The sequence below is a fragment of the Maylandia zebra genome, linkage group LG3 (genome assembly GCF_041146795.1).
Source record: "Maylandia zebra isolate NMK-2024a linkage group LG3, Mzebra_GT3a, whole genome shotgun sequence".
NCBI classification, from domain to species: domain Eukaryota; kingdom Metazoa; phylum Chordata; class Actinopteri; order Cichliformes; family Cichlidae; genus Maylandia; species Maylandia zebra.
The window spans coordinates 50947806-51091984 of NC_135169.1; the positions used below are offsets into that span (position 1 = coordinate 50947806).

General features: G+C 40.8%; 2 protein-coding genes across 6 annotated transcripts; one reads left to right on the forward strand and one right to left on the reverse strand.

Moving 5' to 3' along the window:
* The first annotated feature begins 6653 nt into the window (after positions 1–6653).
* Positions 6654–20148, forward strand: arsj (arylsulfatase family, member J). The gene is made up of 2 exons (XM_004575833.3): positions 6654–7493; positions 18158–20148. The coding sequence occupies exons 1-2, from the start codon at positions 7183–7185 to the stop codon at positions 19545–19547; spliced, it is 1701 nt and encodes a 566-aa protein (XP_004575890.3). The 5' UTR covers positions 6654–7182; the 3' UTR covers positions 19548–20148.
* A 4841-nt stretch (positions 20149–24989) lies between these two features.
* On the reverse strand, positions 24990–111561 carry adam19a (ADAM metallopeptidase domain 19a). 5 transcript variants are annotated; one of them, XM_014414477.3, is made up of 23 exons: positions 111371–111561; positions 100624–100703; positions 91815–91891; positions 78472–78553; positions 67164–67240; positions 62643–62826; positions 60996–61061; positions 60271–60342; positions 59804–59970; positions 57156–57240; positions 55645–55787; positions 51986–52163; positions 50206–50295; positions 48853–49048; positions 48305–48413; positions 43993–44197; positions 42600–42677; positions 40824–40932; positions 36854–36995; positions 35433–35532; positions 29568–29792; positions 28193–28398; positions 24990–27071 (listed from the first exon to the last, which is right to left on the reverse strand). In XM_014414477.3, exons 1-23 carry the CDS (start codon positions 111495–111497, stop codon positions 27026–27028), a joined length of 2844 nt encoding a protein of 947 aa, XP_014269963.2. In that variant the 5' UTR covers positions 111498–111561; the 3' UTR covers positions 24990–27025. The 5 variants fall into 5 exon arrangements, with proteins under 5 accessions (XP_014269963.2, XP_076738098.1, XP_076738100.1 ...); XM_076881983.1 differs by lacking the exons at positions 91815–91891; positions 100624–100703; positions 111371–111561 and adding exons at positions 76792–76932; positions 77079–77181; XM_076881985.1 differs by lacking the exons at positions 78472–78553; positions 100624–100703; positions 111371–111561.
* Between the last annotated feature and the right edge of the window lie 32618 nt (positions 111562–144179).

Consider the following 144179-nt stretch of genomic DNA (forward strand, 5'->3'; position numbering starts at 1 on the left):
CAACTCGTCGTGTTTGGAGGAAGAAGAATACTGAGTTGCATCCCAAGAACACCATACCTACTGTGAAGCATGGGGGTGGAAACATCATGCTATGGGGCTGTTTTTCTGCCAACGGGACAGGACGACTGATCCGTGTTAAGGACAGAATGAATGGGGCCATGTATCGTGAGCCAAAACCTCCTTCCATCAGTGAGAACTTTGAAGATGAAACGAGGCTGGGTCTTCCAACATGACAATGATCCAAAACACACCGCCCGGGCAACAAAGGAGTGGCTCCGTAAGAAGCATTTGAAAGTCCTGGAGTGGCCTAGCCAGTCTCCAGACCTCAACCCCATAGAAAATCTGTGGCGGGAGTTGAAAGTCCGTGTTGCTCGGCGACAGCTCCAAAACATCACTGCTCTCAAGAAGATCTGCATGGAGGAATGGGCCAAAATACCAGCTACTGTGTGTGCAAACCTGGTAAAGACCTATAGTAAACGTTTGACCTCTGTTATTGCCAACAAAGGTTATGTTACAAAGTATTGAGTTGTATTTTTGTTATTGACCAAATACTTATTTTCCACCCTGATTTATGAATAAATTCTTTACAAATCCTACCATGTGGATTCATGGATTTTTTTTTTCACATTCTGTCTCTCACAGTTGAAGTGTACCTCTGGTGCAAATTACTGACCTCTGTCATCATTTTAAGTGGGGGAACTTGCACAATCGGTGGCTGACTAAATACTTTTTTGCCCCACTGTATCTCTTTTTGCAATACACTATCTGCCTCACAATCTGTTTTGTCTGCCTTTGCCCTTGGCCCCAGTGGCCTGTGTGTGTAGCGTCTTCCCTCTAGCTGTGTTATGTACCTGAAAGTCAAGAACGAAATAAGGGTTTCCACTTACCATGCATACCTTTGCATCAACACTTGCCCACATTTCAAAAGGCAACAGGTCTGTGTGGAGGATTTTCTCAACAGCTCGTCCTTATCTGTTCTTCATCTGAACAGGGTGTCAAGGCCACCATTACAACTATCATCGTGTTCATCTCTCCAGCCTCTTTTGTGGCTTGGAATGTCCCCTTAATTTTAGTGGTTTTCACAAGTGAGGAGACAATGGCACAGATCTTTCTTCTTGCTTCTTGCTCTTAGGGACTGTGTAAACATTCCTGGCATTGACCATGAAACTTGAATTTCAAAAATTAAATTAAGGACAAAAACTTCCTGTCACTTTTATTTTGTTTGGATTCATACATTACGTTTCACCTGTAAATTTAAGGCACACATCCTGGTATAAAACTAAACATAGTGGTATTTACTGACTGTTTTGGTCTGTGTGATGAAACAAGCTTCGATCATGACTCCCCCAAATGATCTGAATAGAAAGCATTGAAACTGCTAAGCCATCTAAGCAATCTCCAAAAATTAAAATAAATTAAATATCGGGGGAAAAGTCACTTTACAATTATATGGTAATTGTATATGCTAAATGGTGACAGTCTTTCTATGCTCTTTGACTGCTCTTGTGCTTTAAGAATTTTCACTCTGTCTTTTGTTCTCTGAATTTGCTTCACTGCAATCTATCATCCATCTGCATCCGCACAGACTAAAGCTGTTCAAACATCTGCAACTGTGGGTGACAGGTGAGAATTCTGATTCTTGTTCACCTGAGCAACATCATGGAAACCAAGCAGATAGCGATTGTATCTGAACAGAAGAGTATGTCTGAAGTCAGCCAAGCAGAAACAAACAGGGCCCCTTCTGTTAACCCAGTAAGGTTTCTTTGCTGTGGCTTGTCTGACGTGCAGACAATGCAGGCAACAGCAGGTTAGGACTGTGGCTTTGATGGAGCAATACACTGAATATCATTTTAAGATTGTGTTACAGCCATCATCATTTTACTGAATCTGGTTAATAAACACAACAGAACCTACACAACACAAGCTGGAAAAAGTGATCTTTTAAACAACATTGTCCTTTGTGTAAAATGGTACAGCTTATTATTAAACTAAAATGGCTGGTAGACACGAAATGTTAGCAAGAAACAGCTTGTTTCTGCCCAGTCAGTCCCGTAAAACCCAGGAGCCTAGAGCTGAATACTAATTTATTGTGGAGGCGTCTGCTGTGTTGTTTTTCCTAATCACTCTTTATTGGGATCGCCTGCTGTTCATTATAACTTTTAACTCACCCCAGATTTGGAGTGGATCTGCTGAAAGGTCAAAGCATTGCCTTTAGCCTTTTAAGATAAGCTGACTCGCTAGATTGTTGTAGGGGAGAGAAAAAGTTTCCAGATGGTGATAGATGGTGTTATACACAGAAGAAAATGCATCAAAGGTTGTACTAAAATATTGCAGAATCTCTCTTTCTTGACCATATATAGATGATCTCATTAAAACCCATCACTCAGCGCCACTAGTGTCTCTGAGAAACACACAAAAGGTCCTCTGACATAGTTCCCTTGATGCCATACTTGTGACAAATTTGAGCACTGAAAGCAAACTCTGGTTTTAAAGAGAGACAAAGTTCAAATAAGGAGATAAACGGGTGAGGATTAGTGCAAATCACAAGGCTTCTAATGGTGTTTCCCATCCTTGAAGCTTAGTTGACTTGGTTTGTTTGTTTCTTGCTGCTTACTTTTGTTTAGATTGTTAACCCAGTACATTTAACATCGAAAATAACATTAAAGCGTGCATAACAGGTTCATATGTAATGCCAAGGTATCCTGACAAAAACAATCCTTATCCACAGATTTCATTTTATGATCAGCAGTTTCACTGTTTTGACGTAACCTAATTTACACTGCTGTACAAAGTTAAAACTCAGCAACTAGCCAGTGGATTATACTGTATAGTTTTAAAAAGTTAGCTGAAAACACAGTGTGTACTTCTAAACATCGTGTTTAGAAGTAGTGAAGACCAAACAGAATTAAAAGCAAAGAGTATATTAAAGCCATTCTCAACTTTCTAGAAAGGTCACTCAAAAAAGACTGACAACATTATTTATACATTTTTGGTTGGAAAGCCAGTCCAACCAGTGTCCACAGTTGTAGTGTGAACACAGCGTACCTGTTTGGATTATCCCCAGTGGCCCAAAATTGCTAATTCAGATTCTCCAAAAAGAGCTGAAAGTCTCTGAACAATGTTTTGCTTTTCAAACAGTTAATAAAGTTTAACATAACTTAAATGGGCCAAAAGCTGAACTAAGGCAGCTCTCAGCATTGCTGACATTTCTCTTCTATCAGCTAATCATGGGTTCTCTCCACTGAGACACAGTTGCTTTGTAGACTCCATCTGGTTCACCATCAACTCACTCTGGAATGTGTGAGACAATAACAGAGCTGGGGTGGGAGCTCATATGGGTAATCCACTTCAGATCTCATTCTGCTCACACAATGAAATCATCCACTACATTGCTGTTGTATACAGGCAAAAGCACTCTAAAAGGTTACAGTTTTTACATGTGTTGGAAGTGTTTATTTAGTATTAAAATGTGGTTGTAGTTCGCACTTGGCACAAAAAGTTGCAGCTCCCTGACAGAATTTAGCCTGCCACTCTTGATGAAACACAGAATACATTTTACAAGATCTGACATTTGCCCTGATTTTCCTTGCTTTTTGTTCATGGAAAAAATAAGAATAATGTTTTTCAGGAGAAAATGAAATAGCTTGGCGGCCTATATGGCACATGACCTCTAGGTAGGCATTTCCATTTGTAGGGTATGAGTACATTATGCCATGTTAATCCTTCCAAAGCATTATTTCCCATCAAACGATTGAAAAGTCACCTAATTTATAAGACTGAACACCTGTGCTATTGAGGTTTTGGTTAGACAAACTTAAAGTCAGCAAACTGCCTAACAAACTTCCACTTGGAAAACATAAGCTATGACTTGGTTGGACTGGGACGCCAGTATCTTCATTTTCATTTTCAGTGCCTGCAGCGCTCCAGGCTACTGCACTAGTGTTTATCGAATGGTAGTTATTTTAACTTAGTCATCTATATTTTCTTGGTCAGACTCCTGAACTATGTTCAAAGATAAAAACAACTTTCTAAACTGAACATTAAAGTATTTAATATCTGACTTCTCAGTGCCTTGTTGCAGTATAGATTATAAAGCCTGGTTAGATTTTAGGGGAAGAAGCACTAAGTAAAAAAAAAAAAAATACTGCATCTCAAATGCATTTATCATCATAATTAATAGCTGTGTCTGATAGCTCCTAAGCATAATGCAGTTGCAGAGACTCATGAAAACTTAGCAATTGCACATAATGTCCATTTAATGTGGCGAGACTGTTCTTTTTTGTAACCATTTATTATTTGTTTCAGACTATCAAATGAGGTGTTGCTTGAAAACTATCCCACCACATAGTAAAAGTGACTTTTGATGAGCTCAGTTCCTAAAACATTCTAAGAACTTGAGGTCACATCCTGTTTCTGAACCTTATATTCATCTCTTTGTAATAGCACGACTAAGTAATTGTACCTCTTTCAATGCTGAACATTAAGTTTGTGAATTGTGTTATTTAGGAAACTGAATACATTTGATTTTTATCATGGACTGATGATTCATAAATCATTTCTATTCTAGTAACACGTGCAGACATGCTAAATGAACTCTCCTGCACAATCTTTGCTCTGGATGCTTAAATCTATCAGCTTTTTTTCTAACAAGAAAAATAATTTGTCTACACACTACTCTGTTGACTGGTGTGTATGTGCATGCGAATACAATAATAATAATAATAATAATAATAATAATAATAATAATAATAATAATAATAATGGATTGCATTTATGTAGCGCTTTTCAAGACACTTAAAACACTTTACAATACCACTATTCATTCACTCTCACATTCACACACTGGTGGAGGCAAGCTGCACTTGTAGCCACAGCTGCCCTGGGGCAGACTGACAGAAGCGAGGCTGCCATATCGCGCCATCAGCCCCTCTGGCCAACACCAGTAGGCGGTAGGTGAAGTATACTTTGTATACTTAAAGTTACAGAATGTGAGGGCCTTTCACAGCACCTCCAGTCTTTCCTAACATCTCTGGCCCAGGTCATTGACTTACAGCAGGTTTCTTTACATAGCACAATTGGATCATATGGAGAGATTTAGGTCAGCACCAGATAGAGACTGCTGTATCACCTGGGAGCAAACAAACACCTTAAATGAGTCTCATATTTAGAAAAACGGTTTTTAAAAAACCCACTCCTATTTCTGTCAAGGTTACAGTGAGGCTAAATTTATTCTTTTAAGATTTTTCAGCTTAGATACCTAAACATTTCTTTCTGGGATTTATGAGGGAACTATTAGCTTGCAAAGCTGCAACCTCTATTCAATTCGAATGCCTTCTACCAACTTGTATGACATTTCTGCTTTTAATTCAGGTCCTGGTGACAGTGAAAGCAGGAAAAATCTTCATCCCCAACCTAACTTAACTGAGAGTAAGTGAATAATGTTTGAAGAACGCTACATCACAAAAAATTTGATTGCACAAGCACATTACATGACAGTGCATCACCATGTGTCATGGATAATGGATTTATGGATAAGTTTAATGGCTTTTATATTTGGCAAATGAACAATTGCATGGTACAGTTAAGACCTTCTGCCTGCATCAGCACAGTCCTCACTTTTCTGTCAAACTCACAGCAACAATTTTACAAATAAACATATCAACTATTAGCCAGGTGCTTGGGTTTTTTTTCTTGCCTTTCTATAAGAGTGTTTTCAAGGTTCAGCCTCTTTTGGTTAGTCTAAGGTTACCCTACAAAAATAACTTTATAACATTAGAATGTTTTATTTTCTAATTAACCAGGCTGCCAAGTCCCACCTCATTTAGATGTCACAACACTAGTGCACATTTTTCATAGAACTTTGAGCGCCTGCTAAAATGCAACGCTATTTCAATACCCTACTAGCTTGTTTTCTGAAAAAGGACACAGCCCTTTTCTATAATGGTCTTAATACAGAGATAAGAAATGTAAATGTAAAAATCATGTATTAATTTCAGAAACCTATCAGCAATTTGATGAAGCCAGATGTAGCTGTCAGTGTAACACACTCACCATCTAAAATGTTTTTTGCAAGAATGCTGGCAACTTCAATACTTCAGAGTTTGAATGTGAGAATGTTAGACTGGAAGCATTTAAATAGAAAACCATCAAAAAGTGCTTGTATGAATAGGTGTGAATGAGACGAGTTGTATCAAGCACTTTGAGTGCTCAAGAAGAGTAAGTAGAAATGGGTTGTATAAGAACCAGTCCTTTTATGTTTATCCCAGAATCCCAACAGTAGATGTTGCATGTGCATAAACATATTGCAACCAGACAGTCTCAGAACATTTTGATCGTATATTGTTGTTTCTGTAAGTGAAACACGGCACTTCAAAACCATTACTTACTTTTTTAGTTTACCTACAAAAGTCCTTCAAGTTATCAAATCCTCATTAGCTGTAGTTATACAGCTGAAAATACTGGTATTCATCAGTTTTTCTGTCGTCTTCGTGCCCTCATCTTGCTAGTCTCACTTGCATGTGATTTAACAGGGTTGAGCATTAACTTAAGATATAATTATTAATTATTCTTTGGGAGGGGGGGTAATTTTTTCGAGTTTTAGTTCATCTTTAAAGATGAGTACTACAAACATAATTTTTGTAGTTGTGGCTAACACACACGGGGTTAAGGGCCGCTCCTGGATGTTTCTTGGTAAAACGTTGCTCTGGGAGCTGCAAAGAGAGAAGGACCTGCCTCCTCAGCGTGTGGATTCAGTCCTCAGAGCGCTGACAGCTTGGAAACGCGGCTCAGTCACAGGATGGAGAACATCTGCAGTGGAGCAGCTGTTACACGCTGCGAGTTAGCTCTGGAAGTCCAGCGCGTCTTCTGACAAAAACTACGCAACCGGAAGAATGACTAAAGCTGTGCTGCGACAAACCTCAGCATGGGCTTGTGTGTCTATCACGGTATGAACGTTTTCGCCCGCGGTAAAAGGAAAAAAGCAGCTACGCCAGATGTGTTTGTTTTCTGGGACCTTTCCTCAAATCCTGGAGCTCTCAGAGGATTGTTGGCGTGGAGAGAAAGACTGAACCCGATTTCCAAGTGTTGCCGTTCCCCCTGAACATGTGCAAAACGCCGCCGCCCGCATACACAGCGTTATGGGCCAACAGTTAACGCCGACTTGAATCTAAATCTGCCTGAAACATGTTTATCTTGTGGGTACCGTTAAGTTTATTCTTCGGTTGTATTATTTCGCAGACCTGGAGCGTTCAGATGTCGTGGGAAAACTGGAACGCTGAGCTGCACAACCAAGGGAATGAGTTTGGGAAATCGAGCTCTCAGCCACATATCATTTTTATCCTGGTGGATGATCAAGGCTTCCGGGATGTCGGGTACCACGGCTCGGAGATCAAAACCCCGACCTTGGACCGGTTGGCAGCAGAGGGAGTCAAACTGGAGAATTACTACGTCCAACCTCTCTGCAGCCCGTCCAGGAGCCAGCTCATGACGGGAAGGTAGAGTGCATTATAGAGACTGTTCTCTGCTCTGTCCCGGTTGTAGTAACCATGCGTCGTGGAGTTTAGAGGAGAAACTATTGGCGTCTGGGAAGATCAAGGACGTGTTTGGTCAGAAATAAATACACTAGAGGAAACGATCTCCAGGCTCATGTGCTGTCCGTGCCCTCATACAGATCTGTCACGCGAAAAGTGCACTGAAAAAGTCCTTTGTTTTGAGTGAGCGGTGATAAATACATATACACATTATACTATATTTATTGTTATAATCTTTATTGTTTTTATTACATTCTTGCTGCAGCTGGGGATCAATATAACTACTTATCTGCAGTGTAGCTTTATTTTATAATATTACAGTGTCATATTCGTATCTTAAAATCTGAAAAATAATAACTAACTAAAGCTTAAACATTGTGTGGGGTACAAAGTCCATTATTATAGTGCATTAGAAGCATATATCAGCATAAGAGAAACACCTAGAGTACATTATATAAAAAAATTAAAGTACCTTAAAGTACCTTAAAGTACATTAAAGTTGTACCCCAAAACAATTACTGAAGTTACATTCATGCACTGGTCATATACATGCTCTTATCCAATCTATGCCTATGGCAAGATTACTCAAGTACTGTAGTCTAGAGACAAATCATCTTTCAGGAGGAATTAGGCCACCTGACCACCCCTTTCTGGGAACAGCATTTTCCCATTCTACATTTTTCTTAACTTTAAAGTGAAGTAAGTCGCTTCCAAGTACAAGATTACAGTAAGAGTAAAAAAAAATTATGCCATAAATCTTTTATTTCCAAACATTTTTAAATTTACAAAGAAGACACAAGGCAGGAAATTAAGCATCAGGAAATTAATCAAACTTTGAAGAGCTTTGAAGATTAAAAGGATATGGCAAACAATTACATAGTTTGATGCTTTCTTTGAATTGTAACAATTTCATTACTACTCAACTATAACACTTTTTCAGACTTTCCACCTAAACATTGATTTGCAGATCTAACTATTGCTGTCTTTGAAGGCCCTGTTGGGCCCAAACCAAAAGAGCTAACAAAAGAGTTTATACAATGTTTTGCATCACATTGATGGGTGTCCAAGACAATAATGAGAAAACTGTAGCACCCCTGGCTGCTGCCCACTGCTCTGATCACCAAGTGGAGCCGCGACCTTAGGATCCATCTAGGTGTAGATTCAGTTATGGTTCCATGCTTCTGATAATGAGCAGGTGGTCACAGAGAGATTAGATTAGATTAGATTAAACTTTATTAATCCCTCGGGTGGATTCCTCCGGGAAATTCAGTTTCCAGTAGCAAAGCACCGAAAGAAGTTGCATGTTACAGATACATTAAGGGGAATGAGAGTAAGGATATAAGCATAAATACACCATATATACACATATATAGATACAGAATATACAATATGGATAAATAGGATTGCTCATTTGAGTGAGTATATTGCACAGCGATTATTGCACAGTCAAATATAAGAAAAAAGACAAAACAAAAAACAAAAGTCAAATATTGCAAATATTGCACAGTGTAGAAAAGTACCTACAACTCAGTTGTTCCCGCCCTCCCTTGTCCCCCTGTTTCTCCTCCCTCTCCCCTCCAGTGAGGAGTTAAACAGTTTGATGGCGAGATAAGCATGATGAGGTTGAATATGGGTGAAAGAAAAGCATCTCTTCCTGTGTTGAGAAACATTACATGTCTGTGTAAACTGGATATTCACAAAAGCTCAGAAAACAAAATTGTCTCAAGTCTCACTGGCATACTTGGAGAGACTTGTCATGACAAATTTAAGTCACTAAAGGACTGAATCCAAAACATAAGACCTTCTTAAGCTCCTGACTGAGTTTTTACAGGTTGTTTAGACTGGTTACCTTGGCTACCAGCTGCATCTGAACCATCTTCTTGTTCACCATACTCACATTATACACTATCAGTCAAAAGTTTGGGCAACCATTTAATGGTTTTTCCTTATTTTTATGACTATTTACATTGTAGATTCTCACTGAAGGCATCAAAACTATGAATGAACACATATAGAATTATAAAGTAAACAGAAAAGTTAAAAATTACTCAAAACATTTTTTAGATTTTAGATTGTTCAAGAGAGCCACCCCTTTGATTACTGCTTTGCTCACTCTTGGCATTCTCTCAATGAGCTTCATGAGGTCGTCACCTGAAATGGTTTTCCAGCAGTCTTGAAGGAGTTCTTAAATATGCTGAGCACTTGTTGGCCCTTTTGCCTTCACTTTGCGGTCCATCTCATCCAAAACCATCTCAATTGGGTTTAGGTCAGGTGACTGTGGAGGCCAGGCCATCTGGCGCAGCTCTCCATCACTCTCCTTCTCGGTCAAATAGGCCTTATACAGCCTGGAGGTGTGTTTGGGGTCATTGTCCTGCTGAAAAATGAATGATGGTCCAGCAAAGAACCGCCACACCACCACACCTCCTGCTCCATGCTTCACAGTGGAAACCATGAATGCAGTGACCATTCGTTCACCTTTTCTGCACCACACAAAGATATGGCAGGTGGAACCAAACTCATTAGACCAAAGCACAGATTTCCATTGGTCTAATGTCCATTGTGTTTTTTGGCTCAAACAAATCTCTTCTGCTTGATGCTTTTCCTTAGTTGTGGTTTCTTAGCAGCTGTTTGACCATAAAGGTCTGATTCACACAGTCTCCTCTGAACATGTAGAGATGTGTTTGCTACTGGAACTCTGTGTGGCATTTATCTTGGCTCTAACCTGCGGTGCAGTTAACTTGCGATTTCTGAGGCTGGTGACTCAGATGAATTTATCTTCAGCAGAAGAGGTGACTCTTGGTTTTCCTTTCCCTTTCCCTTTTTGATGGTTTTTGTGACTGCACTTGGGGACACATTCAAAGTTTTAGCAATTTTCCTCACTGACTGACCTTCAGTTCTTAAAGTAATGATGGACAGCTGTTTCTCTTTACTTAGCTGATTGCTTCTTGCCTTTTGAATTCTAACAGTTGTCGAGAGCTGTTTAGAAACCTGACTTCTGCATGACACAAGAAGCTAACACTAGCTTACACTAGCTGCAGAGGTGGCCGAGTACATTGAATAGATTCGAAGAAAGCAGGGAACAATCCACATCACTGTAAAATGCTGTCCGTCTTGTCAGCCAAGGAGGAAAGTTTAATGGATCATGGCACTGATGTTATAATGCCAATGGATGATCTGTAGGTAGAGATTGCAAGTATTCAGGGATACCACGACCATAGTCTTGCATGGCAAGCTTGCACCAGTAGATTAATTCAGAAGGCGTGCAAATCTACGAGTGTACAGGGTAGTGATGCAAGTTCAAGTTCACTCAGGTCATCAGACAAACAATCAGTTATGTTGCTGATAGAAAAACAAGTTAGCGGCATGAATTCTGGTCTCAGTATAAAACAGTTATTCATAACAGTGATGTACTGTGTAAATGGGAGAAGCTATCTGACTGGAACATTAACAAGAGCGCCAACAGAACCTCTTCAGAACCAATAAACAAAATTCAGTACCCCAGTGAAAAAGTCGCCCTAAGGGCATACATAGAGCTACACACAGCAAATGGAGTTTATCACACTGGATATATTGTGCAAGTACAAACATGAAAGAGAATATTATCCAGAACATTCTGTGACTGCTCACAAAGAGGAAGCAAGAAAACTGGCATAGTGTTATGTCTGCCTTAACACATAGTGAAATTCTGCAGAGTTGAGTGTTTCACCTCCTGACATCATCAATTAGTTTGCGATCAAAAAGAAGTACATTTGAGTACTGATAGTAGCAGAACAAATGCTTTGGTGTCATTGCTTGCCAGATGGAGGCAGCCAAAAACGCATAGTTCATGAGAGCATAGTGAAAGAGCTAATGCTATCATTGCTGAGGCACAACTTCGGATCATCCGCTCATGTGGGAGTGTCACTGGAAAATGTGGTGAATACACAGCAAAGAGTTGAAAAGGACAGAGCAGCTTGTTGGTTTCACAATAAAAGGCACTGAACTCTTATTATCAATAGGAGTGAATTATTAATGGCATGTAGTGTGTTGCAAGGTTGAGAAAATAACAAAATCACTAATAGCTGTTGAAAGCAGTTTAGGATGTACATTGCTTGGACCACTTTCAGCATCAAGTGTCACTGAGACAACTGGCAAACAGCCTGACTGTGAAATACTACATGCCACATTATGAGATAAATTAAGAGTGGTGTTTGATGCATCATTCTGATGTTTTAGGAGCATTACAATACAATATAAAGTATTCTGATTACCGCCCATTTAAACGGTAACTGTAACAGAATACAGTTACTCATATTTTGTATTTTAAATCCATAATGCCGGTACATATATTCCGCTACTCCCCAACACTGGATTCCAGTGACAGTGCTGCTGCCTCAACATTGTGACTCAATTACAAAGTTTCACAAATCCAGAGCTGTGGTCACACTGTGCTAGCAAAAGCAATCCTGCTGAGCTAAACACCACATGACAGTGTTCAGAACCTTATTCAAAGTAAGCTGTGGTGGAATACATGTTTCACTGATGAAGTTAAAAAGGATTGATGTGTTCAAGATGAGGTGAACTCTGAGCTAAGATCTACCTTGTAGGCTACAGTATAGCTTACCAGCACTGAATGAGCTGAACCACAGCTAGACCTAGAGAAGTACAGAAGGTTAAAAACAGTACTGAGAATAACTATGGGTTAAAAGGCTCATGGTCAATTCCCACTGTAGTCAAACAATAAAGGGAGCACTAATTCCAGAGTAGCTCACCATGGCAGATGTTTTTTAGAGGAAAGTTACCCAAGAACATAATTTCAGCAAAGGAAATCTTAAACCTGAAATACGAGCAAGATGTCAAGAGAGACTCAACAATCAAAGATTTGAAGCCATTATTAGATAAACACAGATAGTGGGAGACAGGCTGCAGTATCCTGATTTTAGTTTGAGCTAGTGGTACTGCCTACCAGTAATAGATACTCTCAGCTTCTTATTCAGTAGTGTATTGTGTGATGGGGTCAGAGATACTCTTTTGCAAGTGAGGGAGATGTACTGGTTGTTAAGGGGCAGATGGTTAGTGTCATGTTGTTAGAGTTGCAGGTGAATGAAGGTGAAACTAGCATAGCAAGTCACATCTCCATTACCGAGCGACAATGCCAAAACGTTTGCTTGAGCAGACCAAGTTTTATGATTTAAGTTTTTGGAAGTCAATTAAAGAATCAGAGATTACAAGATTTTTCAGTGATAACAGGATCACCTAGAAATTTATTGTCATGCATGCTGCTTTGTGGGGCTGCTTGTGGGAAAGACTTTTGGGGTCTATAAAACAAGTCTAAAGAGGGTCCTACGGAGGGCTTCACTAAACTTTGAGGAGTTAAATGGTAAATGGTATTTGTATAGCGCTTTACTAGTCCCTAAGGACCCTAAAGGGTTTTACACATCCAGTCATCCACACACATTCACACACACTGGTGATGGCAAGCCACAGCCACCCTGGGGCGCACTGACAGAGGCGAGGCTGCCGGACACTGGCGCCACCGGGCCTTCTGACCACCACCAGTAGGCAATGGGTGAAGTGTCTTGCCCAAGGAACAAGGCGAACTCCCAACTCTTAAGCCATGATCGCCCCTGATAGGATAGGATCCCCTGAGTTCGCTGATAGGAGGAAAGGCAGTTTTAAATCCCAGACCTCTGTTCTTTGTATACAGTGAAGCGTCAGAGCTCCAGTTACTTATACCCTCTCATTTCCTGGTTGGTGGGAGACTAATTTCTCTTCTGCCATCTCAGGTGACCAGCAAAAGCCAGGAGGACATGGGTCCAAGATGGGGGTGGAACTGCTGGTGGAAAAACTTCTTGATGGATGTAAAATCTAGTCACAAGTATGAAACTCCTACGCCTACTCTGGTGAATATAGGAGATGTTGTCCTAATTGGACAAGATAACCTACCCAGGCAAACTTGTAAAAAGGGCAGGATAATGGAGTTGTTTCTAGGGAAAGATGGGTGCATTTATTGATTTAATGTTCACATTTCTACAGAAAGTGTGCCGTCCCTTGGGCTGTATCGCTGGATTAAAAACATTCTGCCAAGGTTGACAGAATGTTTTTAATCCAACAAAACTGCCCAAGGGACTGCCAGCCATCACAGCTTTGCTCAAGTTAATCAAACAAAGGAAGTTAAATGATAACTGGGGATCGACTGGTCTGGAGCAAATATACAGCGTATGGGCAATATTAAAACATCGTCAGTGCCACAAGTTAACACTTTCAGTATGTGACTGTTATCTATGATAGTGCATGGTACAAGTGCATGGAACGACTCAGCAATGTTAGTTCCAAGAGTAATCTAAGATACACAACATAAAATCCAAGCCAAGGGAGCAATAGAACTGCAGAGATAGCAAGGAAATTAACAAAGAAGCTGCTATAAGGAAGAGCAAAGTAAGATGAACTACTCGAGGCTGACTTTGATTAAATGCAGATCATTAGGCTGAGGCTTCTTATTTGAGCCATGTTTGATGAGAAAGTTGTGCAGAAACACTAGGAAAAGCTCCCAGTTTGGGCAGCTAGTCTGTCCGGGAACCTCCTCAACCTCAGTGGTTGAAGGAGTCACCAATTCACTTGCCATGTGGGACCTTAGCGATTGTCAGGGCTCTGTGATTCAAGTTTAATGACGTGTATGATTTGCTGGCGTTTTGGCTTAGTGGTTGTGTAAATAAACCAGAGAGATAGCATGATTATAGCTGTGTTTGAAAGCAGAACTTGCATTTTCCTGGGCAAATACAACAGCTGTCTGTACATGATAAGAACTGGAAGTGAGCCACTCTTTGCTGGAAATATTTTTCTGGCTATGTGAGGCTTGAGTCCAGGCTAGATAAAAGAGCCAGCCCCCAAAGCTTTAGATCCTCGGCTTATGCCCTGCTGGTCTCAAGAGAGCAGTAGTTACTGCAGTCATTATTTAAGTCCTTATAAACACTAAAGACCTAGAAATGTCCTTCAGGTGCTCCAAAACCTATAAAGTCAAATCATATTCACCCTCGTGTATGTCAAAAAGAAACAACACAGACATACTTTGAAAGTCTTTACCTCTGTAGCATTTTCCATCAAGACCTCAAGCTGGTTTTACTGATTTGTGGAGCGAGCCCAGGCTGCTCTTAGCATGACATGCCAATTACACGGCTGTAACCTTTTGGTATGTGAACACCATCAAACCTGCAGGAGCTGCTTTGGGGCTCTTTAGGGTCAAGTCTTAACGCACATGTATATGTCTAAATACATTTGACATTGTTGTTTTGTAGTTTTCTCTTTTGTTCTATCGGGACTGATTCAAAAGGCAGAAGGAGAAGAGTAATCTTTATTTAAATAGAATTAAAAGAGATTGAAGATAATTTAGAGTATTAGATCCAAGTTCTCAGTTAGTTTTTAACAATATATATATATATATATATATATATATATATATATATATATATATGAAAGAAATACCACTGTACTTTGGGGAAATACCACATATCAATCAATATATTCCTATATTTTCTCAATACAATGGCAGTAGGAAACATGGTTTTAATCAAACTTCAATAGCACTGTCAATATGCTATTTAAGAGCATAATGACAGTGCTATTATTATTGTTATTATTTTTTTTGACCTTCAGATTAATTTGTGACAATATATTTTATTTATTAGGCAGCAAAATGAATTCACATTTTATACCCAAATTTAAACTGGTACACTGGACTTCTCTGAGATGTCAGAAAGTATAACACTCAACCACAAATTTTTCTGTTTATTAATGCAAGTAACTGTATTTTGGCATCTAAGCAGTAAATCTGAAAAGTCACAGATAACAAAAATTACAAGGACTGTTTAAGGCAGTGGTTGCATAAATCATACCTTATGCAGTCAGCTGAACACTGAATGTAGCTGGGTTACAGTTACAGTGCTTCACCTGCCTAGACCACCAATTGACAAGAAAGTCGACCCATTGCCATATTATACAATAAGGTCTGGTATGGTCTCGTTTTAAATCCACCTCAAAGACTTGCAATGCCTAGAAACATCAGATTCAGATATGGGCCTTACTATTATCCTGTAAAGTTTGAAATTTCAAAAGTCATGGGAACCAGCTTTGGATATGAGTCAAAAATATTTTCTATGTTATAAAGATTGCATTTGCAGTCCCCAGTAGTTTTGGAAAAGGGCCAAAAACACATTTTGAATTAGCAAAGCACAGTGTAAGGCCAAAAGCATAATTCTGCCAGCTGCAGCTGGCACTGAAACACTGGTGATGAGGTAGGTTAGGATTTCCCAGGAACAAGTTAGCAGAGATGGTGAGAAATAATCATACAAATATTCTCCACTTAAGCAAAATCCTTAGCATCTGAAGAGTATTTACTTCAGCTGTTGGCTCCATGAAACTGTGTAACAGCTATAATCCCATCAATTCATCACACATGTGCTCAGCCTAGAAAGCTCTGTGCTTATGATCAAATGGCTGAAAGGTTACACCCATATGCAATGCAATATGCACAACTTTTTGTTTAATGATAAAATGAAAAGATCAGACAAATTTGAAAAGCAGTTCTACATAATACACAGAATGCTGTGTCGCAAGTTAAATGGTGTTAGATACAAAGTCAGTTTTTCATTGTACATCTGATTTAACATTTCTCTTTAGAACCACACCAGTTTTGCATGTAGGTCATGTAATAGTTTGTGTTCCAGTTGTGCTATAGCCAGCCAGAAGTACATTTTTATACGAAAAGGTCTGGTATTTTATGCTTGCAGGGAAGTACCATTTTTTCGTCCAACCATATCCCAGAAATCCCTTCATCCCAATCAATTTGCTACAAATATTCACTTGGACTGGTAGAGTAGTGCAGTGGTTTGTACTGTCACCTCTTCAAATCCACTTCCAGTTCCGTCACAATTAATATGATTGTGAGTTCCGTCACAATCATATTAAAGACATGTTATGGTTAGTTGCATGTTGCTTGTTAAGGTTAATTGTGACGCTACGGCCAAATGAACAGAATCGCTTTTGGAGATTTACTTACCTGGATGATTGAGCATGCATCAAGACATCTACAGTAGTGAAAGCCTAGCGATCTGAACAGACTATAATAGTGAACAGTGTACGCACTATGACAGAGACTATGCTATGCCAGTGTCCTAAAACTATAGCAGTAACCAGTGTGAGCATACGGTGAATGATTAGAATAAATGACAGTCATGATTGTGGTCATTGGGAGGGATAGGGGGGAGGAGCAGTGTAGACGGGTTAAGTTGAGTGTGAATGGAAAGGTTCAGTGGGGACTGAGTTCAGTAGGGTGACAGCAGTTGGGAAGAAGCTGTTCCTAATCCTGCTGGTTTTAGTCTGTGAGGTCCTGTAGCGCCTTCTAGAGGGGAGGAGCTGGAAGACTTCATTGGCAGGATGAGAGGAATCCCTGAGAATGATGCGTGCTCGGCATAGACATCTCTTCTTGTAGACATCCTCAATGGCAGGAAAGTGGAGTCACTGTGATGTGTTAGGCAGTTTTCACCACCTGCCGGAGTGCTTTGTGGTCAGCGACAGAGCAATTACCATACCAGACTGTGACATGCTCTCAATGCTCTCTATCGCACAGCGGTAGACATTACCCAGTATGTCAGTTGTTCTTCTTCAATGTCCTCAAGAAGAAGAGGCACCGATGGGTCTTCTTGACCAGGCTGGAGGTGTTAGTTGACCAGGACAGATTCTTAGAGATCTGGGGGTTCTGAAGAACTTGAAGCTGGGAACCTATTCAACAGCTCTGCTATTTATGTACCTGAGAAGAGAAGTACAAACTTACTGAAACTACATAGCAATAATAAGTGATTACTATTTAAGCCATTGTCTGCTGAGTGTACATTATTGAAGTATACTGGAATGAAGCAATTATGAAGCAAACTGCTTTCATTTAAGGTGGAGTGTAGCATACTAAGGGAATTCAGATATAATAATTTATAGGACATATTACAATAACACTTTGTGTTTTCACTTATTTTTTAAGTGTATAAAGAAAGTGTTTATGTCACTTTGGAAACTTATGTCAAGCCTCCTCTGTTGTGATGTTTTCAATTGTTGAGTAACTGATTGTGTGGAGGCATATGACTGGGACATTCTTGGAAGTTCTGCACGTGGAAAATCTGTGTTTTGAGTTAGAACTCATAAACGATTCTATAAAACTCCTGCAGGTCCAAGTTTTTGCAAAGTAGCATTAAAAGTCAAATAAATCACCCATCTAAAAAAAATGAATTCCCTTGCACACCAAAATTAGGAGTTTATATTTGCATTTAGTATAGTATCTGTTCTTCATTTATCAGATGAAGTACAGGGTGACCTGCTGCCAAGTTGGCTGCAGGTCACCCTTTGCTACAAATCATAGTTTACTGTCTGGTCTTTGGTCTGTTATTTTTGCCTCCCATTACCCATCAACTTCTTTTCACTGGACTTCTCAACATTACCCTGCCCTTGCAGGCCTATAAGCCCTCTTCTGCTTTGGATAATAACATATTGGTGTAAAATTTTCAGTACAGAGATCCTCTCTGTGAAAAGTCACCCTATTGGGGTGTGTAGGGCTACTGTGGTTAATATATGACAATTTATCTCTTTTTTCTTTTTTCCTTTAGATATCAGATCCACACAGGCCTTCAGCATTCTGTCATCCGAGCTGCTCAGCCCAACTGCCTACCCCTGGAAAATATCACTCTGCCCCAGAAGCTAAAGAACGCAGGCTACTCCACCCACATGGTAGGGAAGTGGCACCTGGGCTTCTACAAACGTGGATGCCTTCCTACCCAGCGTGGCTTTGACACGTTCTTTGGCTCCCTGCTAGGAAGTGGGGACTACTACAGTCATTACAAATGCCAAGGCCCTAGCATGTGTGGCTATGATCTGTATGAAGGGGAAGAAGCAGCTTGGGAACAGGACCGCGGCTTGTACTCTACTGTGATGTTTACACAAAAGGCTGTCAGTATTTTAGCAAATCACAACCCTCGTAAGCAACCTTTGTTTCTGTACTTGGCTTACCAGGCGGTTCATTCCCCACTGCAAGTTCCTGCTCGCTACCTCGAGCGATACAAGGGCATCCCAAACCCGTACCGTCGTAAATATGCTGCCATGGTTTCCTGCCTGGATGAAGCCATTCATAACCTGACATTAGCACTAAAACACTATGGTTATTATGACAACACAGTTATAGTGTACTCTTCTGACAATGGGGGCCAGCCTTTAGCAGGAGGAAGTAACTGGCCCTTGAGGGGTAGTAAGGCCACATACTGGGAAGGGGGGATCAAGGCAGTGGGCTTTGTTCACAGTCCCTTGTTAATGAACAAAGGAACAAAATGTCGATCTTTGATCCATATTACTGACTGGTTCCCTACACTGGTAACCCTAGGTGAGGGAACTTTAGATGAAGATCTGAATCTGGATGGGTATGACGTCTGGGAAACTATTAGTGAAGGCCGCCCATCACCTCGTCATGACATTCTCCATAATATTGACCCAATTTACATCAAAGCCAAAAATGGATCGTGGAAGGCTGGGTACGGCCTATGGAACACAGCTATTCAGGCTGCACTCCGAGTTGGCCACTGGAAGCTACTAACAGGTGTGCCTGGTTACAGTGACTGGGTGCCCCCACAAACTTTTTTGAATCAGCGGCTAACCACTCGCTTGCATAATGAACGTGTCCGCTGGGACCGAGGTAAGTCCATCTGGCTGTTCAACATTACAGCGGACCCCTATGAGAGAGTGGACTTGTCTCAGCGCTACCCGCATATAGTAAAGAAGATGCTAATGCGGCTAGCTCAGTACAACAAGACTGCTGTGCCGGTGTGCTACCCAACTAAAGACCTGCGTTCTAATCCTCAGTACAACGGTGGGGTGTGGGGACCCTGGCACAAAGACATGAGGGAGCAGCAGGAAGAGGATGAGATGTATAATAACTTGTTCACCAACCATCTCGGTAAAAAAAGATGGGAAAAAAAATCAAAGAACACAAAGTTGAGAAGAGAGTAGAAGAGTAGCACATTACATACCACGTTTGTGAATGCCTTAAGTTATATTTACTCAGGGATTAATGCTTACTCTTACAGGATTGTGCTGTCAGACATTCTAATTCCAGGTAGTTTTAACTTGACTCCAGAAAATACTGTATGAACAAAATGCAGATGGACATTTTCAGAGTTCCTCGAGAGAACAATTAAAAGATCAGTTGTTCAAACACTACTGCTATGCCCAGACAAAACTAAGACCTCATGTAAGTGACAAGGGCATTTAAAGAATGTTTATTTTTCTAGATTCTGTTGCATGCTTGACCTGTTGTCAGATTTTTCTTATAGATTGACGTTTCACTTAGAGTAGAAAACAAATTTCACTAGACAGTTGCCATATATGTTTGGTGACAGACAAATAAAATAAAACATAGTTCTATTGTGTTGTTGATTGTAGCACTAAGGTACTGTGGAAACAGATGTGCAAGTAGATGTGTGTTGTTTTTTATAAGCATAGCCAGTGTGAACTTTAAGATAATAGCATTTGTTCCCTTATTCTTAGATGATATCTGGTTGAGCACAAACCAAACTGAATGTGAGACAAATAAACAAAATAAAAGCCCTAGACACAACATTTCAAGTTCTGTTTTACTTGCATTTTACTATATCCTGATTTTGTTTATTCTGCTAACAACTACGTTTGTAATTTGAAAACCTTGTGTATGTTTTTCATGTTTAGAAACTGAAAGGCAGCTTCTGGGTATAGTTATTTATAGAAAATACAGTAATTTTGGCTTTTACAGGTGAGTAAAAAGTGAATTGCTTTTGTGGAGTCCTTAAAAAATCTCTCCCTCATCACTTAGAGTGTACTGTACAAGAAGTTGGGATCGAAGAAAAACGAAGAATGCAGCTATTTATATGAAGTGAACACACATACATACAACCTTTACAGCAATATTTTCTTATACATCTGTTGCTTGGCACCCATGGAAACAGTTGGAAGTCTTACGACTGACTTGAGCTGATTGCAAGCTTTGCCAGTATATGATTGATCAAACTTTTATGAGCCACTTAACTATTTTAATAACAAAAAATGGCCTCGAAGTACACCACTTCCTAGAAGATCCTCTGTTAACCAGATGCATGGATCTGGTACAATCTGAGGGATCAAAATAGGGCTTCCCCCAAGAAAGGCTGCCAGGTTGCTTTGCACATCCCCCTCTCTCTGCAAGCGCCAACTTGTGACCTCAGACTAACTCAATTTTTACAGCAGCATTTGTGTACACAGCTTATGCTGATATGAGCATGGTTCTTTTGATTCTTAATCCCCATAAATGTGAAGAAGGTGAGGTCAGTTTCAGTTTATGATACTGGCTCATTCACAGTCATTTATGTCTACAGGCAGATTGTACCCATGGGAACAGAATTTACCTGGCTAAGCTCAAATTTATTTCTCACCATAAAACGCAGGTGATGGCATCTCGAGTATCTCGAGCTACAGCTGAGAGTATAGAAAATCAGATTCTTATTTTCTCTGCAAAATTTCCCCTCCTGTGGGCCATGGGAACACTTAAACCCTGGATTCTCTTGGAATTCACATTTGCTTTCACTTATGGGCATTAGCATCCCGCTTATGGGAAAAAGAGCTGTAACTAAGCTATAAGGCAACACATCAAGCTGCTATCTCACTTTAAAAATGCCCATCAGTGCTCATTGGGAATGATAGGAGAAAATAAACCTTATGGATGGCAAAACCACAAGGCTTTGATCTGGCTGGAGTGTGGCAGGCAATTTTGCCTTATTGTGATGGTTTCCTTTCAGTCATGGCACTGTGTGAAACACATGGTTTAGGTTCTCGTATGCTTGATTGAGGTTCAAATTAGCTGAATTATGTGTAGCCAACTGGAGCTAGCTGACCACACGGCTGCCAAGAGCTACATGTGAAATACTATGATGCAGCCAGGCTTACATTCCCAAAGACATGAAATGAATGAATGTAATGAAAAAGAAGACAGATATCAAGCAGCTGTTAACCAAAAGAATCAGGATTAACACAAAATTTATGAACAATCTTGTTACCACTGCCCCATGTTTTCACTTAGACACCCAAATAACTCTGGAAAAAAAAGAGTAGCTAAAGAATGTGGTTTTAGAGGTTGCTAAAAATAAAGCAAAGAGTTACTGTGCTTGTCTTACATGAGGATAAACCAGTAATATCATCTGGAGGCTAAATGAAGTAATTTGTGTACACAGGTTTTATTCTAACTGCTTTTTTTGCCAGGTGATCATTTTACAGCTGTTATTTTGTTCAGCCTCCTTGTGGAAGACATTCTTCAGTCCAGCTATTTATTATTTATGATTCATTTATTTTGATAGTCCACCACCAAACTATGCCATATAAAGCTGTTTTATTATTTAGTTGGCTCTGCTTTGTTCATCAGGGCCTTGTTTTCAAACGTTTCAGAAAAAACTATAACATTAAAGGAATCTACATGGAAATGGGTTGCCATCTTTATTTTATTTGGAGTGTGGTCTTATGTTCAGGTTCAAGGTTTCAAGGTTCTTTATTTGTCACATGCATAGTTATACAAGTATAACACACAGTGAAATGTAGCGACACACAGTGAAATGTAGTGAAATGAAATGTAAATTAAATATGAGCCACGCACACCCACACCCATGCAGAATACTTGCCATTAATTACAGCTGAGCTCACCTGTGCATACCTGTTTGAAAATATTCCTGTTCTTGTTGCCACAAAGACTTTCTTTAGAGTTTAAGTCTGAGTTCGCCAGAATTAATCTGAACAAATTTTAGCTATAGGATCACATGAGGTCTGAACATGGTTACTCCAAATAGAAAAGGGATTCTGAAATCAGACTGGATTACATTCTACAGTCTGGGTTTTGCTTCTAATTAAAGCTTCATGATGTGTTGTTCACTGTGAATTGCATTTGGTTTTTATCTCCATTTTACTGTGCCCCAGCTTTTTTGGAAAAGGAGTTGTAATCAGTGCATCTCCAGCTGATTTCAACATTATGACAGACTGATCATAATATTAAATATTATCAGAGATGAATCAGTTTCTTTTTCATGGCAATCCATCTGTAATGAGTTCAGTGCAATGAAAAAATTTTTACAGGGTAATTCACCAACTTTAGGTAAGGATTGTTAACTTTATGTGACCGTGTTAGCGGCCCTACTTCTGTTACTGTTATGTGATGTTAAAGGGTTTTCATTTCATATTTTATGTTATACAAGTTTTGTGGACGAATATAAAAAAAAATCTAAAAAAGACTGTTGCAGAAACCTGAAGAGAGAGGTTTAAGACTGCTGAAGGACCTGCAAATAAGGACACTGAGCAGTTGAGTGAATTGCTGACAGGAATAATAGAGAACCAACAACCTTTGGCGAACATATCCTATAATGGCCATCTAGACAGTTAATAATAATAATAATAATGGATTGGATTTATATAGCGCTTTTCAAGGCACCCAAAGCGCTTTACAATACCACTATTCATTCACTCTCACATTCATACACTGGTGGAGGCAAGCTACAGTTGTAGCCACAGCTGCCCTGGGGCAGACTGACAGAAGCGAGGCTGCCATATCGCGCCATCGGCCCCTCTGGCCAACACCAGTAGGCAAGTAGGGTAAAGTGTCTTGCCCAGGGACACAACGACCAGGACAGAGAGCCAGTTCAGATGAGGGATCAAGCACACCTGATTTGAGTATATTAGTGCATTGATTTAGCTATTCTCTCATTTCAGATTATTGTTTTTCATCAACAGGTGTCTCGTTTAATGTGTTCATTTGATCATATGAACTGTTCTTGTGTGTAGGTGGAAGTGAAATGGACAGAACTGCAGAGTTGCAAGGCATAGCTTCCTCAGAAGCTATGATGTGTGCCAGCACTGCTCGAACAGAAGACTTACGATGAATGAAAAGCTGGCTATTGAATTTCATTAACACAAGTTGAAGTATCTAAAGGAGGAGCATGAAATGAAAAAGAGGATACTCCAAGTAGAATTAGAAATGAAAATGTGAGATGCATCAGTCTCAATATACCAGCAATGAATAAAAAAAATACAGAGTAGAATGCGGTAATTTGACCATGACATGTTCAAGTCCTTGTCTGTGGTTTGTTGGAATTGAAGGCATCTTCTCGGCATGAATCAAAGTATATTCCAAAGGCACTGAAAATGACTCTTTCAAACACCAAACATGCACTCTACTAGACCCCTTGTGCATATATAAGCTTGGATATAGCACCTTTGATTAGGAGTAAGTGGGTACAAGCATTGTGTAAACAAAAATTTCCTTCCTTGTACTAATTTATACCTTGACTGAGGAAGCAGATTTATGTTAGTCTCAATTAACGCTTCTAATTATTCACAAAATGAAGAAGTGTTTTTCTTTAGTCGAGAAAGTTTGCTTATAACCCATTGCAAGTGCATGTATACATGCGTTTCTCACCATTATAATGGCGAGAAACGCATTGACTCGGTGACATCAGTTGTTTTTGTTCAATTTAATAAAGATAAATACTATAGAATTCAGAAAGTTTAAAAAACTATTTTTATTTGAAATTCAAAAACGATTATTTGTTTAAAAAAAAATTAACTTGACACATACAATAGGTGGATGGACCTTGATGCGTCACGGCAGACAACACCGACAACCCAGGTTACAAAATACTTACGGGGATGATCCTCACCACAACATCACCTGGCTGCAATCCACTCTACCAAATTGGCAGACTCACTGCAATAGATACATTCAACTTCAACTGTTTTTTCCTCAAAGCTAATGTCACTGGTACTCTGAACTTGATTTGAAAGAAAGTCTGAAATAATATAAATTACTTTTGATTTAACTTTGAAATTTTTGATTGATTTTAATTTTTATTCATAGTAACCTGAGATTCAAACCCACATCTTTTCTTCATCACTATTCTAACATTCTGTGTTGCTATGCCTATGATGCTCTTCAACTCAAACGCTGACATCTTCATAATCCTGTCCTTGATATTGTCTTATAACTATATTTTTCTATCCATTTTCTTTTTAAGTAGACCCTACTACTAATACTTCTCAAAAGACTGGAGCTCAATGGACTAGCCAAAGACCTTACCCTAAGATATAAAACTCTGTATTCATACACTTTTTCAATGGGATTCTATTAACTTTTCCTGAAATAAAGCTTTGACAGCAGTGGTTATAAATATGTCATCTTGCTATGTCCTCTTCTGCTGCTAAGCCTAAATGACACCTGACTGCCATCAGCAGTTTATAATAATTACCTGATCCAATGGGAAATGTGTAAACATGAGAAACACTACATTGTATTTTCTTTTGTTGAACTTTGGCATGGTTACACATCTCAGGATGTGACAAAAGACCTCAGTGTTAACAGTCTACCACAATAGGAAAACAACCAACTTTCCTGTTTACTAAGCTCTGATCTTTAGGATTAGGATTCAACTTTATTGTCATTACACATGTATAAATACAGGGTAACGAAATACAATTTGCATCTAATCAGAAGTGCAAGAGAAGTAAGTGCAATAGGAGCAGATTATATACAGATAGGGGTAGTATAAAAGCCATCTACACTATATTTGGATTAGGCTGAAACAGAAGTAGATTTTGTCTCTGCATAAGTTTGAGGGCCATGGGAATTCGTGAAACAGATCTTACAAGCAGACAAAAGAGAGAAAAATCCTTTGTAATATTTCCACAAAATCTTTATTTTAGATTCATGAAAGTTAAAAAAAAAATGGAGAAAAATAAACCTTGATAGTTTTGTAAAAAATATTTTATGTAATTTTATGATAGGAAAACAAATTTAAATCAAGAAAAACCACCCATGTGTGTCCTGCAGGCCTCATCTACCCCTCCAGCATGTAAACAGTGTTGATAAAAAGCTGCTGTGTCATTAGCTTTTCTATCAACTCATGTGCCAGTATTTCTGAATTTAGACCTCAAACATTGCTCTTATGATAGAATAAATTAGAAAACCTAGAAGTATAGATGAGGTGACTCATAGTAAACTATTTTTCAACTTATTTTCAAGCTTTCAGGACACCTCAGGAATAGGGATGGGTATCGTTTAGGTTTTATCCAATACCAGTACCAAACTGATAGTTTTGAAACGGTGCCGGTGCTTAAACGTTGCTCAAACCGGTGCTTAAAGAATGAAGAACACAAACTTCTCATGTTCAGCTGTTTTTTTGTAAAAAGATAACAATGTTAGCCTTTTCTGCAGCTATAGGGGATTTATGGTATCACTCTTGGCTGGAAGCAGTGCTTAATCAATGGGGGGAAAAAAACACCAACTTTGTCCAAAAACCTTTCATGTTTAACTGTTTTCCACTTTTTCTTTGGTCATTTTAGCCTTTTTGGCCAGGGTGAAGGGAGTATCTGCCATCAAACAAGAAGACAGCCTCATGTAACTACGACGGTGTTTGCTAGTTCACCTTACATGCATTAATGTAATAACGTGGTTAGCCTACTCAACGTAAATTACACACGAACAACAATAAGCTACTCACGCAGAGAAGAACGGCTGCTGCTGCATCATCATCCTCATCATTTCTGCTACACTGGCAGGGCTAGGGGCCAGGACTCTACTCTTCGGGTTCTTGGGGGATGTTGCTAACTCCGGGACCGATAACAGACACCACACCCGCAGTAGATGTGCACGGTGTGAGGTCTTGCAGCAAGCTATCAAATACGGTGCATTTCTCTGCTTTTAAAAAAACGCTATGCGTTGCCAGGTGTTTCATCAGATTCGAGGTGTTACCTCCTTTGCACAGTATCACCTTAAAGCACTTGTTGCAGGCTGCTGAGTTTGCATCTTTTGCTGTGAAGTACAGCCAGACTTTGACCGCTTCGCCTTGGGCGTTTTTAATCTGTAGCTCTGCTCTAAAAGAACATACGTACCTGGGCTCGCCTACTATCCTCGGAAACGTAAAATCATTGGCTAGAATCTAAAGTGTATGACATCTCAGGAAAAGAAAGCACCGAAATAAAGCACCGAAATGTGCGCTGCTTTTCGGTCTGGTTATTACCGTTTATGTGATACCGGTACCCATCCCTACTCAGGAATGACGAGATCTCTTTGGTGGATATAATAAATCATACCACGTGACACGAAACAAACTGTAAACAAAACATAAGTCAGTACAAAATGCATTTTTATAGACGGACATTAGCAAAAACAAAACAAAACCCTAAAAATTAACTGGGTAAATTTGACCATCCCCCAACAATTACACTTGTGTTAGTCTGCAAGGCCTATTTGCACAACCACTTGACCACTTAATCATTGTGGTTAAGTTAGTTTGCTCCCCTGTCTCTCCATTTTCAGTTTTGTGTTTTGTTCTCCTCTAACTTCTGTGAGATCTCTGTGGTTCAACAGCCAAAGTCTCTTTAGTGCAAATAGGCTGTCAGCTACTGCCACCTCAAAACAGAGAGGAGAGGCCAGAAGAAGATCATTTTCATGCTGGATGTGAAGCTGTGTTTAATTTGGTGCCTGGAACCGGTCTGAAAAGAGCAGAGAAAAACAAAGATTGTGGTATAACTGATGATCTTTAAATTAATTTTTATTAGTATTTAAATAAAAATAAAAACCTTTACTCCGTGCATTACTGTACTAACTGCCACTCTAAAATCGTGTACTGCTCAGTCTGCACTGCTGCTCAATCCTGCCACTTTATCCCATTTGTAATACCACCCCACCCACACCCAAATACATGTCAGCAGTCACATTTCTATTTAAGATTTCTTTATCTTCTACTTGATCCATTCTCAATCATCCAGGAAAGTAAATCTCCAAAAGTTGATTCTGTTCATCTGGACGTAGCGTTTTGTGGGAGAAACGTTTCGTCATCATCCAAGTGACTTCTTCAGTCTCAGCTGACTGCAGGTTTCCCCAAACCTTATAAACAGTACATTTGCATAATGACTGAAACCAGCTCACTGAAGGGACAATGGGCTGGGAGGTCAGTTCCTTAATCTTAATCATGCAGATTCTCATGACCATTGATCAACAACCACTGACCAAAACCCACTGATCAAAGATCAATGGCCATGAGTACCATTTACAGAGAGTTGGGGAATGGCTGCCATCACAGCATGTAAGATGGTGACAGATGTACCCTTAGGCCCCCTCCTGGATTCAGAGATGGTCTTTCCCTTTTCACGTAAATGCCCTCCTTGACTCCGCCCTCAAACCAGCGTTCCTCCCTGTCCAGGATGTTACATACTCATCATTGAAAGAGTGTCCACTGGCCTGTAGGTGTAAATAGACTGCAGAGTCCTGGCCTGACGAGGTGGCTCTTCTGTGTTTTACCCAGAGGTTGTTTGGTTTCCCCGATGTATAAATCCTGGCAATCCTCCTGCACTTAACAAGTGTACGCAAGTGTAAAACTAAGTGTATGCTGTTAAGCGGCCATTTACGTGAAAAGGGAAAGACCATCTCTGAATCGAGAGAGAGACTTTTTTTGACATTCAGTCTTTCCAATAAAATAAAACTGGATACAAATTAGAGACTGAGCCACTGATTGTAAGTTTGCTCACTTATAAGTGGCCTGTATATACAGAAGTGAACAAATAATTATTTTCCCCACTGTACGTGACTCTGCAGAATCATTGTGTTAACCCACCTGATAGCTCTCAAAGGTGGGATGGCAGAGACTTTGCCCACAGGTTTCGGTCCTGCTGCTGAGGGCATCATGACCAGTAGGCCTGGAGGGGCTTTGGAGAGTGAGGTCGGGACTGGACTCACTTGGGGGGAGACTGCTCTGGTAGGGCTCAAGGGGAGAGGCCTCTGAGGAGGGAATTTGGGTGTGGGCTGCAGCTCAGACACCAACTAAAAGAAAGATATTAGCTTTATGTACATTACTGAACAGTGACATGCAAAATGTTTTTGGAGGTTGGTAGCTTATATCCACTTATAAATCAAAAAAATTACTGACTAAAGGTAAACATTATATAAAGTATATTTTTGTTCTTCTAATATGCTTTAATGCAGCACTATTAGCTCTTGCACTTAAAACAGCACTAAGATCTTCTCTCTCTCATATACATACATATGTATGACCATCGAGCTCCCAGGCCTCAGGTAGAGGACCCAAGCTTGAAGGACAGACCGCCCGCAGGAGCGAGAGGGGAATTTTTACTTTATGTGGGTTACAGTTGCTTCAATATAGTAAAACAGTAACAGACTAAACTATTTAACAATATAATACAATATGTTACAGCTTTACAAATTTAAGAAATAGCACAACATATACAAATCACTCAATAATAAGGAATCAAGAATTGACGGAGGTGATTATAAATAAATATTCAAGAATGTTTACAAGAATATTACTGAGCAGAAAAGAGCGTGTGCAATAAAGGGTGTAACGATGTAATGATTTCCTGTTTCGTTCAGTGGTGCTTTTTTGGAATCTCAGTGTCCCACTGAATGTGCTCCTGTGACTAGCCGGCGCGTCGTGGAGTGGGTGGGAGGTATTATCAGATTTCAAACATATTAAAGTCGCAAGCAACAACATGGATGCCCTCTGGGTGCTCTCTCTGCTAAACAATGGTAATTATTGCTACTGTTAGCTTCCGAGGTCGAGAAAAGGGCCTGTACTGAATAGACAAAGCGTTTAAGTCCAGTGAGCAGTAAGGGTCTACAATTTTACTGTTAATACACCAGTCATGAAGCACAGAGCCCACCGCTCCTTCCATTGCCGGAGTTTTTTATTGAGATTGCAGATACATGCGGCAGAAATTAGCTCTCTCCAAAGGTTGATTAGACACTCCCTTAGAGAGAGGGTGAAGAATTCAGTCATTTGAGAAGGTTACAGAAAACAGCTGCTGCTCCTCCATATCAAAGGAGGCAATTGAGGTGATTTGGGCATCTGTCTAGGATACCTTCCCTTGTCTAGGTAATTTTGCATTTTTGCTTGTCTAAAGCTCCTGTCCTCTGTAGACTATTTTGAGTTTATATGCCCTGACTTTTTCCTTACACTCTATAAAGGGCCTTACCAGGGGAGATCGTGCTGGAGTAAGGGGTAGAGGTTTCTGTGGCGGGCTCAGTCTCTGAGGTGTTGATGGGGATTTGGGTGGTGCTACTGGATGCTTGCCAGTTGGAAGAGTCCGTGGACCACCCTTGGCAAATGAGGCAGGTCTCAGAGGTCGCACTATGTTGACTGGGTGGGTGCCATTTGGGCCTGGTCTAAGAGATGGGACCTCTTTGCTGGTGTGAGAAATCTACAATTACAAGAAATTCAGTTAAATCCCATATATATATATATATATATATAGCACCAAATCACAACAACAGTCACTTCAAGGCATTTATGTTAACAAATGTTAACAAACCTAACAGAAAAACAGCTTCAAATCATTTCACAGAGAGAAGAACTCATATGGGCATTCATTTCCTACTTTGGTCATGAAGAGAAAGAATGCATACTTTACCAATAGGAGAATCTTATTCATAAAACAACAGTGAGATAATAGACTTCACATTAATTCATGACATTTTTTGGTTCTTTGCTTTTTCTTTAGACCTACAGTTATAAATAAAACTATTAAGAGATTAACTAGGATCTGTGAAAACACTTTTATGCAAAATAAGTCAACACAGAGACGTTTTTGCTTGTTTGATGATGATAAGTGATCGATGTAAATTCCATTTCAAAGCCAGCAGAGGTTAGAGAATGAGCTTGTATGTGTGTACCAATGGGCCCCTGGACATGTTTCTGTCAGAGGCATTTGCTACATAATGAGATATCATCAAGTAAAGCGTGCAGATTAAATTCATGACTTTCATGATAATGGTAATATTAATTCTTTTTTTCTTTTTTTTTTACAATATTTTTATTGGTTTTGCAACAGCATACAAAGATTTGTTTTCACAGTAATATGCCGCAGTAGTAAGAACACTTTTACCCCCTCACCTCCCATCCCTGCTCTCTCCCAAACCTACATCAAATAAAAACACAGGAAGTATACATACATTAGTACAATATGTGGCATTTATACAATTGAAGGAAACAAAAAGAAGGAAAAAAAACAAAAAACAAAATAGAAATAGCTAGCACAAACAAAACAATTTTCACCTCATCGACACTCCTGCAGGAGTTGTCTGATATTTGCTTCTTTTATAAAGTTTTTAAATGGCTTCCAAATATCATCAAAATATGTTAACTTGTATTTAAGAAAATATGTTATCCTTTCAATTGCCATACATTGTGCCAAAGAATTTATCCAAGCACCAATAGCAGGAGGATCTGATTTTTTCCAGTTTAATGCAATTATACGTTTTGCCTGTAATGTACAATAATCCATAAACTTAATTTGATGGGCTCTTAGTTTAAGATTTTTAGGATACATATGTAGTAGCAACATTTCTGCATCTAAAGCATTCTTTGTAGTTAAAATTTGGTTTATTTTGGTTATCACTTCCTGCCAAAATGCGCGGACAATTCTGCATTCCCATATACAGTGGAAAGCATGTATTTGGAATTTTGTTGTTATATTTATTCAATTTCACCAGTGTTACATATGTCTGCATGATCCAGTTGTTTTGTAATAGCTTTAGGTTACTATTAACCGATTTTGTGATTTTAAGCAAATTGACTTCATGTCTCCTCAGAAATATTAATATTTAGATCATTTCTAACTGAGAAGCTGATGTTTCTGGAGAGGCAGAGACAATCCAGTTATAAAATGTTGAAATTAAGTCTTTGTTACAACATTTTTTCACCATTAACGCCTCTAAATTAGTTAACTGGGGAACATGCATGGAAGAAATGAAGCTTCTAATCTGTAAATACTTAAAGAAATGTTTTGTTGGAATTTGAAATTTTGAGACTAAATCCTCAAATGAAACCATTATTCCATCACAGAAAAGATCATTTTCCTGGTACAAATAAAGCATTTCCCCAAATAGGACTAAACTGAGAGAGATTGTTCTTAATATTCACCATTTCTTTTATTGTAAATCAAACTTCAATCATATTTCAGACTATAGGATTATTTGTTTCTTTCTTTAATTGTTTTGGCTGTGCAGAGTATAAGTACAAGTTTAATGGAATTTTAAGAGAATTTGCTTCCATCCCCACCCAAGAAGGGATATTTTGGGATGAAAAATAACACATTATTGTCCTTAGTTGAATAGCCAGATAGTACCAGTAAAAATTGGGGCATTTCAACCCCCCTGTATCGAAGGGAAGATACAACAAAGACAAGCGAATGCGGGGACGCTTCTTGTTCCAAATAAACTCTCTGATTAATCATGCTACTTTGGTAAACAATTCAGTCTGAAACATATACAAGAGTTTAGGTCAGGGGTCTGCAACCTTTTACACCCAGTTTCCATGCAAAAGAAAACACTGGGAGCCGCAAATACTTTTTAACATCTAAAATGAAGATAACACTTTATATATTGTTTTTTACCTTTATGCTTTGTGTGAACAACTAAGGTGTGCTGCTTATGAAATCCATGAAGTGCTACAGAGAAAATTACATTTTATTTATGTAATTAACACATTTTGAACTCTTAAAGAAATATAACAAAAGAAAAAAGACACCCAGCTGAACTAAAATGATCCGTGTAGCAAACAAAAACTGTTGTGAGCTGCCACCCTTATATCGCCTTTGGGCTGTTGGAGCCTTGAGCTGACTTTTAAAAAATAATTGGAAAAAAAAGACACTATACTGCTAAAAAATGAAAAATAGATATTTGCAAAATTCTGCCTAAATATGTATTTTCCCTGGTTAATGTGTGCGGCGGGGCGTGGTCTGCGGCGCCGCTGCAGGGGAGGCGGACGCACCTGAGCGACACAACGGCAATCACGCCTTGCTGCCTTTACGTCTGCGCTATCTGTGCTGTTGTGTTGTTGGTGGTGTATGTCGGCTGTGAGCTGAAAAGCTACAGCCGGCTGCATGCGTACAGCAACCGTGTGTGAAAAGTGGTCAGTATAGAGATGCTGAAAAGCGTGTTCATGCAAACATCGTCGGGTCTGCTGTGATATGTTTACAATGGGACTTCTGCTCCTGATCCTCTGCAGACAGCGTCTGCAAATGTACGAAGTCAGTTTACGCAGGACTGTAAGCTGTCATCTGTCAGGCGTGAACGGTGTTTGTCTTTAACATAGTTCACGGTGGAGAACAGCTGCTGACATAATGTGGATCCGAAGATCCATAATTGGCCTCTCTGTGGTTGAAAGTCTCGATAAATGCACGGCGTTTCTGCGGGTATACCGGCTTCCGTGAGTGTGACTAATTTTGAGCTATGAAAAAATAATAGAATATAATTTTATGTTTATATTTCAATATCACAATAATCTTCCAATTTAGAACTACAAGTTAAAAAGAACTAACATAAAGAAAATACACTTCAGCTAAATACTTCTAACTTATTTTCCCAAACCACGCGGAGCCGCAGTATAAGGACTAAAGAGCCGCAGGTTGCCGACACCTGGTTTAGGTAATACATTCATTTTAAGAACACTTATCCTTCCAATAATAGATAATGGTAAACTTATACAACGCTCCAGATAGTTGGAAACTTTCTGTAGAATTGTATTATAGTTAAGTAGGGCCACATCTTTTAGTGAAGGAACTATTTTAATGCCTAGATAAGTGAATTCAGAATTAACAGTAAAGCCAGTTATATTCTGACTTACGTTTTGACTATATTCTTGTTTAAATACCATTAATGATGATTTTGTTACATTTATTTTCTACCCTGAGAAGGCCCCAAACCGGTCTATTAAATCCTTTACTGCAGGCACAGACAATTTTAGTTGCTTTAAAAATAATATGACATCATCATCAAATAAAGCGATTCTATGCTCCTTTCTACCAATCGTAACACCTTGTATTTGTCCACTGGTTCTAACACCTATTCCCAAAGGTTCAATAGCTAAAAGGAATAAAAGTGGAGATAATGGTGAACCCTGCAGACACCCTCTTTTAATCTCAAATGGTTCCGAAATTATCTCATTAGTCATAACCTGAGGAACAGAATGACAGTGCAGTAGTTTGATCCAATGCAAAAATGATTTACCAAACCCAAATCTAACAATGACATCAAAGAGATATGGCTGTTCGATTCGATCAAAATCCTTCTCCGCTTTGAGCGAGGGAATGGCTGTATCTTCCTGTTCACTTTGATTATGAAGAATGTTGAGGACTCGTCTTACATTATGAAAACCCTGCTTATATTTAACAAATCCATTTTGATCATCTCCTATAATAACTGGAAAAACATTTTCTAATCTTTTGGAGAGAATTTTACAGAGAATTTTATTATCTGTATTGACTAAGCCTATAGGACGCATATTTTCACATGTCAACATTTTCTCTGCCTTCCACGATCTCTGTAACTTAAGCACTTAATTATGAAAGTTCTCGATCGGTTTGCAATAGAACTTTGACTTGTGGTTATCCTTTGTGCTCTCTCAAGGACGGGGGGGGGGGGGGGGGGGGGGGGGGTTAAAAATGTCCGCTATAAACTTCTCCATGAAAGTACACGCATCTGTACCTTCTTCTTTCTCAGGTAATATTAATTCTATGTATTATTGGGAAAACAAGCCAAAAATAGTTTTATTTGGCGATTTTGATTGTATTAACATTGTCTGTACTTTGATGTGCCCTGAATAGCAAAGCACAGAAAAACCAAAGTTGAACTTTTTTTCTCAAAATCTTAGACTTATATTCTCAATTGATATTTTTATTTCTGTCTACTGCCACTTGTTAATTCGTAGTCCTAGAAACACTCTGGAAACATAAATCCAATAATCTTAAATTAAAATTTGGATCACTAAATGATATCTACCATTCTGCTGCAAAATTTGTCCCATGATTCAGGAGGTTTTTTAATCTTATAATTTACTAGCTGCTTTTTTTTGCATATTATTTTTATTTATATATTGTTTTATGCACTCACTGGTGCCCTATATGTAATTGATATTTGGCTTATGACTCTTTGGTTTAATTTATACACTCCATGCTAATGTTTTTAGCCTTTCAGAGGTAAAAACTCCTTTTGTTTTTAGTCACTACTGGTATTATTGGAAAGAAATTGAAAAGTTTGCAACATTAAAAAAAAATGTAGTCATTTTAGTAACAAACCAAACACACGTTTGAAAAATAATTATTTTCATTTTTATTTTCTTGCTTCTTTTTCATTAAAGCAGTCCTTTTTGAAATGTTCTTTGTAGCTCCATCTCTTTCGGTGATGAATAATGCCACTGTCCTCTTTATCTACTCACCTTTGACGTTCTTCTTCACATCTCTCATGTAATTTTACCATTTCACCATTTTAAAGTATTTTTTTGTATACATTTTTGTGTTAGTATTTCCTAAGAGAAATTAAAGCTAGATAAAAGCAACATAAAACATAAAAAATGAAATCCATGCAGTGGAAGCTTTCATCATCAATCTTCTACTCACTCTGTATCAGTAAGGGAGTCTCCTTCTCCACTTTCCTATTTGAAACTCTTATACCACCTCATTCTCAAGTTACCACATTCACAAACTTGGGTGTTCATGCCGCCTGTTCATCCACCAACCTGACAGGGTGATGCCAAAACTCCATCGGCCATTTATGGCTGAGGGGTAAAAACTCTGAGATACCAATTTGTTATGTGTGCAGTACATGTGTGCATTTTGTATCTTATAAGTCAGATATTAAAATGTTAACTTCAGGCTGATATTAAGACATAGGATGCTTAAACAATAATTTGACAAACTGAATATTTAATTCAATATGAAGGTTAACCTCATGGACACTCAGTTATTCATTCACAGAAAAACAGTCATCACCCTACTCCCATTTCCTCCTTCCCTTTCTTTTGCTTTATTTTGTAACACACTAGAAACACACATATCACTCACCCCCTTGTGGCCATTAACTGTGTTGATTGGTCCTACAACTTTCAGGTGAAAGGCAGGATTAAGATGGCCATTCTTTCGCTTATCTGCTGATCCCTCCATCCTGAGCACAGAAAGACAAAAAAATAAACAAGAGCCTGTTGCATGGAAGATGTACAGCTTCATCACTTCGCTCATTCTGACATTCTGGTTTTATGGCCCAAATTGAGAGATAAGAAAACATGAAGCTTCCTATCCAGCTGATGTTAGTGGAAATGAAATTAAACAAATGCTTCCATCCAGTGATTAGACAAGTCTAACTGAGTGAGATGGTTCTTTGACTAAGCTACCATCTTAGAAATAATTTGTTCTAACCAGTCTATGGAATTTCTGTTTGTGTTTGTGTTTGTGATACCTTTACTGTTTGTACTGAGAAACAAAAAGAGAGAAAAAAAACCTCATTCTTAAAAATGCCCCATGCTGTATCACACTGACAACCTTCAGCTTACAAGTGAGACATTAGCGATTGATAAGTACGCCAATGGAGGGGGCAGCACTATGGTCTGTTACAAAGACAGAGGCGAACCAATCAACAAATCATATTAAAATGGTTTACTGGCACCATTTTGCCTCTCATTCTGTACAAGTCATTGACCCTGGATCAGCAAAACAGCCCAGACCATCACACTTCCTCCTCCATGTTTGACAGTTGATGCCACACACTGTGGAATCACCCTACTCGACGGTGTACAAAGATCCTGTATGATGAATCGAAGACTACAAATTTTGATTCATTAGCCCATTATACTCTGGTCTTCAGTAGTCTAATTGCAGTGTTTCATGGCTGAGGCAAGCCTCTTTGTCTTATTCTGACGCCTTAGCAATGGCTTTCTTGCCGCAACTCGTCCTGTGAAACCTACAGCTTGAAGACCACTGTTAAAGTTTACTTGAAGCTGTTTTCCTGTGAGCAACCTATTACGCAAGCTGTTAACTCTCAGAAACTTGTCCTCTGATTCATTTGTGGTTTTGGGTCTGCAGATCTCTTCCTGTCAGTTTGTTTCTGAGTGCCTTTTGATGGTGAAAGAAACCACAGTGTGTTCCAACACTACTTTTATGCAGACAGAGGGGGTTCGAAGTAATCCAGAAAAGTTGCGAATTAGTAGTACCAGCTTTTAACGCTCAATCAACCTCCACTGCTGCAGAACTGCTTTAAATTGTTAACCCGTTTTGTGTTCCCTGAAAAAAGGCATTTTTCTGTCATTCTAAAATGTACATTATTTTTCAGTTTTGAGCATCATATAATACACCAGTGCATATTATATAGTTTTACTTGCTAGACCCCAAAATGAAAATGCTACTTTTTTAAATTCTAGGCTTTCCTCTTTTTGTTGTATCAAGAAAATGTAGTGTTAAGAAACAGACAAACAGTGAAAGACAGACAGTACTTCTTGCATGTGTTCTTTTTTCTTTGGGAAAGCCACTTATGGTAATAAGACGTCTTGATCCTGTGGCAGTAGAAGACCAGCAGCACTGCAGGTAAAACCACCAAGAAGGCAAACAACAGTCCAGCCACCAGCCCCACCTGACCTGTTGACATACACAAACACATATATACATACACACTAATGTGTTTACTAGTATATTTATATGGCAATTGAAACACTTTAATTTAGATCAGCAAGTATCAAGGAAAAAGGGCCATCCATGTCAAAATTTTCTGTTTACTTCTAGTGATCGAACATTCTGAGCCTGTCAGCGAGTCAGAGGGAAAAACAATGTTAACTATAAAGTTATGTTTTGTTTATTTTCAGAGTGAGTATTAAGCTGTAGCAGGCAGCGGGTAAAGCCCAGGCTTGTGAAAGAGGAGAAAAAGGAGGAGGAATAGAAAAAAGAAATGGACATGACAGAGAAAGAGAAAGGGAGAGAGAGAGACTTTGACTTTTAACACAACTTTATTTACACCACATTAAAAAGAAAAACCACGAAAAAGTCAAACCTAACACAATGTTGCTACTACATCATCAGCAACATCAATATGCACTAACCATTTACTAACCCCAACCAAACTCACACACACATACTTAAAAATTAAGGACAAATGTCCCATCTGCTCCTATCGAACACAAAACCTGTCCAATCCCCCACATAGTTGTAAAGGAGTCCAGATCTTTAGTCAGAGAGTTAAAATCATGCTGTACTGTCAGACGCAATGCCAACAATTTTTATCCCGTTTTCCTTCTCTCACCCCAACCAGTCGCAGCAGATGGCCCTGCCCCTCCCTGAGCCTGGTTCTGCCAGAGGTTTCTTCCTGTTAAAAGCGAGTTTTTCCTTCCCACTGTCGCCAAAGTGCTTGCTCATAGGGGGTCATATGATTGTTGGGTATCTACTTTGCAATATAAAGCGCCTTGAGGCGACTTTTGTTGTGATTTGGTGCTGTATAAATAAAACTGAGTTGAAATTGAACAATCCCTTTAAACTATGCACAGCATCAGTCCAACCCTGACCTAACTTCTGGTTCTTCCTAGTCTTCTATATTGCCAGCTTGGATGTACCAAACAAAAAATTAATCCGAACCAGAGTCCGTCCTTTCTTCACTGAATACTTAGGACCAAAGACAAACAAGGGTACAGAGAATTTCTCCTGCAGAGATTCCACCCACTCCTGCAACAAAGAAAATAAACCCACTAGCCGCAGACAATCAGAATCAGAATCAGAATACTTTATTGATCCCTGGGGGAAATTATTTTTTGTTACAGTGCTCCACTGTATGAACCACTAAGTGCTCCAGCGTCTCCCTTTGTGAACAGAAAGGACATCCCTCCCCAGTGCTTGGATCCAGGTGGGCTCTGTGTCTGTTTGTGGCTATTGCTCAATGTATAATCCTCCACTGGAGGTCAGCCATCCGTTTTTCAACAGGAGGCTTATATGGACCCTCCACCTGCAGGTAACACAGCTGTAATATAGCTGCTTCTTTCCACAAGAGCTGAAACTATCTAGCACTGATGTTCTCAGGGAGAGAAGTAGGCTCCCCTCAGGCTGCTCCTTAAAGACCATCAAGGAGAGAAAAACATATCCGCTGTCATCAGCCCATTGATCAGCTAGGACACAGTTTCCAGTAAACTCTCCCAGTGATGCCGACAGGGATTGCCAAGTTTCCTCCACAATCCTTCCCAGCACTCTGGAGGCCTGTGACACACCCAAGAGTTCCCATTGACATCCTTGTGAGATGGCCCAGTTTGATAATACCAGTCTCCACAAACTTGCTCCTTATAGTGGCAGTAGAAAACACAGTACTTGGAAAAAAGTCATTAAAAAACAGCGGCTCTTCAAAAAGCCACATCCCAGGTCTGGGGTCAGGAGTCTGTGCGAAAGTCATCACTCCCCAAGTAAATCCCAAGAGTTTTAATAGCCCTTTAACCCCATCAAAGATTCCCAGGGAGTCTAGTAATACATGCCAAACTCCACTGCCCCACTAAACACACCTCACTCTTCTCCCAATTAACCCTGGCTGAAGAAGCTTTTTCATATAAAACATTAACATCATCAGCGTATGCTGACACAATAACAGGAGGGCTCTGAGGCAGATCTGGCAAAGAGAAACCCCTCAGCTTGTTCCTCAACCTGCACAGAAAAGGCTAAATAGCAATGCTATAGAGCTGGCTGAGATAGCGCAACCCTGCCTAATCTCTCTCCTAACTGGCACAGGGCAACTCAACCCTCCTCCCACCTTCACAACACAGCAAGTGTCGCTATACCACAGCTTCACCCATGTCTGGAACCCCTGCCCAACAACAAAGGTCTTCTGGGTGGAAAAAAGAAAAGCATGGTCTACACGGTCAAAAGCCAACTCTAGTATAGTGTAGTTTACATATGTCAAATACATCTCTCATTAAAAATAAATTATCTATCATAGACCTATCTGGAATACAATAAGATTGATCCACACCAGTCAACAGTTAAATGACCAGTCTATCTGATAGGACCTTGGAAAGTATCTTATAATCTGTACCAGGGCCACTCGTCTCCAGTTTTTAAGAAGGGTTCAATCTCCCTTTTTTGGTATGAGAGAAATAACTGCATGCCTACAGGAAGCTGGAAGTTTCCCTTCTTTAAAACATTCCTTAAACACTTCTAGAAGGTCCAGACCCAGAAGACTCCAGAAGTGCTTAAAAAAGTCTGACGGGAAACCATCTATTCCTGGAGCTTTGCCTGAAGCCATCTGAGATACAGCAGCAGACGGCTCATTCAAAGTTATATCCATGCTTAAGATGTCCCGATCCTCTGGACCGAGTTGAGGAAGCCCCTGCAGAAGTTCTGAAGCAGAGTCTACATCGCTGCTATCTGCCCTGAACAAGTCTGTGTAAAAGTCCACCGCATGCCTTCTCATCTCAGCTGGATCTGTGATCACATTTTCATTCGAAAGACGAAGACACACCATTTGTTTTCTCTGGGCTACAGACTTCCCCAAATTAAAGAAAAGGTTGAGGCGTCCATGTCCTGGAGTCTGGTGAAGCATGCTCGAACCAAAGCTCCTTTAGCTCTCTCATATTGAAAATGATCAAGCTCTTGTCTTTTAGAATTTAAACAGTCATTACATTACAACAGTCATTATTCTGCTGATCTAACTGTGAACCAGAGACATTCTTTTTATGTTTTATCTCTTCTTTAACTCCTGCAGAGTTCTCTTGATATTGGCTGTCAAATTAAAACCATATTGCTGCTGCAAAACACACAAATCTGGGCCTTTCCTACTTCCCACTATTGAGTAAGGGAATTAAAATCACCAGAATCATCAGAAGACGACTGAAGATGCGGGTCCTCCCCAGTCCCATCCAAAGTAAAATCAAGACAACAATTCCAGTCCCCACCCAATACAACACAGTCCCCTTGATCAGCACCTCTTAATTTCTCTTTTAATGTTTAAAAACAAAACCTTACGCTCAGACCCTAAGTTTGGTGCATAGACATTAATCAAAGTAAAAATAAAAACGTCTATTTCAGCTCTGCGCTTTACTCCATGCTGAAAGTAATATTTGCATTTAGAGAAGGAGAAAATAAAATAGCAACACCTGTGCTAAAATTTGTCCCATGGCTAAAAAACTGCTACCCCACCACAGACCCGTCTACTTCATTTGTACTGTCAGTATGTGTTTCTTGAAGACTATATCTAGTCTCTTCTGCTTGATTACTTCTTATTTGCATCCCTGCACCCATTCACATTCAAGGAGGCTACCCTCAACCCCTGCACATAAGAGGAAGCCATCAAGAAAGGAAACAGCAAACAGAGATGAAACACCCAGTGTTGCAGGATCATGGCGATAATGCTTTTTACCATCCAGCACACCAAAAATGTTCAAATATATTGAAGGTGAAAAAACATTTTCTTTAAGGCATAGGTTTATGTTGTATACTCACTGCCATACTGAACCGGCCCACTGTCCACACTGCCACCAAGTCCTGGCTTCTCACAGAAGGGTGGTGCCCAGCCTTGATTACAGTGGCAGTTCCCATTGCTGTTACACACCTGAATATTATACACACAAAAGAAATGTCTTAAGTTGGTCTCTGACCCCTTTCTCTCCCTTTGTATACATGTCTGTGTGTGTGATTGTGTGCATGCTTGGATATTTGTGACTACCTGGAGGTGTATTAGTCAATGCATTAAGGCATTGTGTGCTTGTATTTATTTATATGCGCATTTATCTCAACACTATGAAATTTTCATACTGGAGAAAAAACTGCATATTGAATATTTTAAATATTCCTGACTTCAGCTAATTTCTAATATTTTCACTGACAGCGGGGAAGAAAGAGATTAAAGGAGACTCTATGCTTGCATTTTCTTGTTACTCATATTGTTTCAAATACTAATTCAATCCTGATATAATAGACTCTGTCAGGTGAGACAGGATCCACTTCGAAAAAGCTGCTGAGCAGTTCAAAACACAAACTAGGCTGTGCCAACTAGGGTTATTCTCATAACATATGTGTAAAACTGGGCATTGGAAAAACTTTGCCCTGGTCAAGACACACCAAGCTACAATCAAGCACGGGTACACAAATACCAGCTCCAGCCTCCATTCTCTGCCAGATTGTCTGCTAATCACTGGCAACTTGGCCTCCAAATGATTTTGTTTTTGACAAGTCTGGACTAAGCTACCTTGCAGTCACCTATTTGCCTGCCCTCTGGACTCAATTCACCTCTAGGCTCGCTAACAAAATCTATCAAACACCTTCATTATGCAACCATAACACACCAGACAGAACCTGTCCACTTGGACCTAGTCTCTGGCAATCACAGGGAATCTGTCACCTTTGTCACCTTTTCTGTTTCCAAGACTCCTTGGTTAGCAAGACATACTGACTGGTCAAAAGGGCGAGTGAAGAGCTGGAGTTTGTTTTGCCTGGCTCACTATTTAAAATCAGCTCTGCCCCCTGCTTTAAATAGTCCCCAGACAGAACCCGAGCCTAAGCCTGATTTATCCTCTGTGCCACTAGCACATCATGACTTACATGAGGTTTTTAATAAAGATAAAACATTATTTCTTCCTCTGCACAGGCCCTATGACTGTGCCATAGACCTCCTCCCTGGTGCTCCGTTGCCTCCGTCCTGTAAAGACTGAAGGTGCTGCCTCCCATTCTATTGTACTTTTAAATATCCTAGGAACAACAAGTAAACAAGTGGTCTCTGAGAGAAGTACTGTATTGGGGTGATATAGTACTTGAGGTCTCAAGGATAAGATGGGGCTTGACAATTCAAGACCTTGTATGTCAGGAGAAGAATTTTTAATCTTACTGAATTTAACAGGGGGCCAGTATGGGTGAAATATAGTCTCTCTCTCTAGACCCTGTCAGTACTCTCGCTGCAGCATTTTTTAATCAAACTGAAGGCTTTTCAGGGAGCTTTTAGGAGTGCATGATAATAATGAATTATTGGAAGTGCAGGAACTAGTTTTTCAGCATCAGGATGTTTTTAGTTTTAAGATGTTCCACACATGGAAGAAGACAGTGTTTCATATGCACACTGAAGGACAATCAAAATTGACTCCAAGACTTCTTACAGTGTTACTGGAGGCCAAGGTAATGCCATCCAGAGTAAGCATCTGTTTTGACACCATGTTTTGTTGTGTGACTCTGTGTGATTATTGTGTATATATACATTTATATTGGTGTGTGTGTCTGTATGCTTACCCCATTGTTGTGACAGCGTGCAAGGCAAGTCTCTAACTCAGTAAAAGAGGCATTTTGGCATCTGCGGTCTCTGCACACCTTTGGCAACAGAAGGACAAAGATTACATAACGATTACAGAGCAGGTACACGCAGAGTTTAAAGGGGCTCCTTGGCCTAACTCTTGTGGGGATACTACAGAGAGAAAGCAATATATACAGAAAGACAATTTGCAGATGGGTACATTTTCATCCATTTGTATCTCACACATAATTCAGCTCTTATTTTGTAGGGTGTATGTGGGGAATTTACTTACAACTTTATATTCCATTCGACAAAGTGCCAAATAAACAAGATACACAAACAGGCCTCCTTAACCCCCAGTAGCCCTTTTTATTAGATCAATAATATGCATTGATCGAATGATCAGTGCATTATATTAGATCAGTAAATTTTGACAAAGGGAACAGGTGACAACTATAAACCATGCTCCTTTACACAGTAAATAAAAACCACAAACAGCTTATACTTAAAGAGTCAGAGATATCAAACTTTCCTTGAAGTTTCAGTTACATTCAGACCACATCTGAATGAGTCTGTTAACTTAGGCCTATAAGGGAGCCAGGAATGACAAAATGATGAATTAAATATGCTACTTACTAATTAATTACAATTTTATTAATTAATAAAAAATGGAATTCATTAATTAAATATTTCAATAATGATTTAAATGCTCGTTAATTTCATTTAAAACATTTAATAAATTATTTATTACCTAATACCGTTATATTATATCTGGGTATAAAGTGTAATCTCGAAATTACAAAATATTTAATTCAGTTCAATTCAGAAGCCAACATCAAAGAGATGTAAGTGACATTAAAGCCATATTAGTCAACGTGTAGACCACTTGGGGCCAGACTAACTGGCTCTAAACATTTAACTTTATATTTGGCAGGAGGTTATATTAAAACTGATAAATATATGGCAATTTACACTTGTTTCCTTGTTCTAACAATGCTTCTTGGCAATGAATCTTCTACCGTTGGAAAGCCTGTTTATTTCTTCTTGAATGTTGCCATATTCTTAAGGAAAATACATCTATGTATTAAGGAATAGAGGTGAGTATGTGGTTTGCCAAATCTTTTGTGGTTATACTAAACAACTTATCCTGCTATTGTTTTGGGCTTCTGGTACTCTAGGTGGTGACAAGTGGGTGCATGCTTGGCACCTCAATAGCAACACCACAGACCATGACCCAGTGATCCGTTGATGTCTGCTCCATGCATGCCACATTTGACTGATCTGGATAGGGCCCCAGCCACAGGGCAACTTCAACATGCAGTAAGTATCAAGTTTTCATGTTTTCAATCAATATTTGCCTGACCACAAAATTCCAGCTTGGTCTGAACCCACCTTGCCCTCTCCGCACTTGGTGCCGGTCATGACAAGACCCGGGTCAGGCAGGTCACCCTGGCCATCCTGGGTGCTGTAGACGTATGTGCCACGACATTTCACCTCTGTTCCTCCAGTCTTGATGGTAGTGTCAATTGACACAGCATTGGTGCCTTTTGGCTTTGTGGCAGCACTGTGGCACTGAATCTTCCCACACTTGGCATCGCTAAACAAAGATACAAGCACATAAGACTTAATTTTTCAATGGCCAGTCATTTAAACTCTGAGAAACCATTTCAAATAACCTCTGAATGTTGATGAACAGCCACAGTAGCGCAGTTGGGTTCAAAAATACATCAATTATCCACTGCTTGAGATATAATGGTAGGGGAGATGCCATATGGTAGGACGAATAGCTCTGTACATGGGATTAAAACTAGCCCTGGATAAAAAAGTAAATATAGTGGAAGTAGTGGTGAGAACTAGTTTCTTTTAGCAACAAATGAGGAAAGGCTCAGAGTCTTTCACCAAAGGACATGGTTATAAACTAAATGTGACAACTTGGAATAAAGATTAAGACACAACCTATGAATAAATGAATGAATATGTCCTCGAGGGATTGAAAAAAAATGATATAGTGGTACTTGTGATTAACTTTACTTGCTCATCACTGTAAATTTATGATGATGTGGATATCTACGTATTGAAAGTGTATAATGTTCATAGACGAGTTAACCCAAAGAATAAGCTCCACCATGTGCAATATTGTTTACTTTCTAATCTAACAAATGGCAGAACATGTTATCCAAGCATGGAAAGGAAACATCATCTATGTAGCTTATTGCTCCTATTGTTAGCACATGGCATTGAATAAGTTATGCATGCTCTCTGATTACACAGAATGACTTTGAACACTTGTGGTAAATAACACACTATTAGCAAAACATAGTGTGAAATAATTACTAGAGATGGCACGATACCATTTTTTTATGTCCGATACCGATATCACAAATTTGGATATCTGCCGATACCGATATGAATCCGATATAGTGTGTTTTAATCAATAAAACAGTTTTTTAATATCTTGCTGCTTTTTGTATAAGTTCATACTCAAGTAAAAACAAACAAACAAAAAAACCCCACTAAAGCTATTCTGTTATACCTGTATGCAAAAAATACACTGCACCCAAAATATTTCATAGTTCAGCAACACTGATCAATCTAATAAACTTAAACCTGCAACATCCTCCCTATTCTGGTATTTTAAAGAGTAAGCAACCTAACGAATAGGGTTGCAAACTCCCAGCAAAAAAACAAAAAACAAAATAGGGAACCACCCCTCACGCTCCACCTCATGATGCTTAATCGACGTAATCAACTTTAATTTGATGCAGTGTGAAAAAATGCACAGAAATCAATTATTTTTCAAGAATAATTAAATAGATTCAACATCTTTCTTCAACAGATTTGCAGACTGCACAGATGGTATCTTCCCAAAGGAAAAAGTACTATAGCTTACTAGGGTATATTAGACTTAATAGTTACTATATACAGTAATAGACTTCTATACATTTTACATCAGATTAAAACTTTGGGTGTAAGATTCAGATAATTATTTATTAAAAGCTAGACATTTTAAATGAGAATAAGAAAGAAAAGTATGTCTTTGTGCCCCCTTTTCCCTGTTCATGCCCTATCGGCCCCCCTGGCTAAACTTTGCTAGATCCGCCCCTGCACAGTTACCAGCTGTCAGCTAGAAAAGGATCCTGGTGTAGAAAGTAATATTAAATAAATTCTAACAACAGCTTATCAAGGTCAAACGTTCTGCTGTTGTTCAGCCGCTGGTTTCCTCTTTCTGGTGCGAAGTGGGCCAAAAACAAACAAGAGAGACGGACTCGCGACAGAAAAGCCGATCAGCTGATCATTGATCAGTTTCATGATTGAAGTAGCAGCAAGAAGAGGCAGTCGCTCCATATATCGTTATTAAGCTTAACGCCGGAATGCTTTACAAACATTCAGAGATGAACTTACACATTTGCTTTACTTCTCTCTGGGATAACTTCCTCGGAGATGAAATGCCGCATTGGTAACGAGGCTACAAAAACACACAGCCGCTCTATCACGTGAGGCACACTGCTGCCACGTGCTACGGTTATGAGCCGAGTTACGCCATGTCGCAAGTTTTGTGAGGTGCTTTTTTGATATTTAATGGATCGGATTACATTTTTTATTTCCCTCCGATATCCGATCCAGTAATTCACGTCAGTATCGGACCGATACCCATACGTAATATCGGATCGGTCCATCTCTAATAATTACAGATCAACATACAAGTGAAGATCTTTAACTACATTTAGTGTTTAAAGCAGATGCTGTGCAGGTTTGAGATCAGCAGCTTTCTTAAAGAGTCCAAGGATCCTGTTGACCTTGTAAAGTTCAATGCAATCTAGTATCCATGTGTGGGGCATTACGTCATAGGCTTTCTTGTAATCAATCCAGGAGGCGCACAGGTTGGTCAATCTGGTCTTAGAGTCTAAAGTAACTGCTCTATCTACTACTATATGCTGAAGGCCTGTGCTAGCCAGCTGTGTGGAATAATTCATCACCTATACAACCTGAGCATGTACCTCCAGAGAGTCCCAGTGCTATGGAAAACATCACGAGTGGTCCCAGTGCCTAAGAAAATCATCCAGGGCAATAAATGACTACAGGCCTGTAACACTAACCTCTCATGTTATGAAAGTTACAGAGAGCTTATCCTGGAACACCTCAGACTCCTTGTGAGCAAGACCCTCTGCACTTTGCATACCAGCCCCACTTAGGGGTGGATGATGCAGTGATACATCTGCTGCAGAGAGGGTATTCCTCCCCCGACAGACCCAACACCACAGTTCGGATAATGTTCTCCGACTTCTCTAGTGCCTTTAATACGATCCAGGCAGGGCTGCTGAGAGAAGTTGGAGAACATGCAGGCGGAGGCTCCACTGGTCCAGTGGATCACCGACTACCTGACAGGCAGACGACAGTTTGTGAGACTGCAGAGCTGTGTGTCAGAGAGTCTTAACAGCAAAATAGGAGCATCCCAATCAACTGTTCTGTCCCCTTTCCTCTTCACCATCTACTCGGCCAACTTCAAGTACATCACAAAAACTTGTCTCCTCCAGAAAGCCTCTGATGACACGGCCATTACTGGATTGGACACGGAGCTGCCTACAAAAAGGGTTTTACGAAGGTTCAATGTATGCAGCAGCCTGCTCTATATGTTTTATCCGTCTGTTGTTGGCATGAGGAGGAGGTGATCAGTGACAGAATGCTGGCAGTCATGGACAATGACTCCCACCCCCTTGATAACACACCTGACAATCTGAAGAGCAGTTTCGGCAACAGGTTCCTTCAACCTCGCAGTCTCGCAGGAACATCACAGGAGTTCGTTCCTTCTGCTGCCATCAGACTCTTTAACTCATCCACAGATCCACACATGTGGAACAGTATTAATGACACTTTGATGCACCCCATCACTTTTGTACACCATGACATATTTGCCCACATGTTTTTACCTATATTGCTATATTCATCTATTTATTTTAATATTTATCTTAATATTCATCATAACTCTGTTTCTACCCTCATATCTGGCTTTGCACCCATTTAAGTTCAAGGTGGTCCACAGGTCGGGAAGGCAGATGGTCGTGGCCGATTTCCTCCCGGTGGGGGAGTAGGTTCGGCAGGATCTAGCCCCAGCCTCAGTCAGGTGGTGGGGGTGGGTGGCAGGGGTGTGGTCCCTGGCTCTGCTGCAGTGGAGGCGTGCTGCAGCAGGGAACAGGGAAGCTGAGGGCCAGGTGGAGGGGATTTCACTAACGAACGCTCTCTCTTTTTGTAGTGATGCTGAGGACCAGAGAGGGTGTGTGTGTGTGTGTGTGTGTGTGTGTGTGTGTGTGTGTGTGTGTGCGTGTGTGTGTGTGTGTGTGTGTGTGTGTGTGTGTGTGTGTGTGTGTGTGCAGGAACAGCTGGAAAGCTGTCCAAAGGCGTCGAGTTGCCGACCAGGAAGCTATGTGGCTGAGCTCCCAGGACGAAAGGCTGTCTGAGGAAACGTTACAGCAGGTTGTTCCTTCTGCTGCCATCAGACTCTTTGACACACTAAAAATAAACTGTTACACTACATTTGAAAGCTGTGTGGCTCCATGATGTGTCAAAGTATAGTACTGTAAAGATATGTTCAACAAAAGCATTTCCAATATTAGTTGTATCTGTTATCAGTGTGGATAACCCTACGGTAAATAGCTGATGCTATTTAACACATGCGGTGATACCTGATATGTGAAGCTTCACTTACCTTTTCTTACACTTCACATAGGTGCCATATTCATCTTTCCCACAATTTCCAAAATCATTTCCTGCTGCATTGACATCTTCAAAGCAGACATCATGGGCCGGTTGAGCTCCTGGAAACATATCATACCCAATTAACTCTATTTTCCCAAAATACCCCAAAGGCAAAAGTCACTACATCAAAAGTTGAGTAACATTAGAAATGTAAGGATATGTGAATGTTTGGTGCTTTGAGTGCTTTGTGAAAGTAAGGATAGACCTTTCCAAGTACCAGGCTATTTACTATGTACTAAACTTCCTGAGAAGAGAACACAGATGTTTGGATGACTAGACGGAAGAGTTACAAGAAATTGAAGACATCACTTTTAGGAAACATAAGTTGGAATACAATGTCAACTAACTAACCTTGGTAAGCTGACAGTATAGACATTTCATTTGTAGTTTTATTAAATACTGACCTTCAACAAAGACTTAGTGGTTTATAGGCATGTGCAGTAAATTAATGTCATATTGAGGGAGGTGATGAAGTGCATGTAAAACCATTTTCATTACCGTAGCCCCAGAGCTGCAAGCACTGCTGTTCATGGGTGAGGCACATGCCATTGTAGCAGTAGGCCATTCCGTATTGACAAGAGGAGCCATCCAGCAGGTAAACGTTGGCAGGGCAGTAAGGAGAAGCCCCAGTGCAGTATTCTGGAAGGTCACATGCTCCTGCTGGGCGCCGGCACATGGTACCCGCCTGCTTCAACTGACATGCGTAGGGAACAGAGGGTGAGGAAGGAGGAAAGGAGCACAAGACATGGAGAAGCATCTTTAGTTTAGTGATACTTAGCAAAATGATGCACACTGAAGCCTTCTACATATAAAGATTAAAGTGTAAATATCTGCCTACAAATACTTCAAATTTGATTTCTGATGCGTTTAACTAGAATTTTCCCAAAGCAAACAGATTTTCCCAAGCAAATGACAGCTCTACCTCCCATCACCATAGGGGTAGGCAATATACACAAGGTTTATGAAAGCTTTTTTCTAGAAAATATCTTTGTGTGTTCATTGTTGATGTAAAAAACAAAATCCTGGAGGTGGTTTAAATCTAAAAGCACACTTACACATTACAAATAGTTATTTGAACCAATGTTTATATGAAATACTCTTTAGTCTAAATGAGAAGAAAAACTAAAAACAGTATTAAAAGAGTTTTTAAGTAAAACCATTAGGTTTAAAATGCAAACGTATAAAGGAGAACAAACAAATTGTTGCCACAATGGATGGACCAGCACATCTGATTTGGACCTGATTTTTAACCCACATCCCCTGACACAGCCCTACCATTTATCCAACCTCGGGACCTGCACTTGGAGTACACGAGATTATCTTGCAACACTAATCCTTCACTTGTAAGGCGAGTGTGTTAACCATTATACTCACAAGACAACAAATACAGGGCTCTAGAGTGCGACCAAATTTTTCAGTGGTGCGACTAAAAAAAAAATATTTGGTTGCACCTGTGCGACCAACTGTTCAGGTAGCAAAAAAAAAAAAAAAAAATCTGCAACCTTCCCTGTGGTCAACAACAGACACACATCATGCCCCTATCGTGGACTAAACCAATCAGAGATAGTCAGGGGCGGGACCTCTCTGATTGGCCGTGGTCCAGTTGAAAGTGCAGGTGGAAGTGGGAGGTGAGTAGCTTGAATAAAGCGATATCAATTCATTAAATCCAGAATCAACTTTTAAATATAACTGTGTTTTGCCATAAGCGCCAGATTCTCAGATTAAAGCTCACAAAACCATTTCAACAACAACCAAACAGCAGATGAGAGCAGGTACACGGATTCCACACAAAGATGTAAACACAGACCCGACGCATCAGAATCAGCTTTGTCTTTCTCGGCTTTCTCTTACTTTGCACCCCTCGCAGCACATTCCATGGGCACACTGGACCGCCTCCTTCAAGGTACAGTTATTGGGATTGCAGCAGTCGTTTTCACATTCCTGTTGACAATCATACAATAACATACAATATCAAGGTTTAAACACTGAAGCGTATATAACGAAAAACAATAATAATAAAATAATAACTTCTGCTTTAACTTTAATGATTCGAATAAAACGGACTTCATAAATGATTTGAAGGTTATGTTTAATCACCTTTTTTACAGAGTAAGCTCAGTTATGTAAAAAGAACTATATTTAACCAATAAGCAAAAGCAACCACAAACGCACACACACACATACTTCTCTGTTCAGAGTATCTGTCTGAGCTGCTGCCTTGTTCTGCCTCGTTCTCTCAGGTCAGCAGACCAAATGCTTTTCCTTGTTCTAAAGACATAATGGATACTCGAGGGGACAGGCCTTCGCAGTTGCGGCTCCAAAATTGTTGAGCAATGTGTGACTGCAATGTGTATGACAAAAGAATTTCCCTCGGGATAAATAAAGTTCTTCTTATCTTATCTTATCTGCACATAAGGAAGGCTTAAAAACGCACTTTTAATCCACTCACCGAAATCAGGACTCGAGTCTTGATTTCCACTTTGACATTCAGATGACGGGATCAATATTTGGTGTAAATAACATGAACTAGCTGCATTAGTACTAGCATAGTGGTGAATAAGTATAGAAGTGTGTGTGAAGTCTCCTTATTTTCTTTCAAGACTGTCAGTGGACCACCGCTTTTGGCACCAGTAGAAAACAACAGTGATCGCAGTACATCCATACTCCCTAACAAAGGCTTGTATGCTGAATCACAATGGGCACAAGCACTATTTCTATGCAGAAGTGCTTTCTATCTAACATTACTCCTTACTCCAATGGATGCATCGGAAACAGACTTGGGGTTAACCTCATGCCTAAGGCATGCCAACTTTAGGGTTAGGGATAACCTAACCCACCAACCTTCTGATTAGTAGATGATCTGCTCTACCTCCTGAGGTACAGCCACCGCAGTGGGCGTCGTATCACAGTCTCAAAAAAGTGCTGTTTAATTTTTTTAAACAATACAGTAAATAAATGCATCTGAAATGCAGTGATGTGAAGTCATTACTTTCATAATAAGAATACTCTGGCTTTTCTCTTCTATTTAAACCTACATTCGACAAAGATGAGAACTCTGCACAGTGGTATGACAATTAAAAATCCGATTATCTATAACAACATAGCATAGCATTTCATCTGTTTTTAAAAGCTGAAAAAACTACAGAATGGACATGATGATGAGATGGTTTTGTCAAAAGTTGGATATTTTCTCTTCAGCTAAGTTTTGTGTGAAAATCAGCTGACAATTGTCTGCAAAATAATTTAATAATAGGACAAGTAAATCATAACCAAGGTTTAAAGCTGTTACAAAAAGTAAATGAGCATCAAAAAAGTTTTTTAACTTACGAGAATTAAACATAATGCATTACTTTATTGCAGGGGTCAGGCCTGTGTCCTGCAGGTTTTAGATGCGTCCTTGGTCCAACACAGCTGATTCAAATGGCTAAATGACCTCCCCACTTGTCATGAAGTTCTCCAGAGGCCTGGTAATGAACAAATCATTCGATGCAGGTGTATTGACCCAGGGTGATATATCTGCAACCTACAGGACACCAGCCCTTGAGGCCTGGAGTTTCCCACCTCTGCTTTATTTATCCTTTTATCTGGTAGGGAAAGTTAATATAAGTTCAAATTGAATACTTGTCCTCACATCTGGTTCTCCACAATCACACTCTTCTCCGTCCTCCACAAAGCCGTTGCCACACTTCTTGCCCCCCACCAGATCGTTCATGTTGGGAATGTTATATAAGCACATGCCCCCTCCCTTCTGGAAATAGCGGTCCAAATCGCGTTTGCTGCAGTAACTGAAGACTCGAGGGAATGGGTGCCTGGACAGGGACATTATCATATTATTAACATTGAACAGAAAGTAAAAAAATATCAATGTTATGCATGCATTTGTACATTTTACAATTATTCAATCTGTAAGTATTTTGACTGATATACTATTTAAGTCATTAGCAATTAGCAGAGGGAGAGAGAGAGCATGTGAGAGACAGAGGTCACAGGTTCTGAATGAGCTGTGTGTTACTGCTTTGTATAACTTGAACTATTTTTTTTTCAAAGATAAAAAAACAAAGGTGAAGCTGTGAATGATGAAGTATTTTAATATATTTTGCAGTTAGGCTTAAACATGGCTCTTTACCATCCCTGCTCCCATCACAGAAACCATTAATATTGAATGTACGACTACCACAGTAATCTTGGACATGGGTGTAAGAAAAAAAGAAGGAAAAAGCGTGCATGGGCAAAACACCTTCCAAGTACTATTCAGCTACCTCCCTCTTCTCAACATAGATGCTCATCTAGAGGCTAAATCCATGGTCATCATAATCATCAAGGTGATATATAAAGAAGATGCACTGACTCTAGAACAGTTCTGCACTTATCTTAATCCCGTGGCCTTCTCAGCTATTGCCTAGACTTTTAAGCCACTTCCTTTGTAAACTAGTCACGTGTATAAGCTGACAGACCAGGGATCTCAAACTCAGAGGAGCTGGGGGCCACTGCTGGCACTGTCATCTCATCAGAGGGAAAGTCCACAAATATTTCCAAAAATTTAGTGTTTTTGTTTATTTTAAATATGACAAAAAAACCTATGACTGAACGTTATTGGAAAACACAAACCGTGTATAGACGAGTCTTAACAGTTTACTTACAACTGGGCTCGTCAGGCACTCTACACTTGCAGTGGTTATTATTATATTTACATGCTTTCATCTTCTGTTTCTCACCAGTAGCAACTTGTACTTTTCAACTCTCCTTTTCCTCCGTGCCTCGCACTCACACACACACACACAAAGGGAGGGGCAGTCCCACACATTCTCCTTGCAGCACGGACTACACTGTCCATACACTGTCACAAAGGGCTATGCCTGTAACACTGCTCATATTGCCTTCATGTTAAATCATTTTTTTTAAATAATATCGTTAGCTTCATAGCATAATTGCCTAAGTCAATGACTTAGGCACTTATGCTATGAAGCTAACGATATATATATATATATATATATATATATATATATATATATATAAAAAAACACCCAGCACGCCCCTGCGGGCGGTTTATCCTTCAAGCTCGGGTCCTCTACCAGAGGCCTGGGAGCTTGAGGGTCCTGCGCAGTATCTTAGCTGTTCCCAGGACTGCGCTCTTCTGGACAGAGATCTCCGATGTTATTCCCGGGATCTGCTGGATATATATATATATATATATATATATACACTCAACAAAAATATAAACGCAACACCTTTGTTACTGCTCCCATTCCCCATGGGATGGACGTAGAGACCTAAAATTCATTCCAGATACACAATATAACCATCCCTCCCAAACAGTGGTCACAAATCAGTCCAAATGTGTGGTAGTGGGCACATCTGCTATATTGAGATAATCCATCCCACCTCACAGGTGTGCCACATCAGGATGCTGATCTGACATCATGAGTAGTGCACAGGTGTACCTCAGACTGCCCACAACAAAAGGCCACCCTGGAATGTGCAGTTTTGTCTCACAGCAAAATGCCACAGATGCCACAAGCAATGAGGGAGCGTGCAATTGGCATGCTGACAGCAGGAATGTCAACCAGATCTGTCGCCCGTGCATTGAATGTTCATTTCTCAACCATAAGCCGTCTCCACAGGCGTTTCAGAGAATATGGCAGCACATCCAACCGGCCTCACAACCGCAGACCTCGTGTAACCACACCAGCCCAGGACCTCCACATCCAGCAGGTTCACCTCCAAGATCGTCTGAGACCAGCCACCCAGACAGCTGCTGGAACAATTGGTTTGCACAACCAAACAATTTCTGCACAAACTGTCAGAAACCGTCTCAGGGACGCTCAACTGCATGCCTGTCGTCCTCATCGGGGTCTTCACCTGACTCCAGCTCGTCGCCGTAACAGACTTGTGTGGGCAAATGCTCACATTCGATGGCGTCTGGCACGTTGGAGAGGTGTGCGCTTCACGGATGAATCATGGTTCACATTGTTCAGGGCAGTTGGCAGCTGAGAATGTCCCAGTTCTTGCATGGCCAGCATACTCACCGGACATGTCACCCATTGAGCATGTTCGGGATGTGCTTGACCGGCGTATACGACAGCATGTACCAGTTCCCACGAATATCCAACAACCTCGCACAGCCATTGAAGTGGAGTGGACCAACATTCCACAGGCCACAATTGACAATCTGATAGACTCCATGCGACGATGTGTTGCACTGCATGAGGCAAATGGTGGTCACACCAGATACTGACCGGTTCTGGGTCCCCAGACCCCCAATAGCGCAAAAAACTGCACATTCCAGGGTGGCCTTTTGTTGTGGGCAGTCTGAGGTACACCTGTGCACTACTCATGATGTCAGATCAGCATCCTGATGTGGCACACCTGTGAGGTGGGATGGATTATCTCAATATAGCAGATGTGCCCACTACCACACATTTGGACTGATTTGTGACCACTGTTTGGGAGGGATGGTTATATTGTGTATCTGGAATGAATTTTAGGTCTCTACGTCCATCCCATGGGGAATGGGAGCAAAAACAAAGGTGTTGCGTTTATATTTTTGTTGAGTGTATATATATATATTTCTTCACCTCAATATGCGGGCTGCAAGTAGGGGTGACGTGGGCTGCAAATGGTCCCCGGGCCGCGGGTTTGAGACCCCTGTCTTAGACAGTGCTGGAGGAAAGCAATCCTTAGGTTTCAGTTTAGCTCCACTATAGCCACTGCTACTTATTGTAAACCGTGAAAAGCTTACATGATATTTTGATTCTACGCTTTCTGTCTGATATTGTATTGTATTATGTCAGTTTGTTATATTGTAATTTTTATTGAACTAAGTTGTTTATCATGTTTATCAAGGAACAAAGTCTTTCACACAAATACTTGTTTTCCTTCATTCAGATTTGTAGTACCTATTTACAGGACAACACAAGAAAAACAAATTCAAAGGCAAAATATAAAAATCTAATAAAAAATTATCAAGGGAATAGTTTGTTAAACAGCCATGCTAGTATTTCAGCAGCTAGAACTGTTTTTCATGTGTCAAGTAATGTAATGTGTCAGTGTGTTATGGCTGCTTCGTTCTATAAAACATTTCTTCCTGTTAAAAGGTTTTTTCCTTTCGTTGTTGCCACGTCCTTGTCATGTTTACTATATTATTGTAGGGTCTTTATAAGGAAGCTTGAGGGAATTGCTGTTGTGGTGCTATATAAATAAAATTGACTTGAGTTGAAATCAAGGTGTTAGTAACAACATCTGAGGGTGACTAGGATGTTTCTTTAGTCCTGTGCAGAGCTCGTGGCTAACCCGGTGGCAGCGGCCATCACACAGCCTCCTTGATCGGCAGTGGCCTCCACACAGCAGCTGTCATGGTCATGGCTCATCCCAAAGTTGTGGCCAATCTCGTGGGCCATGGTGGCTGCAGCACCAATGGACAGCTCTGAGTGGTCCTGTAGAGGAATAACAAAAGGAGCTGTCACTTATGTGATGCAGTCTATCAACAATATGTTCAAACTAATTTAATATGGGTGTGTCAAAGTAAGCTGACTTCATGGTTGGGCCAGGTTATTATGGTTATTGTTAAGTCTATTAAAATGATTTTAGTGCATCTAAGTTAAAAGTTGAACTGTGGATTTGTATGTTGTATCTCAAAACTCCTGGTTATAAATTTGTATTTGTTTGACTGATTGTCTAACTTTGTGTTCCTTTTTCAGTGATATATTATTTTTTTGATTGTTAACTTTTCAAACTGACATGTTTAAAGAATGAATTTGTTACTTTTAACATACATTAAATTATATCTTTATTAAAGTAACAAAATGAGTGAGTGTGTTTCCAGCATGGCCAGAGGGGTGCTAAGCCTAGAAGACTCGCAACACACAGAGCTCTTGATTTTTTTTAAAACTTCTATATTACAGTTCGTTAATACCAAAGAACCATCTCCAGTACTTTCTCCTGTCTCAAAATTTCATGTCAGAAAATAATGTAGACATCAACAGGCATAACACGCACATACGATTTACACACGGTTTACACATGCCTCAATTCGTGGGCATGTCCATGTCCCATTAACAATAGCTTGATAAACAAAATAAAATTATTTTTCTAGTGTCTAAATGGATGCTCAGTCAACCAGGTACGGAAATGGTCATGACAATTTGCATATTAATGAAGAAACTGACCTCATAGCCCATTTTTTGCCAGTTGTACTAGTTTCAGTCAGTATGTATGGTTTAAAAGGTTAGGGAAACCTGCAGTCAGCTGAGACTGAGCGGCTCATTTATCATCACTTCGATGAGTGACAAAATGTTTCTCCCACTTAAAACGCTACGTCCAGGTGAACAGAATAAACTTTTTTGGGATTTTTATTCCATTATTTCAGACTGCAGTGATCCCAATAATATGTGGGGTACATCAACAACATTTATTTTGAGTCAGATACTAAAGGCTTCTCTAGGAGCAGCGGCTGTCTCGCTATCTGAGCAGTACAGCAAGTTTTTCTTTTGAATTCAGCTGTTGCTAGAAAGCAGAATGATGTCAGCTGTGAATTATTATAAGAAAATGAAAAAGCTAAAAATTAGAAAAAAAACCCTCTGGATTTGTAATTTACCTGTTTATATAAGCCTGTTAATTAGTGGGCTTTTAACCTGGATCATTGACCATCTGATAATACAAATAAGATGGTCAGTGATATTTCAGTGGATACTCTCCATGCCCAAAAACAGACAGTGAAGCGAGCAGGAAAAAATTACATGACGTGAAGACAGAGAAAAAGAGGAGGAAGAAGGAAAGAAAAGTAGAAATGTATTTCCACATACCACATTGATGCCTCCAGAGTTTTCCAGGCTGCACATCCCCTCCAGTGGTGCCATGCCGATAGTTGTCCCCTTGAATGTCACACCCCTTTCACACAGAGAAAAAACACGAGAAACAGAGTGAATTATGACAACCTCAACCTTCTTCCTGTTCACTTCGGGGTCCACAGTGGATGCACTGAATGCAGTTGGTCTCTTGGCATGCTAAAACAGAATCAAGCTCTGACTGAATAATGAAAACAAAACAGATCCTAATGTATCAGCACATCTAATCACAGAGTCTACATTTTTCTAATTAACATTTGTGCTGCTCCTGCTACTATTTTGAGTTTTTTGCTCTATTGGAAGCAAAATCTTTTGTTTGTTTTATAAGCATTTATTAGTTTATATATTAACCAACTGCCAGAGGCTCATCATACAATGGTGAGTGCAGAGACACATGGCACTGTGCTAATTATCAGCCCAGGTCTAAACATCACAGAGGTTGAGCGCAACTGATTTAATACAATTCTCCTGAGCTTGATATTCAGTGAAACAATTACAGATCAATCCTGTTACATCGGATGCTTTCACAGTATAATGCATGGATGGGTAATTCATTTTCCCAAGTAACCACATGGGAAAGTGGGAGTGTTACACCAAGGTTACACCAATGTTATGATGCTTAGGCAGCAATTGTCCTTCTCTCCTGGATCACCTGGTGCTTTCTCTGGTGCCAAGCAACGGGGCTGTGACAGCCGGAATAGCTCTTTGGGTCCGGCAGCAGGTACCTACCAGGTGTAGACCGGGAAGGAAAGAGGCGATGAGCCAATCCATAAGCAGACGAAGATGTCCACTTTCCAGCTTACCACTGCGTTTCCCCCGTGAATGGTGAGCCAATATTATTGATTTTACAATTTGAGTAACAAGTGCCAGAAACAGCACAAACACAAACACAAATGGCAGTGACAGACGGCAGGCCACTTTAGAGTCGCTGTGAAAATGCTTAACAACAAAAATGTAATAATTAAATGTATTACATTCAGACATGCTGCTGAACCTGCACCTGCTCAACTTCCCTGATTTATTAGACTGAACATGGTCAGAGATGCCATCACCTCTCCATCATGATTAAAGTTTTGCTTGTGTTTTCTAATCTGGTCTAAAGACCGACCTTTTCGGTTTGGCTTTTAAACCCAGTCTAGAATGTTCATTTTGATATTGATGTTCTATAATTTTACTGGTTTTTTTTACTATGTATTTTATTTATAGTACTTATATTTTATTAATCTTTTGGCTCTCTTCCACAGCATTTCTTTTATCCTGGCTTACTTCTCTTGAACCTTGAGGCTGCTGTTGTTGTGTATAAATAAAATTGAATTGAACTGAATTATGTTCAGCACTTTGGTCAGTACTCCCTGTTTTTAAAGTGCTTTATAAATAAAGTTGGCTTGGCTCAATTGCTCAATACTGGCATGTTGAATATAAATAAAATACATAAACAATAAATATGTTGAATTAAAAATGAAGAATAACAGTGATTTTAATCACAGGCCTCACTGAGAGAGCCTCTACAGAGTCTGAGTCCTGGATGTTGTTTTTCTCCTCTTGTTTTTTTGTTTTGTCGTCTTGTGATAGGAGCAGTAAATTCTAAGAATACTAAAAATATAATTTGTAGGTGGTTGAAATAAGAGATATTACTTCCTGCCATTGCAGTATTGTATCACAACACTGTAAAGGCTTGCTGGAAATACTCCACTTAGTCTGCTGACACTGTGACCCAGTTTCAGATAAACAAAAGATAAACGTTGGAGCCTAATCAGTTTCACAGCCACCCCAATTCTTGACTTATTTGACAAAAGAAAGTCACACATTCTTTCATAGACCTTTAACAAATAATATTTTTTTTAAACTTCTTGTCAATGAAAAAAAGGTCACATTTTCTGTCATGCAAGTCCATGTAAAGTCACTAAGAATATGAAAAAGTGAACAAATGTCTATTATGTAAACCACTTGAATGGATTCATAAAATAAATTTAGCATTTATTCCGCAGACAGCAATGAAGCCATACTGAATTTGTATACTAAAGTCATGAAAATATGTTTTCACAGGACCTTATGCAGAGGCATATATGTGTAAAACTGAGTACACAGGAATTTAAAGGATAAGTCAGCCAGGTGCTGCTAATCATTTCATTAATTATTTTTGAGAAAATGTAGTCACCTCGATAGAAGCTGAATTTTTGGCATTCAGTGGTATGTTAACAAAATGTCACAATCTTCCTGAGTAACTGTAAAACATTTCTTCACAATGATGTGAGAGTCATTCAGAAAGTGATTACTGCAAGTTACTACTTGCTACTGGTTTTACACACTGTTAAATCACTGGGTATACTTGACACATTATTTTTCCCTTGACTGTATAGTATAACTATTTTTTTAATGAAAAACCACAGTCGGCATATCCACTCTGTTTCCAACTGATCACTGAAAAGGTAGCTGTGAACTGACAAGAAAAATATTATTTTGATTCCAACAGGTATGAAAATGATTTAAAGTTCCTGCTTGAAATACAAAAATGCTTCAGACAGAGGTGAAAGACCCGATGTAAACAACATGATTTTGTTTTCTACATGTCTGGTGTTGGCTCAGTGCTGTGGTATGTTTCTTACGTAAGCAACTGGGCATTGTCATGCTTCTTGCGTGATTTTAGCTTCTGTCTCCATTGGAGGAAGGACCAAAGGGTTGCATTTGGCTCCTCGGTGATGATGCACTGATCTCTTTTAGTCCAAACCTCCAGACCAATGAGAGGCACACGGATGTTCAGAGCCCTGTAGAACTGAACATAGACACAACAGATATTATTTTTCTACATTTTTCCAAATGGCAAATAAAAAAAAACAACAACAACTATTACTAGTGACTGTCACAATATTAAAACTACTGACAGGTGAAGTCATATTAAGTACTGTATTTGTGTGTTTTCAATCACTACGGATTTAGAACATAAAAGTTATCTCAAAGTAGATAACTAATACATGACAAGGAAATATATGTGGACCCAGCAACAATAGCTTGTTGAATCAAACTGTCTGTTCTCTGGAGAACAGGAGTGAACAGCAGAAGCCCTCATCCTTACCTTATCCACATAATTAGCAATTTCCATTATCCTCGCCTTAGTCTTTTCATAATCTTGATTCTGCCGTTGAAACTGCACGATTACATAAATGAATGTTAGCCATGAGGGGAAAATGTAAAACATTTTAGAAACAATTAATCCCGACTGATACCAATTAGAGTGGGAGAGGACTTCAGTCTTCTTATTGGTAAATATATTTTATAACACTTTGCCCAACTTAGAATCTCTGAACATTGTATACACTGCTGGATCTTAGTAATGCTGATGGTGGTTTACAACTAAAATGTGTTTTTCCCTTTAATAAACATCAAGAAGAATACTGGCGAGAATACTGTCAGTATTTTTTAATGAATTGTGTTCCAGTCGCCTTAAATGTGGCAGGAGCCCAAAGTGTACTTCAATTGAGACATAGTATTTAATTACTGCAGAACAACCATTTGAAAGTCCGTCCACCTGGCAATTCAACCTAAATCTATCCCCACATTAAGCAGACAAATACTAACTCCACTTACTTTTGCCTCAGTACAACTACTAGATAAGCTTAGAATTGTCCATATAAAAGAGTCATATTATCTTGAATTACATAATTGTTTAGTATGTAACTGAGTGTCCATCCTGCTGTGTGAGTTTGATCTTAGCAGACAAATGTAGTAGTAGATTATTCCTGTAGTTGCACAGGAATAATCGGCTTGGGCATGAATAAGGCAGGTGATGAGTCATCTTACCAATGTATTATCCGCCACAATGTACAGTTCGATGTACTTAGTCGTACCCAAGGTATTCCTTTTAACCTGCCATTAAAGAGAAGAAGGAAGGAGCAACATGTTTATAAATACAGTAACATAAACTGATGGGCTAAAACACTCTCAAACAAAGATAGGAGATAGGGAATACCTAAAATGTTAAGAGACACATACTTGTCAGTCCATTAGAGTGGACGAATGTGCAGAAAAGGTGTAAAAAGGCTGTCACAGACTTGACATGAAATATTATACATATTTAGACAGTGAACTATGGGGAAAAACACTGGATGAAGATATAACTGCTCAGCACTAAAAGAGATCCTTTAAAGCAGTAAACAAAAACAAAATATTGAATCAATCAATTGTATTTATATGATTATATGATTATATTATATTATATGAAATAGCAACAACAGTCAACAGTTAACCCCCTATGATCAAGCAGTTGAAGGCTGCCAACTGCCCTGTTGGGGCTGACAGGAGGACGACAAAGCTAAACATAACATACACTGTGGAAGAGACCCAGAGCCCCGGCCTTATTGGGCAGTGGGGGTGTGAGGCAGGGGTGTGGTCTCTGCATTCCACATTTCTCGTATTAGTGACTCGTCTCCGTGTTCCATTTAAAGTTTTCCACAGCAAATAAAAGCTGCCTCTCTCAGTTGAACCGTTTCATTGGAGTCCTGTATTTAAGTCCTACCTCTGACTGCTACACAGCACCTCCATGGTAGCTTTAGAAATGTACAAAAAGACAACATGGTTTGACAAGAACAAAATATGATTGAATCTAAGCAAAACTAAAATCATGTTATTTGGGAATTTTCAAATTAACTCATAAGCACAGATTCACAAAGATGGTGTGGAAATAGAAAAAGATCATGAGTTTCTTGGTTTCTGGTTCATTTTTACACTGAACAAATTATGTATTAAGCAATATACAACCTTCCTGACAATATTATAAATCTGTTTTCTAAAAGGAATGTGGGATACAATTTGAGGGAAGAATTACATTTAAAATATTCCTGTTTTCCTTATGCTTTGTTTGATTGTGTTTTTTCTTTTCTTTGTTGTTGCATCACAAACAAACAAACAAACTTGACTTGCCTGCAGTGAGTCCTGGCCTTAGTCCAATGAAACATCTTTGAAATAAATTAGGTCTTATTGTCTAACATCAGTGTCACACCCCTAAACCTCGTAAAAAGCTTTCCTAGAAGAACTGAATCTGTTATAGCTGCAAAGGGATGGCCAACGTTTTATTAGACCCTATGGATTAAGAATGAGATGTCACTCAAGTAATTCGTGTGTGAAGGCAGGTAAGTAAATACTTTTAGCAAGAGAACATAGACGCCAGTGGTACCTTTAGAGAAAGTGCTTTGACACAGACATGAAAGCTACAAAATAGACTGAATGGTGGTGGAGTGGTTTAGAAATTCGCTCACAGAAAGAAGGTTTCTGGTTTAAATCCTGTTTGAGGTGGCTACACATATTCTGGTTGTGCTTTCTCCCTTTTGGGGGAGTAATTCATTATTTTTCTCTGTTCCAGATCTGTCTATATAAACCTAATGTAATTTTTGACTTAATCAACCCAATTTGGTTTAGAAAAGGTGTACCACTGATTTCTGGAAGACTCACCCTTGAATGAAATGATGAGAGCAAATTAGAGAAAAGGTTGGGCTGTGTGGTGTGATGCGTGTGGTAGCAGCTTCCACCCTTAATTGGCAGCTTCATGGTACTCAACAGTGAGTGGTAGACTGGATCTACACTGCTGATTGGCTCCAGGTAGTAGGTGTCACCAGAATTCAGTGATATCAGCCCTCTGTGTAAAAGGGGGGAAAAGTGTTGCAGTTTGAATTGAAGCACAAAGATAGACAAAAAATACAGACTTGTTTTGCCTCCCATAGCAGTCTGACTGCTGAAGACCTGTGTGAGTTACAAAATGTGATCCCCAGATAACACAACCGGCAAATGCAAAGCAGGGGCAGGATTCACATTAACATGTACATCCCTGTATTAACCAATGTCATATAGGCCCAGTTTATTTTTTCATGTCACTGTTGTGATGAGACCTTAAATAGCATTTGCATTTTCTGTTGTATGCTTCCTTTGGTGTTCTTGTTATGTATAAAAACGTGTTTTTTGAAAATAGCTGATCTGCACTTTGCCAACATGTGTCAAAAAATATAGTTCAATAAAGTTGCTCTATGTAGTGTTTAACTGTTGATATGCAGCGTTATTAAATTTATTGTTTATGCAACGGTTGACATAGCACATTTGCTTTTGAGAATATTTTAGATGGCACTCATCATCAGAAAGGTTGCCGACCCCTGTTGTAGCCAAAAGGATTTTATTTGCCATATCTTCACAACAGCTGCTCATATAACAGCCACGGGAATAAGGATTAATAAACTAGTACGGCATGAAGCAGAACAAATTAGGATGAAGTATCTGTGGCTCTCTTCAGACCTCCCTCCAATCTTGCCATTTAGGAAAAGAAGGATATCACATCCCAGACTAAAGACTAAAGCATCACCATACTACCAGCAAACAAAAGGAGATGCATCATCGTTCTTAAGGCTAAGCTAATTTGACCTGCTACTAGCCTACTCAGTTAACTTGTGCTTGTAGCCAGGTAATGCATGCAAGAAGTGAAGCAGTTACATGTGAGTGAAACTTCCAGCCAACTCAGACATTAAAATACAGACATTTATCACTATATCCAATCCAAAAGATTGATATACGTTTCAAAATGATTAAACTAAGCTTATTATTAATCTTAGAACTATGGTATCTAACCAGATTCTTACTCTTGATGGCATTACCTTGGCCTCCAGTAACACTGTGAGGAACCTTGGAGTCATTTTTGACCAGGACATGTCCTTCAATGCACATATTAAACAAATATGCAGGACTACTTTCTTTCACTTGTGCAAAATCTCTAAAATTAGAAATATCCTGTCTCAGAGTGACGCTAAAAACTAGTTCATGCATTTATTAAGTCTATGTTGGACTACTGTAATTCATTATTATCAGGATTTCCTAAAAACTCCCTGAAAAGCCTTCAGTTGATGCAAAATGTTGCAGCAGGAGTACTGACAGAGGCTAGAAAAAGCAGATTTTTCCTATATTGGCTTCTCTTCATTGGCTCCCTGTTAAATCCAGAACTGAATTCAAAATCCTGCTCCTCACATACAAGGTCCTGAATAATCAGTCCCCATCTTATCTTAACCCTTTAAACCCTAACCCCTTTTTAGCAAGGGTGTCCAACTCCAGGCCTCGAGGGCCGGTGTCCTGCAGGTTTGGGTTTAAAGGGCTAATGACCTTATAGCAGCAGTCCCCAACCTTTTTTGTGCCACGGACAGATTTAACATCAGACAATATTTTCACGGACCGCCGTTTAAGGTGTCACGGATAATTACAACAAAATAAAATGATACGACCAAGACAAAAACTGTGGTATTTTGTAAATATAATAATAACCGCGAAATCACTGTGTAATTGTGTAACTCCGTTAGCAGCGTCCTCCTGAAATGCGGCAACAACATTGAGAGTAACATCCTCTTCTTGCCCTTTAATGCTCTCTGGTTGCTATGGTAACATGCAAATATTTCTTTCAAAATAAGACACACAATTACAACATGGGAAAGACCCAGGGAAACCAAGTTAACGATAAAAACCCTGAAAACCATATATTTCACACTCGAGCCTCAACTTTTGCGGCCTGGTACCAAACGACTCATGGACCGGTATCGGTCCTTGGCCCGGGGGTTGGGAACAGCTGCCTTATAGTACCAAATCACCCCATTAGGGCACTTTGGTCTCACACTGCAGGGTTACTTGTTGTTTCTAGAGTATTTAAAAGTAGAATGGGAGGGAGAGCCTCCAGTTTTTAGGCCCCTCTTCTGTGGAATCAGCTTCCACATTGGATTCAGGAGACAGACTCTCTCTACTTTTAAGATTAGGCTTCAAACTTTCCTTTTTGCTAAAGCATATAATTAGGGCTGGATCAGGTGACCCTGAATCCTCCCTTAGTTATGCTCTGGCTCTTTTCCACAGCATGTCTTTATCCTGTCTTCCTTCTCTCACCCCAACGGGTCATCGCAGAAGGCAGTTTTTCTCTGTATGAGTTATTGTAGGGTCTACCTTACAATATAAAGTACCTTAAAGCAACTGTTGTTGTGATTTGGTGCTGTATAAATAAAATAATTTGAAAAATTGAAAAATAAAATTATTAGACAATCATTCACTGGACCTAGAAGAAGCATTCTGTGCAAAAGCAAAAATCTGTAATCTGCCTTTCCTCATCTCCAGTATTAAGCAGCATAACTACTTTAAAAGCCTCAACATAAACACTTCTCTGACAGCCTGGTGGGAATTCCTAAAAACAACTAAGTCTTCGCTTATTCCATGTAAACTAACACCCTTTTGGAACAATCCAGTTGTTTATCAGAAAAAGGGTATACTAAGTTTTTTATCATGGTATGAGAAAGGGATTTAAAAAATCTAGAACATGTTATACAAGATGGAAAATTCATTTCATTTGAAGAACTATCAAAACATAGACTGAGCAAATGTGACATTCTTGAATATCATCAACTGAAATCCATCATAGAAGAAACATTCAATCCTGGTCAACTGAATCAAGAAATACCTACTTGGGTAACAAAATGTTTTAAATACCTGCCCAAACAGTGATCAAAAATGCTATAAGCTATTGTTTAAAAATGACTAAATGCCCCAACTTACAACTTACACAATAATCTCTATAGAACACACTACACGGGACAAAGGTTGTTCCCAATGGGTCTTACACAATCGAACATATGCACCTATTGCAAAGACAACTCTGTTGAGAGCTATGTGCATGCTATATGGTTCTGCATGCCTGTCCAACAGTTCTTGCAGAAGATATGTGAAGACCTAACCACGTGGTTTAGTTGCTATATCTCAACCTCACTGTGCAGCATAACATAGTTAACATAAGTGAACTAGATATGGAAGCAAATACATCATGTGTACTCCTTACTTCCTTATGCATCACCAAGAAAAGCCTGATGCTTATGTGTTCAATATAAAGATTTAGTTCTTGACCACATTGGTCTGGAGAAAATGTCTGTCTCCTCAAAACACCAACTGGATGAATTTATCTCTCTCTGGTTCCCACTGATCAATTCCATTACTTAGTGGGGGTGATCTGCTGTAGTCTCGTTTCCCTATTTGAATTGGAGGTGGATGGTGGTGGTCTCCTGGGCTGCAGGTGACTGGCGGTCTTCCTGAGGGCTGGAGAGCTGCGGTTGCTGTTTGGCCTGTGCATCTACCTCAGTTGGTGGTGGTGGAGGACTGGGGTGGGTGCTGCTTGACGGTCTTGAGATGTGGCCCTGGGGTGCTAGTGGTGGCCTTTGGTACTCTTGGAAGCTGCGGATAGCGTGGTTGTACTGGTTTTATCTCTGTCTGCCCCAGGTTTCTGCAGGGCATTGCTGCAGCTTCTCACCCTCATTATCAAGTACATTTGTCACAAAGACACAGGCATTCTCACACTCACTCACTCTCTCCCTCTCACAGACACACACACACACTATAGGAATATTGTAGATTTATGTATCTCTGTATTTTTTTGTGTGCTGTACATTTGTTTTGTTTTGCTTTTTCTGTCTCTTACAGGTGCAGCAATAGGCAATACAATGTGCATTCCTATTTGTGGAATACACGATTGCTTTTGTAATTGTATCATCGGATCTATACCCATAAGTTCTGGACACAGATGAAGAAAAGAGCTGAACTGTCAGCTGATCCCAACCAGGTGGTGAGTTGGATCAGGTGGCGGATAGTATGCCAGCACGCCTAAAGGTGGAGGTTATCCCCGCTGTTATGTTTTCCCCTGTTTGTGTCATTAACTAAGCAGGAGTTATACAGAGCCAGACAGATAAACACGTTAGCTGTTTACATTCAGGCTTCTTCTTTTTATTCATTATACCTCAGGAAGATACACACACATTACATGGTGACCACTACTGGCGATAGCTTGTATAACACATATATAACACCAGTGACGTGGCACCAGATAAATGAAAAAAAGATAGATTAATGTTTGTTTATGTTCACCTAATAACACTTGATACAGTGTAACAACAATTAATCATGAGGTAGGGACAGTACCTGAATCCTGAGCATGTGCGGAGTGCAACCCAGGAATCTGGATGTTTTCTTACATGGCCATGGTAAAAGCAATGATCCTGAAAGAGAAAAGATTTAGAAACATTATCTCCATCTTTCATTAGCAAAAAAGCTCTACAAAAATACAGAATTGTTTCTTCGGTGTGATGGATTGACCTGTTGGAGATTAGATTACTTTTGTTAGAGAGACTTCTGGATGTTATTCAGGATGTCACCATAGACAAAGTTGAACAGCTCCTCCTTTCACTTGGTTGCATCTGGCTGCACAACATCAGAGAAGTCTTTTAAGTCTTCACTGTTTTGAGTTTTGAGAAGTCATTTATGCTTGTAGTTTCTATAAATATAATTTGTTTTCCTTGTGGTTATGATTTTTCCTGATTCCCATATTGTTCTATTTCTGTATTGTTCTGTATGATTGATTTTAGGTTTGTTAGTTTCCTTTAACTCAGAAAATTTGCAACCTCGCCCATTCCATTGCAACCTCGCCCATGTCCTGTATATGGACATATTACCAGTACAGTTAAGGGTACCTTTCACCAGCTTCCATCCTCACCACTGCCAGCCAGCTCCTGTCCGCAACCATCCTTCTTTCTGTCTGTTCAGGAAGGCAGGTCTCACAGCAGTGGATTAAGAGTAGCAATTCCTCACCTGAGCAAGTGTTTGCGCCCATTCTCGTAAAAAAACTGTTCTTGTGACGCCACAGTTTTCCCCAGTGTTTTCCATCAACCGGAACAGTTTTCCCTCTGGTTATGTCTGGTTTATGTTGATTTCCCTTTAATGTGTTCAATACTTTTTCTGTCATTTCCTACTATTACACATTTTTACAGATATCTATGGTTTTTTGGGGGTTTTTTTTGTATGTGTGGATGTATGGGGTTTTTTTACTTACATCTGGTGAGAATTTAATACCAATAGCACATTTGGAAAGATATATACTTAGACAATTGAAATACACACACACACACACACACACTTAAATAAATACATATTGATTTATATATGTCCACAAAAATTACAGGAAGTCCTTGTCTGACTTGGACATAACTGACATTTGGCAAGTTGGGAGGGTGTGTTTTATTAATTTACATTAAACTCGGATCCAGATCATGCGAAACATTTCCTGTATTTCCTGCATCTTTTCAACAATTGAAATCACGTAACAAGGAAGTCACATCAACCAGGGCCTCGTTTGTCTTTACCAATGACTGTAGAAAACATGGACGACGCGACAGCACCTCCTCCCATTGTGCAAAAATGACTGACGACTCGTTCAGTTAAGGAAAATACAACCATGTCACTGTTATGAAAAAGACACACAGTTTAACATCTTATAGACACAGCTTTGACTAAGAACCCTCTTTTTATTCTTACTTTATGGCTTTAAAAAAATATCGAGATATATATCATATGTTGCCATCCAGTTAAAGAATATCAAGATGTGATTTTTGGGTCATATCGCCCAGTCCTAATAGAGACTAGTAGTGGATTTTCAGTGTTTCCCTGTGTTTCAACAGCACAGTTGTATTTCTGACAGCATAAGAATGGCCTGCCTGGTGGAATTACTACAAAGAAGAGCTTTAGGGTGGGCCAAGAAGTGTTAAAAACTAAGCCCTGCTGACACCTCTAATTCTCGGGGACCCTTGGCTTTGTATTCACAATCCTAACCTTGACTAGTTTCACACTGGCATCTCTGGTTTGAGGACATGGCAGTGGTTTTCCATCAGGACAAGTAATCAGAATCAGAATATTTTATTAATCACCAAGGGAATTATGTGGTTACAGTTGCTCCAAGACAATATCAGGAAAAGACTGAACTAAAATAAATGATACCAATATATTACAAAGTTTACAAAATATAACAAATAGCTCAAATATATATAAATAGCTAAATAATTAATATCAAGAATATTACAGAGGTGAATATATGATTGACATTTTACTCTAAACTATAAGCTTGTTATTTTCCCTGTAGAGCATATGCAATAGGGTGTAACTACTGCACTGTGCATTAGGTGGAGGAGTTGTACAGGGTTAGAGTTAGCATTGATATCCACAGGCAGGAATGATTTCATGTGTCATTTAGTGGTGCATTTGGGTGATCTTAGGCTACGTTCACACTGCAGGCGAAAGCGCATCAAATCCGACTTTTTTGACCCTATGTGACCCATGGTATGATAGTGATCATGGTATGACAGTGTGAACAGCACAAATCCGATATTTTCAAATCCGACCTGGGTCACTTTCGTATGTGGTACTGAATCCGATACACATCTGATGTTTTAGAAAGCGACTGCTGTTTGAATGGCCATGTCACAACTGACAGACGGCAATTATCAGCGCCCGAGAAGACATTGTGAATGCTTCCTGGCCATCCCGTGTAGATGTTAGTGAAACTGCTGGGAAGACAGCGCTGGAGAAACGTGAACATTTTATTTGTACTGTATAATCTGCAGATTCTGACAGAAATCTGCAGCTATCCTTTGAAGCACCTGTTAAGTCTAATTGTTGAATGTTGCCATTGTGTTTCTTAAATTTGTATAGTCTTAGTTTAAGCAGTAGGATCAAAGCCATCTCTTTGATTCTGACCACCTCTCCAGCCACTCTGTGCTGGGGGAGGTTTTATTGTAGATACAGTGGGGCAAAAAAGTATTTAGTCAGCCACCGATTGTGCAAGTTCCCCCACTTAAAATGATGACAGAGGTCAGTAATTTGCACCAGAGGTACACTTCAACTGTGAGAGACAGAATGTGAAAAAAAAATCCATGAATCCACATGGTAGGATTTGTAAAGAATTTATTCGTAAATCAGGGTGGAAAATAAGTATTTGGTCAATAACAAAAATACAACTCAATACTTTGTAACATAACCTTTGTTGGCAATAACAGAGGTCAAACGTTTACTATAGGTCTTTACCAGGTTTGCACACACAGTAGCTGGTATTTTGGCCCATTCCTCCATGCAGATCTTCTCGAGAGCAGTGATGTTTTGGGGCTGTCGCCGAGCAACACGGACTCCCGCCACAGATTTTCTATGGGGTTGAGGTCTGGAGACTGGCTAGGCCACTCCAGGACTTTCAAATGCTTCTTACGGAGCCACTCCTTTGTTGCCCGGGCGGTGTGTTTTGGATCATTGTCATGTTGGAAGACCCAGCCTCGTTTCATCTTCAAAGTTCTCACTGATGGAAGGAGGTTTTGGCTCAAAATCTCACGATACATGGCCCCATTCATTCTGTCCTTAACACGGATTAGTCGTCCTGTCCCCTTGGCAGAAAAACAGCCCCATAGCATGATGTTTCCACCCCCATGCTTCACAGTAGGTATGGTGTTCTTGGGATGCAACTCAGTATTCTTCTTCCTCCAAACACGACGAGTTGAGTTTATACCAAAAAGTTCTACTTTGGTTTCATCTGACCACATGACATTCTCCCAATCCTCTGCTGTATCATCCATGTGCTCTCTGGCAAACTTCAGACGGGCCTGGACATGCACTGGCTTCAGCAGCGGAACACGTCTGGCACTGCAGGATTTGATTCCCTGCCGTTGTGGTGTGTTACTGATGGTGACCTTTGTTACTTTGGTCCCAGCTCTCTGCAGGTCATTCACCAGGTCCCCCCGTGTGGTTCTGGGATCTTTGCTCACCGTTCTCATGATCATTTTGACCCCACGGGATGAGATCTTGCGTGGAGCCCCAGGTCGAGGGAGATTATCAGTGGTCTTGTATGTCTTCCATTTTCTGATGATTGCTCCCACAGTTGATTTTTTCACACCAAGCTGCTTGCCTATTGTAGATTCACTCTTCCCAGTCTGGTGCAGGTCTACAATACTTTTCCTGGTGTCCTTCGAAAGCTCTTTGGTCTTGGCCATGGCGGAGTTTGGAGTCTGACTGTTTGAGGCTGTGGACGGGTGTCTTTTATACAGATGATGAGTTCAAACAGGTGCCATTCATACAGGTAACGAGTGGGGGACAGAAAAGCTTCTTACAGAAGACGTTACAGGTCTGTGAGAGCCAGAGATTTTCCTTGTTTGAGGTGACCAAATACTTATTTTCCACCCTGATTTACGAATAAATTCTTTACAAATCCTACCATGTGAATTCATGGATTTTTTTTTCACATTCTGTCTCTCACAGTTGAAGTGTACCTCTGGTGCGAATTACTGACCTCTGTCATCATTTTAAGTGGGGGAACTTGCACAATCGGTGGCTGACTAAATACTTTTTTGCCCCACTGTACATCCTATCTGAAAGATCTGTTTCTTTTGATGTAAGCTTCCTGGGTTTACGACCCTTTGGTCAGCAGGAGGTCTAACACACACACACACACACACACACACACACACACACACACACACACACACACACACAGTGTATACATTTACTAGAGATGGACCGATCCGATATTACGTATCGGTATCGGTCCGATACTGACCTAAATTACTGGATCGGATATCGGAGAAAAATAAAAAATGTAATCCGATCCATTAAATATCACGAAAGCACCTCGCAAAACTTGCAACACGCCGTAACTCACCTCAGAACGTTAGCAGTCGGAGCAGTATGCATCATGTGATAGAGCAGCTGTGGCATGCCGGACCTGTCGGTGGTCTGGATAGCATGTGGAGATTCGCTAGCAACCTGGCATTTCATCTCCGACAAAGTTATCCCCGAGAGAAGTAAAGCAAGTGTGTAAGTCCATCTCTGAATGTTTGTAAAGCATTCCCACGTTAAGCTTAACAAGCGACTGCCTCTCGCTCTCCGGCTGCTACTTCAATCGTGAAACTGCTTAAATGATCAGCTGATCGGCTTTTCTGTCGCGAGTCCGTGTCTCTTGTTTGTTTTTGGCCCACTTTGCACCAGAAAGAGGAAACCAGCGGCTGAACAACAGCAGAACGTTTAAGCTTGATAAGCTGTTGTTAGAATTTATTTAATATTTCTTTCTACACCAGGATCTTTTTCTACGTAGCTGACGCTGGTAACTGTGCAGGGGCGGATCTAGCAAAGTTTAGCCAGGGGGGCCGATAGGGCATGAACAGGGAAAAGGGGGCACAAAGACATACTTTTCTTTCTTATTCTCATTTAAAATGTCGAGCTTTTAATAAATAATTATCTGACACCCAAAGTTTTAATTTGATGTAAAATGAATAGAAGTCAATTACTGTATATAGTGACTATTAAGTCTAATATATACCCTAGTATGCTATAGTACTTTTTACTTTGGGAAGGTACCATCTGTGCAGTCTGCAATTTTGTTGAAGAAAGATGTTGAATCTATTTAATATTTCTTGAAAAATAATTGATTTCTGTGCATTTTTTTTCACACTGCATCAAATTAAGGTTGATTACGTCGATTAAGCATCATGAGGTGGAGCGTGAGGGGTGGTTCCTTATTTTTTATTTATTTCTTTTTGTTGTTGCTGGGAGTTGGAACCCTATTAGTTAGGTTGCTTAATATTTACGCTAAGTACTCTTTAAAATACCAGAATAGGGAGGATGGTGTAGGTCTAAGTTTATTAGATTGATCAGTATTGCTGAACTATGAAATATTTTTTTGTATACAGGTATAACAGAATAGCTTTAGTGTAGTTGTTGTTTTAAACTTGAGTATGAACTTGCAGACTTGCAAAATGCAGCAAGATATTTTAAAAAACAGTTTTGTTGATTAAAAAACACTATATCGGATTCATATCGGTATCGGCAGATATCCAAATTTATGATATCGGTATCGGTATCGGACATAAAAAAGTGGTATCGTGCCATCTCTAACATTTACATACAGTCCTTGTCTATGTAACCAAACGGGGTTGCAGGGGGAGGTGTTTTGTAAACTATTGTTTGAAGTTTGTCAATAAAAGGCAGCGAGAGGAGGGCCACCATTGTGGTCATTTCGACGTGCTGGTCACAGATGGAAGGGCCTCCCTTGCGCAAGAAATCGATCGAACACTGTTGCCTTGTTTTTCTTTCATGGGAATAAGTCCTGGATACAGCGGGGTCTGAGTTTAGACCCAACAGCACCGCTCCTCTAAAACAGCAATAAGGATAGTAGTAGTAGTATAGTAGTAGGCCATATGTAAATAACAAAATAACTTTATAACTTAAAGCAAAATTGGGAAACGTAAAGTCCGCAACAAGTCTTTATATTAAGGGCCATCAGTCAAACAATACTGTTTGGTCTGGGTCTAAACAGAGCGTGTTGTGTGTGATGTCTTCTTTTGGGCATGTGGGCCGCTTTGAGGATTCACACTAGAGCGCGTTTGCGGTCACATTTTATTTGTAGTGTGAACAAGCAGACAAAAAAAGTCAGATTTGATCAAAACAATCTGAATTGAGCATTAAGACCTGCAGTGTGAACGTAGCCTTTGTCTCTCACTGAACGTTCTCCTATGACTGTCCTGCATATCATGAAGTGGGTGGGAGGTTTTGTCCAGCATTGTCCTTGTCTTAGACAACATCCACCTCTCCAACATCACCTTAAGGGAGTCCAGCTCTGTCCCAACAACATTCTTGGCCTTGTGAATTAGTTTACTGAGTCTATTGGCATCTGAGACCGTCAACCTGCCGCCCCAGCATGCAACAGCATAGAGGATGGCACTGGCCACAACAGACTCATAAAGAAATCTCCTGAGCATTGTCTGATAGATATTAATGGACCCCAGCACAGCTGGACTGGCCATCGGGCATTTTCCTGGTGGGCCATTGGTGATTTTTTGTTGTTATGGGCCGATGTTTTTTGTTTTGTTTTTTGTTTTGTTTTGTTTTGTTTTGTTTTTTTTGGGGGGGGGGGGGGGGGGGGGTTGTAACGGTTTAAAAAAATGAAAGGTGGTGGATTGGCTAATTGGTCATGATCGACTCTGGGCTGGCACAATTACAACCCCCCCCCTTGCTCGGGCAACGGCTCTGAAAGCAATCTTATCACAGACAAAGACAAGAAAATGGTGAACAAAAAGTGAAAAGGAGGTGCGGAAAAAATAAGGGCCAATAAGAAACAAGCCCTTCAGGCAGGTGGTGGCTATGGCGGAGCTTCCACAGATTCAGTAACATTAGTAAGTGGTGGAGGCCAAGAGGTAGATGAGGGAAAGGGAAGGCAGGAGGAGGAGAGACCCAAGGTCGCTGGGCAGAGGGGCAGGGGAACTGAACTTCAGGTAAGAAGTTATGAACTGCAGCCAATCTGGGTCAGATATAAACCAAGCTTAGGTGTATTTTATTTTCGCTGTGCTAACGTTACGTTTTACAGTCAGTTACAATGACTCGTACTGTGTAGTAGCTAGCATGACAGATATATATATATATATCTATATATATATATATATATATATATATATATATATATATATATATATATATATATATTAGGGGTGCAACAATACTCGTATCGATATTGAACCGTTCGATACAGTGCTTTTGGTTCGGTACACATATGTATCGAACAATACAAAATTTTTAATTAATTTTATCAACTTTCCTTCTGACGATGCTGTCTGTGTTGAGCGCTCAGTGGATCTGCGCTCGACAGTACAGCCTAGGCGGAGTAGTAGAACGCAGATTCACTGAGCACAGGGCAAGCTAGGAGACCGAAGTTAAGCTCTCCTTGCAACATGGCAAATTGAAACCCCCCCCCCCCCCCCCCCCTCCCCCATTCAGATCTGGCGTTTGGAACTATTTTGGTTTTCATGTGACGTATGACCCTGAAGGTAAGCGCGTCATGGACAAAAGTAAAACACTATGTCGGATGTGCCACGCAATGCTCAATTATATTGGTGGGAACTAGTGCGTTAGCGCATTTTTTTTGTATCGAAAAAATATCGAACTGTGACACCAGAGTCGATATGTTTTCGATACAAAAAATGTTCATGCTTTTTTAATTTGTCATTTATTAAAATAATAAATATATATTTTAACTCAAACGTACAGTTTTTAAATTTAATGTTGCTGAAACAACAAAGGGATAAAATAATAAGTCAATCTAATCGAGACATCACTCATCTTTGGAAAAGAGAGTTTATTACAGAGAAATGTCTCTTTCCAAAATAAAAGCTATACTATACACTTCTTCTGGGCTATATTCTCAGCAGCATATTAAACATATCAGGTCCCCATAAGGAGAATCACATGCTAACGGCTGTCTAAATGACTCGGGTAAAGTTTGTAGCATGCGTGCTTGTTGTTTTTGTCTGCTTCCACCTGTCTTTACACTAGGATGATGTCGGCGTAAATGTGCAGTCATATTCATTTTGTTCCCACCCGTGACGTTAACGCCACAACACGGCAAATCTCTGTTAACGAGCTACGGCGTATCGCCTCGTGCGTGTTAACGAGCAAACTGCGCTAACGCAGTAGTTCCCACCCATGTAATTGAGCATTGCGTGGCACATCCGACATATTGTTTTACTTTTGTCCCTGAGATGCTTACCTTCAGGGTCATGCTTCACATGAAGACCAAAATAGTCCCAAAGGCCAGATCTGAATGAGGGTGGGGGAGGTTCAATTTGCCATGTTGCAACGAGCTTAGCTTCTGTCTTGTTAGCTTGCCCTGCGCTCAATGGATCTGCGCTCGACAGTGCAGCCAAGGCGGAGTAGTCGAACGCAGATCCACCACCCACGCTCAACACAGACAGCATCGTCAGAAGAAAAGTTAATCAATTAAAAATGTTGTATTGTTCGATACATATGCATAGCGAACCGACAGCACTGTATCGAACGGTTCAATATCGATACGAGTATCATTGCACCCCTAATATATATATATATATATATATATGCTTCCCAAACAAATACACATGTGCTGTCACAGTTCTGGGTCCGTTGGACCCAGTATTTTGAGTTCATTATGTTTTGGTGCTTTTGCATCATGGATTTTCCTTTGTTTCTCTGGTTCTTGGTGTTTTTCCATATTATGATTTATGATCTGATACTGTTGTGATTATGATTATCATTTAGTAGCCTTTGGTCAGTGTCAAGTCTGTCTCTGTCTAGTCTGTGTCTTAGTAAAGTGTGTTTTGTTTCCTGTTTTACTTTGAAGGTTCTTGTTCCTGTCTGATGTTAGTGTGTGCAGCTTTGTTCCCCCTGTCTCGTTAGCCCTGATCTCTCCCAGCTGTGTCTCCCTCCTGTTGCCGATTCCCCCGTTACTACCCTGTGTATATAAGCCCTGTGTTTTCCCATGCTCGGTGTCGCGTCGTACCATCAGATTATGCCTGTGTGTCCTTGGTCTCAGTGTTCCATCATCACTTCATGTTTGTTTTCCTGCCAGCAATAAAGCTGAGGTTTTTGAGTTTCAATTCCGTGTTCGAGTCCTGCATTTGGATCCTCATCTCTGCCTGCCCGCACACAGAGCCCTGACATGTGCGGCTTGGCACTTGTGCTGTACGTAACAAGTCACGTGACGTGACGCTGCGGCTGTGATTGGTTCGGCTCTGCGCTACTTAATTTGGATTGGCTGTTCTTTTTTTTTTTTTTTAAGAGGACAAGAGAGATGAGGCCTATCGCAATAGTTTAACTTTTCTATCGAGAAAAAGTTATTTCGCAATACATATCGTTATCGTTCTATCGCCCAGCTCTAACGGAGCAGTACAGTGTTCAAGGAGTCCTATCACAGGGTTAATCTGTAGGAGAAACAAACCCAAGAAGAGACAAGACACAGATGCTTCAATCCAATAGGTGAGACATGGTGGTGCGCCAAGCATGATGCCCTCCAAAAAATCTTTGTGGACATTTTGGAAAACCAGATGATGATGCCCTCTTTGTTGATGCAGTGCTCACGCTGGAAGATTAAAAAGAGGGAAAAAGAAAAGCCAGCTGTTTATGCCAAAGCACAAGGCTTTAAAGAGTGTCTCTTGAAGCATGAAACTGTGTTAACAGCACAGATTTCTTAGAGTGTTTGAGCATACAACTCTTCTGTTGAAGTACCTCCAGTCAAATGGGATAGACATTTTCTCTGCCCATCATATGATGACCGCCACACAAGATAGCCTCAAAAGTATCGCCAGGTACTTCGCAACTGTGAAGGCAGCTGCAGACACATTTGTAAAACAGACAAGTCAGAGGGAGGACAACACAGACATGGAAGCAAAGCACACCATTGTTTTTCTTGTGACATTACCAATAAGTTTGATGTGTCACATGGCCCTCTTCCAATTGAAAAAAACTAAAGTTGTATCCAAGATGGCCAACTTCTAAATGGCCACCATGGTCACCACCCATCTTGAGGGTTTTGCCCCCTCACATATACTAATGTGCCACAAACAGGACTTTGATATCACCAACCATTCCCATTTTATTATGGTGTATCCATATAAATGGCCCACCCTATAGATAGTTCAGGAGCTTAACTTAACAAAGCAGTCTTTTGGTTTCCACTAAGTACGGGTTAGAATACCAGAATAGGGAGGATGGTGTAGGTCTAAGTTTATTAGGCTTCATGGCTTTTCCTATAATACCTGGTGAGCTAATCTCTAGTCAAAATGCCCAGGCCAATTTTTTGTCCAAGTCGAACCCTCTCAGCCACCTCAGAAAATAGAGTTGACTCTGGCCCTTCCTTGAGAATGCAGTGGTATTTTTAACCCACTCCAGTTTATTATCTATGTGTACTCCGAGCTATTTATAGTCCTCCACAATGACCCCCTGGATTGTACCAGAGGTTACAGTCCACAATCATTTTTTTGGTCTTTGTCACGCTGACCTGCAGATGATTCTGCTTGCACCACGTGACAAAGAAGTCAACCACAGCCCGGTACACTGTGTCATCACAGACAATCAACAATCCAGGAAACAAGAAAGGCATCCACCCACATCACTCTCAGCTTATCACCCAGGAGGGTCAGCCTGGTGGTACTGAACGCGCTGGAAAAGTAAAGAACATGACCCTCACAGTGCTCGCCAGCTGGTCCAAGGGAAGCAGTGCGTGCATTGTCAAATCTAAAAATACACAAATTCAAACATACCAAAGTAAAGTGATCTCACCCTCTCGCTCTCCTATAATCTCAGACTGCCCTTCAAATAGAAACAGCTAGCATTAGGAAGTAAACAAGTTTCAGTACTTTAGCACCATTACCAGAGTCTGTTTGTTTATATAGTTTTATCTCAAAAATCTGGGTTAAAAGAATCATTCTATGAAGAGAGGGAACTGATCTGCCTGCTTTTTGGAACAATGAACTTCACAAACAGAGACCCAAGTTTAGAGCACATAAATTGAGTTTATGTTACAATCAGGAAATTCTTTAAGATGAGTTAGCCTGAATAGATTGATAATATAACTGAAATTTTCTTAGGCATCTACCCCTTCTTGTTTCTTTATACTTACAGTGTAATTGTGATTAGTAAGAGTAACAGGTTTCCCATCCTCTGTGTAGTATGTCTCTGTAAAGTCTTGACCCAAAAGCTCACTGAGAGAGAGGGGGGGAGGGGGGGGGGGGAGAGAAAGAGAAACAGAGGAAAGTGTAAGTAATTATAAAATACCTAATTTTTTAAAATCCCTTTTGAATGCAAGTGTCAGCATCAGTGGCAGACAGCAAATCAAACACAACCTGAAGCCAAGATCACACAGAATACTTTCTTGTCATAAACTTTTTTTCACTCTTTATATGTGAAAATTGATAATTGTTTATACCAACAAAACAATGTGTACAAAAAGAATGTGAATGAGACACTGGAATATAGCAGGGGATTTTAGGAGACCAAAGCACATAACTGTGCTACAGAAAATGATAGTGACACACAAAATCTGAGACACATGTAGTTAAATGAACTTGCTAATAATCCTTTGATAAGTCAAGGTTGGTGACAGATTTTTACTGAATTGACCCTATCCACACAGTCTTCCTGCAGGAACCATACTTGGAGGCAGGATTTCAATGTTTTAACTATTAAAACACTGCAAGGATTTTGGTTTGAACTAAAGGTAAGGTTTTACCAAACACACTTGTATCAGCAATCACAAACTTAACATTTGAATAGCAGAAAGAATTTTCATTACAGCTGAACCATGAGAGATTTAAACAGCAAAGAGAGTTGGAGATGATGAAAGAAAAAACTGAAAAGGATCGCTCCTAACTCTTGGTAGCACTGTCACTTGGTGTTCGCTCTCTCTGCGGTAGAGTATCACTTCCTGTTCCTGCTCAAACACAGTGGTGTTTTTGAGTAGCTTATCTGCTTAGCAATTTAATTAAAAACTTTTATATACATTCATTTTTCATAGTATAATTTTCACGTTTCATCCGAAGCACAGTTTCTGTGTAGTCACTACCTAATTTATAGCCAACGTATTCACTCGCTGTGTCTGTACTGTTTCGCTAGCTTAGCTTAGCTCGTAGCCGACTCACTAGCACCATGGCTACTTCACCTGTCCCTCCTGCACTTTCCTGCTCATTGTGTCAGATGTTTAGTTACTCCTCGGCCTCCTTTAGCAGTAATGATATCTGTAACAAATGTAGCATATTTGCAGCTCTGGAGGCCAGGATTACTGAATTAGAGACTCGGCTTCATTCACCTGTAGCTAGTGAAGGATACAAAAAAAACAACAACAGCAATAGAATAATATTAAACACAAAGTGAACCCGTCTTCCTTCATTAAATAGGTTCTTTTAGATGTTAAGGAGGAATTGACTTAACCAGGCTGGCGGAGAATGAAGACAACCGGACACCTGCGGCAGATGGGGAATCAGTGAACTTTTATTGAGACAGAGACAACCTCTCAACACAGCTCACATCAGGAGATTCCGAAGATTTGCTGTGAGGATGGGTATATATTCTCTAAAACTTACAGGAGGGGGTTGTGAGGAAAGTGCTGCATTAGCAGAAAAACAACTCCATAAAAGGAAATCGGCCTTGGGTGTTCTAGTCTCTTCGCTTGCAGATATCTTGCACCTGCAGGATGAGGCGATCGCTTCTTATCGCTCTCAAGGCCAAAGTCGTGAGCACATTTTTATTACACAGTTGCACAGTAACTTTAAAGCTGAACAATATTTAAAGCTGAATAATGTTTGATCAGATTATATTTTCTTCACTAGCCAGGCCCCTGTAGCTGCTGCAGCCGAAGATAGTGTAGGCCCCGCTAGCTGTTCCCCGGCAGACCCCAAGCAGCTGGGGAAAGAGGGTGGCTGGGTGACGGTGAGGAGGAAGCATAGTCTTAAACAGAAGCCCCAGGTACACCACCAACCCGTTCATGTGTCTAACCGTTTTTCCCCACTCGGCGACACACCCGCCGGGGGTCAAACTCTGGTAATTGGTGATTCTGTTCTCAGACATGTGAAGCTAGAGACACCGGCAACCATAGTCAATTGTCTTCCAGGGGCCAGAGCAGGCGACATTGAGGGAAATTTAAAACTGCTGGCTAAGGGTAAACGTAAATTCAGTAAAATCATAATTCACGTCGGCAGTAATGACACCCGGTTACGCCAATCGGAGGTCACTAAAATCAATATTGAATCGTATGTAACTTTGTCAAAACAATGTTGGACTCTGTAGTTTTCTCTGGTGCCCTCCCCAATCAGACCAGGAGTGACATGTTTAGCAGCATGTTCTCCTTAAATTTCTGGCTGTCTGAGTGGTGTCCAGAAAACGATGTGGGCTTCATAGATAATTGGCAAACCTTCTGTAGGCAACAGAGTCTTATTAGGAGAGACGGCATCCATCCCACTTTGGATGGAGCAGCTCTCATTTCTAGAAATATGGACAAATTTATTAAAAACCCCAAAATATGACTATCCAGAGTTGGGACCAGGAAGCAGAGTTGCAGTCTTACACGCCTTTCTGCAGCTTCTCTCCTCCTGCTACTCCCCCAAAAAACCCATCTCCACTGAGACTGTGTCAGCTCCTAAACAGACAAAAAACAAACTAAAAACCAGCAACAAACAACTTAAACATAAAAAAAATCACAAAGAAAGAACAATAAAGTATCCACATCTGAACCAAAGAGTAAAACAGTGAAATGTGTATTATTAAATATTAGGTCTCTCTCCTCCAAGTCTCTGTTAGTACATGACTTAATAATTGATCAGCAAATCGATTTACTCTGCCTTACAGAAACCTGGTTGCAGCAGGATGAGTATGTCAGTTTAAATGAATCAAAAACCCCCTAGTCATTCTAACTACCAGAAATCTCGAAGCACAGGCCGAGAGGGCGGTGTGGCAGCAATTTTTCACACCAGCCTATTAATTAATGAAAGACCAAGACAGACTTTTAATTAATTTGAAAGCCTGATGCTTAACATTGTCCACCCCAGCTGTAAAACTCAGAAACCAGTCTTATTTGTTATCATCCAAGGGCGTAGATTTGGCATGGACGGAAGGGACATGTCCCTACCAATATCCAACGATTATTGAATTGTCCCCACCAATAATTTGATCTCTTTGAGTAAAGAAAAACAAACCCGATAGAAAGAAAAAAAAAGATCTGTCAACATCTCATTCACCTAGCGGTGCAGAAAGAGTTAAATTACGTTCGCTACTGGAGTCCTACCTCATGTGACAAATATGGCCAATGTGATTGGCTGTGCCTCTCAGGGAGCTCTGTTTAGTTTTAGCAGCGGCAAGCCTGCGCTGCAAGGCCCTCCAAGGAGGAGAGGAGGATGCCACAAAAAGGAAGAACTTGGATATAAGAAAGCACTTTTCAAAGAAACCTGTAAGTCATTTAAAGTCAAGTTCACTCATAAAATGTCTCCGTCATAATAACGTTACAGGCTATGCTAGGCTTTGGCCCACAGTCTAAAATTGTAACAATGAATAACGTGTTTTGGAAACTGACTGCACCACAGGCAGCACTATTAGTTATCTCAGTCTCAGAGTAGCATTTCTAATTTTGATTGAAACTGTCAGAGAAAACGGCAGCCTTGAGCAAGCCAGTTTACAGAGGCTGTTAAAATTATATGTCTAATGTTAAAATGTTGGTGACACAATAATTTCATCCTAATGGCACTGACATATTCATAGGGTTAATTTTTGAGACAAAATATCATGAGGTAGGCATGATTTTGCAAATATTCCACCTTGTAGTGCAGTTTGCACAAATTGTTTTAAAAATGCACTCACCCTACAAACATTACAGATGAGGCAAGATCTGCACAAATTGACAGAAACACTGAAGCAGCTACCCATTTTATTCTTATTGTCATGTATGTCCTATTTGTCAGATGACAGAAGAACCAGCACAAAGCTTAGAGAGTAATGATGATACAAGATCACACGTGAAATTGGATGATGACCTATTGGTTCATTACTGTATCTGAAGCACATGTGTGACTGCATGTATGTGGAATGTCTCACTGTTATTTATCAGGTGACAGAGGCAGCTCTGCCATGTTGTAGCTCGGACAGAGGTGAAGAGGCAAGGTAACTGGTACCTGACTGATGTTTTGGTGCTACAGATTAACGAGAGGAGCAGGCATGTGTTTGACTCCTTCACATAGTGGACATTGAGTTGTTGTGTGGGGCACCAGTAGTCCATGTCTGTTGCTGTAACAGTAGTTCATGTTTAGAAGAAAACATCCCAGCTCACTGATTTGATAGGGGCAATAGTGCCTAAAATGTTGCATAATGTTGCTGAGAGATCTTTTACTTTATGGTAATCTTAGATGAGTAGTTTTATGGACAAAAACCACCGGGTCATTCAGTGTTCCCTTAGTGCTAATGTATCAGAGATGTTGGTGTACTATAGCTGAAGTAATGTTGTTAAGTCCTTAAAGTCATATTCTTTTATTGTTATGACTTCATTTGAAGCTATTTTTACTTTTGTATGATATCTGATTTATATGGAATATGGCTGAAGTAAACTAAAGCCTAAAATACTTAGTCAGTCATTTGTTTAATAGTAATTTAACATTATATAATTCACATATACAACTATAAATTACTAATTGTAATTTTTAATGGTTTAAAAGCTTGTAGAATAGCATATGTAGGCAAGTATATTTCTCTTCTTTTTTTTATCAAGAAGAAAACATAAAAAGGGTGGAAAAAAAGAAACAGGGCAGGGTTCGGTGGTTGAATCATCCGTCCCCACCAATGCCATCTATCGTCCACCTGGGCTTTACACAGAGTTTCTGTCTGATTTCTCAGACTTTTTATCTGATTTAGTGCTAAGCTCAGATAAAATAATTATTATGGGTGATTTTAATCCATGTAGATGCTAAAAATGACAGCCTCAACATGGCATTTAATCTGTTATTAGACTCAATTGGCTTCTCTCAAACTGTAATAGAACCCACCCACCACTTTAATCACACTCTAGATCTTGTGTTAACTCTGACCTTCCCAAAGTGTGGAGCCCGCCCCCTAGGGGGGGCACAGAGCCATTGCAGGGGAGGCGCAGTATGAAAAGGGGAAAAAAAATGAAATAACATACAAGTAAATAATAGCATAATTGACAGGTTTTTGACGGGGCTCCCACACAAACACAAAGCAGGAGATGAAGCATCGCTGAGTATATTTCCAAACCAACTTCATTCTAAGCCAAAGACTAGAAAATATGGTGAAGCATATCTTCCCTTTGGTTTCACCTGCACAAGTGCCAAGGTAGGTCTCCCCTGCAGAATTGCTTTTCCCTTCGTCGGGATCACACGCTGGGCTCTTCAAATCACGGACAAACAGGATCCCACATTCTTGATTTTTAGTTCACAAACACTTGTTGTAATGACCAACTACTCCTGACATTTTGGAGACGTTAGCTCTTTATACAGTAAAGTTACAGTGGGATACAAATAATATCAGGCTGATCCTGCCACGATTTGTTCCCTCGATTCAAATCACGGACAAACAGTTTTTTGTGTTTTTAAACCAATTTCCACAGAGAGGCATTTTTCGAAAAATGTATAGATAGCAATGTTGAATATTATTACACAGGAAAAAAAACAACTACACATAAAATAATTACATCATGACGCCTCTGCCTTTCTAAATGGAGGGACAGTAACTGGGTGTGTGTATGTAAGCGTGTAAAACCTGAAGATAGAGACAAAATACTGTTAATCTGACTATCTGCCATTCTGCAATTCATTTACGTGTGGACGAAACAGCTGCGTTTTCAAAAATACCCGTGTAGGTGTGAATGTAGCCTAAACAAGTTAGTAGTTTATTTTCTTACTACCTGTAATTTATTCCTTTTTACTTGTATTTACTTAATTGTCTACTAAATGCTAAATGTTTGAGGTGTGAAATAAACCACAATGGAGAAAAATATGGGTGTGTGTGGTTGGAGGACGTGTTTGTGTGTGCGTGTGTGTGCGGGGGGGACGGACATTTGTCTTGTAAAACAAAAGGGGGGCCTAGAAAAATAGGATCTACAGGTTAACCACTGTGTTAACATATGAAATAGAAACGTAACATTAACAGTGTTTCCTGAAAACCCTCTCCTGTCTGATCATTTCCTGATAACATTTACATTTACAATAACTGAATACACAGCAGTGGAGAGTAGACTTTATCACAGTAGATGTCTTTCTGAAAGCGCTGTAACTAAGTTTAAGAATATAATCCACTCACTGTTATCATCTTCAATGACCTGTACCAACATAGAGCAGAGCAGCTATCTGAACGCTACTCCAACGGAGGTCGATTATCTTGTTAATAATTTTACCTCCTCACTACGTACGACTCTGGATACTGTAGCTCCTGTGAAAACTAAGGCCTCAAAACAGATGTACCTGACTCCGTGGTATAATTCTCAAACGCATAGCCTAAAGCAGATAACCCGTAAGCTGGAGAAGAAATGGTGTGTCACAAATTTAGAGGATCATCATTTAGCCTTTGTTTGCTTTATAAGAAAGCCCTCTGCAAAGCCAGAACATCTTACTATTCTAAAGACCTTCTATGACTCTGTGGTGGCCTCAGCCATCTTTTACGGTGTGGTCTGCTGGGATGGCAGCATCTCTGCCGGGGATAGGAAGAGACTGAACAGGCTGATCAGAAGGGCCAGCTCTGTTCTAGGATGCCCTCTGGACCCAGTGGAGGTGGTGAGTGACAGGAGAATGGTGGCTAAGCTGTCATCCCTGTTGGACAACATCTCCCACCCCATGCAGGAGAATGTGACAGCAATGAGCAGCTCCTTCAGTGGCTGCGGCACCCACGGTGTGGGACAGAGAGATTTTGCAGGTCTTTCCTCCCCACTGCTGTCAGACTCCAACTTCAAGACTTCAACCGATCAAACACACACATCCACACATGTCCAATAACACTAAGTGCAATACTCTTTTCTGGCATCGTATTTTTACTCAGTTGTATACAGCATTTGTATTCTATTTTTATCCTATTGTATATTTTATTCTATTTTATTCTACTGTATATAGTATTTTATTCTATTCTGTACAGTTGTGTACTGTATTTATTCTTATTATATTCTAATTTTTGCTTCATAACTTTTGCACTGTCCACTTCCTGCTGTGACAAAACAAATTTCCCACGTGTGGGACTAATAAAGGTTATCTTATCTTATTCATCACTGATTGAAGAAAATAAGAACAACCCCAGGTTTCTCTTCAGCACTGTAGCCAGGCTGACAAAAAGTCAGAGCTCTGTTGAGCCAACCATCCCTTTAACGTTAACTAGTAATGACTTCATGAACTTCTTCACAAATAAAATTTTTATCATTAGAGAAAAAATTACCAATAATCATCCCACAGATGTAATATTATCTACAGCTACTCTTAGTACCATTGATGTTAAGTTAGACTCTTTTTCTCCAACTGATCTTTCTGAGTTAACTTCTATAATTACTTCCTCCAAACCATCAACGTGTCTTTTAGACCCCATTCCTACAAAACTGCTCAAAGAAGTCCTGCCATTAATTAATTCTTCGATCTTAAATATGATCAACCTATCTCTAATAATCGGCTATGTACCACAGGCCTTCAAGCTGGCTGTAGTTAAACCTTTACTCAAAAAGCATTTCTAGACCCAGCAGTCTTAGCTAATTATAGGCCAATCTCCAACCTTCCTTTCATATCAAAAATCATTGAAAGAGTAGTTTCAAACAGCTAACAGATCATCTGCAGAGGAATGGTTTATTTGAAGAGTTTCAGTCAGGTTTCAGAGCTCATCACAGCACAGAAACAGCTTTAGTGAAGGTTACAAATGATCTTCTTATGACCTCTGACAGTGGACTCTTCTCTGTGCTTGTCCTGCTAGACCTTAGTGCAGCGTTCGATACTGTCGACCATAATATCCTATTAGAGCGATTAGAACATGTTGTAGGTATTACAGGTAGTGCGCTGCAGTGGTTTGTATCATATCTATCTAATAGACTCCAATTTGTACATGTAAATAGAGAGTCCTCTTCACACACTAAGGTCAATTATGGCGTTCCACGGGGTTCAGTGCTAGGACCAATTCTGTTTACATTATACATACTTCCCCTAGGCAGTATCATTAGAAGACATAGTACAGGGTGGGCCATTTATATGGATACACCATAATAAAATGGGAATGGTTGGTGATATTAAAGTCCTGTTTGTGGCACTAGTATATGTGAGGGGACAAACCCCTCAAGATGGGTGGTGAGTTTCTCACCACTTATAAAATGTGTTCAATGTGCTGCCCATTGTGTTGGATTGTCAATGCAACCCTCTTCTCCCACTCTTCACAAACTGATAGCAACACCGCAGGAGAAATGCCAGCACAGGCATCCAGTATCCATAGTTTCAGGTGCTACACATCTCGTATCTTCACACCATAGACAATTGCCTTCAGATTACCCCAAAGATAAAAGTCTAAGGGGGTCAGATCTGGAGACCTTGGGGGCCATTCAACTGGTCCACGACGACCAATCGACTTTCCAGGAAACTGTTCATCTAGGAATGCTCGGACCTGGCACCCATAATGTGGTGGTGCACCATCTTGCTGGAAAAACTCAGGGAACGTGCAAGCTTCAGTGCACAAAGAGGGAAACACATCATCATGTAGCAATTTCAAATATCCAGTGGCCTTGAGGTTTCCATTGATGAAGAATGGGCCCACTATCGTTGTACCCCATATACCACACCAAACCATCACTTTTGTTGTTCCAACAGTCTTGGAGGGATCCATCCAATGTGGGTTAGTGTCAGACCAATAGCGGTGGTTTTGTTTGTTAACTTCACCATTCACATAAAAGTTTGCCTCATCACTGAACACAATCTTCTGCATGAACTGAGGGTCCTGTTCCAATTTTTGTTTTGCCCATTCTGCAAATTCTGTGCACCGATCTGGGTCATCCTCGTTAAGATGCTGCAGTAGCTGGAGTTTGTAAGGGTGCATAAGAATAAAGTTACGTTGAAACCAAGCACACCATTGTTTTTCTTGTGACATTACCAATAAGTTTGATGTGTCACATGGCCCTCTTCCTATTTAAAAAACAAAAGTTGTAACCAAGATGGCCGACTTCTAAATGGCCACCATGGTCACCACCCATCTTGATGAGTTTGCCCCCTCACATATACTAATGTGCCACAAACAGGACTTTAATATCACCAACCATTCCCATGTTATTACGGTGTATTCATATAAATGGCCCACCCTGTAATTCAAACCTCCTTTGTTGCCTGATCTTAGACTTTCTGTGCTGTGCTAGACAAGCATTCTCAGTGAAGTCAAACACCTTTTTTAAGAGTACTCTCATCTAGAATAGACTGTATGGGTCCTCTTCCCCCTTTAAAATCTGGTTCTCTGTATTTATTGATTGTAATGTGTAAAGCAGCCAGATATCCAGCCACTTATCCATTACATTCAATCACTGCTAAGGCAGATCTACAGGTCCTAGCCAATTATTTTCTGTGTTCAGATTTTAGAGTTATCAAGACTTTAATTTTATGTCTAGATCATTGGTTCTCAAACTGTGATACACGTACCACTGGTGGTACTTGGGCTCCCTGTAGTGGTAAGTGGGAAATCTAACAGAATTTTTCAGATTAAATAATAATCCATTCTGAAGGTATCCAAAGATCACACGAGAGTTCCCGAGGCTCTTCTGGGAGCTGGCGTCAACCAGAAGACATCTCCCCAAGCGAGTCCTCTATGAAAAGCAGCCTTTCCTTATCGCCAGTGGTCGCAGCCGCTAGAGAGTGCTGGCGGGCTCGTTTCCCTGAGCCTTAAAACTGCAAGTCGGCAGACAGTGCCGCAGTGTTGACAACTTAGCGACTTTGTCGCTATATTTAGCGAGTTTTCAAACCCCCTTAGTAACTTTTTTCTAAAAAGCGACTAGCGACAAATCTGGCGACTTTTTCTGGTCTTATCGGGAGACTTATGACGACTTTTTGACGTGGAAGCAAGTATCGCTCTTACTGTCAGTTGGGCTCACAGGTGGCAGATAGTCCTCACGCAGAAGTCCACCCGAGCTGCTGTCAGAGCAGGAGATGCTCACACCTATAGGTCCAAACTGCAAATAAATCGTGCATGAGCGAAGCTCCTGCTCCTGCCCTGACTGCAATGCAGTCAGTTCTTGTTTTACTCTTACTTTTTGTTGATCACAAGGTTTAAAACGACTTAAAAATACACAAACAAACAGTAACTACACCTAGAGTGCCCATTTTGGGTCACTTTTGCCGGTCACAAGACTGGATAAAGGAAGTGGGTTGGAAATGTGACAAAAAACTAGAGAGCGAAAATTTCAGAAGAAATTTTAAGTGTGCCTATGCCGCTGCCAATGAGTGCAGTTTGCCATTCATACGGCTACAGGGAGCAAAACGCAGCAGAGCAGCTATTCTCCACCATGAACTACGGTAAAAACAAACACCGCTCGCTCCTCACAGATGACAGCTTACAGTCTTGCGTAAAGATGAAGTGACTTCGTACAGCCCCGATTTGCAGATGCTGTGCGCACAGGTTCAGGAGCAGAAGTCCCATTGTACCACGGCAGACATGGCGATGTTTGCATGAACACGCTTTGTAGCATTTCTTTATTGACCCACACAGCCCGACACACCAACACAACAGCTGAGAGTCTCTAAGCCGGAGAGGCGTGATTGCAGATGCCACTCAGGTGGGTCCGCCTCCCCTGCAGCAGCACTGCAGACCACGCCCCGCCACACACATCAAACACGTAAAATAAATATTTATCCAGATATTTTGCAAATATTTATTTTTCCTTTTTTAGCAGCATAGTGCTTTTTGCCAAATATTTTTAAAATTCAGGTCAAGGCGCTAATCATAGTAAACTGTATTTTGATCTCTCCTATATGCAGCGCAGCATACAGAGAGACGAGAGGACGAGGCTGCAGGTACATCACAGCCAAAAAACTAATAAATAGAAATAAAAGAAGTAAGAAAATAAATATATGCTTAAGTCTCAGGGGATAAAGACAAGGCACAATTTAGAATTTACCATTTAAATTTGGAGTGGTTTAAAGTAAACAGTGTAGCAGATTGATTTTCTTGGGAGTAAAGAAATGTTTTGCATGCACCTTTTTGTTTTTTGTTATTTTTACACAGCGTTCTGATTGACTGACAATGATCTACAGTCAATTTTGTACATTATTATAAAAACTTTGGTTGAAAGATCCGATCCACATAATCATTTAATAAAAGCTAGATATTTTAAATGAGAATAAGAAAGAAAATTATTTCTTTGCGCCCCCCTTGTCCTGTAAATGCTCTACCTGGCCCCTGGCAAAGATTTTGCTAGACCCGCCCCTGCACAGTTACCAGCTGTCAGCTACCTAAAAAAGGATCCTGGTGTTATTTGTCTCTCAGAAACAGTTCATAACTTCCCTTCAACTCATTTATGTCACCTAAAAGGTAAACCTGTTTCTCCATCACCTGTTCAGCTCTGATTATTCAGTAAGGACATCTCCTGGTTTCATCTTCACGTTTCCCTCTCACTAGGATATCCAAACTGACATAATGTTCAACAGCTTTTACAGCTGTGGCTCCAGCAAACATCAGCTGATACTAGAAATGAATATCAAATAAATTCTAACAACAGCTGATCAAGCTTAAACGTGCTGCTGTTGTTTAGCGCGACATCCGCTGGTTTCCTCTTTCTGGCGCAAAGTGGGCGATAAACAAACAAGAGAGAAAAGCCGATCAGCTGATCACTGATTAGTTTCATGATTTTAGTAGCAACAGGCGAGAGAGAGGGAGAGAATGAGAGAAGAGGCAGCTGTGCAGCAAAGACAGAGTAGACAGACAGAACCTGAAAATTGTGCTGAAAAGAGCAGAAGAGGCTGAAAATTGTGCTAAAAAGAGGTGAAGCGTGCTGTATCTTTTGGTGCACATAACTTTTATACTTTTTCAGATATTAAGCTTTTTATGTCATTTTTGGCCCATTTTACTGAATGGGACAACATTATCAGTGTGATCACCAGCTTTGCTTGCTGGGCTGAGCCATGTTTTTTTTCTGTACCCTCACCAATTTTACATCAAAACATAGGTATTTTCTATGGCTTTCAGAAAATGTCACTATCATTGTTGTGGGAGTTAGAGATTTTTGGAAAATCTCCTCAGAGCAGCACAAAGTCTGAAAACTCTCCATAGAAACTCAATGGACACTTTGTTCAAAATCAGCGCTGGAATTCTCCAATGAGACACATTTTCTAATTGTCATGTCTCCTTAACGAAACGAAGTTAAGACATGAGGCTTGTGTCAATATATCTTCAGACACTCCTGACGCTCATGAGTCAACAATTTTTTTCTTACCTATTACCGTTTGGCCATGACTTACATTTGTTTGAGGGTAGGAAATTTCTGCCCGTGGTATGGCAAAATGTCCACGTTACGAAATAGATAAAATAGAAAACTGCCACTCCTCCTCCACCAAGAACCTCATCTTCAGCCAGCATCATCTCACTCAAAAGGCGATGGAAAAAGGTGCTTCGACTTACGAAAATTTTGACTTACAAAAGACCCTCTGGAACAAATTAATTTTTTAAGTCGGGGTTCCACTGTATTTGTTTTAAATTATAGTATTTGTGCTAAATGGTAGTATTTGTGACAAATCATAGTACTTCTGCTATGTTATAGTATTTCTGCTAAATAATAGTATTTCTGCTATTTTGTAGTACTTTTGATAAATAAAAATATTTATACACAGCATTCACACTGCATTTTCACAGGAAATGCAACCTTTTCTAGTTATTATTTGGTATTAAGACTACTTTTAATTAGATTTGTGCTGTGTGTTTTATTATTAATGTATTTTATGTATTTCTGTTTTATATTACTGTGAAGCACTTTGTGGTTTTTATCCTGTGAAAAGTGCTATATAAATAAATTGATTTGATTTGATTTTAGTGTGCATCAGCACCAGACTGACAGAGGGTGTGATGGAGTGACGGCAAGTCACAAGGAAAAATGAGTGCTGGTGAGGCAGTGTGTGTTGAGCACAGAAAAGGTAACCCTAGCTGGCTCCAGGTTGACTTCTTTCTGGCTAAGTCAAAGACACCTGAGCAACCAGAAGTAAAGGTAACTAGAGGCACTGGTGACAGCTGATATTGCTGGACCTCTGGAGTAGAATTCATTTGTGTTTACCAAGATCTAGAGTCATCAGAGCAAAAGACCACTAACAGGCCCATTAAATCTTAGCCGTCTAATTATTCAGATAATAAACCAAAGGCAAGCAAAAAAATAAATAAATAAAACAGCTAGACAACAAATGGACAGCAGTCAACCAGATAGCACTGTGTACCAATAACATCAGAGGCACAGAAGGATATATGAGAGATTAGGCTGACATGAGAACTTACTGATTATGTTCCACTTGTAGCACCAGCTGGAGGTCACTGGACGAGAGCAAGATCTTTCCTCTGACTGGATATTCCTCCTGTAAGGTCATGATGAAAACTGGGTTAGCTCCAGGTGCTTTGGCTTCTTTTCACTATTCAAAGCCATGCCTATTGGGTTAACTTGTGATTTTAAATCTACTATGAATTAGAGGTAGATAAAGTGCCTGAAGTTTATAGTGGTCAGTATGATTACAATAGTGCTATATGAATGAAAAAACATCTCTGATTGCTAGAACATGTTAGTAGCCTTGCCTCCAAGCATTTTGTATGGCTTGGAGGCGAGAGAGATGATTTGTCCAAGCTGGTAAACAGGGCATTACAATAATCTAAACGCGATGACACAAATGCATGAACATTTTTTCCAGTTCAGCTGAGGAGACCATATATCTCCTCAGCTGACCTGGCATTTTCTCCATCTTCTTGGAACTATAGGCCTTTGGAGTTGACACCGCAATGCATTGTGGGAGCGCGGCGCCATTTTCCGGGTCCACAATCAAAACAAACACACTGTGTTGGAACGACGAATACAAGAAAGATACTTAAAAGCAGCTCAAAAGAGAATCAACTATATAGAGACCAATTGCGTCCAGAGGTGAAGCGGCAGTACTTGCAGAAAATGTGGACCAGTATGAAATACGGCCATGGAGTAGAAACCCTGAAGACCAACCGCTATTGGCATAGCCTGACATATTTCGTACCTTGTCTGTGGAGTCAGCGTGTACAAGTCGTCATTCAAACAAAGGTAAGTCAGCTTGAGTACTGCGAGTGAAATGCATTTGATTTTCCCCCGAACATTCAAATTAGTGCAGCATAAATTCACTCATGAGGGGGAAATTACAGTGAGAACATGTGGAGGCTCTGTTAGATGGAAAACATAGTGAGTTCTGTGCATTGATGTAACATTGTCCTGGAGGATTTAATTTTTCTTTATGGTTAAAGAAATGGCAATGATTTATTCATATTTATTATAAATAATTCTAATTATACATCTTGCTTCCATGTTTGTATCCTGTGTCACAAAAATACATTTTATTTTAGTTTTATACATTGATTAATGACCTGCAGAATCTCCTTATCATATTAAGTGATTCATAATTGTCACTTTATGCTTTCGCCATCTTGAAAGTGATTACATCCTTGCATTACATACTTTAGGTTCATTTTCTGCAGGCAGGTTTCTGAGAGATAACAGGCATATTTACACTATAACATGCAGCGTTCTATAGATGGACACATAAAGAAATGAAAAATTACATGTATGTGCTAACTTTCTAAACACTTTGTTACAGTTATGATAAAGTAGATAAAACACATTTGTGTCGGCCTTGGCTCATAGTTCTTGTCTTTAAATGAACTTTGCGTGTGTTTCAGGTCCTGCACTCCCACTTTTGGCGGCGAAGAAAAACTCATGGCTCAAAGTGGTCTAACTCAAAAAATGATCTTTATTTTACATTTCCGGAAAAGGAGACTGAGCACACAGAGACACCAGCTCAAGTCTAAAGCAGCAGCAGACAGCTTGATTGTTATATACTTTCTCTAGACGTCACGCACACTTTAAGTTTCAATCAAACACTCTGCTTAGTTTCACTTTCTGTCTGCACCTCATATGCTCTGCAAAAGCATGCAGTTTCCTGTCAGCCTGCGACCTAGTTCTTTGTCACCTCTGGGCCTGGTTTATAAAGGCCTATACATAAAACAATATAACCAGCAAATAAGCATTAAGAATATATATTAAATACATGACAACTTTCAAAGACTGAATGAACCAGCATTGCAGTCATGGGTCACTGTGAGCACCACAGGGAAGGTTGAAGCCGCCCACTGCAGCTGTATGGCCGGAGTCGCGGAGACCTGCACCCACGTCACTGTTCTTCTGTTTAATGTAGAAGCAACAGTGCGGATCCGTGGCACAAGGACTGTTACAGATGAACATGCATACTGGGTTTTGCTGGGTAATATGACCAGAGGTTGGCCATAATACTTCTCCTCTTCAGCTGCCCAAAAAAGGCTCTTGATCAAAACATAAACAGACCATCCATATTGAAAGGTAAAAGGAGCCGTCCTCAAAACAGAAAAATCCCACCTGCTACTGTGGAGGAGTTGTCACTGCTACTGGATACTTTGCTGGAACACGGTAAAGCTGTGGGTCGTGGGAATGACCAATAATGTTTTATCTAGGGGTCTAGATTTATGCCTGAAGTGCACTGCCGTGTAAATAATTTGCATTTACCAAATATGTCCCGACTGAGTACCACTGTTCAAAAGTGGAATAAAGAAACAAACTAATTTTTGCCTCTTTTTTAAAAAAAATTAAAACCACTTTATAGAACATCACATCAGTAACAGTGTAGAATCCATGTCATTTATAGTTTACAAATGACAAAATGTTTACACAAAATCATGACAGTGTTTACATGATGTCACCCACTACCAGCACTTTATTTACTGTATCTTTTGAAAAAATACCACCATTTATACAGCAAAAGACTTAAGAATATTTAACAGGAGCAAGTTTCATTTTCCCCTGGTTTTACTACCACACTGTTCACCAAACGCAGCAAACCTTCACCATCTTATCCAGGAGGGTCACCTCTTCACCCTCACATGAAGAAGTAATCTGATTGGCATGGTGGTATGTTTGAAGCAGGTCCCTTGTGTAGCGCTGGAACCCAGTCACAATGTCATCCTTGTCATAGGCTGGTTTGCTGCAATAATGCCAAATAATTAGCAACTCTATAAATAGAGGGTAGTTCTGCAAAATCACTCATTAGGATGTTTGTTCTAATTTGCTGTGACCTCAGAGTGCATTGAAAATAAAACTAATAGGCTATAAAGAGTGATATGAACATAGTTAGAACTTACCGGAATGAAAATGTCTGGAGCACACCACCAGATATTTGGAGATAGAAGAGAACTGGATATCAACTCGTCTCACAGCTGCTATCCAGACTAGACGCCTTCGTTTGGTAACATCGATACACGAGCTGCCTCATGTTGCTTCCAGGTTGGGAAAGAGTGAAAAGATAAACCATTTTCAAGCTTATTCTCTTGCCGGTCGTGCGATCGAACTGTGCAGCCAATACAGCAAATACGAACCATGGCTGTTGTGTGTGCCTTCGCTCTTTTTTCGCTTGCACTTTGGACCCGGAAAATGGCACATCAGGCCAAAATCCTTTCCACGCCCACCCCCGTGACATCACGCTCCAAAGCCCTAAATATACTTAGATAAGTTAATTGATTAATCCAAATTGCCCACAGGTGTGAATGTGGGAGTAAATGCGAGCACAAATGGTTGTCAGCCTCTGTGTGTTGGCCCCACGACAGGCTGGCGACCTGTCCAGGATGGTACCCCGCCTCTCACTCTATGACAGCTGGGATAGGCTCCAGCGCCCCCTCTGACCCTGAAAAGGATAAGCGGAAGCGAATGGATGGATGGATAAAATTCCAACTATAGTCGGGGAGGGGAATCTGAACACCTCACTCAGGAGTAAACTAGACCCTGTGTCACTATATTCTCTTGCTAAACAACTTAAATATTAATGCTCAAACATTAATAAGGGGGATTTCCAAGGACGATGGGTTCACACCAGGGACGTATGACTGATGAGAAAGAGTTTGGTAGGCTTTTGTGTGGCTACTAAAAACATGCGGTGGAGGACATTTAACTGGAAATGTGTCATTAGGAATTTTATCACTCCACATGTGAGGAGTAAACTGCTTCAAATGCAACAGACCTGCTATGTCTTGGAATATGTCATTTACATAGATCTCACCTGTACCCACATCTTCTATGTTAGCATTGGCCACTCGTTAGTATGCTGGTTACGTGAGCCTGACTTATAATTTCATGCATAATTTTATTGTTCACTTGGGTTTCCCCTTTGCATAATCATGAGCATTACAGTTTTTCCTAATTGTTTACACACATTTTCCAAAAGCATATTGTCAGAATTCAACACAAATCAAAAAACACACACACAATGGGCAAAACCCTTCAATTCACCTGCAAAATAAAGTCATCATATTGACTTACTGTAAGCCTTTTTATGTTCAGTGTAACACTTACTACAGACAGTACATAGGCCTACATGAGTGCATTGTAAAAGATTACAGAATGTTTGTATACAAAACTCACAAATACATGGTACCAAATATATTTTTACTGTATTCTCCCACAAAAACAATGTACAGTGTTCATCCCAACCAAAACAAAGTTGCGCATACCATCAGTGTTGGCCAAGTTACTTTGAAAAGTAATTAATTCTAGTTACTAGTTACTTCTTCAAAAAAAGTAACTGAGTTAGTAACTGAGTTACAAGATTCTAAAAGTAATTAATTACTTGAAAAGTAATTAATTACTTAAAAAGTAACTATTGCGTTACTTTGAAGAAAACGTTTAACCCTCTGGGGTCCAGGGTATAATTGGCCATTTTTAACTACTTTTGATGTTTCCTCCACATTTCACCTTTAAAAACTATTTCCTTTGCCTTGTTTGGTATCATCCTTTTCAGCACAACCTCACGTGTCTGAATTTACAGTCATGTTTTCATTTTGATATACTGTATTAACGCAATTGATCTAAAATCAGACAAAAAACATAAAATCAGAGTGGAAAAGGTTATATTTTTTACTGTAACAACCACAAACATGTTTAATGAATCATATTTCATAACTTAAAATGCAAATATAAATTGTCAATTTTAAAATCCTATGCACAAGTTTTGCAAACAACAAAGTTATTTGCATCCATTTACCTTTTACCTTGATTTTTTAAATAACCATTTCAAACTATTTACAGAACAATCAGCTGTTCTTCAATAAGATGCCACACAAATTATTTGCGCCACTCCAAAAAATTTATTTCTGTCCACTATAAAGGAGACATCACAGCCTGATACCTGCAGGTCTGACAGCAGCAGGTGTATCACTCCTGTTTCTACCTGGAGACAGCATTCGCCTCATTGTTCTGACACACAACACAAAACTATTCACAACACTACACACTAACTACACAAGACAACACATTAACTACACACTCAAACACGCTAAACGTCACAAATCTCTCACATCGCAAAACTTGCTCTCCTTCTTTTTCTGCTCTCTCCCTCCGTCACTCCTAAAACTTCCCCTGTTTTGTTTTTTTTTACTCATAAGCAGAGAGTGCTCGCTGCGCTGTCCTAGACAGTAAACGTGTTAGTCCAATAATCACACAACTGGTATGTTAACTCCAACTTTAATGGTTGCCTTCTTTCGTTCCTTCACACAAGAAAAAACTGACACTCCAAAAACTCCTACTTCCCCTTCCCGCCTGCGTGTAGCCATGCCCCCCTTCACCGGACACTTGCGCAGTGGGACAGATACATCTTAACATCTTCCCTTTTTCTTTTAAGGAAAGGAAAACAGATTAGAACATTTTTTTTTCTTTTTGAACAATATAACATAAACATAATTTAACATTCCAAACTAGTGTTTAAAAGAAACATTTTTATGAGTGTTAATTTTTTATTTTTTGTCATTAGTCCTTTCAGCTTTCTAGCTGCCATTCCCCTTCTCTCAGGGCTCTTAGCAGTCCAAGTGCTGATATCCCCACTTTTGTCAGGCTGCTCTTTGGTAGATGTCCATATGATGTGCCGAATAGTCCCTGTGTGCATAAGTTCTTTGATGCTACTGATGTCGAGCCGAAGCACTCATGCCAGCACTGTCTAGCACAACACCTGGAGCTCAGTTTTGCCCCCTGAGCTCCAGGTGTTGTGCTAGACAGTGATCATGATTACCGTCCTTGGGAGCGTGCGCAGCTGCTTAAAGCTGTAGAGTCCAGATTACTTACGTAGTCAGCTACTTCCGTACAACCGATATAAGATGCGGTAAGTTGAACACAGCTTCAACCGTCTGTTTGTTTAAAAATTAGTAATGGACCGCATTTTCTTGTTAGTAACTGTAACGGCGTTGTAACGATAGGAATTGTAATTAGTTAGATTACCCGTTAGTGAAAAAAGTAACGGCATTACTTGTAACTTACTTGTACTCGTTATTTGTACTCCCATCACTGCATACCGTGGTCTGCATATACAACAGAGGAACCTACTGCATAGAGTTACAGTAAAAAAAAAACAAAAAAAAAAACAACTTTGCTGCATCCTCTCTTCTCTTTCAGTCTGCCAGAGCACCTCATCCACATCACAATCAACATGCTTGTAATGCAATATGCTTCCCACCCCAGTTACCTATAGCTGCATGTTATGATCCAGGTCATTGTTGCCGTGTGGTGCTGTTACTTGCCACACCATGCGGGGGGCATTGTTTGTACTCTGTGATGTCTGTTATGTAAGTTTCCAGGTGGAGGCTGACCATTGGTGGAAGAGGGAATGAGGCCAGCTACAAATTGGGACCTGACTGGGCCGCCAGCCCCTCCTACTACTTCCTGTTTCCAGTGAGTTTGGGGCCCTTCGTGGCGTGTGACAGAGCTGGGCTGCAGTAAAAACAGTTTAGAGAGTCGTATCTGGACATGGTAGCTGTAGGGGTGGGAAGCCGTTTCTTTTACAACCTTTTTCTCCTGTTTCGGGTAGGGAGACAGGTTAGAGCAGGGGTGCCCAATCCCGGTCCTCGAGAGCTACTATCCTGCAGCTTTTAGATGCATCCCTACTCCAACACAGCTGAATCAAATGGTTTGATCTCTTCAGCATGCCATCATGTTTGGCAAAGGCCTCATAACAAGCCATTCATTTGATTCAGGTGTGTGGGAACAAGGATGCATCTAAAAGCTGCAGGACGGTAGCTCTTGAGGACCGGGATTGGGCACCCCTGGGTTAGAGGTTTGTATTTTCTTTTGGGGTTGATTCACTATAGGTAAGTTAGTTCTGATTCATTTCCAGTGTGTTTTGTTTGTTGTTTTGGCCATGCCCGCCCTGACGCTCGCTACCTGTCAAGTTAATAAAACGACTAGTCATTGTAAAACTGTCGCTGTGTGATTTACTTCTTTTTATTATTTTTCTTGTGTTGCACTCCAGCGCCCCCAGGCCGGTGTGTAAAATGCACAAAGGGTACAATTGCCAGTACGTTGGTGAGGGATTTGGCCAGGGACATTGACCAGTTATGTTCCTGCCTCTCCACCTCCTTTTTGCCAGATTGAACCCTACTTCATCTATGGAAAATATATTCATGGGGCTTTTCTATGTAATCCATAGATTTTCTATGTAATACACTCTCTATAAAAATAAGTGTGTGTAAGTGATGCAGAAAGAGACTTGTGAAATAGTGTATTTACAGTATATGCACTCCAGATATATGTGCATTACAGTATAGTCTACAGTACTGCAAGAGTACCATCTGTAACAATCTAGAATACAAACAGTAGGCCTATGGACATAGAATTGTACTCAAAGAGTCGCTGCTGAAAGTATGTGTAGGTTACACTTGCACATACTGATATTGTAGATCTTTAACTCTTGCAGTTTCGTTCAAAGGGGTTGAACACACCATTAGAAACGTGTTTTCAATTGTGAGTTGCTGTGTGTAAAGATGACAGCTGTGTTGAAGTTGTGTTCACGTTTTGCTGCCAGCGTTTACAGTTTTGCAACATTCCTACCTCTTACTCAATGTGTACTACCACTGATGACATTGCTTCTTATATTTTATTTATTTTATATATATATAACTTCTTTTGGTTTGTTTATTTTAAAGGATTTTTAATGTAAAAATCTACACGCAGCTAATGAAGAGATGCCATACTGTGTTTTGTTGTTCTTGTAACAGTGACGGATCTATTCTATTTATTTCTAAGAGGTGTGGACTAAATACAGCTGATGCTAATAAGAGTAGGACAAACTGTAAATTAACAATTTTTTTACAATAATTTTTTCCTCCTTGGTTGGCATCAAGGTACCATCAGGCCAAACAGAGATTGAGTACAGCAAGTCACTGAAAACCGTTTCCAAACTACCAATTTCAGGCAAACAAGATGAGCAGATGAGTTTAAAACTTTAGTGGCTTCATTCTCCCACCTGAATGTGTATCTTTTAGTATGTTTGTGTCCATCTGAAACAGTAAAGGTTGTGGAGGTTGAAACAATGTGTCGGCTGGCGATGAAGGCAGTAAAAGCTTTCAAGTGAATAAAGAATCCACAGAGGAAAGCATCCCATCATGATAACAGATGTCCTTAATGACAGAGGTGGTTTAAAAAAAAAAAAACAACAACAACATTGCTGCCACTAACATCCATGGCCATGCTTAAATATTCAAAGTCAAAAATCAGGTACAAGTACAGATACCAAGCAATTGTGCAGTCATTATGTACATATATTTGGACATAAGTATAGATAATGTTTTGGGACTTTTTGTTTCATCTTCATACATTGGATCCCACCTGTGGCGGAGTCCAGCAACAGACATACTTACCAAGTACAACTACAAACTGATCTATAATTAGCAATATGAGGCTGGACTAAGACATGGACTTTCATTCTACAGTAGTTACCAGCCACATAAACTGGCCTAATAATAAACAGTTAAATGACTGGCCATGGACAACAGACCAATTATTATACCACTTTTTTAGCCTCATTTTAAGCTGCCATGGAGCTTAGTGACAATAAATAAAAGGTAAGTGAAAGGTTAATGAGATATTTTCCCTTTCCCTTTAAATTTATTAATATGGTGTCAAATGACAACAACAGTTGTCTCATATAGGGCAGGGTGTACGGTAATATATATATATATATATATATATATATATATATATATATATATATATATATATACACATATATCTGACCTTTGTGGCAGGTTCTGTATGCCTCTTCGTTTGACTTGGAGAAATCCATTCCACCATCACGGTCCTTCCCTGCTGCAGTCCTTGGAGACACAAAAGAATTAGGGAGATTAATATAATGTGGGATTTCTTACATAGACTGGGTCAGCTTGCTGACAGTGTAGCATCACTACATCTCTAAGAAAAAAAATAGCAGTCAGACTGCATAAAAGATATCATTCCTTTCTAATTTAGGAAAGTTGAATAAGACAAACTTCAGTATTCTGTTTTATTGTTTGAGGTCAGGTGACAGTGTCACGGCTGTCGAGGCGAGGCCGTGTTGTGTTGGAGGGAAAAGGACCCAAAATGCAGGCAGTTAACTGATAATGCAAGTGACGTTTATTTACAAGTAATAGGGTGATGGAAGAGGCAGTGAGGAATGACAAATGACTAAAGAAACCTAAACTGGGAAAACTAAATAATAGTGATGGCCCGCTTGAAGCTGACACTCCGGTGCGTGTCAAAAAAGGGAAATTTATTAAAATTATAGGGAAATTTCCCTAATGTAATATTATTTATAAAAATAACCATCTAGCGATTAACTGCATAAGTACATGGAGGCGGGACCTCACAGCAGAAGCATACTCCATAATGTGTTGTATATTATTATATGTAACGTGGTATTTTTCAATGATTGTATTTACCAACATCAAGACGTCACAAGCAAAGAAAGACCACACCATGATGCATGTTTAAACAAGGAAAGTTTACTGGTCAAAATTATTTATTAAAGAAATAAATAACATTTTTGTCATCCCAAAAAATACACATTTAAAGCAACACAACGGTGGCCCAATATCAGACAGAATTCCACTCTGTAGAGTGAGCAATCTTAATGAAGCAGTTGGTTTTATTTTGTGGATTCAAGCTGCTCTTCATATTTTTGGCCACCAGATGTCACCAGAGAGGACTGTGTTGAAAAGCTTCGAAAACAGAACACACTCACATGAGACGGGGACCTTCAGAATAAAACAGGAAACTCAGACACAGAGAACCAGACAAGGCAGTGAACTAAACAGACAGAGTGACACCATAGACAGACAGAACACAGAAGTGGGGCCAGGGCAGGCACAGAACAGAAACCTAACAAATGGCAAATCATAACAGAATACATACTCAGAATAAACAAAAGCATAAAGAAACACAAAACACTGAGCCAGCAGACTCAGGACCAGTGTTGGTCAAGTTACTTGAAAAACGTAATCAGTAACTAATTACTGATTACTTCCCCAAAAAAGTAATCCTGTTACTTTACTGATTACTTATTTTCAAAAGTAATTAATTACTTAGTTACTTTTTAAAAACACGATTTACAACCTGAGTAGGTGATAAAGCGATAGATCTTTCAGCCCAATTCTACTTTTTCTACATAATCCATCATACAAAATGTAATCAAATGAAAAGTCTCTTTTTAAAACTTGTTTTATTAGTTTTAACCTTTTAACTTTATGCATCAAGCAAAAATTTCATTATATGCAACATTCTCTGACTGGAAGAAATTTGTTTAATATTTAAACCTATTTTCTGCACATTCCAGCACATAAAATATTTTTTGTGTGTGTGTGTGTTTACACTCACTCTTTCAAATACATGCAAGTAAAACACAGCAGAAAATAAATAACATCAAAGACTAGCGGTCCTGTTGCTCTTTTTTCACCTGTAAAGCAGCAGTGGCGTAGGCGGAGGTTTGCCCTGGTGCAGGTTTGCCGCAGTGGTCAGTTTAAGAATCCGCGAGTTTCTCTGTGAGTTTCCCATTACGTGGTAGCGCACTCGGTTCTTGCTTGGAAGTTTAGGGGGTTTTTTTCGCTGTAAAAAGAAGTTTTCTTCCCACGCACAACGGGACACTAATGTTTTTGTCACTTTTTATGGAATCAAACTCAAAATAAGGTCAGTACTTCAACATTTTAAACTAGAGATGGACTGATCCGATATTTATGTATCGGTATCGGTCCGAGACTGACCTAAATTACTGGATTGGATATCGGAGAAAAATAAAAAATGTAATCCGATCCATTAAATATCACGAAAGCACCTCACAAAACTTGCAACACGCTGTAACTCACCTCAGAACGTTAGCACGTCGGAGCAGTATGCATCACGTGATAGAGCGGCTGTGGCATGCGGGACCTGTCGGTGGTCTGGATAGCATGTGGAGCTTCGCTAGCAACCCGGCATTTCATCTCCGACAAAGTTATCTCCGAGAGAAGTAAAGCAAGTGTGTAAGTCCATCTCTGAATGTTTGTAAAGCATTCCTGCGTTAAGCTTAACAAACGATATATGGAGCGACTGCCTCTTCTCTCCCCCTCCCTCTCCTGCTGCTATCATGAAATCATGAAACTGCTTAATGATCAGCTGATCGGCTTTTCTGTCGTGAGTCCGTCTCTCTTGTTTGTTTTTGGCCCACTTTGCACCAGAAAGAGGAAACCAGCGGTTGAACAACAGCAGCACGTTTAAGCTTGATAATCTGTTGTTAGAATGTATTTAATATTACTTTCTACACCAGGATCCTTTTCTACGTAGCTGACGGCTGGTAACTGTGCAGGGGCGGATCTAGCAAAGTTTAGCCAGGGAGGCCGATAGGGCATGAACAGGGAAAAGGGGGCACAAAGACATACTTTTCTTTCTTATTCTCATTTAAAATGTCGAGCTTTTAATAAATAATTATCTGACACCCAAAGTTTTAATTTGATGTAAAATGAATAGAAGTCAATTACTGTATATAGTGACTATTAAGTCTAATATAAATACCCTAGTAAGCTATAGTACTTTTTCCTTTGGGAAGGTACCATCTGTGCAGTCTGCAATTTTGTTGAAGAAAGATGTTGAATCTATTTAATATTTCTTGAAAAATAATTGATTTCTGTGCATTTTTTTTCACACTGCATCAAATTAAGGTTGATTACGTCGATTAAGCATCATGAGGTGGAGCGTGAGGGGTGGTTCCCTATTTTTTATTTATTTATTTTTGTTGTTGCTGGGAGTTGGAACCCTGTTAGTTAGGTTGCTTAATATTTACCATAAGTACTCTTTAAAATACCAGAATAGGGAGGATGGTGTAGGTTTAAGTTTATTAGATTGATCAGTATTGCTGAACTATGAAATATTTTTTTTTGCATACAGGTATAACAGAATAGCTTTAGTGTAGTTGTTGTTTTAAACTTGAGTATGAACTTATACAAAATGCAGCAAGATATTTAAAAAACAGTTTTGTTGATTAAAAAACACTATATCGGATTCATATCGGTATCGACAGATATCCAAATTTATGATATCGGTATCGGTATCGGACATAAAAAAGTGGTATCGTGCCATCTCTATTTTAAACGCTGCACGCTCATACTCTCTCCCGCACTCGATATATAATCCATTGTTGATATGCACACTGCTGTTGTCACAAACGTCGCACTCGCTTACATCACCGTCATGAGACATTCTCACAAAAAAAAATAAAAAATCACGGTTTTAGTAACGCAGCGTTCCTACGGGAAAGTAACGGTAATCTGAATACCGTTTTTGCAATAGTAATCCCTTACTTTACTCGTTACCTGAAAAAAGTAATCAGATTACAGTAATGCATTACTGCCCATCTCTGCTCCGGACCATGAGAGTAAGTGTGTTTGCAATGTAGATTATAAGATATTCAAAGCTATACCAGCATGCAGACTGGAAAAAGTTGCACCTGACGTATACTTTTGGACTAGATGGGATTTATCAAACAAAGAAACTATGGTTGATATAACATGAACAATACAAATACAACAACAACCAAGATAGGAGCAGTGGCCTTCTGGCAGGATAAGCAAGGTAAGCAATGCTCATCTTGTTGAAACTAAAAATAGACAAATGAAAAAATACCAAAGTAAAGTGATCTCTCTCCTTTGATCTTAGACAACAGTGTCACTCGGGTGCATGCATCTAGCCTATACTAAATCCAGTATAAATTACTGCCATCTTGTGATCAGGGTCTGCTACTGTTGTTGTCATTTATGTGAACTGGGAAAGACCATCTCTGAATCGAGGAGCTGACCTAAGGGTACATCTTTCACCATCTTACAATCCTGTGACTGCAGCCATTCCTCAACTCTCTGTGAACGGTACTCATGGTCATTGATCAATAACCACTGATCGATGGTCATGACAATTTGCATATGAATCATCATGAAACTGACCTCTCTGCCCAATAGTTACGCTGACAGCTGGTAACTGTGCAGGTGCGGGTGCGGATCTAGCAAAGTTTTGCCAGGGGCCAGGTAGGGAATTAACAGGGAGAGGTGGGCACAAGGAAATACTTTCTTATTCTCATTTAAAATGTCTCGCTTTTATTAAATAATTATCTGAAGCTTACAACCAAAGTTTTTATCTGACGTAAAATGTATAGAAATAATACCACAAGACTGTACATCACTGTCACAACAGCGTTTTTTTTCATTCAAAGGCTTTATGGCTTTAAAGAGAAGGTTTTCAGGAAACACTGTTAAATCATCAAAGACCCCAGTCACCCAGCACATGGACTCTTCACCCTCCTGCCTTCTGGGAGGCGCTACAGGAGCCTCCGGACTAAGACCACCAGGTACCGGAACAGCTTCTTCCCCACAGCTGCCAGACTCCTGAACTCTGCCTCCTGACATCTGACCCACATTAAACACATGGACTGGACACACACACACACACACACACACACACACACACACACACACACACACACACACACACACACACACACACACACAACGGACAACTGTATCGGACACAATAATAACATGGTCTGAACCACCAATCTCAACCACTAGCACTTTATATAGCCTCTGTAGAAATTATCCACATATCTCACTTATCTTAACTGCACTACTGTATAATTCTGTATAAATAATCATTCTGTAAAATACAATAATTTTTAATTCTACAACTGTTTATTACTTGCATAGTTCACATTTATGTATAGCTGTACATCTCATATTCTGTATAGTTTTTCATATTTATATCCTGTTCATAGCCTGTACATAGCTTGTACTCACTACAGCCTGTACATACTTATAGTTATAGCATATTCATAACATACCTTCATACCGTGTACATTATAACATACCATAATAGACCCATTTCTGTAATATACTTACATATCTATATTATTGCTAATATATATTTTAGGGATGTAGGAAAATATCGATACATTAAAATATCGCGATATTTCGTGTAATGATACTGAATCGATATTCAAAATCAGTGTTATCGATTTTTTAATTGAAAAATTACATGCATTTACTGTGTATTTCTTTTGTATGTTGCAATTCAAACTCCGGCCACTTGTTTGCCGTTTTTACCGCCTTTACGTTACGGAAAAATGAGGTCTCGCGATAACTGTAGAAGCGTCTAGTTTGCCAAAAACCAACGAAGTAGAACAGTGGATGAGTGGCCAATTGTGCTAGCTAACTGATGACCGAAGAGGAGAGGATACAGCCGGCCCCAGCAGCTTTCAAAGCTGATGTGTGGACTTATTTTGGATTTATGACAAATAGAGTCAAATATTCGGGTAACACCACAAATTTACGAACACACGTGTGTAGACACCATAGCGATGTAGCGTCAAATGCTAATTTTAAAACGAAATGAGGTGATCTCGCTCAACGGACAATTGAAGAAGTTAACTTTTTGAAACTACCAGCAACTTCAACTCGTGCAACAAAAATAACGCAGTCAGTACTTGTTTTTATTTGCAAAGACATGCGCCCTCTGAGTGTTGTGGAGAATAAAGGATTTCGTAATAGGATTAAAACGCTGGAGCCCCGTTACACCGTTCCTTCCCGACAACACATCACGGACATCGCTCTGCCAAAGTTGTACCAAGAAGTCAAAGCGACAGTGCTGGACTCTCTCAGCTCGGCAGAGACAGTTGCTTTGACATGCGATTCTTGGACTTCGAGAGCCACTGAATCGTACGTAACTGTTACAGCTCATCACATAACGGACCAGTGGAACCTTCAGTCTCATGTACTACAAACCCGAGCCATGCATGACAGTCACACAGGTGAACACATTGCAGCGTTACTAACTGACGCTGTGGCTGAATGGGGATTGAACGCAAAGGACCTTGTTGTTGTTGTTAGCGATAATGCACCAAACATGGCTCTCACGGCTAGACTTGCAGGCATAACGCACATACAATGTTTTGCACACAGTCTGAATCTCGCCTCACAGAAAGCAATGAAAATACAATCCGTGGTGCGACTTCTCGGGAGGATCCGACGTGTAACAGCCTTTTTTAGGCGCAGCACCACAGCCAGCAATCAGTTGAAGCAGAAACAGTGCCTCCTTCAGCTACCAGCTCACAGATTGATCACGGACGTAATTACAAGATGGAACAGCTCCTATGATATGATAGATCGATTTTTAGAACAGCAACCAGCCATCTGTGCGGCTCTGCTTTCTGCAGAAGTTAGGAAGAGTGAAAAAGAAATTTTCACATTAAGTGAGTCTGACATCATATGTGCAGAAGAAGTTGTCAGGGCACTCAAGCCTATGAAGGACGCCACCCTGGTGAGAGAGGGGAGCATGCCAACCCTGTCCATCATTGCTCCTCTTCATGCCAAGTTTGTGATGGGTGCACAAGAAAGTGTTGATGATACACCGACAGTAAGGGACATTAAGACTGCCATAGCAGAAGATCTGGGAAAGAGATATGTAAATGAGAGGGAGACACTATGGATGGCATCAACTGTTGATCCTCGGTTTAAGGACCTGCCTTTCCTGTCTGAAGCAGAGGCCAGTGAGACCTATTCCAGACTGTTGGACACTGTGGTGGCTGTGATAAAGAAGGGGGAAAAAAGGAAGTAAATAAATGAATGAATTTACTTGGAAAAATTCAACTGAATTTATAAGAAAGTGAATAAAGTTTAAAAAAAAAAAGTATATTGATGACATTTGTCATCAGATATTAGAGCAGAACAGGGTGAATCTTGGTTTTAAATTTTGACTTTGTGACATTAATACTATTTTAATTTAATGTTTTTAAGGAGCAAAAGAATAAGGAGTCTGACAAACAAGTGGAGGAAGAGAATACCACAGAGGAGGATTATCACCCACATAACAAAAACAGCTTTGACTCGATCCCTCTGCCACCTCTAAAGAGACAGAGGACCTCATGTGCATTGGTGGACTTGCTTGGAGCTATGTTTGTGACAATACTGCACCAAAATCAGAACATGATGTTGCTGCAGCTGAGATCAAGAGGTATAGAGATGAGACCCCTTTGCCTCTCACAGGAAATCCTCTCAGTTGGTGGAAGGACCATGAACAGGAATACCCTCAACTATCCAAAGTAGCAAGGAGTTTCCTATGCATTCCTGGAACAAGTGTCTCTGCAGACAGAGTTTTCTCCTCTGCAGGAGACATGGTAAATGCACAGAGAAGTGTCCTGAGAGCTGACCATGTCGACCAGCTTGTATTCCTGCACAAAAATCTGGAAATTGAAAAATAAGCACTGAGAAAACACTATAACATGTAAAATCTCAGATTTGAGAATGCTTGGTATTTTGGTTGAGTCTCATAAGCACTTATTTGAATGAGTAAATTCCCCTTTTCAGCTTTTACTAAAAGTGTTCCATTGATGGACATTGCAGAGCTGTACTTTATTTTATTAACACTTAATTTTAATGGCACTTTACATTGTTTGTTAATGTTTACTTGGATTCTTCAAGCAGTTTCATTTTTGATTTATATTTGTTTATGTTAAGGTCACATAAAAAGTGCTTTGTTTTCGTTTTTTACAATCATAGTACTTAGTAAGTAAGACCTCAGTGTTACATTGTTTACCTTTTTTCATGTTAAAGAAATAGTTGATATTTCAGTAAAGTAGATTTTGTTTGTTTATTTAACATGACTTCTCATAAGGCAGATGTTAATTTCTCCATTCATTTTGAACTTAGAGAGAGTGTTTTTGTTTTAGATGGCTCATGTCAAGCATTTAACAGTTTGGACTGTTTACTGTGAGTTTTCCTAATTAAATTCAGTCCTAAACACAAATATCGCCTGGCTTTTAGTATCGCAATATATCGTATCGTCTCCCCTGTATTATGACAGATATTGTATCGCCAGATTCTTACCAATACACACCCCTAATATATTTGTAATATATCTATATCATGGCTAAAGCACTTCTGGATGGATGCAAACTGCATTTTGTTGCCTTGTACCTGTGACATGTGCAATGACAATAAAGTTCAATTCTATTCTATTCTAAATGTTCAGTTTCTATACCATATGTTAAAACAATGTGTGATTAAAGTGGTGGGTAGGTTCTTTTAAATCCCTTTCATTCTTGCTGTTACCCTTCTCTCACCAATCAACACTGGCACTCGTCTCCACCCACTCAACTCTGCCTGCACTTTCTTTTTCACCTCTCTGTTGCTTTAAATGGTTGACCCAGATATTTGAACATCTAACTTCACTCTCTCCACTCCTTTGGTGTTCACTTTTACAACCATTTCCCTTGCATGCACAAACATAAGTATTCTGTCTTGCTTCTGTTAACATTCATTCCTCTTCTGTCCAGTAAATCTGATCCAGTATGGAAATCTAGTTCTTTATGACCTGCATGTTGTTGTTTTGTTCTTTTTGTTTCTTTATTTGTATTACCTGTAGACATGCTGATAGATGTTAGGATTTTCCTACCGGTTATATGTATTTGCTGGAGTTTCCCTTTCAGAGCCCACAGGGGAGCCAATTAAGATATTTTTAAGTGAGCTTTTAGGGATTTGTTACAGGATTTAAGATTTTTAGTCATAAATCAGCACTTACAGAACAGAAGTGCAGTCATCCAGCTCTGCAACATCACAAATCATTTTCATATAGCTCCTTCCCTTCTTCTCTCAGATCCGTGATATGACAGATATGATATGATATCTCTGTACCTGTGATGTTAACTCTGTGAAAAGTAATTCAAAATTCATGAGAGAATAAGTGAGGGTCTGAGAGGGCACCAGAGTTAGAGAGGAAGTGGGTGACTGTCCTGCAGAACAGAATTCCAAACAGAAGACATATGCAGGGATGAGAGCTGTAAGCAGCACGCAAGAACTGATTAAAGGCACTTAGACCGGTGACTTTACATGTTCTTTAGATTGACACTTTATCACTTATAATCAGTTGCAGGTGAAGAATCTAAACTTGCCACAGTAATGTAAATGCCACATTTACACCACACAAAAAAGAAAGAAAAAACTCAGACATCAAAGACTGAATCACCCGGTTACTTAACGAAATACCACTAACTCAACCACTCCCATACCACTTTACAAACGTGGCAGCTACACTGTATTAATAACTTATCATTCATGATTGTTATCATCATCATTAATAATTTTATTTCAGTTACTATTGTTACTTCTAAAATTAGTAGTAACAGTGGATGCATCATATCATCATCATCATTGATTTATTTACCAATAAATTAGCCGTTTCTTCTCTCATATCATCCTTAATCATACATAAATCCAGTGTGGGAGCCAGCCTGTTGGCTCTGGGCTGCATCAGTCTGCCTATCCTCCAGCGACTCTCTGAGCCTGCCTTTTATGGGCAGCGCACGAAGATGGACCGGCCTCATACTGAACTCACACATGCGAGTTCCCCTAAAGACATTACTGAGTTGTAACAAACTTAACACACTTGTAAAAGAGGTCATGGATAAATTCCCTCGCCGTGTTGGGGAGACGCAGACGATGCCACAGTTAGAATCTGGCCTGCTCACAATAACTCGTTAATGCTGGGCTTACACTGTGCGATTTTTGGCCCATTTGAGCCGATTTTTGAGTCGTGCGATCATCAATCGCTTGGTCGCGAGGGTGTCGTCGCAGCTTCTCACACTGCGCACGCGCAAACACAAATGTCAGCGAAAAAGACGGCGCAGCACGGCAGTGCGGCGTGTGATCTGGACACAAGCGATGGAGGCACAACTTGTAGAACTATGGCAAGCTCACCCGAGCCTTTTCGATGTGGCCTCACAAAATTATCACGACCACAATAACCATGAAAATAGTTGGATCTACACTCCTGCTCAATCACAGCTGCCTGATCAATGTTTTTCATTAGCAATTTAACAAAGTTGATGGTGGTGGTGTGTCTGTGTGAGTGAAAGACAGAGAGAGAGAGCGAGCGACAGAATTTCAGTTATAACCTTCATTTTATGGACGCACAGTTTGAGCACTCAGGTCGCATCAGAGCATCGGGTCGTATAGTGTGAGACCCTGTGCCGTGATCTACGAACTCCTGCGAGTCAATCGTGCAGTTTGAGCAGGAGCTGAATCGCGCGACTGAAAAAAAATCGCACAGTGTCTGCCCAGCATAACGCCTGGAACACATCTGGCCTCTGATTTCCTAAACATGGCGAGTCTTTGGTAGATTTCAGTAGAAGAGCCCCCTCCCCTATTAACATCACAGTAACATCACATCTAACAGATATCGCACTGCTGCTGCAGTCAGTGGCGTACTCTTGAGTACAGGACACCCAGCAAAGGTCTGCAGGTCATGTGTTGGCCGTTAATAACAGCTTTGATAACATCTTTTTTCACTGAAACGTCATCACACAGACCAAAAATACGGTCTTCTGTGTGTCAAAGTGACATGTTTCTTGCTTAAACTAAAGCCTTCTCACAGAGGCAGGCGCTTTTGCGGGTCAACAGCAACTGTTAAGCACAAGAAGTTTCTTCGGCGGTACTCTTACCTCGCTCTCCGTGTCTGGGGGCTCCTTCCACTGCGCCGTTCAGCACCAAGAAACAAAGAAGAGCGAGCACACGTCCACACTGTGCCGGGGATGTGTGAGTATTTTTCTGCCTGTGTTTACTATACATTCCTGTGACCCTCGACACTGCCAGCGTTCTTCAACTGTGCCTCCCTCACAGACTCATCCGAGCGTCAAAATACTCAGGAAAAGAAACCACTTCCGGTCCGAACCACCAAAGTAAAACCGAGCTCCAAACCAAACAGCCACGAATACAGGAAAGAATAAACTGATAAAAGCCAATCATTTTCACCATCCAATAAAATTTGCCCTACAGCCACCAAGTTTGTTCAAGATCAAAATAAAACAAAATAAACACAATCAAAAAACGTTTTTTTACTTCATAATACAAAACATTTAAACATATTTTACCAAATAATTACATTAATTCTAAACATGTACATACATAAAAATATAATTTAATAAAATAAGAATAAGAAAAAAATTCTGGGTTTAATTCTATCCATACCCCAGCTACAGCTGCATGCTGCTTTCATGTTCACTCTCTTTGGTGTTGGTCAAGTTACTTGAAAAAAGTAATCAGTAACTAATTACTGATTGCTTCCCCAAAAAAGTAATCCCGTTACTTTACTGATTACTTATTTTCAAAAGTAATTAATTACTTAGTTACTTAGTTACTATTTAAAAACACGATTTACAACCTGAATAGGTGATAAAGCGATAGATCTTTCAGCCCAATTCTACCTTTTCTACATAATCCATCATACAAAATGTAATCAGATGAAAAGTCTCTTTTTAAAACTTGTTTTATTACTTTTAATCTTTTAACTTTATGCATCAAGCAAACATTTAATTATATGCAACATTCTCTGACTGGAAGAAATTTGTTTAATATTTAAACCTATTTTCTGCACATTCCAGCACATAAAATATATATTTTTTGTGTGTTTACACACAGTCTTTCAAATAGATGCAAGTAAAACACAGCAGAAAATAAATAAAGTCAAAGACTAGCGGTCTTTTTGCTCTATTTTCACCTGTAAAGAGGGAGTAGGGTAGGCGGAGGATTATCCTGGTGCAGGTGTGCCGCAGCGGTCAGTGGAAGAATCCGCGAGTTTCTCTGTGAGTTTCCCATTACGTCGTAGCGCACTCGGTGCTTGCTTGGAAGTTTAGGAGGTTTTTTTCGCTGTAAAAAGAAGTTTTCTTCCCACGCACAACGGACACTAATGTTTTTGTCACTTTTTATGGAATCAAACTCAAAGTAAGGTCAGTACTTCCACGCTTTAAACGCTGCACGCTCATACTCTCTCCCGCACTCGATATGTGATCCATTGTTGATCTGCACACAGCTGTTGTCACAAACGTCGCACTTGCTATTGTCACTGTCATGAGACATTCTCGCAAAAAAATCACGGTTTTAGTAACGCAGTAACGCAGCGTTCCTACGGGAAAGTAACGGTAATCTAATTACCGTTTTTGCAATAGTAATCCCTTACTTTACTCGTTACTTGAAAAAAGTAATCGGATTACAGTAATGCGTTACTTGTAACGCGTTACTGTAATCCGATTACTTTTTTCCATCTCTGGTCCTGAATATGTCAAGATTTCGTCACCTCCTCTGGAAAATGTCTTTTCTGCAACGCCGTCACTCCAGTGTATTTTTGTCCTGCCGGGAAGAGAGTGGACACTGAGATGTAACACAAATGACTCGTTTTTTGCAGGTCCTCTGCTTTGTTGGGAGGACATTACCACATGTTACACTGAAAGTGCAAACAGTGTTTTAACTGTCAACTTTCTGTCACAGTAAATTTTATCACGTGCAATAAAACATTGACATTGTCAAAGTCAAAGGAAACTTTATTGTCATCCCACAGTACAGTATATAGAGAGACAAGATGACGAGGCTCCAGTGCAAAAGAACAACAACAAATACAGTAAGAGCAAGAACAAGAATAGAATTGTATACACTTTGAGGTAAAGGGTAAATGACATTTTAAAATTTACAATCATGATTTAAAGTGGCTTTGACGTGTTTCAGATGGCCAACATAGCAGCTTTACAGTTTACAATGTGAGTGAAAGTGACCTTGAGTGAGATAAAGTAAAGTGACCAGCATGAGCAGGATTGCTGAGAGTGGGATTGTCTATAGAGCAGCATGTGATGTGGATGGTAGAAGCCAGCATCACAGTCCCTGGTGTAATATGGATGGCCTCAGACAGCAGCAAAGGCCCTGGTGTAATGTGGATGGCCTCAGCCAACAGCACAGGCCCTGGTGTGGTGAAGATGGCCTCACAGGGAGCACTGGCCCTGGTGTAATGTGGATGGCATCAGCAAGTAGCACAGGCATTTGTGTATTGTGGATGGGATCAGCCAGCAACACAGGCCCTGGTGAAATGTAGATGGCCTCAGCTGGCAACATGCACCCTGGTGAAATGTAGTTGGTCTCAGCCAGTAGCACAGGCCCTGTTGTAATGTGGATGGCCTCATCTAACAACACTGGCCCTGGCGAAATATGGATGGTATTGGTCAGCAACACACACCCTGGTGTAATGTGGATGGCATCAACAAGCAGCAGAGGCCCTGGTGTGGTGAATATGGCCTCACAGGAAGCACTGTCACTGGTGTAATGTGGATGGTAGAAGCCGGCATCACAGTCCCTGGTGTAATGTGGATGGCCTCAGCCAACAGCACAGGCCCTGGTGTGGTGAATATGGCCTCACAGGGACCACTTGCCCTGGTGTAATGTGGATTGCATCAGCCAGTAGCACAGGCCTTTGTATATTGTGGATGGGATCAGCCACCAACACAGGCCCTGGTGAAATGTAAATGTCCTCAGCCAGTAGCACAGGCCCTGTTGTAATGTGGATGGCATCATCTAACACCACTGGCCCTGGTGAAATGTGCATGATATCGGTCAGCACCACAGGCCCAGGTGTAATGTGGATGGCATCAACGAGCACCAGAGGCCCTGGTGGGGTGAAGATGGCCTCACAGGGAGCACTGGCCGTGGTGAAATGTGGATGGCATTAGGGCTGCTCAATTAATCGAATTTTAATCACGATTGCGATCTGGGCTTTTAACGATCATTAAAAGTGACTGAGCCGATTATTAGCCCCTCCCTCGTGCTTTACTCTCGCGCTGCTCCGTGTGGCAAATCGAGCGCACCTCTCGTTTCGAACATGCGTCACAACAATTAAGAGGACCCGAGGGAAGCTCGGAAAGCTAAGCAGAAGTTACAGTGGGGCAAAAAAGTATTTAGTCAGCCACCGATTGTGCAAGTTCCCCCACCTAAAATGATGACAGAGGTCAGTAATTTGCACCAGAGGTACACTTCAACTGTGAGAGACAGAATGTGAAAAAGAAAATCCATGAATCCACATGGTAGGATTTGTAAAGAATTTATTCGTAAATCAGGGTGGAAAATAAGTATTTGGTCAATAACAAAAGTACAACTCAATACTTTGTAACATAACCTTTGTTGGCAATAACAGAGGTCAAACGTTTACTATAGGTCTTTACCAGGTTTGCACACACAGTAGCTGGTATTTTGGCCCATTCCTCCATGCAGATCTTCTCGAGAGCAGTGATGTTTTGGGGCTGTCGCCGAGCAACACGGACTTTCAACTCCCGCCACAGATTTTCTATGGGGTTGAGGTCTGGAGACTGGTTAGGCCACTCCAGGACTTTCAAATGCTTCTTACGGAGCCACTCCTTTGTTGCCCGGGCGGTGTGTTTTGGATCATTGTCATGTTGGAAGACCCAGCCTCGTTTCATCTTCAAAGTTCTCACTGATGGAAGGAGGTTTTGGCTCAAAATCTCACGATACATGGCCCCATCCATTCTGTCCTTAACACGGATCAGTCATCCTGTCCCCTTGGCAGAAAAACAGCCCCATGATGTTTCCACCCCCATGCTTCACAGTAGGTATGGTGTTCTTGGGATGCAACTCTGTATTCTTCTTCCTCCAAACACGACGAGTTGGGTTTATACCAAAAAGTTCTACTTTGGTTTCATCTGACCACATGACATTCTCCCAATCCTCTGCTGTATCATCCATGTGCTCTCTGGCAAACTTCAGATGGGCCTGGACATGCACTGGCTTCAGCAGCGGAACACGTCTGGCACTGCGGGATTTGATTCCCTGCCGTTGTAGTGTGTTACTGATGGTGACCTTTGTTACTTTGGTCCCAGCTCTCTGCAGGTCATTCACCAGGTCCCCCCGTGTGGTTCTGGGATCTTTGCTCACCGTTCTCATGATCATTTTGACCCCACGGGATGAGATCTTGCGTGGAGCCCCAGATCGAGGGAGATTATCAGTGGTCTTGTATGTCTTCCATTTTCTGATGATTGCTCCCACAGTTGATTTTTTCACACCAAGCTGCTTGCCTATTGTAGATTCACTCTTCCCAGTCTGGTGCAGGTCTACAATACTTTTCCTGGTGTCCTTCGAAAGCTCTTTGGTCTTGGCCATGGCGGAGTTTGGAGTCTGACTGTTTGAGGCTGTGGACAGGTGTCTTTTATACAGATGATGAGTTCAAACAGGTGCCATTCATACAGGTAACGAGTGGGGGACAGAAAAGCTTCTTACAGAAGACGTTACAGGTCTGTGAGAGCCAGAGATTTTCCTTGTTTGAGGTGACCAAATACTTATTTTCCACCCTGATTTACGAATAAATTCTTTACAAATCCTACCATGTGAATTCATGGATTTTTTTTTCACATTCTGTCTCTCACAGTTGAAGTGTACCTCTGGTGCAAATTACTGACCTCTGTCATCATTTTAAGTGGGGGAACTTGCACAATCGGTGGCTGACTAAATACTTTTTTGCCCCACTGTATTTGGAGAGGAGAGTGACTGCCGTTGGTTGAAAAGAGGGGTAAAAAAAACTTCAGTGGTGTGGAAACATTATGGGTTCGCGGAGTCAGACGTGGATCAAGTAGACACAGTGTGTAAACTTTGCTACGGTGTCGTAGCTGTACCACATAGCAGCACTGCAAAGTTCACTAAACATAGATGTTTACATTTTTCATTTATTTCTTATATTGCAAACATTTGCACTGTTATCAGTATTTGCACACTATTTTATATTATTTTTTAAAGTCATTATTCAATACATTTTATTGTTAACCCTTTAAAGCCAGTCAGAGCAGCACCCTCCATTTTGTGTAACTATTTTTAAATCCCTGTAGAACCTGAACCGTGTAAGCTGGCGCAATAATTTTTTTTTTGCATATGAAACCGGAGGAGTTGTACTTACATTTTATGCCATCAGCTTGTCCTCGGTCACGGTTTCCTTCCACATAAAGCTTTGCAAAAATTGCATAAAAAGCACTTGCAGGAACAAAAACATAATATTCCAGAAACTTTGCCGATCCGATCAGCTGTTCGTAACACTTCCCACAGTGAAACAGACGTCAGCGTGAACGATCGCATGTCCACCATTTCCTGCCAGAAACCGGAAGTGACGTCATCTTCGCGGAAAATGTAGTTTTTTACTTGTAGGCCTTAAAAGCCTATACTGGTGTTTTTATAAGTCATGTTTGACTTTTCTGAATAGTTTCTGTGATGCTTAGAACTCATATTGCACTGCTGGAAATAGTTTATTTTGATGCACATGCTGTTTTCTTTGCTAATTTGAATCATGGGATTGTTTTTTTGTTTTTCCTGCAGTATATAAAAATTGCTTTATCTTCAAAACAAAACTATGAAGACACTCAAAATAAATCTCCTGTTGTTGTAAACTATTTTTTGTATTTAAAGTTTTGAGGGATAAACCTCTTAAATTTCTCCAAGTAGAAATATATGTAAAAAACAAAAACAAAAATGATTTTCAATTTTTTTGTAGTTTATTGCACTTTTTTGCAATTAATGTAGTTACTATGGACTTAATGCATACATATTATTAAAATATGGGCTATAATAGTTGTATTGATGTATAGCAACTTGAAATGCTCCCAATGGCACTATAACATGTAAAAAAAATAATATAAGCTCTGGCGGACTTGGTTCTATAGTAGGTCTTAAAGGGTTCAATAAATATCGTCAAATAATCGAGATCTCAATTTCAGTGAAAATAATCGTGATTATCATTTTTGCCATAATTGAGCAGCCCTAGCTGGCATCAGCAACTAGCAGAGGCCCTTGTTCATTGTGGATGCCAACAGCCAGCAACATACTCCCTTGTGTATTGTCGATGGCAACAGCCAGCAACACAGGCCCAGGTGAAATTTAGCTGGCCTCAGCCAGTAACACAAGACCTGGTGTAATGTGGATGGCCTCAGACAGTAGCACAAGCCCCGGTGAATTGTAGATGGCCTCAGCCAGCAACATACTCCCTGGTGAAATGTACATGGTATCAGCCAGGAGCACAGGCCCTGGAGTGGTGAATATGGCCTCACAGGGAGCAGTGGCAATGATGCAATGTGGATTGCCTCAGCCAACAACACCGGCCCTGGTGAAATGTACATGATATCGACCAGCACCACAGGCCCTAATGTGGATGGCATCAACAAGCAGGCCCTGGTGGGGTGAAGATGGCCTCACAGGAAGCACTGTCCCTGGTGTAATGTGGATTGTAGAAGCTGGCATCACAGTCCCCTGTTGTCCTGTTGTCCCCGGTTTTGCAGCTGTTTGAGCTAAGATTTTCAAGTTATTCACATAATGAAAACCTATACTTTGTTTCGGGCGAGTTCCCCATTCAAATGCATGTATTAGTGAGAAACGCACTGTCTTGACGAAATAAAGCATTTTTGTACAACTTCATATAAATAGCTGTAACTTTTGATAGAAGACTCAGACACACATATTTATGGCTTTATCCAACACGTTCTCACTCCCAACTCGTCAAACGTGTGACGCATGGTCAGGCTCCCTCTGCTTCACTTATCGACGCACAGGGTACCCCCCTCGCGACGAGAATTGATGTGCAGGGTCCTCTCATTGAATACTATAGAGCTCCCTAAACGTTGCTTATTGACGACAAGAGATTGCCGTGGTAGAGCCTGTTGTCTGTATATTTATATATTTCCGAAATCACATTGTAGTGACGTATACTGAACACAATAAATTATATAATGTAAACAACTACCTGAAAAACAGGTAGAACGATACTTTTGTATCGTTTATTGCATTTATGGAGGGAGTGATGTATGCTGGGTAATGGCACAGCTAGCGACTGGGTGACTTTATTCACCCGCTTCGGCTGTTATCAGTCCATACAATGGGCGTTATTAGCACAAATCAGTCCCATAGATATGGGCCATCTCCTGCTAGATTGTTCAGAAGGTTGTTATCATCCATCCAGATGGAGGATCACTAACAGGAGCGTGGAAGACTCCAGAATCCACTCTGGCTGGAATCCGGTGGATATGCAGTGTGTACAGGTAAGACCATTTAAATGGACAGCATTTAAAAGTCAGCGAGTGTCAATAATGTTAATGTGCTTATGTTAGTAATACACCGAGTGCTAATATAACAGCTTTAAGATGCATTTGTAGATATTATTACGTGTTTTACCGTCTTTATGGTGCTAGCTTAAAGTTACGGTGTAAACGTTAGCTTATATTGGAGTAAAGCTGTTACTGTTTAAACGATGCTAGCACAGAAATATTAGCTTCTGTCATGACTGATGAAGTTACTAGTTAATAAAGTTTCCAGTAAAGTGTTTAATCGCAGCCACAGATTGACAGCAAATATCTCGATTAGCTTCAGTGCATCTATAATAAATATGTGCAAGTTTCAGTGCTTCGTTTAAACTGTATGATACTTATACTGACCCAGGGTCAGTGTAAAATACAATCCTAGCTGTGTGAACAAAGCCTGGCTCCTTTAATCCTGCATGACAAACCTCAGGATGCAGGTTATTATTACTCTTTCCTGCTGGCACACCTGTCACACCTGAGAGTCAGCTAGAAACTTACAGTGACGTGGACATCATGCAAAGACTGCCAGACTCTGTAATTCTGCAAATGATCAGTGACTCAGGTTAACACTAAACTTTAAACGGCACCTCTGTGTGCTGAACATCTAGGATTGAGTCAGGCTGCATTGACTGTGGGACTTTAATGTGTTAAAAGCAGGTTGAAAACGGCTCAGAAACATTTGAAGATTAAAATTTAGCATTATGGCTGCTGGTAGTTTGTAAAGCCTCTACTCAGCTGTATTTTTGTTACTAATTTATGTTTGTTGTTGTTTAACACAGATTTCAGAAGAGCAAATATGCTTAATAGTTTTACTAGATTTCATTTGTCAGTGTGGGACTGTTGAGTCACCTGAAGAACTCATTTCATTCATTCTCCACATGATGTTCATTTACAGAAATGTTTCACAGGAACTGATTTCTCCCAAAGGGTGAACTAGTGTGTTTCCATAGATTATCTCTGTATGAATGTACTTTTAAATGAAGGCAAGTGTTTGTCCTTTTTTGTTCCTCAGTTACAGTACGTGATATCAAGGGCAGGCGGTCAACACTGAGGGAAGACAAGAAGCAGACGTACTTCCAAGAGGGAGCTGCAGTGAGGACAGAGCCAGGTCACTGAGGTCAGAGGTCAGAATCTGAAACAGCTCAGGTTTATATTTTAGGTGTTATAAAAAAATCAAAATGTATTTATAAAGAAACCTTTAAATAATAGTCATAATTATGATTATTATAAGAAATATCAAACATTTAAGTGGATTTTCTGTTACACATATTGTGTTAGCCCTGCAATAAACTGGCAGCCTGTCTCTGTCCTGTATCAGCTGGGATAGGCTTCATCCTCCCGCAATCCTGAATTGGATACATTGTATTCCAATTATGTAATCTGATCATTTACAAACTCAAGGTATCTAATCAAAATGTAAGTAATAATTATAAAATGGGAAAGCAGAAATAAGTGTGACATGAATGTAAATGTGTGAGCTGACATAGAGGACAGCTACATGCAGTCTGAAAAACCTTTGTTGTCAAGTTTGCAGGTATATCAGCACGAGACATTCTTACATAGAAGAGACGTTAAAGTCTCTAACTCAGTGAAGCATTATTGGTCCCGTCTGTTTGGATAAATATAGTAAGTTGATGTATGTCCATTTATTGACACATTTTCTTAAGTGCTTATCCAGTTCAGGATCACAGTGGAGCTGCAGCTGGATATGTTCAGTAAATAAACCTTACAAAAGTTAACAATAAACCTGCATCCCTGTATGTTGTTGTCCACAGGATGAGAAAATCAAACTGGGAGACAGTGGAACATGTTAATAAATGTTTGTGTGTTTATGCCTGTGTCTTTCACAGGAGGCGCTGGAAGGTTTCCCTAATAGCTCCTGTTGAATCAAAGCAGAACCATAAAGGTTGCTGGATTGCATGATGGCCTTACCCCTGAGCAGTCATCCTGTTAAAGGAGGAACCAGTTAGAAGCTGTTTTCAAAGTAGCTGAGCAGATTTCATCTCAAGTAAGCAATTAACTGTTTGTTCATCTGTTCTGCCACTTAAAGAGCATTTAAGTACGTCTTTTGAGTGTCCAGTTGAATTAATTCTACTGGCTCTCATGGTCATTTGTTATTATAGACATATTTTTCATCTTCATCCAGCTATTTAGTAAATTCTATCTATTTAGTAATATCCGTCAGCTATAAAATGTAATATAAATATAAAAATATCTAAATATCTACTGTCCTTTATGTTTTAATGATGTAAGTCTGTTATCGTGTTACATTAGCATTCCTCACATATCAATGAGATGCTGTACAGTACAATCCTACTGACACAGCAGAGGGATAACGACGGCTATTCAACATCATCGTTACACGACACATTTTGAGCTGCATGACGCAGACAAAGTGACTAAATCATATTTTTTGTGGTTTATTGTCTTCAAACCAGCAGACAAAGCTGATGGCAGAAGATGTCGGAGAAGAACTTCAGGCCGTGGACTGAAAAGGTATTTTTTTCTTGTTATCAAAGACATTTGGAGTGACGGCTTCTACAACTGGTTGTGCTAAAGTAAAGCTTACAGTCTAAGAAATCACAGTGTTGATATTCAGCACAAAGAGAAAAGCTCACTTGTTTGAATTTATTTACAATCATAGTTTTATAAATTCTGACTGTAAACATCTTTTACAGCTTTGATATTGTTTGACACTCGATATCAGGTTTAATTTAAAGGTTTCTGTGTCCCAATGAGCCATTTACAATGACCAGTGTTTCACTTTAACTGTAACACATTCATTATTTAGATTCAACATTTCTAAGAGAAATAACTGAATGTAAAAAACGGCAGCCCTCAGGCCAGGTTTAATTGATAGAGATATATGCATGCATTATGAAATTTATGTATCCCAGATAATTGTTATTCATCTAGTCATGGCAGACCCACCTCTTCCTCCCTAGTTAACTGCAACCCAAAAGAACTAGTGGGGCTATTTACACACTCACAACCAGTGTGGGGTAAAAAGAGCCACCAAAAAGCTGTCAGCCACAGATGTGCTAGAAGAGTTAGAAGCTCTACTTATGGAGAAACTTTCTAAGTCTAACAGGGGACAGGTACTCCTGCCCAAATAACATGATATAACCCCACATACAGCCCAGCCATAAAATGAACCAAGTCATTTAGTTAAAGACAGCATGGGACCAAATGCCTGCACCAACCTGGCATTTCTTCCTCCTGAATTAAATGAATGAATGGATGATAGTTAAATGACTACAAACCTAAAGCCACTAGTTCCCACACTGGAGCTCCCTGACACTGTGTGTTAACCGTATTTAGCTTGTGTAATGGGGAAGTCTTTAGGACCCAGGGGACCCAATGGAGGGTATAAAAGAGGAAGTAGCAGCAGGTGCTCTTCATTTCCACTGACGAGCGGCTGTGAACAATGGTTGTGTGAGTAGGTGAAGAGCCTGAGAAGTTTTAATTGTCTGCTACACAAACGGTTGTTGTAAACCTCTACAGCAGAGGTTCGAGGTACAGGCTGTTTTTCTTTTAGTGTTTTTTTTAAATTTGTTGAAATGTATTTGATGTTTATTGTATTTTATGTTTTAGTAGTGATTTTTACAAGATAAGCCAAGATAAGCCAGGTGTGCAGCAAACACAGTTGTCTGCTGGAGGTATGTTAACTTAATATATTTGACATTAAAAAAAAAAGTATATTGATGCACTATAATCTAATTTATATTGTATTGCCTCCTGCAGGGCAGGCTGCACATGTGAATTTGTCACTGTTTTTTTCCCTCCTTCTCCTTGTTGTTGTGTTTTTGGGGTTGGTAGGGTCACCTTTTAAAACTGTTTTTTTTATGCCGGGTTTGTTTTTATTTCTACTGGGCTGGTGCAATATTAGTCGGGCAATGTGCAATCCCTGAGTGGGACTCTTACCTTAGGGGAATTAGGATCTTTAGAGGTGCTCTGTGTGGATTTGCAGTGAATAAGTTTTTATTAAGAGTGATTTTTAGTGCCACCGATTATTGCCTGAACTAGCACTTAGTGCATGCGATAAGTGTTCTGTTGGGCTCGTATTTATTTGGGGTGGATTTGTTTCTTTTAAAGCAACGAGCATCTGGGACCGCCAAGGGAGAGCAAGCCCTCAGGTGATAGTTGCATTGCTGGCAGGTTGCACCAATAACACTATCTTGTGGTCGTTAGTGACCTTTTACCATTTTGATGTTTTAGGCCTTTTGCAAACCCTTTGTGTTCTTTTAAAATAATAAATTTTAACATATCTGACTGATATTGACCCTCTTGTCCTGTTTATTCTGGGCTCGTTCCTGTGAGAGCTTTGGGCCTGAAAGTTTGCACAAGTAGTATAGAGGCCCTTAGCGGTTACTCGGTGGCTTTCGCTCGCTACATTATAGTAGTATAGAGGCCCTTAGCGGTTACTCGGTGGCTTTCGCTCGCTACATTATTTGGCGTTGTCGACAGGATCCAGGTCATATCAGTTACGGTGTTTGGTTTTTATTTTAGTGTGGCCCTGTTTATTTTAGTAAGAGTGTTAGAGGAGAGGAGGAAAAACAGTGACATCTTCTACGGAGGGGAAGCCAACGCTTGGGCTGCTGCGGGGATAATAAACCTCCTTCGCCGACCCTATGGACGACGTACAGGCCCTCTTGGAGCAGCTGCAACAGCTAAAAGCAGCAAATGAACAGTTGAGAGACCAATTACAGGAACGTTCTCCTGGGACTGGTCCAGTGCCAGATCCAGTGCCAGGTCCATCTACTGTGCCATCAAATATCAACCCAATAAATGAAGCTACAAATGTGTGTTACGTTTATGCACCTCAGGAGCGTAAATGCCCAAGGTTTACTGGTAAATTGTCAGTGGACTTGTTAACTGTTGACCAGTGGGTTGAAGAAGTACGTAGATGCCTGGAGATTCGTCCTATGTCAAGAGCAGCACAAGTGATGTTTGTGATGGACCATCTTGATGGCAGTGCTAAATCTGAGGTCTGTTTTCATTCGAGTATCAGCAGAGACACTCCTGACAAGATCTTTGATATTTTGGTCGAGCACTATAGCTGCACTCAGTCATATGTAGCTGCCCAGCTACAGTTCTTCCAGCGCACCCAGCGAGAAGGGGAATCTCTGCGAGATTACTCTCATGCCCTTAAATCTTTAATGGACACTGTAATCTGTAAGACACCAGGTGGTATTCCAAATTCTGATATATTGCTAAGGGACCAGTTTACTGAACATGTCCATGATGATATGCTGCGCAGAGAGCTGAAACAGCGGGTCCTTCAAACACCAGACATGTCCTTTCTTGCCCTACGCAGTATCGCCCTTAAGTGGGCTGATGTAGGTAGGCAGGGAGGGAAAACTAGGTCCCGAGCCTATTCTTGTGATACGAACTGTCAGGTAGTAGAGGGAGTTAATGCAGAGATGCATGCAGTCACCCTTGGGCCTAATGATGACATTCTACAGATAAAAGAGTGCCTTCGTAAACAACAGGTTCAATTGGATACGCTCATGAAGCAAATGTCTGTCCAATTTTCACAGCCGTCTCAGACTGAACTACCCCTGACCCCTCCCACAACTAGGCCTTTTCGTTTCCAGGCAGATGGAAAGCCAATTTGCCATCGGTGTGGTAGGGCTGGTCATATTGCCAGGTTCTGTAGGGTAAAACATCCAGCTATAAAGAATAGTGGTGGGTCTCATGCTGATGCACATGTACAAAGTCAGGTTGTGGAACAAGGCCCTGAGTCTCAGCCATCGGGAAACTAGGTCCCTCTGGTGCAGAGAGCCAGGCATCAGGAACAGGGTTTATAGGCTCGGCTGAAGTTGTTATGGAAGATCCCTCTCGACTAATTGGGAATTGTCCAGTGGTGGAAATAGAAATGGGGGGTGTTATAGTTCCCTGTCTTTTGGATACTGGGTCCATGGTCACCACTATTCGAGAGAGTTTCTTTGAGAAGCACTTCAGGTCGCAGGGGGTGGGGCACTTAAAGAAATGCCAATGGTTACGCCTCAGGGCAGCTAATGGGTTGAAAATCCCCTATATAGGCTACATGGAGCTTGATGTGACTGTTTTTGGTGGCACCCTGACAAAAATGGGCGTGTTGGTGGTGGAGGACCCTCTAGATGGGAGCGTTCAGCAGCCACAGAGTGTGCCTGGCCTCTTGGGGATGAATATCATTAGCCGTTGTTACCACCTACTCTTTGAGCAGTTTGGCCCTCGTCTGTTTGAATCTCCTGCCCTTGAAAATGCCAGTAAGACGTGGAGAGAGACACTTCACAAGTGTCAGCGCATTGAGGCTTTGAATACATCCGGGTATTTAGGTAAAGCAAAAGTCCACGGTCGAGCTGTTTGTGTCCCTGCTGGTTCGTTGAAATGGATACGTACTAGCTGCCCCTCTGCTGCTAACATTAACCTTCCATCAGTGCTCTTGGAGCCCATAGCGACAGGTAATCCCCTGCCAGGGGGCATCTTGGTTTCTCCGGCCCTCCTTTCTGTTGAACAGGGTGTTGTTGACATTCCGGTGGTTAATGTGGGAATTGAGGATGTTTGGTTACCGCCCTGTACACAACTAGGTGAATTGCATCTGGTTGACCCTCCATCATCTGGGGACTCTGGCATTACTGCAGAGTCTGATGATCCCACGTTGCAGATAACGATGCACGAAGTGACTGTACAGGCGCATCCGCACCTTGATTTTTCCGAGCTCTCATGGCCTAACTTGTCCAATGAACAGTCACAACAAGGAGTGTCACTTTTGCAGAAGTATTGTTCAGTTTTCAGCTATGGGGAGGGAGATTTAGGATGTACCACATTGGTGGAACATGAGATCCCTTTAATGGATGATGCCCCAGTGCGACAGCGGTATCGCAGGCTCCCACCCTCTCAGTATGAACAAGTGAAAGCCCATATTAAAGATTTGTTGGATCGGGGGGTAGTGCGTCTAAGCAGTAGCCCTTATTCTTCCCCAATTGTGGTGGTTTTCAAGAAAAATGGAGAGATTAGGCTGTGTGTTGATTACCGTTTGCTTAATGCCAAGACACGGAAAGATGCTTATCCATTACCCCGTATTGAGGAGTCATTAGATGCCCTGACGGGAGCACAGTGGTTCTCTACATTGGACCTTGCAAGTGGGTATAATCAAGTACCAGTGGCCGAGAAGGACAAAGCCAAGACTGCTTTCTGTACCCCTTTTGGTCTGTTCGAATTCAATCGAATGCCATTTGGGCTTTGTAATGCCCCTAGCACCTTTCAGAGGCTAATGGAGCGGATTTTTGGGGATCAAAGTTTCCAGTCCCTTTTATTGTACTTGGATGATATTGTTGTGTTTTCATCCTCCTTTGAGCAGCATCTGGAGGGTCTTGACTTGGTCTTAATGCGGCTCAAAGAACACAATCTAAAGTTGAAGCTGGAGAAGTGTCACTTTTTCCAGCCAGAGGTTCAATACCTCGGGCATGTGATATCGGCTTCTGGGGTGGCGACCGACCCTTCTAAGATTAGTGCAGTGGCTGAGTGGGCACGACCGACTACTTGTACAGAGCTACAGTCATTTTTGGGATTTGCCTCATATTATCGGCGTTTTGTTGAAGGTTTTGCCAAGTATGCTGCCCCGCTCCACCGGCTGGTGGGCGAGCTGGGAGGTACCAAGAAGAAACGTAGAAGTGGTGCCAGTGGGGCAATGTGTCACCTTTGGAGTGAGGAATGTGAGAATGCATTCCAAACACTAAAAAGGCTGCTGGTTAGTGCCCCAGTATTGGCATATGCAGATTTTGCTAAACCTTTTGTCCTTGAGATAGATGCTAGTCAGGCAGGGTTAGGGGCAGTTTTATCTCAGGAGCAAGAAGGAAAGAGGCGGCCAGTTGCTTTTGCTAGCCGGGGCCTGCGACCTAGTGAAAGGAATATGTCCAATTATAGCTCTAGAAAGTTGGAATTCTTGGCACTAAAATGGGCTGTCACTCAAAAATTCCGTGAATATTTGTTGGGAAATAAGTTTGTCGTGTTCACAGATAACAATCCCCTTAGCTATTTGCAAACTGCTAAATTGGGAGCCGTGGAGCAGCGATGGGCCTCAGAACTAGCTGTGTTCAACTTTGAGATTAAATATAGGCCAGGTCCCAGCAATCGCAACGCTGATGCATTGTCACGGCAACTGCATCCACAGAGTCCATCTGGCCTGCTTCCAGGGTTGAAGGTTCCACAGGAAGTGCAAGATCAGACAGATGTAGGTCAACTGGGAAATGCTGTTGCCGCTACGTGTAGAGCCATAGGTGCATTTCCATCCCGACCTAAAGCTGATCTAATATCCCTTCAAGCTGCTGACCCGGTAATTGGCCCTTTTTCACAGTATTGGGAAAGAGGGAGGCTGCCTACCAAGCAGGAAATGGGTAATGTAAGTAAGGGAGTGAAAAAGTTGGTGCAACAGTGGCCCAGAATCAAGTTGAAGGAAGGTGTCTTGTATCGTCAAGTTCAGACACCTGGTAATGGCCAAGTTTTGTTTCAACTGTTGCTACCCCAGTGCTTGCAAACAGAGGTCCTGAGAAGTTTACATGATGATCATGGGCATCAAGGCATTGGACGCACTACCAGCCTGGTGAGAGAAAGGTGTTTTTGGCCCTTTATGGCACGTGACATTGAGAAATATTGTCAGGAGTGCGATCGTTGTGTCTTGGCAAAGGCTGTAAAACCAAAAGTTCGCACATTCAGGGGGGGTTTGGTGGCTTCTAAACCCCTGGAAGTCATTGCCATTGATTTCAGTGTTTTGGACAAGTCTAGTGATGGGCGTGAGAATGTACTTGTGGTCACTGACGTGTTTTCAAAGTCCTCTCAAGCATACCCTACAGTAGATCAACGGGCAAGTACAGTGGCACGGGTATTAACTGAAAAATGGTTTTATATCTATGGGGTCCCTAAGCGTATCCATAGTGATCAGGGAAAGAGCTTTGAGGGAGACTTGCTGAAACGTCTGTGTCACCTGTACGGCATAGACAAAAGCAGGACCACACCATATCATCCTGAGGGCAATGGACAATGCGAGAGATTTAACAGAACACTCCATGATCTGTTGCGTACGCTCCCTCCTGATAAGAAAAGAAAGTGGCCGCAATACTTGCCACAGGTATTGTATGCTTACAATACCACAGAACATCAGTCCACCGGTTTTTCACCTTATGAGCTTATGTTTGGTCAGAAGCCCCAGTTGCCCGTTGACTTCTTACTGGGGGCTTCCCAGTCGGAACCAATGTCTAGATCTGCGCAGGAGTGGGTAGAGGAGCATAAACAACGTCTAAGTTCAGTTTATGTGCATGCGAAAGAACAACTCCAACAAGCTGCAGAGAGGAGAAATAAACATTTTCAGCCCACAGTTACTTCCCTTCTCTCCCCAGGTACTCTGGTTTATCGGAAAAGTCATCCTTTAGGCCGCCATAAGATCCACGATGCCTGGGATCCTATGGTGTATGTTGTTGTGCAGAGTATGGACAAAGAAGGCAGGGTTTACAAAATACGCCCTAGAGATCGGTCAGGTCCAGACAAGAACTTAAATCGGGCCGAGTTGAGAGTAATACCTTCAGGTATTGTAGCACCTGCTCCAGACGAATATCCTCTCTCCGACCCAGGGCTGGTAGTTGAGTCACCCCGGCAGTCAACATCAGATACACCAGATGATGACAGTGAGGCTGGTGGAGTTGTACTCGCCCTTGTTCCAAACCCACCCAAAGATCAGCCACCCTCGGTATGTGTTCCCGAGCTTGTTAGTGAAACTAGTAGCATAGGCTCGAGCAACTTGAACCCTGTATCCATAGTTCCAGAACAGCCAGAGGAAAGTGGGATTGATAATAGGGAGAATGTTTTAGAGCAGGACTCGGGAAGAGTTCAGGGGCGGCCTAAAAGAAGTACAGCAGGAAAGCATTCTAACCCCTTTAATCTCCCACGGTCAGTAAATCAGACTACTGCTGTTCTCACTAGCGATTCACAGAGCTCTCTTGTCCATAATGATTTGCCCCAAAATTTATTTAGGCCCTGGCAGTAAGTGGTCACCGGGACGGTGACCTTTTAAAACGGGGGCAATTGTAATGGGGAAGTCTTTAGGACCCAGGGGACCCAATGGAGGGTATAAAAGAGGAAGTAGCAGCAGGTGCTCTTCATTTCCACTGACGAGCGGCTGTGAACAATGGTTGTGTGAGTAGGTGAAGAGCCTGAGAAGTTTTAATTGTCTGCTACACAAACGGTTGTTGTAAACCTCTACAGCAGAGGTTCGAGGTACAGGCTGTTTTTCTTTTAGTGTTTTTTTTTAAATTTGTTGAAATGTATTTGATGTTTATTGTATTTTATGTTTTAGTAGTGATTTTTACAAGATAAGCCAAGATAAGCCAGGTGTGCAGCAAACACAGTTGTCTGCTGGAGGTATGTTAACTTAATATATTTGACATTAAAAAAAAAAGTATATTGATGCACTATAATCTAATTTATATTGTATTGCCTCCTGCAGGGCAGGCTGCACATGTGAATTTGTCACTGTTTTTTTCCCTCCTTCTCCTTGTTGTTGTGTTTTTGGGGTTGGTAGGGTCACCTTTTAAAACTGTTTTTTTTATGCCGGGTTTGTTTTTATTTCTACTGGGCTGGTGCAATATTAGTCGGGCAATGTGCAATCCCTGAGTGGGACTCTTACCTTAGGGGAATTAGGATCTTTAGAGGTGCTCTGTGTGGATTTGCAGTGAATAAGTTTTTATTAAGAGTGATTTTTAGTGCCACCGATTATTGCCTGAACTAGCACTTAGTGCATGCGATAAGTGTTCTGTTGGGCTCGTATTTATTTGGGGTGGATTTGTTTCTTTTAAAGCAACGAGCATCTGGGACCGCCAAGGGAGAGCAAGCCCTCAGGTGATAGTTGCATTGCTGGCAGGTTGCACCAATAACACTATCTTGTGGTCGTTAGTGACCTTTTACCATTTTGATGTTTTAGGCCTTTTGCAAACCCTTTGTGTTCTTTTAAAATAATAAATTTTAACATATCTGACTGATATTGACCCTCTTGTCCTGTTTATTCTGGGCTCGTTCCTGTGAGAGCTTTGGGCCTGAAAGTTTGCACAAGTAGTATAGAGGCCCTTAGCGGTTACTCGGTGGCTTTCGCTCGCTACATTATAGTAGTATAGAGGCCCTTAGCGGTTACTCGGTGGCTTTCGCTCGCTACACTTGTATCAACAGTTGTAACAGGCTAAGCCACTTGAGACACTGCATTGAATTTGTTCCTGTCTTAATGATTTCAGCTGACTGGTTTCAGCTCAGATGTTCTGTTTTTTCCTTTCAGTAGATCAAATCAGCTCATGCTCCTTCTGCTTCCAATTTAATGGCAAGAAGAAGAAGAATAAGAATGCTTCAGCGAAGTGGCGTTCATGGTCTCAGTGAACAGTCACACACTGCATGTATTTTTAAAAGCAACATGTCTGTTCACCACAACAATGGAGATCTGTAATATTAGTGCAGCTACGGTTTGTTCTTGAACATCAGTTCTGTTTTCTACTTTGATCACTTACAAATGAAACTAATGACAAACATGAACAGCTGTGCTTATTTCTGAGACATGAGTTTTTGAATGTGTTCATATTTACACAGTGTGCATCTGTATGCTGAAACTGTGATGGTGAACCTGAGGTGATGGTCAACAGAAGGCAAATATATATCAATATAAAACAATATTGAAGTAATGTCTTTACTCCCCCCCCCCCCCCCCCCCCCCCCCCCCCACATCCCCATTCCTCGGTAGATCCAAAAATATCTTCCAGATGTTGTAAAATTCAGAAGCCTTCTTTCTAACAATATAGGTCAGTTTATCAAGAGCTAAACTCGATGTTAAGTTATTTAACCAGTGGTTAAAAGAGGGGCAACCAACATTCTTCCAGCATAAGGCAATACAGCGTTTGGCCTGTAGCAAACAAAGATCGACCAGAGTGCAGTCATCTGGATACAAGCCTAAAATGCATAACTTAGGGCAAAGCGGTACAGGAGAAGGTGTGATCTGAGAGATATATTTTAACACAGAGCTCCAAAATTTTTGGATCTCTTCACATTTCCACAGGCAGTGGTATAGTGTACCCTGATGTCTATTACACTTATAGCATAGATCAATTATCCATCCATCCATTCACTTCCGCTTATCCTTTTCAGGGTCGCGGGGGGGGGTGCTGGAGACTATCCCAGCTGTCATAGGGCGAGAGGCGGGGTACACCCTGGACAGGTCGCCAGTCTGTCGCAGGGCTAACACACAGGGACAGACAACCATTCGCACTCACATATTTACAGCTAGTGGCAATTTGGATTATCCAATTAACCTATCCCCACAAGCTGCATATGTCTTTGGACGGTGGGAGGAAGCCGGAGTACCCGGAGAGAACCCACACAAAACATGTAAACTCCACACAGAAAGACCCCAGCCTGATTTTGGAATTGAACTCAGGACCTTCTTGCTGTGCGGCAACAGTGCTAACCACCGTGCCACCGTGCAGATCAATTATATTAGGATCAAATTAATTTCATTGTACAGGGGATATGTATGTTCGCATTATCCAATTAAATTGTATCATCCCCAAATGAGTGTTAATGGTTTGAGTGTGTGTTTTTGAACATATTTTACCCCATTCAGTATATGAAATATCTTCTTGTAAGTCACTAATCCACTCCCGTCTTTTACTATCAGAGTTGTCCTTATGGTTTTCAACTAACATGCTATAAAACTGGGACACCAGTCTTTTACTAAAACAGTTTTTTGTAACATGAGTTTCTAGGATGGAGAGTGGGGGTTGATGCACTGCATTGTTTAAGTGTGCCAGAATAAAACTTCTAAGTTGTAGATACTTAAAAAAGTGTTTCTGCGGTAAATCAAACTTTGCCCTTAATTCACTGAATGGCATTAGAGAATATTCCTCATATATGTCCTGTAGTTTCGCAATGCCCTTGTTCAGCCAAGCTTTAAAGCCCATGTCATTCTTAGCTGGGGCAAAGAGTTCATTACCCCAAATTGGGGAGAAACAGGACAACCCAGGAGAGTCATTCAACATTTTTGTACTTCATGCCAAACAACAACAGTGTTTTTTTTACAAAGGGATTAGTAGTAATTCTCTTTAAAGTTTTGAAGGGTGCTGAGTATAAATAGCTATTTAACGACAGACCCTTTGAGGACATTCTTTCAGTTGCTAACCAGGGAAGGGAAATATCGTTTGAAAACCAAAACATAGTGGTCCTCAGCTGAGCAGCCCAATAGTACCATTTTAAATTTGGAAATTGTAGTCCTCCCCTATCATATGGTAAATACAAGAGGGAGAGTCTGAGTCTTGGCTTCCTATTGTTCCAGATGAAATTAGAAAGAAGCTTTCTGGTCTTGGAAAAAAAAGAAGGAGGAGGGGCCAGCGGAATTGACTGAAAGATATATAGGAATTTAGGTATTTAGGAATTTAGTCATTTTTACTATGTTTATTCTTCCCAGTAAAGAAAGAGGCAATGATATTAATCTAGTGATCTCATCCGACAACCCTTTGACCAAGGGCTCATAATTGGCTGAACTAAGATTGCTTATCGTTGGGGTTACTCTGATGCCTAAATATTTAAATCCCTCTGCGGCATTCACAAATGGGTGGGATACAACTGGTTTCAACCTGTCGTTCATATTTAAAAACAGAATGGATGATTTTTCTTGGTTCACTTTGAACCCAGAGAAACTGCCAAATTGATCGAATAGCTTCAGGAGAGAGTGTAGCATCTCCCCGATTACACATCCAACATGGCGCCGCGTATGGATGCCCTGGTGCTTCAGTGCGTTACTTCTGTTTTGTTTTTGTGCATAACTTCTGTGTCTGGGCACTCCTCTGGATATTCTTACACCAGAGAAGAGCTTCTTAACTACAGGACTACAACACCTGTGGATTTACTTCCAATATTTGTCGCATCTGCAGCAGATTTACTGCAGACTCTGATCAGGAAAGTGAGATGCCGAAAGAGAGGAAAGCGAGCCGGCGCACTCGTGCGTCTGAGGAGACGCGGACTGCGAACTGCTCTTCCTGGGATCTTCCTTTCCAATGTACGCTCACTCAGGAATAAGATAGACGAGCTGGCCCTGATGAGAAGCATGAACAGAGACTTTGCCTCCTCCTGTGTCTTATGTTTTACCGAGTCGTGGCTCTGTGAGGACATCCTGGACTGCGCGCTCAAGCTGGAGGGCTTTCATCTGCTGCGCACGGACCGGCAGGCCTCTCTCTCTGGTAAGACCAAAGGTGAAGGTGTCTGCTTCTACATTAATAGTGGCTGGTGCACAGATGTAACAGTGATTGCTCAGCACTGCTCTTCCTCTCTGGAATACCTTTTTATTCACTGCAAACCGTTTTATTCTCCGCGGGAGTTTGCTTCATTCATCCTGGCCGCTGTTTACATCCCGCCATGGATGTGCAGGCAGCTCAGTGCGCACTCGCGGAGCAGATACTGCACATGGAGCGGACATTCCCGGACTCTCTCGTTATTGCTCTTGGGGACTTTAACAAAGCCAATCTGAGCCATGAACTTCCCAAATACAAGCAGTATATTAAATGCCCGACCAGAGAGGAGAGGACATTAGACCACTGTTACAGAACGATCAGCGGGGCCTATTGCGTGGTGCCCTGCGCTTCACTCGGACTTTCTGACCACGTCATGATCCACCTAATCCCCGCGTACAGACAGAGGCTGAAGCTCTCCAAACCTGTCGTGAGGACCAAAAAACTGTGGAGCAACGAGGCTGTGGAGGAGCTTCGCACGTGTTTGGAGTCTACAGACTGGGACACAATGAAGGCTGCTTCTAACAGCTTGGACGAGTTTACGGACACTGTCACCTCCTATATCCACTTCTGTGAGGACAGCATTGTGCCATCACACACCAGGGTGAGTTATAACAACAACAAACCCTGGTTTACTCCTAAACTCAAAAAGCTGTGGCTGGAAAAGAGAAAGGCGTTCAGAAGCGGAGACAGGGACTGCTACAGAGAGGCCAAGTACAGGTTCACTAAAGAAGTGGACATTGCTAAACATCAGCACTCTGAGAAGATGCAGCAGCAGATCTCAGACAATGACTCGGCCTCTGTGTGGAAAGGTTTTAGGAATATCACCAACTACAAGCCTAAAACCCCCCACTCCACTGATGACTTGCTCTTGGCCAACACCCTCAACGACTTTTACTGCCGTTTTGACGAGCCATCAGGCAGCCTTCACACCTCCAACAATAGAGGCACTTTGGACACTCATTCCCTCACCTCTCCCCCCTCCATAGAGCCATCACCACCTTCAAACTGTTCACCTACAACACCCCCCTCCTCACCCCACACAAAAGAGGATTTCACACCACCTCCTCCCACCACAACTCTTCATATTCATGAAGCAGATGTGAGGAAGCAGTTTAAGAGTCTGAATGCTCGAAAAGCTCCCGGCCCAGACGGTGTGTCTCCTGCCACCCTCAGACACTGTGCAAACGAGCTGGCCCCAGAGTTTTCTGGCATTTTCAACTCCTCACTGCAGGCATGTCATGTGCCTGCCTGCTTCAAGTCCTCTACCACAATCCCTGTCCCCAAGAAACCCAGGATCACTGGACTAAATGACTACAGACCTGTGGCTCTGACATCTGTGGTCATGAAGTCATTTGAGCGCCTGGTTCTCTCCTATCTCAAGACCCTCACGGCCCCCCTCCTGGACCCCCTGCAGTTTGCATACAGAGCCAACAGGTCTGTAGATGACGCCATCAACATGGCCCTACACTTCATCCTGCAGCATCTGGACTCCCCAGGAACCTACGCCAGGATCCTGTTTGTGGACTTCAGCTCTGCCTTCAACACCATCCTTCCAGACCATCTCCGAGACAAGCTTTCCCAGATGAATGTGCCTGATCCCATCTGCCGGTGGATCACTGACTTCCTGACGGACAGGAAGCAGCATGTGAGGCTGGGAAAGAATGTCTCGGACTCCCGGACCATCAGCACCGGCTCCCCTCAGGGCTGTGTTCTGTCTCCTCTGCTCTTCTCCCTGTATACCAACTGCTGCACCTCCACCCACCAGTCTGTCAAGCTAATCAAGTTTGCAGATGACACCACCGTTATTGGACTCATCTCGGACGGGGATGAGTCTGCCTACAGGAGGGAGTCAAAGGAGCTTGCAAAGTCGCTCACAGTGGACATCTATGTCCACTGTGAGCGACCATCTTTGAACAGAGGCGGGGGTTTACCACACCAACTCTCTGCCATCTATAATCCAGTTTTTGAGATCCCTTCCCAGACGCCTTAACGCCCACTCACATCCTGGGCCATCTGACCTCAGGAATTCGCATGATAAGGTGGGGCCAGGTTTCACAATGAACACACCTGAAACTCTGGCTGATTGGGTCCCACACCCAATTTCACACCTTGGCCCAGGTGATTAGAGGATCATCAGGGGGTCCTTTTGTCCCTCTGTGGGGGTCACTCCCACTAGGTTTATATCTGGGACTCTCCACCATTTGACCTTAGAACTGAAGAAACTTCTCGGATGAGAGGTGAAACGTCTTCAAGCAACTTAAAGAAGTCCAGACGCTTTTCTTTGCAAGCTCCTTTGACTACGATGACCTGGATGACTGAGAACCTTCACAGACATACAGGAGGGAGGTTGAACATCTGGTGTCCTGGTGCAGCCACAACAACCTGGTGCTGAATGCCCAGAAGACAGTGGAGATTATTGTGGACTTCAGGAAGCACACAGCCCCACTCCCCCCCATCATTCTGACTGACACCCCCATCACCTCTGTGGACTCATTCCGCTTCCTGGGTACCACCATCACCCAGGACCTGAAGTGGGAGCCCACCATCACCTCCGTCATTAAGAAAGCCCAGCAGAGGATGTACTTCCTGAGGCAGCTGAAGAAATTCAACCTGCCAACACGGACGATGATGCAATTCTACACTGCAACCATCGAGTCCATCCTCACCTCCTCCATCACCGTGTGGTATGCTGGAGCCACTATCAGGCACAAACAGAGACTGCAGCGTGTTGTGCGCTCTGCTGAGAAGGTGATTGGCTGCAGACTCCCATCTCTGCAGGACCTGTACACCTCCAGGACACTGGGGCGTGCAGCTCGGATCTCAGCTGACCCTTCTCACCCTGGACACAGTCTGTTTGACCTGCTCCCCTCAGGCAGGAGGCTCCGGTCCATTCGGACCAGAATCTCTCGCCATAAGAACAGTTTCTTCCCCTCTGCTGTTGGACACATGAACAATAACCGTATGACTGTTCCCACCACTAACACATGACCCTACGCTGTGTTCACTGCATCATTCCATGTTTGGCACTGATCACCACCTGCACTCATGTATATATCTATCTACTTAGCACTTTAATTCTTATTCTTATTTTTATTTTTTCAAGTCTATTTAAGCGTAATTTATGACAGTATGTTTGCACTGAAGCACCACAGCAATTTCCTAATGTTGTAAACCTGCTCAACATTTGGCAATAAAACCCTTTCTGATTCTGATTTTAAAATATCTTTATTAATAATAATGTAACTGTAACTTCGGTCGTTGCTGTGCTTTTTTTGGAAATCGAATTTCCCAGAGGAACCCACCCGAGGGATTAATAAAGTTCTATCTTATCTTATCTTATCTTAATTAACTTCTCAAATTGACTAAATATGTGTAAAGGAATTCTTCATGGAAACATAATTGAACTGTGGGGCCACCATGATTTTAATCACATTAATTTTACCCCATAGTGTAAGATTCAATTTACCCCATTTATCCAGATTTGTTTTTATCTTTAGGAGGAGAGGTTCCATATTTGAAAGCATAATATCCTCCAGTTTGGGTTTTAATAATATTCCTAAATACTTCATACCTGAAGGTAAGTAACTGTCATAAAAAAAACCCAAAAACAAACCTGAACAAAACGGACACCCTTCTTTGCATAGCAACCCAAAACAACGTTGCTAAGCCCCCCCTCCCTCCCCTCCTACCCAAGCCTAACTAACTTTAGCTTGAGACACTAAACTGTCCTTGGTCCGTGAGACACGCTAATCGTCCGACAGCAGCACCGCCGCCGCAGCCCCGTTGTGCCCATTATTTATTTGTTACCTTATTTTAAAATTCACATACACTTCTCCGATCTGTTACATCATGTCCCGCACTCCTCTAAGTCGACTCCTGCAGGAATTTCTCGGCCTCCTTTCCGTCTTTGAATGCTTTCTTCTGTCCGTTCCACGTAAAAATGAGTGTTGCAGGATACATCAGCCTATGCTTCACTTGTAGCTCTCGGAGTCGCTTCTTCACCGGGTTGAATGCCTTCCTCTTCTCCGCCAGCTCTCTTGTAACATCTTCAAAGAAGGAAAGCTTGGCGCCTTGCCAATCGACTCCACGCTTCTCTCTGGCTACCCGTAGTACTTTCTCCCTAGCAGATGAACGTAGAAAGCGGACATGTATCACCCTGGGAAGCTCGTTAGATTCCGGCATTGGTACAGGGGAACAATGCGCACGTTCAATTTCAAATTCACTTCCAGAAAGCTCAAGTGCTTTGGCCAGAATCTCCGTCACATATTTGTCCACGTTCCCAGGTGTCTCCACACCTTCTTTAAGTCCAATAATCCGTACATTGTTTCTCCTACTACGGTTTTCAAGGTCCTCCACTCGTGACCACAACGCCTCCATCCTTTTCTGGAATTTGCCCACTTTTGCCTCGGTAAGCACGCTGGCATCTTCCATGTCTGAGATACGTTGTTCCGCCTCTCCTAACCTCACTTTTATATCTTCCACCGAATCTTTTAGTTCTTTAGTGGCTTCTTTAATAGTGGTGACATCTTTTGCTACGACCTGAAGAGTAGCATTCATTTTCTTAATTTCCTCAAAAATGTCCTTTTTGCTCTCGCTCCCCATGCCTTCCTCAACTACTGCTGGAGAGGCGGCATCAGATGCAGGTGTATTTTCGGGTGGCTCCGGAGCGAGGCTAATGCTAGCTTGCTTCTTCCTTGTGGTAGCTCCCTTAAAAAAGTTTGCTTTGTTATTACCTGCCATTTTCCAAAGACGGTAATTCTTGAAAAACTTCAAAGTTGACAAGGGGTGTCCAATTTATGACTACAGCTGGAGTGTATGTTTATATATGATAATAACTCGTTACAAGCAATAGTTATCACTGTTCACGCAGTTAAAGGACAGTTTTCAGGAACTTACTAAAATATCGCCAGGAGCTCACAAAAATACGTGTGCCTAGTTCAGCGCCATAACCACACCCCCCTCATTTCATGTTTTTGATAGTTATGAAGACAGAATATGTTTTTAAGGTCATGCTAGGCGGTCTATGGTGGTTGCTGTGGACTTGGGTGGACCGCGTCCGATTCCTGTTATTAGCTGTCCGCCGTAGGAAGGCTGCGTTCCATTTACAAGTAGTGACAGTCTGCCGCAACTCGAACTCAAACCCCGCTTTGTTCTTTAATTATAGGCCTTTTATAGCCGTTCATGACACGCGCACACACACACATAAAGCACTTTGCCTCACCATGAGAATGCAACTTTACCTAACCTAACCTTAAAGTATCTGATATAGGATAGAAAAATGAAGCAACCAGAGATTTAATGATGAATACTATGGGTTCTGTAGTTCACGTTTTACAGTCCTGAATGACTCTTTGCATATAAGGAGTTTAGAATGCACTTTACGTTTAGACTGTTGCTGTTTAATTTTTTACATTTGTGACAGGTGAGACCTGGAGACTTGGGACCGCCCCTGGTGGGCGGAGCTGGTCTTCGCTCCTTTCATAAGCGCAGGTGTGGGGAATTGGGTATTCCTTTGCAAACCTGAAGCTGTGAGTGCGTGGTCCGAGTTGGGCACGTTGGTGTTTCTTAACTATGAAAGTCTGATACGCGTCCTCCCCTAAACTTCTGTTAGAACGGTAGGTTACACAAAAATGTACCACTTGAGCTCTGGCTGTTGGCAGAGGTTTACAGTTATTTGCACCCTTGTAGGTGGGAAACATTGCTCCCGTGAGAACGGTATAGTGGACTTCATCGCCACTGACCCACATTTATTAGGGTGTGACACGAACTTGTGGACAGGTAACAAAACCAATTCAGTGGAGGAATATTCCTGTGTTTTATTGTCCAGCTAGTGATCTCCTGCCTTTTATTCACAGAGTACCGAACTGCTGCTTTGCCAGGTGGATTTCTGGCTGCGGGCAAAGGACCCGACACATCAGTGGGTTTTAATTTGTTTTAAATTGGTGTAAGCCGACAGACTGACTGCTGCGGCTGTCGATGGTTTTGGTTTTTTTTGTTTTACTTTTTCTGTATCAGTAGGCACCGCAGATATTGATTCGCAGGCGGTGAAGGCGCTGCAGGGAAAACAAATCTCTTTTTGTCTCCCCGCTCTTGCATGCACCGCGGGGGGCCCGAGTGAAGACGGCACCGAAGATTTGCCTTTTTTTTCTATAGTGTTTTACCCATTTGGGGTCGTGTGTGAGTTGCCGTCCATTTTTAACCTGTGTGCTATGTTGATTTGTTTTTAAACTGTTCTCCGCAGCGCTTGTCCTGCCTCACGGGCAATCGTATAGTCTTATCGTTTTTTTAATAAGGTAACGTTTTTAATTGTTTTTAGGTGCTGCTGTTACACTGTTTCTTTTATTTTGTATTAAAAATTTAACTTTTTAAACTGACTGTGCGCCTACGGCTCTGTCCTATTTTAAATAGGTACTGACCACGGGTCACACATTGTTGCCATGTTATGTCATGAATGATCAGCTGGACAATACAGTCAAAGACAGACTTCATTCATCATATGCAAGAATCCTAGTTGGATTTTTGTTGTCACTCATGTTTTTGAACCAAATATTGAAAACAATTCTGACAGACTGGATACCTGGCCAGGTCTACATTACCTTGTACTCAAGCATCCCAGGACAGAGCCCTGCCCCACCATGAGCCTGGGTGGATACGTGGTTATAATATAAAAGGACCGATACTGAATATGAATATTCCATGAAAATTGAATTATAATACAAATTAGTAATAAGGGTTTCTCTGCGCCCTTCTCCACCCCATACTCAAAGAGCTGCGGGCAGAGAGGGTGACCGGAGAGGATGGCACTGAAGAGAAGATGCTCGGTTTCTGGAGTCTCCTGGTCCTGTCAGTAGGATGCATCTGCTGTGTCTTCTCGTGGATGCTCACCTACCTTGACTCGTTCCAGCCTGGTATGGATTTCCCAACACTGTGGACAGTTGCCCACGTCAGAGACGTTTAATATTGATAACATATGTCTGAATTGCTAACCCTAACCCTAGCTCAACAGACCACAATGCCCTGGACTGTCAGTATTATTACATGCTGTGAACATAAGTAGCTTTGATCACAGTTCATGTTGTAAAAGAGAAGGAATATTGGAAAAAACGATCAACACTGTGATATTATTTCTTCCAATCTGACCAGAAACATGCTTGTTATACTCTCACAGCAAAGGATCAGACTCACTGTGCATGACAGCTCAGGCCAATGATGTCTGTTAGATTGTTAGTTGTTTAGTGTGCTTCTGTACAGTTAGGGTCACCGTCTCTATTTCAGAATAATTAATATGGGGAAAACACTAAAAGTTGATTGTCTTCCAGTATTCTAGCATAATTAAAAAACTTTAAGTTTGTAAGTACATATTGTTACAGTCCTAATGCCAGTATGATTCTTCATAACTCCTGCTTTGAAATACTGAACTTTAAAATTTACCTGATGAAAGATTCTTTAATATACCAGACACAAATACAGAGTAGAATGCAGTAATTTGACCATGACATGTTCAAGTCCTTGTCTGTGGTTTGTTGGAATTGAAGGCATCTTCTTGGCATGAATCAAAGTGTATTCCAAAGGCACTGAAAATGACTCTTTCAAACACCAAACATGCACTCTACTAGACCCCTTGTGCATATATAAGCTTGGATATAGAACCTTTGATTAGGAGTAAGTGGGTACAAGCATTGTGTAAACAAAAATTTCCTTCCTTGTAATTTCCTTCCGGTTGGTCCTGGCTCAGCTTCGGCGCCTAACAAGCTCATCACTGGACCCACTTCAGTTTGCCTACCAGCCTGGCATTGGAGCGGATGATGCCGTCATTCACCTCCTACATCGTTCCCTCGCTCACCTGGAGACCGCTGGAAGCACTGTGAGAATCATGTTCTTTGATTTCTCCAGTGCCTTCAACACTATTCTTCCCTCGGTTCTGAAGGACAAGCTGGAGAACTCTGGAGTGGACCATCACCTCACTACCTGGATTTTGGACTACCTCACCGACCGACCACAGTATGTGAGGACTCAGGGCTGTGTGTCGGACAGGGTCGTCTGCAGTACGGGGGCCCCACAGGGAACGGTTCTGGCTCCGTTCCTCTTCACCATCTACACTGCAGACTTCTCCCACAATTCCACCCAGTGCTTCCTGCAGAAGTTCTCTGATGACTCTGCAATAGTCGGCCTCATCACTGATGGGGACGACAAGGAGTACAGAGGACTGACTCAAGACTTTGTGGACTGGTGCCAGCTGAACTACCTCCAGATCAACGCCAGTAAAACCAAGGAGCTGGTGGTAGACTTCCGCAGGCACAAGCATTCTCCACTGCAACCACTGAACATCCAAGGTATGGACATTGAGGCTGTGGACAGCTACAGGTACCTTGGTGTTCATCTGAACAACAGACTGGACTGGACTCATAACTCAGACGCCCTCTACAGGAAAGGGCAGAGCAGGCTGTACCTGCTGCGGAGACTCAGGTCGTTTGGGGTGGAGGGCCCACTCCTGAAGACCTTCTATGACTCTGTGGTGGCTTCTGCTATCTTTTATGGTGTGGTCTGCTGGGGCGGCAGCATCTCTGCTGGGGACAGGAAGAGACTGAACAGGGTGATCCGAAGGGCCAGCTCTGTTCTAGGATGCCCTCTGGACCCAGTGGAGGTGGTGAGTGACAGGAGAATGGCGGCTAAGCTGTCATCCCTGTTGGACAACGTCTCCCACCCCATGCAGCAGACTGTGACAGCACTGAGCAGCTCCTTCAGTGGGAGACTGCGGCACCCACGGTGTGGGACGGAGAGATTTCGCAGGTCTTTCCTCCCCACTGCTGTCAGACTCCACAACAAAGACTTTAACTGAACAAACACACACATCCACACATGTGCAATAACACTAAGTGCAATAATCTTTTTTGGCATCGTTGTATTTTTACTCAGTTGTATATAGCATTCGTATTCTATTTTTATCTTATTGTATATTTTTATTCTATTTTATTCTACTGTATATAGTATATTATTTTATTCTATTCTGTACAGCTGTGTACTGTATTTATTCTTATTGTATTCTAATTTTTGCCTCATAACTCTTGCACTGTCCACTTCCTGCTGTGACAAAACAAATTTCCCACGTGTGGGACTAATAAAGGTTATCTTATCTTATCTTATCTTATCTTATCTTATCTTATTTATACCTTGACTGAGGAAGCAGATTTATGTTAGTCTCAATTAACGCTTCTAATTATTCACAAAATGAAGAAGTGTTTTTCTTTAGTCGAGAAAGTTTGCTTATAACCCATTGCAAGTGCATGTATACATGCATTTCTCACCATTATAATGGCGAGAAACGCATTGACTCGGTGACATCAGTTGTTTTTGTTCAACTTAATAAAGTAGCTGTAATTATTTAAACAAGGCACAGACAAACAAATTTATGCATAAATACTATAGAATTCAGAAAAGTTTTAAAAAACTATTTTTATTTGAAATTCAACTGATAACCTTTTTCTTAAAAAAACGATTATTTGTTAAAAAAAAATTAACTTGACACATACAATAGGTGTATGGACCTTGATGCGTCACGGCAGACAACACCGACAACCCAGGTTACAAAATACTTACGGGGATGATCCTCACCACAACATCACCTGGCTCCAATCCACTCTACCAAATTGCTTTTTGTTAAGTTGCCTAATAATTATGCACAGTAATAGTCACCTGCACACACAGATATCCCCCTAAAATAGCTAAAACTAAAAACAAACTAAAAACTACTTCCAAAAACATTCAGCTTTGATATTAATGACTTTTTTGGGTTCATTGAGAACATGGTTGTTGTTCAATAATAAAATTATTCCTCAAAAATACAACTTGCCTAATAATTCTGCACTCCCTGTACAGTGGTTTCAACGCATACACACATTTAGTGCAAAAATGTTGCCACGTTATGTAAAATTTACATTATTATTACATTAAATTTAGTTGGAGATTAGTCACTATATGAGCAGCTGTTGCAGCAGTTGAAGCTGTTGTTCCTGTCAACATATTCACATTTCTCTTCCGGTTTTCACACCTCACCACAATTGATGAGGTAGCGGACAGAGTAGTGATGGTAAATTCAATTCTTTTCACTGAGTCAAGTTTGAATGAGTCATCCACCAAAGTGAATCGGGTTTTTTGAGTCATTTGAGTCACTGAGTCCGTTGACCAGAAAGTGCAAAAAATGTATTTTCTCTTTTCATGTATATCCTACTGCTAAGATGAATGATTGAAAAAGAAAAGCAACTATTTTTATAGAGCAAAAAAGAACATTTATTTTATTTATTTTTATTTTATTTTATTGTATTAGTATTTTCCTCAAATGTGTCAAATATATATTTTCTCATCTAAATGTCCATTGAGCTGTAAGCCAGGGGGCGGTAATGCGCCTTAACGTTGCCAACCAAGAAGAAGAAGAAGAAGCTGTGAACTAGGAGAGAGGGGTGAGTGAGTGAGGGTGTCCAAATTCATGGGCTACATCCTGAGGACGCATTTGTAGACCGATTACGTCACAGTGGGGCGATCGTGGCTCAAGAGTTGGGAGTTTGCCGTGTAATCGGAAGGTTGCTGGTTCCAACCCCCGGCTTGGACAGTCTCGGTCGTTGTGTCCTTGGGCAAGACACTTCACCCGTTGCCAACTGGTGGTGGTCAGAGGGCCCGGTGGCGCCAGTGTCCGGCAGCCTCGCCTCTGTCAGTGCGCCTCAGGGTGGCTGTGGCTACAATGTAGCTTGCCATCACCAGTGTGTGAATGTGTGTGTGGATGACTGGATATGTAAAGCGCTTTGGGGTCCTTAGGGACTAGTAAAGCGCTATATAAATACAGGCCATTTACAGTGATGCGCCGAAGGCTGTCCAAATTCGTAGACTCCTCTGACTGCAGCCGACAAATGTGTCCTCCTTTTCCCCGAATTTGAAGGATGGGTTGGGCGTGTCCTTCGTGGCCCACCATATCCCATAATTCACAGTTTTCTGAGACGTCTGTTACCCTCCAGCTCAATAGCTAGCCGAGAGGTCGAGGGTTCACTAGAGCCGCAGAGAACGGCACAACTCCCGGCAAA

Bases quoted from the DNA above. Each gene is read 5' to 3' on its own strand.
- arsj (XM_004575833.3), top strand. From the start codon at position 7,183: ATGTTTATCTTGTGGGTACCGTTAAGTTTATTCTTCGGTTGTATTATT. The intron at 7,494-18,157 runs GTAGAGTGCATT...TTTTTCCTTTAG, and splicing joins AGCCAGCTCATGACGGGAAG to ATATCAGATCCACACAGGCC.
- adam19a (XM_014414477.3), bottom strand. From the start codon at position 111,497: ATGTATAGTAAACACAGGCAGAAAAATACTCACACATCCCCGGCACAG. The intron at 61,062-62,642 runs GTGAGTCTTCCA...CTTTAATGGCAG, and splicing joins TCTCATCATTTCATTCAAGG to GTTAAAAGGAATACCTTGGG. The intron at 59,971-60,270 runs GTAAGGATGAGG...GTCTATGTTCAG, and splicing joins TTGCTAATTATGTGGATAAG to TTCTACAGGGCTCTGAACAT.